At 37.7% G+C, this 144,179-nt stretch overlaps 1 protein-coding gene across 1 annotated transcript; it reads left to right on the forward strand.

Moving 5' to 3' along the window:
• Positions 1–48,723: 48,723 nt before the first annotated feature.
• ZPLD1 (zona pellucida like domain containing 1) lies at positions 48,724–95,981 on the forward strand. The gene is made up of 11 exons (XM_055417510.2): positions 48,724–48,748; positions 48,831–48,944; positions 68,725–68,945; positions 74,143–74,324; positions 76,677–76,749; positions 81,472–81,569; positions 82,677–82,757; positions 86,130–86,301; positions 88,274–88,379; positions 94,991–95,020; positions 95,806–95,981. The coding sequence occupies exons 2-11, from the start codon at positions 48,839–48,841 to the stop codon at positions 95,979–95,981; spliced, it is 1,245 nt and encodes a 414-aa protein (XP_055273485.1). The 5' UTR covers positions 48,724–48,748; positions 48,831–48,838.
• The last annotated feature ends 48,198 nt before the right edge of the window (positions 95,982–144,179 follow it).

Below are 144,179 nucleotides of genomic sequence, written 5' to 3' on the forward strand. Positions count from 1 at the left end.
TGTCATTACTGACTCAGTGGATGTGAGTTTGAATAAGCTCTGGAAGTTGGTGATGGACAGGAAAGCCTGGCGTGTTGCAGTCCATGGGGTTGCGAAGAGTCGGCGACTGAACTGAATTGAACTGAAGCTAAAGTACTGATAATGTGTAGCTTTATGAAGCTCTAACTTGATCCAAGGATAGAACTTTGAAAGCCTTCAGGATTGGTTGTCTTAAATGATTTTCCTTGATGTGTACTTTTCTCAACAGGTTTTTAGATATGAATTATTTTCTGAACACAACCTTGTACATTCCTTGTAACTAACTAAAGAGTGAGCCAGAGCCTTAGTGGTATGGAATGAAAAGTAGAGCTGACCCCCTGCTCTGCACACTGAAAAGCTTGAGCTATAGTTTTGGCTGAATGGAGCGTCCCAAGCTTCTCTATGGGAAGAAGGCAGACTGTTGTATTGACTGAATACTCACTCTCTGCTTTCTCCATGCTCAGAAGGGCGAGAACCAAGGTTGCCTCCTCGTGTTTCTTCTGACTATACTAAAAAGAGACCATCTTTCCCTTTTCTTCACTCCTTCCACAGTTACTGACTGCACTTTTGACCCCAAAATATTCTGAGTGTGTGTGTATGTGCTCTTAGTCATATCTGACTCTTTGCTTCCCCATAGATTGTAGCCTGCCAGGCTCTCTGTCCATGGAGTTTTCCAGGAATGTGTTGCTCTTTCCTCTCTCGGAGATCTTCCCAATCCAGGGATTGAATCTGTCTCTCTTGTGTCTCCTGCAATGGTAGGCAGATTCTTAACCACTGTACCACCTAAGAATATGCTGCTGCTGCTGTAAGTCGCTTGAGTAGTGTCTGACTCTGTGCGACCCCATAGACGGCAGCCCACCAGGCTCCCCCGTCCTTGGGATTCTCCAGGCAAGAACACTGGACTCGGTTGCCATTTCCTTCTCCAATGCCTGAAAGTGAAAAGTGAAAGTGAAGTCGCTCAGTCATGTCCGACCCTTAGCGACCCCACGGACCGCAGCCTACCAGGCTCCTCCATCCATGGGATTTTCTAGGCAAGAGTACTGGAGTGGCTTGCCATTGCCTTCTCCAAAAGAGGCTGCACATATGTAATCAATTAAAAGTCTCTAATGATTAGGGCTTCCCTGGTGGCTCAGAGGTTAACGCGTCTGCCTCCAATGCGGGAGACCCGGGTTCGATCCCTGGCTCGGGAAGATCCCCTGGAGAAGGAAATGGTAACCCACTCCAGTATTCTTGCCTGGAGAATCCCATGGATGGAGAAGCCTGGTAGGCTACAGTCCACGGGGTCGCAAAGAGTCGGACCCAACTGAGCGACTGAACAGAACACAGAATGAGAACTCAAGTAGTGAATGAAAGGGAGAACAGACAACTATACTGAGAGTAGCAAGCGATTCGAGTTGCCACGGGGCTGCGGAACTTGAAACGAGCTTGACTCTTCGCAACCCCATGGACTGCAGCCTACCAGGCTCCTCCGGCCATGGGATTTTCTAAGCAAGAGTACTGGAGGTGGGTGCCATCACCTTCTCCTACACCTTATAATTTACTATTTGTCTCTTATATGTCTTCCTTCTCTCACTTGAATTGTATGGTGCTCAAGCACAGAAATGTTGTCACACCCCTCTTCTCATTTCCAAATCTCATTCAGCAACTCACTCATTCTAAAACAAAAAGCAGAATGATTATGTTACTGACTATCCACAACAGCTAACAGGATCTGTTCCTCTCTACATTCTTTGAACCAGTATCCCTTTAACCTATGATATTCCAACAGGAGGCTAATGACCCTCAGCAGGAGCTGATCTCCAGTGTGGAATATTTTACTTCCACATGAATCTCATATCAGGATGAACCTGTGACCTTGGCTTGGTTAGCTGTTTTCTAACCACCTGAACCCATGACTAAACAATTTTAAGGTAATATTTCCATTACAACTCATTGTTAAGCTGACTCTAAGAAGAAAACAAACTATAGCCTTGGAGGAAAAAAGCATCAAAAAGTTGCCAGTAAGAGAAAATTGGGGTTATATGGTCAGTCCATCTGCCATGTCAGCCTCGGTACACTTCCTCTACAATGAGCAATGCAGTGATCCATTTATATGTGATCCATATATATACATATCACAAAAGACTACTGAAATGAAATTTCTAGATGCAGTCATTATTGATGTTTTCATATCCTGGCACAGTAGCATTTGACAAGCCTGCACAATTTTTTTGCTTTTGTTGCTGCAGAGCTGTGTTTCAGCAGTGCACATGGTGCTAGGGAGATTTCATTCTGATCTTTTTTGGAAGCTTTACATCTTATGGACACTCAGTCCATTTAATTGACTGGATATTTACGTGAGATACCTTAAAAGCTTGCAGGTACTTCTTTTGGTCTGGTTCCTGGGGAGAGGGCATTGACTATACACAGTGCTCTTTGAAATGAGGGATTAAGCATTTTGGGACCACGACCCACAACTTTTCCCAAATTAGTTGACTTTGTATAAATTTTAACTCATTAAGTTGGGTCTTTAATATTGGTGGTTATTGTTTTGTTACTGTTTGTTGTATAAAGATAGTCATTGTGTAGAAGGCTTAGCACAGATTTGATGTAACCCTTTGTTTATGAGTGGTTAGAATTATTTGAATTCTCATGCTGCTGTTACTCAATATTTGACATACAAACTAAAGGAAAGGGGCAATAAAAAGTAATTATTCAGGTGTTAGACTCCACAAAACTTTTTGTCCCATTTTAGGTTTTGAGGTTTAGATCTTTTGAAACCAGTTTTATCCAAAATTAAGAACTTAAGGTTATCCATGTAATAAATGTATTGTTAGCAAAAATAGTTTTTTTCCCTAGACATTTGACTGCTTCTTTTAGCAGCTCTTAAACCAATAGTCCTTTTCTAGAAGTAACAAATATGTAATGTTTAAAAGCCTTAGTATATTGTGGCATTTCTTGCCCACAATAACTCCATAAATGCTTTCAAATGAACTTAATTTTTAAAATATTTACAAATGCTTTTGCTTAAGTATTTTACTACTTTCCTTTATTCCCATCTTTGAAATCCATTAAACAGTTCTTTTAATCATTTAAACATCTCTCTTCCATTTATTCATTCAGTTCTTTTTATTGAGCGTGAACCTTTCTCATGTAATATGAAAACATGTCTATAGATAAAGCATTTTCATCTTTGGTTGGGATGGTACCAATACTTGAAGATAAAAAACATTTTTAGAAAGATTTCAGTATTTGCATATTGGTATGTCAAATAGGATGTTGTGTAATGGTACAGAAACTGAGTGTTCCTAATCAGGGAATGTTGGCGATAGTAGAATACATTAAAAGCTACTTAAGCAGTTGAAGGGACTTTGCTAAATCCAGACGTGGTGTAAAGAAACACATACAACACCATAGACTGAAAAACTCTGACCATGTACAATTGTTCATTTGGTGTCCCTTACTTACAGAGGCAGTAGACTGTTTGATGATTATGAGCAAGCTTCTTTAATGTCCCATCTTATTCAAGCAAAGACTCAGAATTGAAAAAAAGAAAAACATATCCAGCTCTTTCCTTCAGGTTGGATTGTGTGAATGTGTTGTCTTCATCCTGCATTGATAAATGTCAAATATATGAGTACACTTTAATCACAATCCTCATATTGATAAAGTTGGGCTGTGAGTTGGGGATAAAACTGAAACAACATTGTTAACTTTTTATTATGAGAAATTTCAAGCACATACATAATAAATAAAATAGCATAATGAACTCCTGTGTATCCATCACCCAGCTTAAAATATTATCAATATTCAGCCATTCATCTTTTATTTTTGCTTGCACCCACTCCCCACCCCTACTCAATTATTACTAGTAGTATTTGCTACTACTATAATATTACTAGTTATAATATAAAGACAGTGAAATGTACAAATTTTAGATGTACAATTTTAACAGATAAATACACCCCTGTAACTCCACCTATACTATGATCAGCAGTGGGATCATATTTATTTATTATTTATTATTGTGTCTACTGTGATTCTGTAGGTATTCATATGGAAAAGGGGGAAATTCTCCTTCCACCTTTGCCCTGTTGCTCTGAGCTGGCAATAGGATCTTATACATGGGCTTAAAGAACATTAGATTAATGGGCTTTTGCTTCCAAGCAAAAGCTTTTAAATATTCTTCTTTAAATATTTAAATATTCTACTTCATAATAGGTTCTGAAATATCCTCCCCTTGTGTCTCTTCAAGGTACAAAGAAGAGGAGATAGCTATCATGAACTGGAGGAAAGAGAAGCAGAAGTAGAATCACCAAGCCCCTTGTTAATCTTCAAGATTTTCCCTTTGTTAGGAAACTGACTAAAATTAAACTCAGGTGATCTATCTCAGGCTTTTACTTAAGTGAGAAAACACTTGTTTTTTCTTTGATCCTTTGCTTTAGGATTATAACTTGGTAGCTTCATCCTTCCCTTATATTTCCGTAGCTTCTTAATGAATCAGGAAATTAATAAAATTCTAATTTATCCTGTATATCTTAGCTGTGGTCATTGAAGTGACATAAGTATTGTTGAGTGGAGGTTGAGACTTAGAAGAATATCAGTGGAAAATATTAGAATACACTAGAGACAATAAGAAGTAGTGTTGAAAAAGTTCTACTCGGTGCTTCTTCCTTCTGATTTGTTCAGCTCAGCCAGCTCAAAACACAATCACTACTGGTGATGAAGCCCTTAATTCTCTACATTGAGATACACCAGTAATTTTTTTTCTTCTGCTGGCACTGGAAATTATAAAGCAACACAGAAGTATTTTAGAAATGAGGTCAGAATTCTTCACTTGTTGCCAAAATATCATTACTTATTCATAGCCAGTAGCTATTTGCAAGGCTGATTATTATAAATCTACACAAAACTGTCTGTATTCTGTGCCAATCTTGAATAATCAAAATCCAGAGTTTCAGTAAGGGTGCTCCTCATTTACAAGGTTAACTCCTCCAATAATGATGTCTACATTCTCACACACATTTCAGAGCTGAGAATTTATTACATAGGGCACAAACTCATTGGATATGCTGTGTAAATAGCCTTATTAAGAATGCAGTGAGAGGATATCCATTATATTCCTTTGGGTCAGAAGGGTAAACGCAGCAAGAAAATGAGGCATTTACCACTAAGTAGCCAAACTGATTTATTTCACTCTGCCTTTTCCATTTTGAACCTTTTGAAGAACAGGTTGCCTGAGTACTCTGCCCTCATGTAAGCATTCAGTTAGAAATTCTAGAGGGTGTAGAAACTGTCCCGGAGAACAAAGCCAGAGACTTTGTGTTAACCAAAAGTAGGATTGAGATAATGTTTTAGGTAAGGGTGAGTTGATAGTAAGTTATTGTTGTTGGACAGTTGCTCAGTCACGTCTGACTCTTTGCGACCCCACGGACTGCAGCATGCCAGGCATCCCTGTCCTTCACCATCTCCAGGAATTTGCTCAAACTCATGTCCATTGAGTTGGTGATGCCATCCAACCATCTTGTCCTCTGTCATCCCCTTCTCCTCCTGCCTTTAATCTTTCCCAGTATCAGGGTCTTTTCTAATGAATTGGCTCTATGCATCAGATGCGTAGAGTCCAAGTGTTGGAGCCTCAGCTTCAGCATCAGTCCTTCCAATGAATATTCAGGATTGATTTCCTTTATGATTGACTGGTTTGATCTCCTTGCAGTCCAAGTGACTCTCAAGAGTATTCTTCGGCATCACAGTTCAAAACACCAGTTCTTCGGTGCTCAGACTTCATTATGGTCCAACTCTCACATCCATACATGACTACTGGCAAAACCATAGCTTTGACTAGACAGACCTTTATTGGCAAAGTAATGTCAATTTTTTTTAAATACACTATCTCGGTTTGTCCTTCTGCTTTTGTACTCCAGGAGTTTTTGTTAGGATTCCTTATCACATGACAGAGAATTTCTCCTTGCTTCTGTCAACAAAACTCAACTGATATCTAAGCAGTGACACAGCTCTAGGTAGAGAACAGACCCAAGACAGAGCATGATACACTAACTCTTCAGTATCTCTTATATGTGATCCATATTCCATTTCAACCACAAATGCCTTGATTAAAAAAATTTCTCTTTATTTTTCTGCCTAGAGATAACACCCAGTGTAGTAGTTGCCAGTAGGCAGAACTCCTTCAGCAAGTAGTCTTCTGAGACATGAGGTCACATTTAATATAACAGAAGGTGCCAAATAGAGCTATAGTCTCAGAGCCCTTCCCTCAAGGGCCACTTAGCTTTAATAGTATATACTTCTCTTTGTCCTTCAATCAACAAAATATTTTTTTGGTATTTTTAGGAAAGCATCAGTGTCTTTCAAGCTTGTAACACCCTGATATAATATTTATTTACCTGAAAATGATAATGGCTATAGATTACTGTTTTCTGTATTATGAATGTTGTAACTGGAGTAGACTCATGAGAAAAGCATTTAGTAATATGCATGCATGTTCAGTCAGTCAGTGGTATCTGACTCTTTGCGACCCCATGGACTGTAGCCCACCAGGCGGCTTTGTCCATAGGATTCTCCAGGCAAGAATACTGGGGTGGGTTGCCATTCCCTTCTCCAGGGATCTTTTTGACCCAGGGATTGAACCCAGGTCTCCTGCATTGCAGGCAGATTCTTTATCATCTGAGTCACTAGAAAATCCTATTTAGTATTATGATGATCCCCAAATAGGTGTCATACTTATTCATCTTATAATCTGTCATACTTATTTATCTTATAATAAATAAAATTTATTTAACAAAAAAACACATTTGCTAAATAAATAACTTGTTAAGATGTACTCATTTGTCTTACTCTCTGGTTTGCAGAGTAAGGATGGAGTACATCTCTCTTTCACCCAGCTCTTCAAAGTTTTTGACTTACCTGATCCTATTCACACTTGTCCAAAGATCAAGATGATTTCTCAGTTTTCATTATTACAAACCTCTGCCCTTGTGGAAGCAGAATGTTTACTTAAATGTTTAAGTTAAATCAGATAGCCATGTTGACTATCGATAGCAGTAAGCCAATAAAAATAACTAACAGAAAATTTTGGGTTGTCTGGGGACAGAAATTTTGGTGAAAGGAACAGGAACATAGTCAGGAACAGGAACATTTGGTGAAAGGAACATAGTCCTACAGTTTTAGAACTATGGACATATCTTCTAGGGATCTGTGGACTCAAAGCTAAAATATGTTAAATAAAATCTAAAGCAGTTTTCATCAATGTGTCACCTCCTTATTCACTGGAAACCAGACAGTTGATCTTTGAACAATTCAGGGCCTAGGGATACCAACCCTCTGCCCAGTTGAAAATCTGCCTCTTCTTATACATGGTTTGGTTCCCTGTATCCAGATTCTGAATCCACAGATTCAACCAACTGCAAATCCATCAAGCAGTATTTACTACTGGAAAAGAATCTATGTATAAGTGGATCTAAGCAGTTCAAACCCATGTTGTTCAAGGGTCAGCTATAATATGATTCACTTCATATGGCTTTTGTGGTTCTGATTTCTTTTCTAAACTTTTACTAGACTGCCCCATCAGTGTGAGAGAATAGGTGTTCCCAATTCTGAATATTTGTTTTGAAGTCTGAATGTTGGTGAAATGAAGTTTCTCTCTCTTTGTGTCTTATTCAGCTTCTTTAAAAGAGGACTGGGTTGGCAACAATCCCACTACTGGGCATATACCCTGAGAAAACCATAATTGAAAAAGACACAAGTACCCAAGTGTTCATTGCAGCACTATTTACAATAGCTAGGACATGGAAGCATACTACATGTGCATTGACAGATGATTGGATAAAGAAGCTGTGGTACATATATACAATGGAATATTAATCAGCCATAAAAGTAACACATTTGAGTCAGTTCTAATGAGGTGGATGAACTTAGAGCCTATTATATACAGTGAAGCTATAAAAAGAATAATAAATATTGTATACTAATATGTATATATGGAGAAGGCACTCCAGTACTCTTGCCTGGAAAATCCCATGGATGGAGGAGCCTGGTTGGCTGCAGTCCATGGGGTCACTAAGAGTCGGATACAACTGAGCAACTTCACTTTCACTTTTCACTTTCATGCATTGGAGAAGGAAATGGCAACCCACTCCAGTGTTCTTGCCTGGAGAATCCCAGGGACGGGGGAGCCTGGCGGGTTGCCATCTATGGGGTTGCACAGAGTCGGACATGACTGAAGTGACTTAGCAGCAGCAGCAATGCATATATATGGAATCTAGAAAGATGGTACTGATGAACCTATTTTCAGAGCAGCAATGGAGATGCAGACATAGAGAACAGACTTATGGACACAGCAGGCTTTGAGGTGAAGGAGAGGGTGGGATGAATAGGTAGAGTAGCTTGGAAATATATACACTACCATATGTAAAATAGATAGGCAGTAGGAATTTGCTGAATGACTCAGGGAGCTCAAACTGGGGCTTTGTGACAACCTAGAGAGGTGGGATAGGGTGGGAGGAAGGAAAAAGAGGGAAGGGGGCATATGTATACTTATGACTGACTCATGTTGATGTATGGCAGAAACTAACACAATGTTGTAGAGCAATTATCCTTCAATTAAAAATAAATTGGAATGTTAAAATATAAAAAAAAAAAGAGCTCTGAGTTGGCAATGAGAAGGTATGGACTCCATTTTTACCCTGGTGTAACTTTGAGAGTCCCTTATACTGCAAGGAGATCCAACCAGTCCATTCTAAAGGAGATCAATCCTGGATGTTCATTGGAGGGACTGATGCTAAAGCTGAAACTGCAATACTTTGGCCACCTCATGCGATGAGTTGACTCACTGGAAAAGACTCTGATGCTGGGAAAGGTTGGGGGCGGGAGGAGAAGGGGACGACAGAGAATGAGATGGCTGGATGGCATCACCGACTCAGTGGACATGAGTTTGAGTGTACTCCGGGAGTTGGTGATGGACAGGGAGGCCTGGCATGCTGTGATTCATGGGGTCGCGGAGAGTCGGACACCACTGAGCGACTGAACTGAACTGAACTGAACTAGTCCAGTGGTGATGCTGGGTAGTTACTCCCTGTGGGCCTCAGTTTTCTCTTTGTCAAATTAAAGGGTTAGGCTAATAATTTTTATGATTTCTTCTAACTCTAAATTTCTCTACTTCACACAGTTTTTTAAAAAAATTTTAATCCTCTTTAATTATAAAATACTCATTAATGATGATCAACTGTTCCCTCACTTTAAAAATACTAGAACTGAGGCCTAGAAACCTAAGTCTATAATGGGGTCTGACAGAAACGCCTAGTTTCTAACATCCATGGGTTGCTTTTATAATTAATGTATTCAGAGGAGGTAGTCATGGAGTTGCACTCCGTGGGTCTTTCCTCAAGACAGTGTTTTCAGTTAGATGAGCACCTCCACCAGCAGGACCTCAGGAAACCTCTTCTGAGCACTTCTTTCCTGGTGATATTCTGTACCCCACCAAAGAAAGCTCTCCAAACAGCCATCTTTGCTCTGGACCTCCCCATCACACTCTGAGGCTTTCTTTGCCCATTTCTTCTCTCTCTCTACTTCCCTGCCTTAGAAGTAATAACACATACCAAGAGACACATTTTCAGGTTTACTTGAGAAGGGCCTTCTTGGTTTTGCTTATTTTTTATTGAAGTATAGTTGGTTTAAAATATTGTGTTAATTTCAAGTGTACAGCAAAATGACATATATGTGTATATGTGTCATATATATATCAAATTCTTTTCCATTTTAGGTTATTGGAAAAGACTCTGATGCTGGGAAAGGTTGGGGGCGGGAGGAGAAGGGGACGACAGAGAATGAGGTGGCTGGATGGCATCACCAACTCTATGGACATGAGTTTGAGTGAACTCCGGGAGTTGGTGGTGGACAGGGAGGCCTGGCTTGCTGTGATTCACGGGGTCGCAGAGAGTCGGACACGACTGAGCGACTGAACTGAACTGAACTGAAGACAATGTAGTCTTCACAGTTGGTCCTTGTAGACAATGTGCTACACAGTTGGTCCTTGTCATTTATATATTATATATTGGGTTGGCCAAAAACCATATTTATTTGAGCTTTTTCTGTAGTATCTTACAGAAAAACCTGAAGAAACTTTTGGGCAAACCCAATGTTTAGTAGTGTGTATTTGTAAATCCCACACTCCTAATTTATCCCTCTTTCCCTCCCGCCTTAACCCTTTGGTAACCTAAAGTTTATTTTCCATGTCTGTGAGTCTATTTCTTTTTTGTCAGTAAATTCATTTGTTTTACTTTTTAGATTCCATATACAAGGGACATAATATAATATTTGTCCTTCTCTGTCTGCTTTACTTCACTTAGTATGATAATCTCTAGTTCCATCCATGTTGCTGCAAATGGCATAATTTCATTTTTTTATAGCTGAATTATATTCCATTGTATATATCGTATCTTTATCCATTCATGATGGACATTTACCTTCTCCTCAAATTCTGGGTAATTTCAGGGGACTTACTTTGATAAAAATTTTAAAATACTTACTACATTCAGCAGTGCTTAAAGAAGGCACAATTTTTACTCTAACCTATGGTTTAAAATATTTAAAGTTTAAAGAGAATGCCTAATTAATTCTAGCCATACTTGAATCCACCACAATAATTCAGAACTCATTTTTCTCTTTGAACGAAAGCTTCAAGAATTACATTAGTCAAATATTTATGCCATCAATATTTTTGTTTTGTTTCTACAATGATATGATCAGCTTGAACAAATACTGCAAGTATTATCAGAAATAAGGGCTCAATATCAACTCCCCCAAAATGAAAACAATTGTTTTCTGAAGATCTCTTTCAATATTCAAGTGTATGATGCTTACTAAGTCTACTCTAAGATTCTGCTTAGTGTATTTTGGGAGTAACTCACCTTGCAATGCCATTAAGGTGTAGTCTTCCTCAAATTTAAATTGTTGTCAGCACTCATGATAGAGATTGGGAATTATTAAAGTATATACTCTTTTAAAATTTTCCACTTAACTTATGATACGTAACTCTGAGGAACTAATTTTGTTTTTGTTCAGAGCTCTGGAAGAACTAAAGTTGCTTTAGTTCGGTCCTTTTCATCTGAATTGCTGTGCAGCTGGGCAGGAATACAGATAAATTATTCAATATTTATATAAAATATAAATTATTAAATCTTTATATAAAATATAAATCTCATTAAGTACAGAGCCAGTAGCTAAGTCATAAGGAAATCAGTTTAAGAAAACCCAAAAAGTCTTCATTTCAGACATTTATGAAAATCTCAATTTTCAAAGATATGTTACATATATTATGCTTTAGCAGGTCATCTATGAAAAACAATTATTTTTCAAGATTTTTAATCTCCCCTCACTTTAAGCCAAATCAGTTGAAAGCTACTCAATCTAATTCTCCAAAAGCTGTTGTTTCAGTGATTGATTCATTTATTCATTCCTCTAGTACTTATCGATGTCCTTTTAGGAGCTCTTTCAGGCATGAGTTGTAAACGTAACAAAGATTCTGAACTCATGGACCACTCTGAGTAATATGAATACCCAATAGCAAATGATGAGAACTGTAAAAGAATAAAGGCAATGTTACAGTTTGTTCTTACTATATTTATTCATATTTCCCTGAAAGCCAGCATGAGGTTTCTGGAGCAGAGGAGATGTATCACTACTTATTTACATCAATTAATAATGTGTCGTTTCCTTTGTATTATGTGGTCTTCCCTCCAGGGCAGTGCTGTAAGAGCCAGATGCTGCTCCACACACACAGTGGTTCTGAACTGTAGGTGAGCAAACCCTCCACTCCCCACCAAAGAAAATGAATCTGGCATTTATACAGGAGAGAGAGGGGCAGCTGTCTTCCTTCCTCTTTTGGGAGAGTTTTCTTGAAAAAGTAATGGGGAGAATCCTAGGCCCTTATTTTTTGAAATGTTTCTATAGTCCTGAGTCTCAACCCCCCTTGAAATGTAAACACGTTCCTCTGGAAAGTAAATCTCTCTGGAGTTCTTATTATTTATTCAATCATAAATTACCTTCTAAGGGTTGCATTGCAGCCCAGGATCCAAGTTTCAAAAAAATTGTCTCAGAAATCCCTAGCTGTGCAGAAATAAAAATGTTTTCTCAACCACTCTACAAGAGGTTTATGGAATAGAGAGCTTGATGAGTTCCTTTAGATAGAGTTCTTCAGTGGTGACTTCTTTGAGGAACTGATCTGAAATGAGATCTGGAAGGCCAGAAGTCAGCTGTGTGGATATCTATGGAAATGAAACATCTGGCATACAGATCTTAAGGTGAGAATGAGCTTGGAATGTTTCAATAACTGAAAGAAAACCAGCATGGTTAGCATATCCGTTCAGTCACTCAGTCGTGTCCGACTCTTTGCGACCCCATGGGCTACAGCACATCAGGCCTCCCTGTCCATCACCAACTCCCAGATCTTGCTCAAACTCATGTCCATCGAGTTGGTGATGCCATCCAACCATCTCATCTTCTGTCTCCTCTTCGCCTCCTGCCTTCAATTAGCATATAGTGAAGAAAATTGAATGCGGATATATCCAGAGTTTCCCAGGTGGCGCTAGTGGTAAAGAATCTGCCTGCCAGTACAGGAGAGGTAAGAGACAAGAGTTCAATCCCTGGGTTGGGAAGATCCCCTGGAGGAGGGCCTGGCAATCCACTCCAGTATTCTTGCTTGGAGAATCCCATGGACAGAGGAGCCTGGTGGTCTAACGTCCATAGGGTTGCAAAGAGTAGGACACGACTGAAGCACCTTAGCATGCATATCCAAAGCTGCAGAGGGAAGCCAGATCATACTAAGCTTCAAAGAATGTGTAAAAGATTAGGATTTAATTATAAATGTAATGGGAAAACTCTGAGCGGATTTTTAAGCAATGGGACTCAGGGAGAACCATGAAGAAGGTACTGCAATAGTCTAAGTAAAATGAAGAGTTTTGGATTATTTGTTAGTAGTAGATATAGAAAAATTGGAATTGTACTTAGTTATTTCTTTATCATTTCCCCATCTATCAAATATATTGGATGCCTACTATGTGCTATGAAGATATGTGTAAAGTACAAGGGTCATCACCAATTAAAAGATTAACACGATTTCTGTCTTCCTGAAATTTATGATGCAGTGAGGGGCAGGAAGTATTGTGTTTGGGATTATAGGAGATGCCGTGGAAATAAGGAGGAATACCTAAGCCAGAGGGGTGCAGAGACACATAAAGGAAGTCTGAGAGTTAAGGTTGTATTCAGCTGGGTCACAGAAACTAGATGTGCTTATTTTATTATTTATTTTTGCTCTATTTATTTTATTTTTCATGTAACACTGAGTCTGGAGGCAGACAGTAATCCAGGGTTATTGTTATGGTGACATGACAGCATCAGGATCTCAGCCTCCCCAAAGCTTTCAGCATTGTCACCCGTAGTGCAAGGCCATTCTCATATTTACAAAAAAGCTATTGCCCTTCTAGATATCACTTTTAAATTCTAGGAAGGAAGAAAAAGAAAAGACAAAGGGCAAAAGATACATGGACTAGATTTGTTTGCTCTGTTAGGAAGACAAGGCTCTGAAAAGCCCAACCCTTAACTGTTGTGTACACCTCTTCATCCAGGGGTGGTCACATGTTCATCTTCAGATTTATGGGAGTGTGGAAAGCTAAGTCTTTTTAAACAGAAACATTGCCCATTTAATTAATGTGTATTCCTTTAGAAAGGGAGTGAATAGATATTTGAGGATGGTTAAAAATGTCAAGCACAGGGATGATTTCTATAGAAAGCAAGAACTGAGACTTGAAAAAAAAATTCTCAGAAGACCATTGAGATGCTTAGAGGAAAGAAAAAATTCCTATCACTTAACTTTCTCTTTTCAACTCTAATTTTTATTTTTAAGAGCAGTGATAAGAAACAGAAGAAAAAAGAATCTCTGTGTTCTTCATTTTCGGTGAAGTTGCTGTTGAAGACACTGTTCATACTGAAGACAGTGTGAATGTTCCTTTAAGACTCTTAAACTAAATCCCTCTTTCATTGTTTGACTCTTGTCCTTTATGTTTTTTAGAATACCATGATTATAAAACAGATATCATCAATATTTGTATCTGTTTCTCTTACTTATCACTTAAATCAGTTTAGAAGTAGGTAGAAACCACTTCTAAACTGAAGCAGAGAAGGCAATGGCAAGCCACTCCAGTACTATTGCCTAGAAAATCCCATGGATGGAGGAGCCTGGTAGGCTGCAGTCCGTGGGGTCGCTAAGGGTCGGACACGACTGAGCGACTTCACTTTCCCTTTTCACTTTCACACATTGGAGAAGGAAATGGCAACCCACTCCAGTGTTCTTGCCTGGAGAATCCCAGGGACGGGGGAGCCTGGTGGGCTTCCATCTATGGGGTCACACAGAGTCGGACACGACTGAAGTGACTTAGCAGCAGCAGCAGCAGAAACCACTTACTTCAGCCATGACAGAAAAGAAAAGCAAATGTAATAATATAGTGAGCTTGGGAAATAATGCATTTGATCCTTAAGAGATTTTATTATCTGAATATCTATTACAATAGACCTTGGGGTCAGTCCTCAGTGAACAGAGTACATGGCTTTTGAGAAGAACAGCCCTATATATATCACTGGTCAGAATATTACCCTTGTAGTGGCCACAGGACTGGAAAAGTCAGTCTTCATTCCAAAACCAAAGAAAGGCAGTGCCAAAGAATGCTCAAACTACCACACAATTGCACTCATCTCACACGCTAGTAAAGTAATACTCAAAATTCTCCAAGCCAGACTTCAGCAATACGTGAACCATGAACTTCCAGATGTCCAACCTGGTTTTAGAAAAGGCAGAGGAACCAGAAATCAAATTGCCAACATTCACTGCATCATCAAAAATACGAGAGTTCCAGAAAAACATCTATTTCTGCTTTATTGACTATGCCAAAGCCTTTGACTGTGTGGCTCACAATAAACTGTGGAAAATTCTGAAAGAGATGGGAATACCAGACCACCTGACCTGCCTCTTGAGAAACCTTGGGTCAGGAAGCAACAGTTAGAACCGGACATGCAACAACAGACTGGTTCCAAATAGGAAAAGGAGTACATCAAGGTTGTGTATTGTCACCCTGCTTATTTAACTTCTGTTTAGAGTACATCATGAGAAATGCTGGGCTGGAAGAAGCACAAGCTGCAATCAAGATTGCTGGGAGAAATATCAATAACCTCAGATATGCATATGACCTCACCCTTATGGCAGGAAGTGAAGAAGAACTCAAGGGCCTCTTGATGAAAGTGAAATGGGAGAGTGAAAAGGTTGGCTTAAAGCTCAATATTCAGAAAACTAAGATCATGGCATCTGGACTCATCACTTCACGGCAAATAGATGGGGAAACTGGAAACAGTGTCAGACTTTATTTTGGGGGGCTCCAAAATCACTGCATATGGTGATTGCAGCCATGAAATTAAAAGATGCTTACTCCTTGGAAGGGAAGTTATGACCAACCTAGATAGCATATTAAAAAGCAGAGACATAACTTTGTCAAAAAAGGTCTGTCTAGTCAAGGCCATGGTTTTTCCCGTTGTCATGTATGGATGTGAGAGTTGGACTGTGAAGAAAGCTGATTGCCGAAGAATTGATGCTTTTGAACTGTGGTGTTGGAGAAGACTCTTGAGAGTCCCTTGGACTGCAAGGAGATCCAACCAGTCCATTCTAAAGGAGATCAGTCCTGGGTGTTCATTGGAAGGACTGATGCTAAAGCTGAAACTCCAATACTTTGGCCACCTCATGCGAAGAGTTGACTCAATGGAAAAGACTCTGATGCTGGGAGGGATTGGGGGCAGGAGGAGAAGGGGACGACAGAAAATGAGATGGCTGGATGGCATCACCGACTCGGTGGAGGTGGGTTTGAGTGAACTCTGGGAGTTGGTGATGGACAGGGAGGCCTGGCGTGCTGTGATTCATGCAAAGAGTTGGAAATGTTGAGCGACTGAACTGAACTGAACTGAACACTGTGAATTGAACATTGCACAAATTATTCTTGGGAATTCATTACATCTGTATGAAATTCATTTTCCAGATTACTGATTAAATTCTTACAGGCAGTAGTTTTAGTGTTAATTTCATGTTTGAAGATTTGTAGAGTTCCTCATTCAATGTGCGTTATTTCCCTTTTCAACTCAATTGTACACTGACTTTATTGAACATTTGTAGGTGGACCATTGACACAGTTTTACTTTTGGCATCTATAGACCAACATTTACCAGTGCATTACCACTGTGAAGACATTTTAATTTTTATGTTCAAATAATGAGTAGATATTTGCTTACAGAGTTGTTGAGAATCAGTATTTAAATACATGCATTTCTTTACTTTTGTCTTTATGTTACCATACAGATTATTATTATTAAAGTTGTAATAATTTTCATCTCACATTCTTCATTTAAAGCTGAAATTCAGAACGTGATGAAACTATCTTCAAAAATTAGAGAGATACTAAAAAATGTATATGTGCCTTTGATGTAACAGATTGCTAGGTACTACAATGCTTCATCTGTACACACACAATATATTACATCACTCAGTCAGTTTCTAAAGCTTGCTAGGCTCCTGATGGTACAAGTGAAGTGAACTTTCAGCAACCTAACACTGAGCTTCAGAAACGGTGAAAGCAGGAAGCCACTTAGAGTGTAATCCTCTCTCCATTAAGAATTCTTTTGGAGAAACAAGAGTTGCTGTTTGGCATCTACAAGTGCATAGGAAACCTGCTGAGTGGAAATTGGCCCAGCTGTCTGAATCCTGAATGGATTCCTTGTTTGTGAAAGTCTTGCTGCACATGCTTGTTTCAGAAAGAGGGTGGTGGTGGGTGGTGGGAAGAGGGGTCAGATAAGAATACGAATAGATTTCTGTGACATTTCAAAATGTATGAACTTTCACCTTCCAAAATATTTGTAGGGCAAAAGGGAAAGAATTATTTGACCTAATCATTTTTTTAAATAGAGGTGACCACATGTTTTAGGAAATAGTTTTTAAAAGACATCAGATCCTAAGGAAGAATTGTGTTCTTTTGCAAAATACTCTTTCAGTGTCCTTAATACATCCATCTATGTTCTTTGTGGGAAAGGAATACATTGTACGTTGGGTTCAAATAACACAAGTCTAGTTTTACATAGACTACACATTTAATGATGGGGTACAAAGATGGGAGCTGGAAGCAAATTTGATTATACTTCTCCAAAACTCAGAGAATAGAAAGAAAGTCTTTGCCCAGCAGAATTAGCAGATGATCTAAATCTCCTTTGGGTATGTGGGCTCAATTCAATACTGATTTGAGATTATTCATTCGAAGAGTTTAGTCTCTCCTGAGAATTTAATAAGCTAGGTAAGAATAATCTGTGTCATTCAATTTGAGCATAATAATTTGTCTAGTGTGATTCAAAAGAGTAGTTAAGGTAGCTTTTTATCCTTGGGAAAAACAATAGTAACATGGTATGCAAGAGACACATTAGCTGTAGCTGATGTAGACCATTTCCATAGAAAGCTGAATAGCTCTTGCATTAATCTGACTTCAAAAACTAGCCTTGATGAAGCAAGCATGATTGTATCCTCTGTATATGAGGTAAATCTGGGCAGATAGTGTTAATCACAGAGTTAAGCCTCCAAAAGAATCATTCAGCCAAGATTAATAAGTTGACTGTAGTAAGATAAATTTAATTATGAATAAATATAAATTCCTTTATTTTGAGTGCAGGCAAATAAAAACTTTTGAGAAAAAACATCTATAAAGTTGTGAGATAAGGGAGATACAATTTAGCAGCAATATGTATAAAATTAATTACTGTGTAAGTCAGGATTCTCTAAAGAAACAGAACCAAAAGTAGAGTATATACTTTTTCATTTCCTCAGCTCTCTCTCCCTAAATATATATTTAAATATATATTTAATTATAATAAATATATATATTTAATATATAAATATATATGTTTAATGTTGGCTGTATGGAGAGAGGTTAGAAGGTGGAACATTTAAAAGCTTTTTTTAAAAATGATGAAGAAAAATTTATTATTTTTCCATTCATGAAGTTCAGGGAGTGAAGACTTTTCCAAATACACTGTTTTTCATTCTTAATTGACATGTTTCTGAAGGTCAAAAACATAGGTTTAAAAAAAAAGTAGAAAATGATAATTTTGCTCTTTCTTTCTCAGTCTCTGTTTTTAGGATAATATTACAAAATACCTTCCTGAATGTGACAAAAATGTATGACGTTATGACCAATCTGCTTTGAAATGATTATCATAAAACTAACATCAAGATAGAGCCTTGAGTGTATCATTTTTCCCCTTTACAATGGTGTGTTTTATATGATAAAAATATGTACATGAAACTGTGATTTTGGACTTCAAGGACAGTCAGTATTATGAAGGCATAAATGGGCATAGGAAATTCACTCTGTGACACAGGAAAATTCCACTGCTGCTAATTGGGCACTACCGTCTAAAAAGAACAAGATTTTAACAGGGGAGTGTCTCACGTTTTTATAGTAAGAAAGTTGACTCTTCTGACTTCTAGACAAGGTGGCAAATTAGTAGCTCAACGATTTAAATAAGCAAATATTCAGTACAAATATGTGCAAATGATTTAAAAACATGAGAAAGCACTTAAAATTTGGATATCACTGCTTTCCAGATTTGGAATAAAATTTATGGTATTCAACAAACAAAAACACTGATCTACTCTTTTCTTGAAAAAACTGGGATGTCTGGCAAAATTGAGTAATGTATTCCTGTGTGGCAAGTTTCCTGAAAAAGTATAGCCATTGCTGCCTTGAGGAGAGCTTTGTGCCCTTTCATTTGACAAAGTTCCAGTATCCCATCAATGTGGCCATGTGCTCATTCACTAAGTGGCTCACATCACTTATTTACATTACCTTCCAGCCCTCTTTGCAGTTAGTCTTTCCAGTTTGTTTCCTGTCTTAGAAAAGCGGTGATGCTCCCAGTTTAAGACTCCCACCATCCTCGAATGTGTATTGAACTATTGCAGTATGTGCCTAGCTTAGACATTTCTTAGAATCCTTGGTTTTAAAAGTACTAGGCCCATCTTATGACAATAGTGATATGATTAGAACAATATTTTCTACCATTATGTGGCTTTCAACATAGATTTGCTGGAAATACAAACCACAGTTTCAGTGCTTTTATTGGCAAATAGGGCAATATTGGTGAACTGATACAGTAATTGTACTTTTATAGCCATCAGCGCTGCAATTTACAATTATTTTAAATTTAATGCTTTTGATTAGGCATTTCCAGAAATGAGAGTGCCTAAGTAATCTAAGAATCAAGGAAATGCCTTATAAATCTAACGGTAATTTAAAAGCTTTCCTAAAGTTAATCAGACACCAAGTAAAGCTATTTCTGGATTTGATCATTTGTAAATAAACAACCCAAGAAATTATAGTACTATAAATATTGTAGTAATTATGAACTCTTAATTGAAAGTATCTAGAATATATCCGTAAATCTTGTATGTAAGGGGAATCTTTAAAAATACCTGAAAAAAGAGGTTTAAATATCATGTGATATATGACTAAGAATGTAGCAGTATTTCCACTGGTCTTAAAATAACAATTCAACATTCCTTTAATGACATTTTCCCTTTTTGTGGTACAATACAATAAAATTTAGTGTAGCTTTGTAGCCGCTTGCTAATTTATCAACCAGAAATTTATGCTGATCAAGAAGTAAGGCTAATTTATTTGGCTTTCAGACTTTTGAGATTAGAAATATTTGGTTAAATTACTTGTTGAGTTGGGAAATCAATTGCACTTATGTGTAAAGCTTATTTGGGTCCTCTTTCAAGTGTGACTGGATCTGTATTTATAATTTGTCTATACTGTTGCATGGCCTGAAATCCCATTAGGACATAAAGCTACAACTGCTTTTGTTAGTACCTGAGAAACCTGTTACAACTCCTACAGTCCAGCTCTGCTGCTGCTGCTGCTAAGTCACTTCAGTCGTGTCCGACTCTGTGCGACCCCATAGACGGCAGCCCATAAGGCTTCGCCATCCCTGGGATTCTCCAGGTAAGAACACTGGAGTGGGTTGCCATTTCCTTCAATGCATGAAAGTGAAAAGTGAAAGTGAAGTTGCTCAGTCGTGTCCGACTCTTCACGACCCCATAGACTGCAGCCTACTGGGCTCCTCCGTCCATGGTTTCCAGGCAAGAGTACTGGAGTGGGTTGCCATTGCCTTCTCCAACAGTCCAACTCTATAGTAAGAAAACTGCTAGGGTGCATCTATGAGATGCCTACATGCCAACTGAAAATGAATAGTAAAGGGAATTTGTGCAGGATATTCTCTGATGTCAAAAGCTATTTTTCTGGCTGCTGGATTAATTGATTGTATATCAAGCAAAGTTTAAAAATTAATGTGGGGACTTTCTGGTGGTCCAGTGATTAAGACTCTGCACTTCCACCGCAGGGAGCCCACGTTCCATCCCTGGATGGGTAATTGAGATTCCTCACGCCCCTCCATGCAGCCAAAAAATAAGCAGTCAGTGTGTGTATACACATTTTTATAAGGGGTCATTAGATCACAGAGAAGGCAATGGCAAGCCACTCCAGTACTCTTGCCTAGAAAATCACATGGACAGAGGAGCCTGGTGGGCTGCAGTCCATGGAGTTGCTACTAGTCAGACACGACTGAGCAACTTCACTTTCAGTTTTCACTTTCACACATTGGAGAAGGAAATGGCAACCCACTCCAGTGTTCTTGCCTGGAGAATCCCAGGGATGGCGGAGCCTGGTCGGCTGCCGTCTATGGGGTCGCACAGAGTTGGACACGACTGAAGCAACTTAGCAGCAGCAGCAGTAGCATATGAGATCAAGTCCATCTTAAAACAAAAAATAACTCTGAAAATGAGACCAAACATCAAACTTTATCAAGCACAGAGGTTATCACAGTGAAATTCTTACTTTATAATACAGTGCACTTATGTGTAAAGTGAAAAGCTAGAACTTTAATAGAAAATTATACTAAAACTAGTGTTATTTGCCTTTTCTTTTAACTTTGAGAAAACCATATTTTTTCTACTTTCAAAAACATTTTCTGTAATTTATCACTATCTTTCTTCATTCATTCATTTATTCAAAATATATTATTGAGTGCCTCATGTAGGCCAGGCTTTCTTCTGAGTACTAGAGAAGCATTGGGGAACAAGAAGAATCCACAGCAGGGACTGCATTCAGGTGTGTGTCGGGAGGGAGAAGACTTATCAATGAGTTAAGTTATGAAGTTATTTTAGAAAATAAGTGCTATAAAACTGGATGAGATAGAATCATCCAGGAAGCAACTGTATAATACATAGCGAAGAGCAGAAGGCACACAATAAGCCCTGGGGGCATTCCATTGCTGAGAGAACTTTGTGAGACTATAGTGGAAATCAACTTTTGTCCTTTCCTCAATGCACAAAGTGCTTGTGAACGTCAACTTTATCATTCTAGGTTTGACTCTAGACAAACCCGAGAAGACAAAAATCTCACCTTCATGTTGCATATTGGAAAGATGCTTTTATTATATGACAGGAAGAATGCAGCTCTCCTGTAAGCAAGGTCCTAGAGCATCGACTTATTAACTGGGCACTGTTATTGCTCCATGTAACAAGGGAGTCATTTTACTTTCATTTTTCAGCTGGAGGAATTCATTCATTGAGATTTTAGTTGTATAATCTTTAAAGGAAGTTGGGAAGGAGCCATCTAGTTTGAGGAAACAGTTACGAATCAGGGTGCCTCCATAACCTAAATTCGGTCTATTTAGGAACTAAAGGGTATTGGTCACTTCCTCTGATTATGAAGCATTAAGTAAGTCCTTTTCTAGACAGGATGACTGTCAGATTTCCACTTCTGGTGCTATCAGATACTGATGAATATTTTATAAGGATAAAATTATTCTTTGATACAAGCATATACTTCATGGACAACTAAGTATATTTTCAACCAACTCTCACAGACTGTAAGACAGGAAATCCCGTTAATAAAGGGCTCAGAGTTTTCAAACAACTGGTAAAATTTCCCCTTGGAAGTCTGTAGAACATACAACATTGCTCCTCACTGAGTTTTTAAAGCAAAGTAGTAACAAATAATGTCAGCCACTTCATCTTAACTATTTTATATCTTCCTTGCTGAAAGCCTCTAATGGAATTACTATCTTTTTAGCTAACCAACTAATGGTAATGGTATTCAATATTTATGAAATGCTCATTTTCAAATAGGATAGAAACTACTTTTTTTTTTTTTGCTATAAATGACAGAATTTATTAATTGCTACTTTAACATGTTGCATTTCTATTTAACTTTTAAAATAGTAGAAACCATGCACTCAAATTAAAACCTGAAACATTGCTTGAAAACATCTAGCTGAAAAGTTTCATTATAAAGTCAAATAGCCTCTGGAGAATGAAGCTGTAGTTCTGTCAACATAATTAGGAAGGCCTAAAAAGAGGTTTCCTAGAATCATTTTTATGTTTTTAACCAAAAAAATACAAGGAATTTTATATTGATGGGATTCAAAAAATTGGTAGATTCATGTACCACATATTTGCTCATGAGTAGAATAATTTTATAACCATGCTTGCTTATGGAGCTGACACCTCCCTGAAAAACATGAACCTGAATTTGTTAGGTATAGAAAGCACCAAACTCTTTTTCAATACTAAATAGGAGATAGAAGGCAATGTGAAAAGCCCCTGGCTATTTTTTTTTTATTAGTTATATTAACTTTAAATTCACTCACCATTTAGGGAAAGAGATTGGTTCAGGGGATTTACTGGAAATCTTAGAAGGCTGAATTCTTGGATTTTAATCTCAGTTCACAGAAACTATAGGCAACTTGCCTCTATCACAGAGGCAACTGAGAATGTAAATGTTAAAGTACCCTGAGCCAATTGAATAAAGAAAAATTTTATAAAGGTATCAGCTAGTGATATTACTGATAAGATAATGTGATTTTTCAGGATAGCCATTATTATTTAATAGCCTATGGAATAATATAAATCTATATAATGGGCTTTACTATGGTCAGAATATTTCAAAAAACTTTTCCTGTGGCACCCAAGACTCAGGTTCCCACTTTTTACTCAAGGAGAAATATAATAGCTATTGGGGTGAAATACTTAGATGGAGTCCAAACCCATCCCAAGGCTCCAAAGCCTGGTGGAGGCCTCTAATCAAAAGCAGAGAATATGAAGCAGGATCAGTGTCTAGTTCTTTATTCATAATTGGTTCCTGTTGGGTTTTTTTCATTGATGGCTTCTTAGTCATTATTATCCCAATCAAACCAGCTTTCACTATGATATTCCATATCCCATTTTCATCACTGCAATATAGTATTGAAAGGACCAGGCATCTTTCACGAAGCACAACAGAACATTGATAACCATGCAGATTAACTCCCAATCCGGTCTCAGGTCTTGTTTCTTACTTTATGATTTTTTTCCTAGACCAGCACACTTTCCCTCATCAGGCTGACGATGGCTCACTTCATGCATACCACTCAAGACTTCTCTATAGTATAAAATAGAAGATCAAAAGCAGGTAGGAAAAAAGAGGGAATGAAATGAAAATTGAAATAGATATAGTTGGAAGGAAACAAAAGTTTATAAAAGATGAGCTCAAGTTTCATGTTGGTGATGATTAGTCTTGTAAAACCTTCTGGGGCCTGTGGAAACATTTGCTTGTCTAAAATCCAGTTTTTTTTTTTTTTTTTTTAGACTTCTCATAATGAGCAGCTCATCTCCCATTTGAAGGATACAGTCTTTTCTGAATAAGTGTGGTAGGGCCAGGGATTTGAGCATTCAGCCACACATCACAGAGCCAGGCACATGGAAGACAGCTGATTCCACAGATCGGAGGACTTGGGTAAGTGCCCGGCACTTAAGCCACCTAATGTGACTGCAAATGTTCCCCTTTTAGTAAGCATGGAAAATTCATTTTAATTTAATAGTGTTTTATGATACAAGGAAGCCTCTAGTAAAACTCTTCTGATAGTGTGATTCCAGGGATGGGTAGAAGCTGGACTGGGAATTAAATGTACCAAAAGGAAAAACATCTTCCCATATTTGGGAGCAGAAAGATAGAAACAAAACTTTATTTTGTGAACTGTAGTCCCACGCATCCAAAATATTTTGATTAAATTTGTAGAAAGAACTGACTCTTTAGGAAACTTCTTCAATTCTAACGTTAGAGCTTCAGGTCAAATGTTGGACAGGTTTTGCCACACCATTGTATTCCAGGCTTGAGTCCCATCCATGGTCCATAGAAAGAAGCAGGCAATTTATATTTGAGATTTCTTATCTGAGTTCTATCATACCATAAAATGTTGGCTGAATATGGCATCATCTCTCATTACAAAGATGATATGATAGTTGAAAATAATTATGATCTATTTTTTTTTAATGAAAATTATTTTAAAGATGAACCTAGTATTGTTAGATTTGACATAGAATCTCACATAACCTGGGAAAAGTCATCTGTGAGTTAGAGGGAATGTTGTGATTTCCATTTCTTGGGTGATCTCTAAGGCTCCTTCTTTCCAAGATCGCCTTTGGTAAAACCAGTTGTTTGAGGTGTTAAGAAAGAGACCTCACTACTTAGATTCCAGTGTTGGAGATAATAATCTTTTTGGTTTTTAGGAGTGTGACATCATTTGTTTTGCTACTCTAAATTGGTTTCTCATAATTCATTAAGGGCCAAAGAAAAACAATTCTAAACTGTCTGTTTAAATAAATTTGGTAGCAAAACAAAGGCGTTGATTTTAGTTAAAACCTTAATATTTCTTTTAATACACAATAGAAAATACTTCTTTATTATGCTTTCTTATGAGGCACATATTAGAACTATTATTTGAACCATTGCTCCTAGTTATACATTTTTTAATGTCTCTAAGTGAATTTTGATTTTTCTTCACTGATTGTTATATTGGTTAGAAGAATATAAAAGTCTCAAAATATGCTCGATATCCATTTTCTTTAGAGATTTTCAGAAATGTCCTCAAAATCAAATATAGTCATCATTCAGTTCAGTTCAGTTCAGTCTGTCAGTCGTGTCTGACTCTTTGTGACCCCATGAACTGCAGGAGACCAAGCTTCAGTTAATAGTCATATAAGGTAGTAGTGAGATCATATAAAATATTAAAACAAATTCTACATTCCTTTTAAGACATTTAAAACTTTTGCCCCCTCTTTAAAGAAAGCCTTTAATAGTGTGAGAAGGTAATAAAAATTGAATTTTTCTGCAAGGAAATCTCATTTTAAAGGTAACTTTTGAACTATGAGCAGATGCTCAGACTATTATCTATTTAGTTAAGGTATCAAAGAGAATTACTGACAATTTATGCTTCTGTAGCTTTTTCAAAAACTTGAAGTGTTAAATTCATTAGGAGAGAATGATAATCTTTTGCATCATTTAAACACCTATTAGTAGTATTGCTTGCAATGAATTCAACTTTTTGGTTAATTTACCAAATTCATGTGCTTTTTCTTTTCCTGTATTTAAGCTGGAATGTAAATTGAGTCAAGACTAAAAATTAAACTTGATCTGGATTGTTATGTTTTGTCTTCATTACAAAATGGTATACCTGGAAACCAGGAGTAACAGCTTCACTAAGATATGATAAAGGTCATATTAGCCTGAGTTTACAGATTCAGAGTCATTGATGATTGTTATTAGATATCTTGTTATTTGACTTCACGTGGGGAAATATAGGAATGTCAAACTCTAAAGACTTCAGTGATGAGGTAAAAAAAAAAAGGTATGCCTCAAAGAAATAAATGATCAGTTCCCTAGTTCAGCAGTAGTTTTCCAAATATTGTAAGAGCATTGTAGTAAGTATTTGGTGGTAAAGAACCCACTTGCCAATTCAGGAGATATAAGAGACTCGAGTTTGACTTCTGGGTCAGGAAGATCCCCTGGAGGAGGAAATGGCAACCCACTCCAGTATTTTTGCCTGGAGAATCCCATCGACAGAGTTGCCTGGTGGGCTATAGTCCATGGGGTCACAAAGAGCCAGACAGAACTGAAGCCACTTAGCACACAATGGCCTTTACCAAGGTTTAGAGAAAAAATATGTTATTGAGAAAACAATATTGGCTGAAAGAAATCCCCTTAGAAATGTACTGTGTCCTATTTCATAGATTTACAAGTTGTGTGTATGATATCCATATACTAATTGTTTAAAGCAGGATCTCTAAACTTTGTAAAGGGTAGACAGTGACTATTTTAGTCTTTTTGGTCTCAGTCATGACTGTTCAAATTTGATATGGTAGCCTTAGAAAAATACATTCACAAGTGAGTGTAGCGATATTTCAATAACATTTCATTTGCAGACAATGGAATTTTTTTTTTTTTTTTTGGCCAAACTGCACATTGGCTTGGATCTTAGTTCCTTGATCACGGATCAAACTCTTGCCTCCTGCAGTAGAAGCACAATCTTAACTACTGGGCAACCAGGGAATTCCAAAAATTTAGAATTTTAAAATTTCTTATAATTTTGGCTTTTCATGAAAAGAAAGAAATGAAACATTTTTTCAATCATTTAAAAATGTGAAAACTGCTTTTGTTCATGATACATACGAAAATAGAGGATAGGTAGAATACAGCGTACTGTTTACTGAGTTTACTAAGTAAACTAAGTAAACTCAGTAAGCAGTTTACTGAGCCCTGGTTTAAAGTATTAAGTATTAACGTATTAAGTTTCTAGAATTCACAGTAGGCTATATGTACTAGTACTTCAAGAAATATGAAAACCAAAATTAGATACATGTGTATTTATGGGCTTTTTTATTTTTATTTTTTTAAGACTCAATGCAGCCAATAATTTATTTATTTATATTTATAAGTAAATATTTTTTATTTTTTAAAATATAAATATTTATTTTAATTGGAGGCTAATTACTTTACAATATTGTACTGGTTTTGCCATACATTGACATGAATTTGCCATGGGTGTATATGTGTTCTCCATCCCGAACCCCCCACCCACCTCCCTCCCCATCCCATCCCTCTGGGTCATCCCAGTGCACCAGCCCCCAGCATCCTGTATCATGCATTGAACCTGGACTGGCGATTCGTTTCATATATGATAATATACATGTTTCAATGCCATTCTCCCAAATCATCCCACCCTCACCCTCTTCCACAGAGTCCAAAAGACTGTTCTATGGGCTTTTTTAAAATGACAAAAAAGTCATATAAAGAACCAACTCAGCAAAGTTAAATTTAGATTAATATGACATTTTGTTATTTCTATTGCTGTGTATGTGAAAAATTCAGATACTGGATACACAAGATATTTTTGCTTGTTTAAAAGGTAACTGAGATCAAGTGAAAATGTCAGTGGCTTTATTTGTTATGTTAAGATTTTCTTTAAATTGAGTTAACTTTAAACTTTCAATAATATTATAGTCATTTAATATGAAATCACATCATTAGATAGAATAAAAAGGAAGACCATTTATTGTCAAAATGTGAAATTTAAAATATGATATTTGCTCAAATATGCTTATCAAATAAGTAGCCAGTGTTCATATAACTACACAGTCTCTTAAACCACTGAATGAAAATTTTTTGTACATTACATGAATTGTACTTTCAGATTAAGCCATTTTTCTCTAGGTAAGATATACTATGGAATTGGAAAGAAAAAACTCATGGCTAACTTTTCTTTCTATTTCAAATGTAATTAATAGTACTTTGGCTATAAGAAATTAAAATATTTGATAGTTTTAAAAATACTAATCTAGAAATTTTAAATCATTATCATAGAATACATTTACAAAATTTACCTTTATTTTTATACTATGTTTATTTGTGTTCATATGGTTGAATTCTGGCACAGCAACTCTATTTAAGAACTTATTTTGAATAAGTATTTAAAAATAAAGTATGTATATCTGCGTTTTAAAATTCCTTACTTTATCAATTCTATCATAGAAATGTGTTCCATCAATGATAGTGGAGTGAAAGGAGACTTAGGAAGGGATTATAATTAACTTTTGTGGGTTTTAGTTTGTAAAAATTTTAAAGCTTGGAAATATTATTTACAAGACATAAAGGTATTAGATAAAAAATTTTAAAAGTGAAGTAATTAACTAAAGCTATTCAGAGAACATACAAATACTAGCTGAGTGCTTAAAAAAAACCCCTGGAGTCAGGTAACTAAATTCAATCAATTTTTACACTGAGTTTTATATATTTTGGTGTAATTTCAAATCAGAGTTCTAGACCTAAAATCTCATTTTTAAAAAAATTCAGTTCAGTTGCTGAGTCGTGTCCAACTCTTTGGACTTCAGCACTCCAGGCTTCCCTGTCCATCACCAACTCCCGGAGCTTACTCAAACTCATGTTCATTGAGTTGATGATGCCATACAACCATCTCATCCTCTGTCATCCCCTTCTCCTCTTGCCTTCAATCTTTCCCAGAATCAGGGTCTTTTCTAAAGAGTCAGTTCTTCATATCAGGTAGCCAAAGTATTGGAGTTTCAGCTTCAACATCAATCCTTCCAATGAATATTCAAGACTGATTTCCTTTAGGATGGACTGGTTGGATCTCCTTGCAGTCCAAGGGACTCTAAAGAGTCTTTTCCAGCACCACAGTTTGGAAGAATCAGTTCTTTGGTGCTCAGCTTTCTTTATAGTCCAACTCTCACAACTATACACGACTACTGGAAAAACCGTAGCTTTGACTAGATGGACATTTTGGAGCCCCAAAAAATAAAGTCTGACACTGTTTCCATTGCTTCCCCATCTATTTGCCATGAAGTGATGGGACCAGATGCCATGATCTTAGTTTTCTGAATGTTGATTTTTAAGACAACTTTTTCATTCTCCACTTTCACTTTCATCAAGAGACTCTGTAGTTCTTCACTTTTTGCCCTAAGGGTGGTGTCATCTGCACATCTGAGGTTATTGATATTTCTCCCAGCAATCTTGATTCCAGCTTGTGCTTCATCCAGCCCAGCATTTCTCATAATGTACTCTGCATATAAATTAAATAAGCAGAGTGATAATATACAGCCTTGATGTACTCCTTTCCCTATTTGGAACCAGTCTGTTGTTCTGAATCCAGTTCTAACTGTTGCTTCCTGACCTGCATACAGATTTCTCAGGAGGCAGGTCAGGTGGTCTGATATTCCCATCTCTTTAAGAATTTTCCACAGTTTGTTTTGATCCACACAGTCAAAGGCTTTAGTGTAGTCAATTAAGCAGAAATAGATGTTTTTCTGGAACTCTCTGGCTTTATCTATGATCCAATGCATGTTGGCTATTTGATCTCTGGTTCCCCTGCCTTTTCTAAATGCAGCTTCAATATCTGGAAGTCCATAGTTCACGTACTGTTGAAGCTTGACTTGGAGAATTTTGAGAATTACTTTGCTAGCGTGTGAGATGAGTGCAACTGTGTGGTGGTTTGAACATTCTTTGCAGTGCCTTTCTTTGGGATCGGAATGATAACTGACCTTTTTCTGTCCTGTGGCCACTGCTGAGTTTTCCAATTTTGCTGGCATATTGAGTACAGTACTTTCACAGCATCATCTTTTTGGGTTTGAAATACCTCAGCTGGAATTCCATCACCTCCACTAGTTTAATTTAAAAATTAAAACCAATACAATAATGTAAAGTAACAATGTAATAAATGCAATACTGTAATGTAATACAATATACAATACCATACAATACAATATACAATAATGTAATAAAAACCAATACAATAATGTAAAGTAATAATGTAATAAAATAATAAAATAATGTAATAAAATAACGTAATTAGCCTCCAATTAAAGTAAATAAATTAAAAATAATTTTAAATAGCCACATATAAAAAAAATTAGTAGCAGAAAAAAAATCAATACAAATAATTTCTAGTGATGGGTGTGTGAATTTGAGGATTTTAATTTAAGTGGTTTTGATGAAACTAAAAATTTTGACTTCATTAGTGATGTAATTCTTAAAAATTAAGCATTATCATGGTCAGGATAGATGTTGATATACTTGATTTTCTACATTTTCACAGTGTGTTACTATCAATAGCACTTTTGTAACAAGATAGTCATTCATTTAACAAACACATCTTGAGAATCTACGGTGGACCTGGCATTATGCTAAATACTAAATACAAAGATGAATATAACGTTCTTGCCTTCATGAAATTTATAGGTTAATTAAGGGATATCAAAGATGCACATCTGGGATAATTTTGACAGCAGGAGGCATTTGGCAGTGGCTGGGATATGAAGTGGTCATTACTTGAGAGGGAGGTCTGGCAGACAGTTGGTTGAAGCCAGGGATGCCTTTAAACACCCTACAATGCTGTTAAAACATCCTACAACAGAGAATTTATCCAGTCTAAAATGTCAATAGTGCTGGCTTTGATAAACCTTGATCTAAGTGTAACACATTTTTAAAACTATTATAGAATGATGTAAAGACTCTGATGGTCAATTTGACAACTCAACAAGCAAGAACATTTGTCATGATAGAGGAATATTTTGAAAAGAGACCTGTGTTTGAGCTGATTCTTGAAAGGCTGAATGGAGTTGGAAAGAGGAATTTTCCAAAGTCAGCAAAGCAAGCAAAGCTCTAGATGTGTAAAATAATTTCTAATTTTTGGGAACTGTGAAAAGTCTAGAGTGAGTTGGTTGGTTGGATGCAGGAGTTTAAAGACCTGAAGTTGGGCAGGTGAGTAGGAAAATGTATTAGAAATGATGAAGGAATTTGTTCAGGTGCATATGATCAAAAGAGTCCATCAAAAGAGTAGGATTCATCAGCCATGGTGTGAAGTGTCATGATTATTTGAGGAAACAATAAAATCCTGCCTCAGCTGGCTAGAGAAGAACCACAAGAGGATAAGTCTCCCAGTGGGAAAGAAGATTCCCTATTTCTTTTCCTATAAATGTTTTGCTTCTGATTTTTCACTTTATTTGTCAGAACTATGGAGAAGGAAATGGCAACCCACTCCAGTACTCTTGCCTGGAAAATCCCATGGACTGAGAAGCCTGGTAGGCTCCAGTCCATGGGGTCGCATAGTCGGACACGACTGAGCGACTTCACTTCACTTCATATCAAAGCAACCATAGTTGAACCTTAACTCATTTTCTGTTCTTTCATAAATATGTTATGTTGCTGACTGGCTGCCTCTTGCGGACAAAAGCTGTGTGTTGTAGCATCCGGTGGCACTGCTCTTCCTTGGAGGTTCTATTTTCAGACTCCTGTTTCAGAGCCATGGTGAAGAAAAAAAATAATCTGCTTACCCATAAAAAATAGACAACTATAAATGAAATCTCAACTGTAGCAAAACCTTATTCTTCTGTCTCAGTGGTTCTCAATTTTGGATGCTGCATGCATGCTAAGTCATTTCAGTCGTGTCTGACTCTTTGCAACCCCATGGACTATAGCCTGCCAGGCTCCTCTGTCCATGGAATTCTCCAGGCAAGAATACTGGAGTGGACTGCCACGTCCTCCTCCAGGGGCTCTTCCCAACCCATGTATTGAACCCGAGTCTCTTACATCTCCTGCATTGATTGGTTCTTTACCATTAGCACCACCTGGGAGGGATACACAGTCGTTAGAATCACTGGAGGGTTTCTGTATTTCTTTAAATTTCCCAGGTTAATGCAGACAGCTCTGCTATGGATACAGAAAATTAACCTCATACTTTGGCTTTGCAATGATTTCTTTTTAGATTTTTTTCATTGTAAACACGTCTTCTTATTTTCATTAAAAGTTAAAATGACTCTTTTTTTTTTAGCATACGCCAACTTTCAAAGAGTAGCTTTCTGGTTACAAGTGTAACATAATAAGAGGGAATTAGTCTATACTTTCTTACATGATTCACAAGTTGGATGAGTCTCACATATGTCACAGAACAATAACTAGAGATTTGAACATGAAGCTTTGAACAATGATATTTACATTTTCAAAAAGTCTTATTGTGTGCTGCCCATTTCTGTGATCAAGTGGTCATGTGGCTAGTGAGTGTGGTGCAATGAAGCAGGGCTGAGTTTGATCTTACTATGGCTCATTCCATCTTCTTTAGCCATAGATTATATTCTCCAGTCTAGACAGCACTTTTGAAATTGTGGAGTTTTCTTGCTAAAATGCTGGAGAAAATTGTATAGTGCTACTGTGGTTGTATTGACATGAATTCATTCCTGTAAAGAGGAACTAAAAATATCAGCCCTAATCTTTTGTTTGGGCTTCCCAGGTGGCTCAGTGGTAAAGAATCCGCCTGCCAATGCAGGAAACCTAAGAGAAGTGAGTTCAATTCCTGGGTCAGGAAGATCCCCTGGAGAAGGAAATTTTAGTGTTCTTGCCTGGGAAATTCCATGGGCAGATGAGCCTGGTGGGGTACAGTCCATGGGTTTGGGAAAAGTTAGACACGACTTAGCAACTAAGCAACAACAATTTTTTGTTTACTCATCAGATAGATATTAATGATCTAATTCTGTGCAAGAGGCTGACTTTTTTTTTTTCCTCCCTCGATCAAGAAACAGAAAGTCAAAGAGTTCAGTCTTCATTCTCTATGGATTACAACATTTTACCAATGAGCAAAAGAGGAAACACTATCATTACAAATTGTCTTCTCTCCAGCCCCTTGAATATTTTTCAACTGTATTTCTCTTTTCCAATATCAATGACCCCTTTGTGAAAAATTTCCTCTAGATACTAATTGCCCTCTAGCTATCTTCCTCATTTTCTCCTTAAGTTCACAAGGTTCCTTATATATTTATTGCCTCTACTTCTTTAATATATATTTATAACATTAATCCTCTAAGACATAAATAATGACTCTATAATCCAGCTTTGAGTCCTTACTCAGAACATGGAATATGTTTTCTTTCATCATTGTTCTTGTGTACAGTTGAGGCTGGGAATGCTGTTTTCCTTTTGCTTGCTTCTCTTGTGTGGCAACATGTTTGTGGGTAGGGACCAATTAACCCATGGGTACCATGTTTCTACATTTAGTCTGTAGTCTTTTATGTTTTCAATTTGAGTACCTTTAGACTCTTATGTTTCTAAACTCCTGAGTTTCAAACCTCTGACTATAACTCACAGTCAGATATTTTGCATTGTGGTCCAGTAAACACACATCCATCCATACATGTACAGCACATATACATTTTACAAAAATAGCCCATCAACTCCATCCTATACTATCCCATATATAGTATGGGATATACACTGTGTTGTATATAGTATGGGATATATACAGCAACATTGTTGTTCCTGACCCACTAAGATACTAGCACAGTAATTATTTCAAAAGGTTTTTCTAATCTAAACCCACCATTTTCAGCACAGCCTTTGGGTTATAGCATTCTTCTAAATGGGTCAGATAAACTCAAGGGATTTTCAGATAGCTTGAAAACAAAGCTGTTCTTTGTTCCATTGCTTTGATTTCTGTTAATTATTAACAGAAATAATTAATTTAGTTAATTTATTTAGATTTTCAAATATCACAAGAAGGAGAAAATGAGATTATTTTAATGTTTTTGAAAGATCTAATTCCTACTTTTCTTTAAATCCCATTTATATTTTATCTTTTTCATGGAGTCCTTCAATGAATGGACCACACTAAACACCCACTAACATTCACTTAGCAATTAAGTATGTATTGCTGGATGACACTTTTTGTGTAATTCTTTGGGTCAGAGACATTTGTCATGATAAGCCTTGGTTTTCATGCTGCTCCTGATAGACTGTTCACCAAAATGATCTTAAGAGGTGTGATCTCCTCACCTCTGAGGATTTATGTTTAAATTTGCCAAAGCTACTAGTTACAATGAAACACTGTCTGGAATCTCATCCACTTAAATAATACATCCTTTTGCTCACCTTTTACTTCTGCTCACCTCCTTCCCCTCACTTACTTTTGCTTGAGACTGAACATAAGGGCAGTTCACCTTGTCTCTTGTGACCCACAGCTGTCTCTAGAGCTTGCTTGGTGCTTCAGATCCCAGAATCCATTTTGGTTTGTGAGAGAGAGCTGAAAAGTTGTTTTTAAAATTATGTCTTCATTCCTAATCCTGGATATTGTAGGGCTATAATTTTTTTTGGAATTGTGTTCATCTCATCTAAAATACAAAAGCTTATAAGCTTTCTTCTTAAGAAGTGATAGTTCTCCTCCCCTTCAGAACTCTCATTCTCTAATATCTTGCCATCATTGACTCATCCTGTAAATGATAGATTGACTTCTGCCTTCCCCCCCACAACTTTCCTTAATAAAAGATGTAATGTCCTTTTGCAAAGGTTCTGTAACCCAGCTTTAGGCCATCACTTAGGTCATGTAGGCTTTTATTTTACAGATAACAGGAAAGATCACGAGAAGCAAAGTGAGTTCCTCCTTATCACAGTTAGAGAATAAGTAACCAATAGTTTCCTTAATTTGAGTTTTTATTAAGATAAATTGCAAATAAAAAAAGATATTGAAATAACAGGATAATCTTTAATAATTTTACTATATTTCCTACACATACAAACTCATGTTTTGATGAGTCATTTTAAAACAGAAATACTGCCTTTCCTTGAAAATCAAGATTAATGCTTAATATTTTCTCTTAATTATGATTTTCAGAGTAAGGATTTGATATAATAATCACTTCCAATGATTGATGAGTAACCTTTTAAATTCATAAAACAGAAAAAATGTGGCGTTTATTGAAATGTTTAAATAGAATGATTTAAATTTTAGGTTTTCCTGGCTTTAACATCAATTCTTGAGTAATGCTTTTGTGCGTATATGCTACTAGATCCAACTAGCTAAAACTTTGCTGGATCTCATTTCACTATGTCCCAAAGTGTTGTACTTTGTGGATGCAATTTTGTTAGCAGATAACTGAATAACAGCTATTAGAAATTATTACTATGAAAGCTGCTTTTAGTTACCTCCTTTTATATTGCCTATTACAAGCATGCACTACCTAGCAAAAAATTTAGCCACTTGGCATCAATTCCCACATCTAAAAAACAAAAGCAGCTCTGTTCACTTCAATGTATTCCTTAGAGTGATGTCATGAAGGTTAATATTACCATCCCCCCAAACAGTTCAACATGACAAAAAAATTATGAATGTTAATGAGAACAGGGTTGAAAATGTATTTGAGGCAGAATAAAGCACTATTATAAATTACCAGCAACCTATTTTATTTTGTGATTATTGCTTCCTAAAAGCTTTTGAGACCTTTGAGAAACAAAAAAAGATATAGACTGAAGGAGAAATAAATAAAAGTGTAAAACCAATGGCAACTTATTTTCATGTAATTTTAATTTTACCACTTTTGTCTGTGCAAGGGCAGTGCTGTTCAAAAGGCTATTGCCTTTTTTAAACGTTATTGAGATTAGGCTGAGAGACCTCTTACGGTTTTATTTCTTATAAAATGACAAGAGATAGATATGAGGGTGTTCTAGATGCAATATTTGCCACCTCATTGATGGCTGTAGACAGAGTGAAAAGGCAGTAGAGGATCTCTAAATCCTCCTGATATGGTAAAGCCTAAATTCTGATAAGGGAAGTGATTTTAAAAAGAAGGCTCCAGGGAATTTGTCACTATATTCTCCTACAGTTGTTAAAACATCATACATTCATTGGCTGTTTGTAACTGGAAGTCATCTCACTCATTTCTACCCAAACACTCCATTTCACACATGAAGTAACTGAGGGTATGGCGTATTAAGTGACTTCCCTGAGACCACAATTAGTGATGAAACGGGAACTGGAGCCCAAGCCTATGGTTATATTTTTTCGAAGGTATATTAGTGTAGCATAAATGTCACATTATATGAATTAATGGGTAACGTGAAAACAAAAATATCTCAATAAGCCTCTAAAAGGAAGTTGTTGAGAGGCCTAGCCTATAATTCATGATGATACAACAATGTTTTTTCCTAAGAAAGCTTTCATTGCCCCAAGATCAAAAAGATATTCTCCCAGGTCACAAAGAAATCTTTCATTATCCCAAGGTCGAAAAGGATGTTATATGTAAATTAGCCTCCAGAAGTCTTAATGCTGATAATGTAATTTACAAAGCTGAAATGTCTCCCTTTTTATTAAAAACTTTCAGAGGACAGAAACACATATTCAGAATGCACATTCTGTGTGTTTAGTGAAGTTGCATCAAACTGGCATTTATCATCAACAAATTCAACTATATAATCTTGGAGAAAAAAGAAAGCAGAATTGACTTAGAAAGCATGTGCAGTCTCCCTGTTATTCCTGTCAACATATTTATTTATGATTTTATGTAAGTGTGAGAGAGACATCAAACTAATATCCCTCATTTGATCTTAGTTCCCCTGTAACTGAGTGTAAACATCTCAAGGTCTGGTATATGATTTTAGCATTGTAAAGATATGATTCTATTTTGACTTTTATCACGGCTTCTGAAGCAAAGCAACCATTTGCTTAGTGTTTAGTGTGAGATGTTCTTGATGTCCTGTGAGTAACTGAAAATTATATTCTGAAATTTTTAAGGATTAATAAGTAATTAAAACTATAAATGACCAAACTTAGCTATTCTTGAAGATTTCGAGCTCAAATTCTGACTATTTATCTGTAAGTATAAGCAGACGTTAATAGTCATTTTTAATGGGACTTTGAGTAATATTTGATTTTATATGCAAGTAGTTAATTGGTATACAAATAGAGGTTGAATATACTAATTTTTTATAAAATGCAAGTTAATATGTTTGAAAGAGCTTATCTTCTATAGTAATCCATCTATAAAATATTTAGTGCTTATAATAGATTTTAAAGCTTATTCAATCTTACATTTTCTTAAATATCTCAGTAATATATATGATCTTGGTAGCATGTCAATTTTACATGAAAAGTCTAAATTGTTTCCTCAGTTACACATCTCAAAAAAAAAAAGACCAACCTATTACATAGAGCAAATTCTCTAACACATTTGAATTATTAAGAATACCAACATGTATAGATTCTATAGCATGGAAAAAATGATTCTCTATTATCATCTTACTCTTGCCTGGAAAATCCCATGGATGGAGGAGCCTGGTAGGCTTCAGTCCGTGGGGTCGCTAAGAGTCAGACACGACTGAGCGACTTCACTTTCAGTTTTCTCTTTCACACATTGGAGAAGGAAATGGCAACCCACTCCAGTGTTCTTGCCTGGAGAATCCCAGGGACGGGGGAGCCTGGTGGGCTTCCATCTATGGGGTCACACAGAGTTGGACACGACTGAAGTGACTTAGCAGCAGCAGCAGCAGCATTATCATCTTTAACATTTCTATGCCTATGTAATCCTGCGGTTAATAGATGCTAACACACTTGGAAAGCAATTATCTTCTAATTGAGATTGCTTATTAGCCAGAGGGTTTGACTGGGACAAATCACCATACAGCGTAACCTTATTCACAGTCTTTACAATGACTTGATAAATTAGGGAAGAATTGTTGTAACCCACATGACTCATCCAGTCCATATAATCCACATTTCTAATGTGCTTTAGATTCATGTTACCTATTGCTCAGATTGTCTCAGTCATCCAGCTCTTTTGTTTTTGCAAGGCCCCACTGAAAACTCATTTTTTAAAAATTAATTTTTATTGGAGTATTGTTTTACAGCATGTGTTATTTTCTACTCTATAACAGAATGAATCAGCCATACATATACGTATCTCCCCTCCCTTTTGGACTTCCTTCCCATTCAAGGAACAGTCACCACAGCGCATTAAATAGAGTTCCCTGTGATACACAGAATGTTCTTTATTTTATACACAGTATCAATAGTGTATATATTTGATTAAATTTTATATTTATGGACTCAAACTATTTGAATGAATTTCATCTATTGCATTTCTGACTTGGATACAATCTTGCATTTTCTCACATTGTTTTGTCGATCTGGTAGGAACATAGGATTCTTACTAATGTAAAGTGCTGCAAAACAGATTTTCTATATTACAAGAGACTAAAGGGCTATCATAATCTAAATGCAAAGCATAAACCTTTGCATTTAGTTACTTTACCTCTTTCTTCTCTTTTTTTGGATCTTGGATTAGGGAAATGTAAAAAGTATATTTAGGACCTAAAGTCAGTTATTTAACCATACTGTACTTCAATTTCCTCAGCTTTAAAATGGGGGCAATTATAGTACTTGTTTCATAAGTTTTCAGTGAGAATTTAAATAGTATTTAATAACTATTAAATAATGGTTATCATGAGTTTGGGTGAACTCCGGGAGTTGGTGATAGACAGGGAGGCCTGGCATGCTACAGTTCATGGGGTTGCAAAGAGTCGGACACGACTGAGCTACTGAACTGAACTGAACTGAATGGTTATCAATAGTAATTATGTAAACAAATAAATTATAAAAATTGAAAAAGAATATGATGAACAATTTCTTGCCTAAGTGGCTTTTTAGTGCTTTTGGGAGAAAGCTGTCAGAGTGAGATTTGTCAAAAGCAGATCAGTATTCAGTATTACTAACTCCTGGCAGGATTTTCGAAGAATCGATGCTTTTGAACTGTGGTGTTGGAGAAGACTCTTGAGAGTCCCTTATACTGCAAGGAGATCCAACCAGTCCATTCTAGAGGAGATCAATCCTGGATGTTCATTGGAGGGACTGATGCTAAAGCTGAAACTGCAATACTTTGGCCACCTCATGCGACGAGTTGACTCACTGGAAAAGACTCTGATGCTGGGAAAGGTTGGGGGCGGGAGGAGAAGGGGACGACGGAGAATGAGATGGCTGGATGGCATCACCGACTCTGTGGACATGAGTTTGAGTGAACTCTGGGAGTTGGTGATGGACAGGGAGGCCTGGCATGCTGTGATTCATGGGGTCGCGGAGAGTTGGACACGACTGAGCGACTGAACTGAACTGAACTGAACTGAAGATCTTCCCTGGTGGCTCAAACAGTAAAGAGTCTGCCTGCAATGCAGGAAACCCAGGTTCAATCCCTGGGTTGGGAAGATCCCCTGGAGAAGGGAATGGCAACCTACTCCAGTATTCTTGCCTGGCAAATTCCATGGACAGAGGAACCTGGCAGTCTGCAGTCCATGGGGTCACACAGAGTCGGATATGACTGAGCTTGCACTCATGTAGCAAGATCTCTTTGGGTTTTAGTAAATGCAGATGTCAGAAAAATGATCTCCAAGGAATTTTCCAGCTCTAAGGCTTTATGGTGTTACAGGAGAGATGTAAGTTCCCAATAAATGGATAAATATCAAAGTCAGTTGAACAGCATAACATATTTGATAAATGAATGTTACAAAAATCATCCTGTGAAGTACACTCACAGTGTGCTGAAAGAAACAGAATCCTGGGCAGAGAATGGCCAGAAACATTGCTGCTTGCTGACATCATTTGCTATTTGGCCTCTGGCATTTAGCCTGCTCAGTCATGCACACTGCTTATTTTTCCCACTTCTGCCTTCCAAATGAGAATTAATCTCAATGCTAAGGTCTCATGTGGCCATCAAGCTCTATCTCCATAGAGATAGAAGAGGAGCTTTTTGACAAATCACCTGCAGCCATGGAGATTGTAGAGCTGTCCTCAGATTGATTTGTTTTCTCAAGACAAAATTGGAAATTCAAATATTATGTTACAGACACTGTGTCTCCATGTCACTATATACCCCATGTCTTTCCTTGCTATCTGTCTCTGTTTTGTTAGTTATTTCCATCATAATGCAGCAAGGCTAACAATGTGGGCATGGTACCAGTTCCTATTGCTATCTGATTCCCAGTGGGTTTTGGATGGTTATGTGCATGGTTTTGGATGGTTATGTGCATGGTTTTGGATGGTTATGTGCATGGTGAGGGGACATTTAAATGTCGTTTGTGTGTTGCAGAGTCAGGAAAACAACATTTCCACACCAGATATTTTGATCTCTCAAAAAACAGCTATCATAATACAAGCAGATGTTTGAATGGGTAAAAATAAATCCAGGTGGCTCCAGTCTACCCCAGGAGCCTCATATGACTCCATTGGGTCATCTAGGTTTGTTGTCCTCCTGATCTTAGTGGGCACAATTATCACATTTCAAGTAGGCCTGAGTTCCAGTCACAAAATTTAAACAAACAAAAAATCCCTTTCTACCAGGATGGTAAAGGGTCAGTGTGAGAGCTGGGTGGGAAGGCAAGGAAAATCAGTTTTCTCCATAGGAAAAATCAAAGAGAACAGTCTATGTCATGGATTATTAGCAGCTCTGGCACAAAAGATGTACTTGACTTTAGTTTGAACCTGATCCAGTGTTAAAATACACATAGCAACAAACTATAAATACTTAGCACGTTGCCAAATATGTTCAAAGCAAACTGGAAGTAAGAATAACTCATGAGGGAAGCAGAATTAGAAAAGTTTCCACAAAGGAGGCATTTGACCTAGAGAAAAAGAGCATTTGAGCAGATAATGCATATGAGAAAAAGAAAGTAAACACAAGTGTGACATGTTCTGGAAGTTGTGACAAGAGCAAATGCTGGACCATGTATTGTGTGAAGTTGGGGTAGATAAGGAAGAGGTAACATAAGCTAATAGGTAACATGGTAGTCTGATAGAAAAATGATGAGAAACTTAAACAAAGATGCCAGTAAGGTTGCAGATGGGCTTCCCTGGTGGTTCAGGTGATAAAGAATCTGTCTGCAATGAAGGAGACCCAGGTTTGATCCCTGGGTTGGGAAGAGCCCCTGGAGAAGGAAATAGCAACTCCCTCCAGTATTCTTGCCTGGAGAATTCTATGGACAGAGGAGCCTGGTGGGCTACAGTCCATGGGGTCGCAAAGAGTCAGACATGACAGAGTGACTAACACCTTTACACTTTCAAGATTGCAGATGACAGGAGTGAAGCCTTTGTCATCTATGTGAGAAGGAGGATCAATAAAGTTACAAATAACTGTAAAAACTGTAGTTGGAGTTACTGAGTTAAATATAGGGCTAAAAATACAGGAGAAAAATGTGATTGGGTGAAAAGTTACATTTTGTGTGTGTTGCATCAGATATACAAATAGAACTTGGATACAGAACGCTTAGACTGGAAATACAAGTCTGAATGTTAAGAGAGATAAGGGCTGAGAATTTGATGACAAGAGAAGTATAGGGACTGGAACTTTAAATTTCTATAAAGTTTGGAATTTTCAAGCATAGACAGATTAAGAGTGTAATTAGTATGATAGTAAGTGAGAACTCATAAATGAAGAAGAAACAGGATTATATAGGGCATGAACACTAGGGCAGAAAGCATTTCACAGGGTATGTAAACAACACTGCAAATGTCACAAAGAATCACAAAGTTGTGTGAGAAAGAGGTTGTTGGATTTGGTCATTAGAGGGTTTCTAGAAAAAATAGAAGAGTAATTTTAGCAGAAATAAAGGAATAAGGAAACTCCCAGGGTAGAGTGGACAAAAGTTAGTGAACTGGAGATTTAGAATGTACTAATTTTTGAAACAAGTTTCCAAGTAAAGAGCTGAGCAGTAGGGCAGTATCTTTGTCATTTGAGAAGGAGGTTATAGGGGAGAGGAAACAGCCAGGTGACAGGAGAACATGAAATGTGCTACAGGTGTCAGTTCTAACCAATAAATCTTTGATTATCTCTTTGCAGAAATTTTGGAAGAGGAAGTGTCTCAAGTATTCTAGATTATGACCTTAGCTTCCATTTCTCCAATTACCCCTTTTATCTGTTATAACTACTAGAATCCTTGAACACTGTTCCCCTGATGTGATGTTGTATCCTCAACCCAGGCCTAAGGAAAGGGACACATTGTAGTTTTTCCATATACCCATAGGCCGAATGTATCAATCAGTCTGTTAATATGCTGGAGTAACTAAAGAAAAATTTTAAAAAGGAAAAAATTAAAATAAAATAGTAAATAAAAAGGAGTAAATTATTCTATACATTAGTTACTTTAAAAATATTTATTGTTCTGGCATTGGTAAGGGCATTTAGTCCTATGTGTCATCATGTGGTCCTATTTTGCCTTAGCATGTAATGCTCATCTGCTTGGTCTTTAGGTAGCATCTTTGCCCTTGCTGTGTCCACCATGGCTGGCATATCTCACATCTTCTCTATGGACTTTAACACAAACTCCAGGCTTCCAACCTCTTCAGTCTTCCAACTCTAGCTCTTAAAGCCAAGATGTTGAGACCAAAATCTTCTTTGTCTCTAGTAGTCAAAAACTATGCAGTTTTCTCTACTTTGAGTTAAAATAAGATTCTTCGGAAGTCAGAGTTAGGCAATAGTTTTCTTTTAATATGGGTTCTATTCCCATCTTCTTAAAAGGATCAAGAACTGTGGGGCAACAGAGATGAATGGCAGGAAACTCATTCAAAATATTGTCATATTACTCAGGAATCCTGCATGAAGACGGGGAACTTGAGGAATTTCAAGAGTAATTTTGACTATATGAGGTATGACTCATATATGATTATATGAGCTGAAGATCCTAACTATCAATATAGTGCTATCCCTCTGAATGTGTAAGAAATATTCTCCTGTAAATACATACTATATACTTTCTTTAGTCACTCCTTGACTTTTTCCCATAGCACTTACCAAATATATTTTAATGTATGCCATTATTGACTTTCCCCTCTCTAGTTTTTAAACTCTGTGAGGGTAAAGACCATGTTTTGTTCACTACTGGATTAATTCCGAGTACCTTGAGTCTAACATAGAAACTGCTTATAAAAATTTTTGGAATGAATAAATAAATGAAAGAATTAACCAAGGAATACCAAATAGTCGAGTACAGATAGAAAGGGGCTCTTTTATTCTTATGCAAAACTATACCAAAGTATGAAGTAATCTTTATTGGTATTGGTACCCATATAAATACCATTGATTTTTTGGAGGTGGGTTGATATTCAGCCAGACTATATCAGCATGGTGTCCCTTCTCTTTGGCTGATTCTTGTGCTATGCTTGCTCATATGTATTTTGTATGTCACCTCTATTGAGAAATATTGTCATTCCGAAATGATCACACTAATAGTCAATTGTTTAATTAATTGAAGGAAATGAGCATTTAAGATAAATGGCTAAATTATCACTTTATTATTAATTTGTTATTATATTTCATGAAAGGATAAAGAAAGTCAATATACTAATATATATCTTCAAAGCTGCTTCAGAATAATAAAATGTATACATATCTTAAAAATGAATGTAGTAAATTATTTAAAAAAGAGTTTTTAGAGTGACTTAGTTCAATCTGTCAGTACCCCCAGAACTAAGGTATAGAATAAATGTTCTAAACTAAACACCGTAGATCATTTAAATGCTATAGACTGCTTGAGAAAACCCTCAACAAAAAGACAAATGAGAAATGCGAGCAAAGGGAAATAAATGAACACTCACTTTGTGTCAGAGAAAACTGGAGTAGGTTTTACTCTAAGGAACAGCCTTCAACCTTCATATTTCCTCATCGTATACATTAGGATCTCTAGAGTCATAAAATTTCTAAATGTCTTCTTGATGACTAAACTTGTTTCCTTCTTTGTTTGAGGCATTATTCAGGAAGCACACAGTGTATTTTATTCTTTGCTTAGCAAGACAAGAATGTTCTATGTTAAGGAATGTATATGCAAAATAATATATTTGTTGAAGTATATTTCTGATGAAAGTTTTATATTTTCATTTCCCTTTTATTATATATGTTGCCTCTAATGTCTCAGTGCAACACAGAAATAAAGACCATAGAGCTTCAGTCTAGACACCTGATCAGAAAACAGATTACTTCATTACAGTATTCTTCAAATAGTATTGTCTCTAGCATGGTAAAACTGGTGATTTTGGAGGGTGAGCTAATATGTCTTTCTTCTAGAGGCAAGACCATGTAACACTGTAAAACTTGACTGAGAAAGGCTGCCTACCAGTACAACTACAGTGCCTCTTTGCCTCAGGTCTTACCTGGGTCCCATTGGCTCCTTTGAAGGCTAACATAGGACTTTATTCTTTTGATTTAAACTTTGATCTCTATTAAAATAACACATTTCTTTCTTTCGCTGCAAACTCTTCCATCTATTTGTAGTATATTAAAGCTTAATCAACTTTTTCTGATCTTTTCTGAGGAGCAGGCTTGGGTGTGTACCATAGAAGCACCAGAAAAGAGGTTAAGCCCCCTGTAGGGGACAGCAAGTCTGTGCAGGTCAGTAAGTGCACAGGAGGGCTGAGAATGAGAGGATTAGGGTGATCACCAATGTCTAAGAGCCAATTTCATATTTTTGTGAATCTGTATGATTAAACAATTTGCTTTGGTTTACTAAAAAAATTCATATCTGAGATTGATGATTAAATATTTGAAGAAATGATTTTTGGTTTAAATTTTCTATTTTTTCCCAACTAGAAATGTATTATATAGAGTGGCCCGTATAAAGGCAATAAAATTAAAGAAGTACGAAACTTTGATGAATTGTTTCTGCAAAACTTATTTCTCAAGAGTAGATAAAGTGCTTTTGAACAGATTCACTTTTTCTCAGGTCACAGGAGTGCTATTTAATAAATTACTTTTCTTGGGTGCTAAGAGCCACCTTTATTCATCTGAAAAGGTTAATGCAGCTGTTAAAAGTGTCCAAGTTGTTCTCAGAGAATAATTTATGCACTGAAACTCTGTTTTATTTAGAAAATTCCGAAAGAGAGAAAAAAAAAGTGCAGTACAAATTAAACACAAGTAGTTATAGTAGTTCATAACTGAAGTTGTTTTTTCCCCCTGAGCTCCATTTATATGGATTGATTTATATCCCTGACCATGTAAAATTTTAGAATTCCCTGTCTTTCAACCCAGGATTTCCTATCTTTCCTTTTACTTAATTTTTTCCCATAGTACTTATTATAAATATACTGTGTTTCACATATAGATTTTGTTTTCTTCTGACTTCCTTCACTAGAATGTAAGTTCCATGCAAATAACTATTTTTCTGATTGCATTACCTCAGTTTCCCTGGACAGTACTAGGCACATGTAAACATTCAATAAATGAATGTAGGAATAAATCAATATTGATCAAATTTACCAAGCAATTGCCAGATTTCCATTTTATGTACCATTGAAAGTATAATTTACCTGTCTCATGATTAGAAAATATAGTAAGAAAACATGGTTAGAAAAGTGCTTTAAAAAACATTCTGATACATAGTCAGCCCTTAACACTCACTGGTACTATCATTAAATCAATTTGTGAAAAGAATACTATTTTTTTACTGTACTCTTTGCCTAAGTGAAATAGAGTCATGACAATTAAGTATATGTTAAACATTCAGTTCAGTTCAGTTCAGTTCAGTCGCTCAGTCGTGTCCGACTCTCCGCGACCCCATGAATCACAGCACGCCAGGCCTCCCTGTCCATCACCAACTCCCGGAGTACACTCAAACTCATGTCCACAGAGTCGGTGATGCCATCCAGCCATCTCATTCTCTGTCATCCCCATCTCCTCCCACCCCCAATCCTTCCTAGCATCAGACTCTTTTCCAGTGAGTCAACTCATCACATGAGGTGGCCAAAGTATTGGAGTTTCAGCTTTAGCATCAGTCCTTCCAATGAACACCCAGGATTGACCTCCTTTAGTATGGACTGGTTGGATCTCCTTGCAGTACAAGGGACTCTCAAGAGTCTTTTCCAGCACCACAGTTCAAAAGCATCAATTCTTCGGCTATCAGCTTTCTTCACAGTCCAACTCTCACATCCATTCATGACCACTGGAAAAGCCATACCCTTGACTAGACGAACCTTGGTTGGCAAAGTAATGTCTCTGCTTTTTAATATGCTATCTAGGTTGGTCATAACTTTCCTTCCAAGAAGTAAGCGTCTTTTAATTTCATGGCTGCAATCAGCATCTGCAGTGATTTTGGAGCCCAAAAAAATAAAGTCTGACACTGTTTCCCCATCTATTTCCCATGAAGTGATGGGACCAGATGCCATGATCTTCATTTTCTGAATGTTGAGCTTCAAGCCAACCTTTTCACTCTCCTCTTTCACTTTCATCAAGAGGCTTTTGAGTTTCTCTTCACTTTCTGCCATAAGGGTGGAGTCATCTGCATATCTGAGGTTATTGATATTTCTCCCAGCAATCTTGATTCCAGCTTGTGCTTCTTCCAGCCCAACATTCCTCATGATGTACTCTGCATATAAGTTAAATAAGCAGGGTGACAATATACAACCTTGACGTACTCCTTTTCCTATTTGGAACCAGTCTGTTGTTCCATGACCAGTTCTAACTGTTGCTTCCTGACCTGCATACAGGTTTCTCAAGAGGCAGGTCAGGTGGTCTGGTATTCCCATCTCTTTCAGAATGTTCCACAGTTTATTGTGATCCACACAGTCAAAGGCTTTGGCATAGTCAATGAAGCAGAAATAGATGTTTTTCTGGAACTCTCTTGCTTTCTCCATGATCCAGCGGATGTTGACAATTTGATCTCTGGTTCCTCTGCCTTTTCTAAAACCTGCTTCAACATCTGGAAGTTCACGGTTCACATACTGCTGAAGCCTGGCTTGGAGAATTTTGAGCATGACTACTAGCGTGTGAGATGAGTGCAATTGTGCGGTAGTTTGAGCATTCTTTGGCATTGCCTTTCTTTGGGATTGAGTGAAGACTGACCTTTTCCAGTCCTGTACCCACTGCTGAGTTTTCTAAATTTGCTGGCATATTGAGTGCAGCACTTTCACAGCATCCAGTTTAGCCTGTAATAATAATTCTCAATTCTTCCACAATGAGGACCTCCTCTCTGATTTAAAATAATAATTTTCTCCCTCACAATGCCCATATTATAAAATACATCTGTTAAACAAATTGTATTCACTACGGAAGAATTTTTTTTTTTTTATGAAAAGATCTATTAATGGGTACACAATTTTAAAAGCTAAAAAAAAAAAGATGATGATAAATGGCAACCAAAATAACAGTAACTGTATTTAATGAGAGATGATGTTTAGGTAGCTTGTGCAGCAAACTCTCATCAGAAAGATCTGGAATTGAATTCTAGTCCCTCCACTAGTTTTCCATGTCACTTTAGTATCCTGAGACTTTTTTATTTTTTCAGTACACAGAGTAGAAAATTCAATATCATCCAGTGTTTATAAGGTATGAATGAGGGAGTATAGGAAAATTATCTGGCAACACACTGCCTTCTTTGTGTACAGCATCCACTCAATAAATATTATTTTTCTCCTGTGAGAGAATAAAGCTAGAAAACATTTCTGAATAGTAAAAATAACTCACCAATGAAAATTCCAAACTGAGTCCCTCAGGCTGGGAGACCTCTCTAGATAGAGAGACAACAGTATGTGTCTCCGGTGCCTTCTAGGAATTAATGGAATTCATCATGAGCAGGAAGTTGTGGAGACTAGCATCACTGTGTGTGTGGTGGGATGTACTTTTCAGACATAAGCTGCTGTCTTTCCTAACAATCTTCTGTAGGCTCCAAAAGAACAAGGCTGTTGTAGTCTATCTGAAATGTCCTGAGAAGCTAGACATTGAAAGCACAGGTGTGGTCAAGAGACCCCAAGGTCTGGGTCAGCCATTTGTGTGAGCCTTTTGTTATAGAGTGTCCTACCAGATCAGGCATATGGTTGTTCTTCCAAAATTCATTAGGTTTGTGTCACATTAGGTATGTGACAGTGACAAAGAAGGAAGCTCCTATTGAATTAATATTTTTTTCTGTTTAGTTTTGGGAACAAACTCATGCTTTCCTTTCCCACATCCTCACCAAAGTGACTTTGTTAATAATAAACATGTTATACTAAAAACATGATTCAAAAGCAAGATGTATTTCCTTCCTTTTGCTAAAGACTACACTTGGTCATCTAAGGGCAGGTCATTAAGAACAGCTTAGACATTATTAAGACATTCCCCCAAACCCAAAAGCTTTAAACATGCAATAAATTATTTGAGTAAGCTATTTACAATTTTATTTTCTTTTTGTTTTTTATTCACAGACCAAAACCACCAACCCAAAAGATTTTTTTTCCCCCAATGCACAGACTGTGCTCTGATAACAAGTTGGGCACTTCTAGAAGATGTTTTAACTCTACAAGGCCAGTAAAAGACTTAGGAAAAAAAATTAAAACATCAGGCTGACTGGTATTTAAGTATTAAAGTCAGTTTATATTTATTTGTTTAACACATATTGGCAATTTCTATTATACTCTTCTAAGAATTGAAGGTTTTCATAATTCTATATCAGATATCATCCACTAATGAGCAGTCACTGGAGGAACCATAATATTATTCCACACATAGTATTTTTCTGTTCTTCCTTTGCTTTATTCATTTCCTGAGAAAATGATATATAAACCCCCGATTTTGAGAAATATCAGTATCCTGGAGTTCCTTTGCTGAGAGGAAAGATTTCTTGACATTATTTGTTCATTAATAGTATTGTGGATTCTCTGAAAATCAACTCTTGGGGGTTAAATCCCTCAGACTATGGATATTCTACTTTAAAGGGTATCATTGCCTCCACATCATCTGTCTGCTTTGCTATGCTGTTCTAATCTACCAAATACTTGGTTTGAGCTCTTCCTATTTATAATAAAAATCTTTCATTTACACATGTTTTGATTTATATCTTAGTTCTTCTACTACAAAAGTATAGCTTTGTTATACTTAGCAAACTGGAGTCAAAGAATGAAAATAATTTTGAAATGTTGTAGCCAAGATCTCTGCCTTGTTAATAATTATTTCTGATAGTCCTTAGTGAGCTCTAGTGAGCTTTGCCTGCATGGATGTAGACAGCCTGCTTATCCAACAGTGAGTTGAGATCAGCCTCGGTCTTCCCAGCAAGTAAGAGTGAAAGCTGGTGATGTCCACATGAAAAATAAATCTTTTCTAGGTTTTGCAATGGAACAGATATGGTTGCTGTTGCTACTAACAACTAGAGTGCTTCCAGGGTCTGCTCAGTTCAATGGCTACAATTGTGATGCCAATCTCCACAGTAGATTTCCTGGTAAGTCTGAACCCAATCTTTTCTCTAATTGTATCTGCAAAGAGTGATTATGTTTAAATAGAAAATCATTTAAATGCATATGTAAAATGATGGGGATATCTGTCTTTATTAAGTGGATATTAACAAATGGAAAATGACAAAAGACATTTTTCTGAAGTTGTAATTTATAACCACATTAACATATAAAGTGTTCATTGTATTAGTTTATACTATTATAATGGCTGCTCACAGATGTGAAAAATATTAGCTAATGATTCATAAAATTGGGAGAGGCTAATGTCATTCAAAATTTGTCTCCTTGATGGATTTTTTCTCATAAATTAATTCAGGCTTTAAAAATTTCAATTATTTTCTAATAGATTTATTTAGGAAGAATACTTAGAAAATGATTGTGAAATATTATACAGTACTCAAACAAAATACTATTTCAATGAAATGTTGATCACCAAAAGTACACAGGCCAGCTTCAGAATGTGTTTCACAGCAATCCATTAATATTTTGACAGACATGAGACTTTGACCATCTTGATGGGTGTGTCGCACAGGTTGTTAAAATCTGCATTTTTTTTAGAGATAATTTAAGGTTTCACTTAAGTATTCATCTTTTTATATCAGCTGAAGTTATGGAACCATAGTTCAATATTTATAAAAAAAGGATTAGGTAATCTGAAACTATTTTTCTGCCTATGTATTACAAACTGAAATGCATTCTGCCATGTTTTACATGCTCCTGTGTTTGGAGCACAGCAGAGCAATAGCACGCCTACACAGAGCAATCAGTAGGTAGCTACGTAGTTGATGTGAAGTTTCTAATTTATTTGAACACAGGTAATCTGGCTTGCTCCAGAATAAAGAAAGAATAAGTAAAAATATCTTCATGAGGCCAGATCTAGTATGAGACTATTTGGTAGGTTAAGTGAAATAAGGAGTTCAGGATGGGGAATGTCTAAAAGCAAGTCTACAAAGGTAAGTTCAGGCAGGGTTCTTAATGATTCTGAATACACAAATGATAGGATTTTTTTTTTTAGCCTCTTTACTATGGAAAATTTAAAACATATTCAAAAGTAGAGATTAGTAATAAAAAAAAAAACACACCCATAGTAATCATCCAGCTTCATCAGTTGTCAGCATTTATAAATTTTGTTTCATATGTCTTTCCTACTACTCCCATCTGTAAAATATTTAAAATAAATTCATTTTTCATGTTTCATTATATATAAGTGACAAAAACTTTAAAAATCATTACACTTATTTGTTTAATAAACTTACTAATAATTCCTTAATAACATTCAATATTCAGCCAGTACAGTTCAGTTCAGTCGCTCAGTCGTGTCCGACTCTTTGCGACTCCATGAACCACAGCACGCCAGGCCTCCCTTGTCTATCACCAACTCCCGGAGTTCACTCAGACTCATGTCCATCAAGTCGGTGATGCCATCCAACCATCTCATTCTCTGTCGTCCCCGTCTCCTCCCACCCCCAATCCCTCCTAGCATCAGACTCTTTTCCAGTGAGTCAACTCAAAGTTACCTCTAAATCAATATGGTACATTTGTTGATGCATTTCTTGAGTCTGTTTTAATTTATAGCATACCTTAGCTTTTCTAAAATGCCATTTATCTCTGTAAGTAACTTGGTCATTTGTTTCTTAGAATTCCAACACTCTGGATCTGGTTGAGTGTAACTCCTTTGTTTCATTTAACATGCTCCTCTTTTCCTATATAACCTGTTAACTTATTAGAGCTAGATGTTTGAATAAATAAATTCAGGTTCAGTTGTTTGGGCAAAAGTAATTTGTGTAATGAAAGTGTTTCAACTTTATTTTGTAGGCAATGAAGAGCCATTGCATCTTTTTAAACACACCTTTTTAAGGATTTTATGTGGTCACATTTTATTTGGGAAAGTAGACATTGGGGGAAAGTGTGAAAGACAGAATCAAGTTAGAAGAGGCAGAGAGAAAGGTCCCCAAGGCAAATGGCAACAGAAGCCGTAGAAGGAGGCAGCTATTAAGAGATACAGTATTTTGTGGTGGATACATCAGAACTTGAGAATTGATTTGATTTGGGAGGTGAGCCAAGGAGAAGACCAGAGGGTATTTTGAAATTGAATAATTCAGTGTTGATACTGTTAACTGACACTGAAAGCACAGGCATTTGCATGTTTTAGAAAGGAAGTTTGGATTTGAAAAGAATGACTTTGAAGTACTTTTAGAATGTAGAGAGGCAGCCTCTACCCAGAAGGAGGAAATACAGACTGGTCTGAGGAGAGAGGCTGAAAACTGAAAAAAGCTGTGTGCGAGTTGAATCCCTGTGCAGCGAGTGAGCGATGAATGAGAGACAGGAGGAGGGAGAGGAAAGGTGTGGAAATGCACTGCTCTTTAAATAAGTTTGGTGGGGAAGGAAAGAGGGGGAATAAGCGGAGTCAGCAATTTAAGTGAAAAAAGAGGATTTGGAGATTAGAGGACTAGAGACACCTGATCTATTACATAAGAATATGAATCAGCAAAGGGGAAATATTCAGAGACTGGGAATACTAACAAAAAGAATACTAGCAAAGTATATACATGAGCAAAGGGAAAGTATTCAGAGACTGGAATACTAACAAAGAAATACCTTATGTAACGAGGAAAGAAAATATGGAAGAGATCAATGGTACAGGTGGGGAGGAGTTCACTTTGGAAAAGTGGTAGCTATTTATTTGATTTAGGAAGGAAGAGAGATAAAAGATACAGGTTGAGAAGTTGAGAGGTTCTAATTGTGTTCATCTCCTCAGTGAAGTGGGAGGCATAAGCCCCCAGAGAGGCCTGGCCGAGGCTTGGGAAGGGTAGTCAAGTGTTACTCTATTATGGATGGAAAAGAATGCCAAAATGTAGGAAGATTGCTCAGTAGAGAGAATATAGCTGATGTTGTAGCTATATAGTATACTTGTAAAGGTTAATTGAACATGTGAATGAGCCAAGGAGTGACTAGGACAGCAAAAGAAAGTATTTTTCATGTGGTAAATTTTAAAAATGATGTGGAGGCTTCTATCTACAATAGCACCTGCAGATCACCAGCATCAAAATTATCTGAGATAGTTGTTATGTTAGGACTTCATCATTTCACCCATGATGTGCTGTGCTGTGCTTAGTTGCTCAGTCATGTCTGACTGTTTGTGACTCCATGGACTGTAGCCCATCAGGCTCCTCTGTCCATGAGGATTCTCCAAGCAAGAATACTGGAGTGGCTTGCCATGCCTCCTCCAGGGGATCTTCCCAACCCAGGGATCAAACCCAGCTCTCCTACATTGCAGGCAGATTCTTTACCGACTGAGCAACCAGGGAAGCCCTTACCCCTGATATGTAGTGTCAGAATCTCTGAATGTGGTACGGGGAATTTTTTTAAAATCCTGCAGATGAATCTCATATGCATTATGATTGAGAACAACTGACAGGGTGTTCTATTATTGAGTCCATTATTCCAGTCAAAAGCATAATCATGTATTAAGGAAATATAACTAAAAACCAAATCTTCTCCCAACCCAGAAAGCCTTTCCACTAACATAGCAGACATGAAAACACTCATTGAATTAGCATTAAACCAGAATATGATGTTCGATACAGGCAATTCACTGAAAGTTTGCAAAGGAGGAAAGGAGTCTCACTCTTGTACATAGTCAAGCAGGACAACAAATTATATGCATATTTTCAAAATAAGTAATAACTGTCCTCAAGTAAGAGGGCCTGACAGCACCATTTGTCATGAATCAATTCAGTTCAGTCGCTCAGTCGTGACTGACTCTTTGCGACCCCATGAATCACAGCACGCCAGGCCTCCCTGTCCATCACCAACTCCTGGAGTTCACTCAATCTCATGTCCATCAAAGGTCCGTCTAGTCAAGGCTATGGTTTTTCCAGTGGTCATGTATGGATGTGAGAGTTGGACTGTGAAGAAAGCTGAGCACTGAAGAATTGATGCTTTTGAACTGTGGTGCTGGAGACGACTCTTGAGAGTCCCTTGGACTGCAAGGAGATCCAACCAGTCCATTCTAAAGGAGATCAATCCTGGGTGTTCATTGGAAGGACTGATGCTAAAGCTGAAACTCCAATACTTTGGCCACCTCATGCGACGAGTTGACTCACTGGAAAAGACTCTGATGCTGGGAGGGATTGGGGGTGGGAGGAGAAGGAGACAACAGAGAATGAGATGGCTGGATGGCATCACCGACTCAATGGACATGAGTTTGAGTGAACTCCAGGAGTAGTTCATCCTAAATTTACCTGGTTATTGGGTGACCATTCATGCTAGTGTATTAGCTTTATCCAGAGAAAAAATAAAATTCTCAAATCTTTATGAAAGGAGGTGCTTTTGCAATTTGAAGCAAGGTTCCAACTGAAGTTAGGCTTCCAGCCTTCCCAGACTGTGATATAAGGGTACTGCTTTCCTTGATGTTTATATTTCTAAGAGATAGTTCCCAAGTCCTTAAGAAAGATGTCCCTCAGTCGTAAAGCTAATTTTCAAAAGAATTTATATACATTTCACGAAGATGAGAAAGTACTTACATGTTTTCTGATATAAGTGATTTCTTTATTTTCAACAGGGAAAATAAAAATATGTCTTTGTTCTTACATATTTTAGCACTTTTATTTCTGTTGGGCTTAGACAACAAGTATCCAAACTTCCCAAACCTATGCATATACACACATATATTGTTGCAATATAAAATTTATATTAAAAAGTATCTAAAATTCAGATAAATTAGAAAGCCCAGGAGAGGCTTTAGTTATATGGATATTCTTTTCAAGAATTTTTGCAGCCTTGTTTTTAAGCCCATTTTTGTAGATTGCTTGCACAAGAAGATCAGAGTGAATAAATAAAGCCTGAAGGTTAATTGCTCACTTCCCTCTTGACTTGTGGCTTCTCTTCCACATCAAGATCACACTTGATGTCATCAAGAGCTCCACAAGCTGCTCAGATACTAAGCAAAAGCCTAGAATGAGAATGAGTCTGGCAAAGGAAGGCGCTATCTAAATGCAAAGTAATGTTAATAATGATGAGAGTAATCATCTCACCCTATCTGACCTTTGCTGTTTCATGACATTAGAACTATTTTCTTTAATTTCCATGGCATTTATCCTTGAGTCAAAGGAACTATCATGGTTTAATTTATTTTAAATTTAAAGGGACACCATTTAATTTTAAAGGTAGTTAACTCTTGGCTATCCAAACTAGTAGCAGGGAATAGACTCTTGCCCCACTGACATTATAATTATGCTCTTCCAAGAATAAAACTCAAACCATAGTTGACTCTTCGAGTAGCAAGGAATTATTTGGCTGCCAAAGTGAAATATACAGGTAAGTCTTTTTGGCCTCTGCAACTAACGTACACTAGTCTCTCTTTTAGAAGATGGTATATATAAGAGTCTGCTTGAGCTTCCAAGTCCCTAAAGAAGTCTTTAAGGATAAAGGCACAATCAAGGAAAAGATGAGGTTTATAACACCAGAAACTTTGTGACCTGACATTGTTTTATGATGAACTAATGAGTCACAGGAAGCTGAATGTTAGTGTTATATAACTTGTCATTCTGTATTCTATTTGAAATAGCACTAAGGAGTAAATACGATACATATAATACTGGGCACATTACATAATTCTCTCTTTTATTTCTTATGACAAACCTACAAAACTGTTTTTAATTTTCATTTTACAATACAGAGATTGAGGATTAGAATTTGTCTAGTACTGGGAAACTAGCAATTGTCAGAGATATAAAACTAGAACTCTTTTCATCAAACCATGATGCTTAAAGTAATTCTGAACACTAAGTTTAAAAAATGTTATCTATAGAAGACCAAACAATCCAATTATAAGTGGGCAAACAAATGAATGGACAATTTTTTTCAGAAAAGCTGTACAGATGGCCAACAGGCATGTGAAAAGATACTCAATATCACTAATCCTCAAGGAAATACAAGTCAAAACCACAATGAGATATCACCTTACATTTGTCATAATCAGTATTATCAAAGAGACAATAGATAACAAATGCTGGTGAGAATGTATGAAAAACAGGAACACTTGTACACTACTGATGGAAATGTAAATTGGTGTAGCCCCTACGGAAAGCAGTTTTATAAAGATTCTTCAAAAAAGTAAAAACAGTACTACCATACAATCCAGCAATTCCATTTCTGCGCATATTATGTGAAGGAAATAAAATTACTGTGACAAAGAGACATCTGTACCCCTATATTCACTGTAGCATTATTTACAAATAGGCAAGACATGGAAACAACTGAAATGGTTATCAATAGATGAATTGATGAAGAAGATGTGAGATACACACACACACACATACATGCACAATTCAACTATAAAAAGGAGGGAAATTCTGCCATTTGTGACAACATGGATGGGCTGTAAAGGTTATTATATTAAGCAAAATGCAATACAGAGAAATAAAAATCTATATGATCTCATTCATAGGTAGAATCCAAAAGGCAAAACCAAAGCTCATAGAAAATGAGAATAGAATTTTTGTTACCAGACTCAGGGGTGGGGACATAGGAAAATGAACGAGAGTGGTGAAAAGGTACAAACTTCCCATTATAAGATAAGTAAATACTAGGGGTGAAATGTTAAACATGAGATTATAGTTTACACACTTGTATATTTAAAATATATTAAAAATCGCTAAGAGAGTAAATCCTAAAAATTCTCATTACAAGGGAAAGAAAGCATTTTTTCCTTTTTTTTGGTGTCTATATGAGTGATGGCTCATCATTAAATTTATATTAAATTTATTGTTATAATCATTTCACAATAAATATAAGTCAATTCATTATGCTGTAAACCTTAAACTTATATCGTGCTGTATGTCAGTTAGGAAAGCTTACAGTGAATGGTGCTGGATTCTTGATCTCCAAAGAAGATTTACCTTTGGGACCAGAGACCAGGCTTCATCACTCAAGAGCTTTTATGTAACATAGTTTTATTAAAGTATGAAGAGGGACAGAGAAAGCTTCTGACACAGATTTCAGAAGGGGGACAGAGAGTATCCCCCACTCACTAGTCTTAGCAAGGGAGCTGTATACTTTTTTAATTGGTTATTCAGTGCAGTTCAGTTCAGTCGCTCAGTCGTGTCTGACTCTTTGCAACCCCAAGAACCACAGCACACCAGGCCTCCCTGTCCATCACCAACTCCCAAGTTTACCCAAACTCATGTCCATTGAGTCAGTGATGCAATCCACCCGTCTCATCCTCTGTTGTCCCCTTCTCCTCCTGCCTTCAATCTTTCCCAACATCAGGGTCTTTTCAAATGAGTTAGCTTGTCACATCAGGTGGCCAAAGTACTGGAGTTTCAGCTTCAAAATCAGTCCTTCCAATGAACACTGAGGACTGATCTCCTTTAGGATGTACTGGTTGGATCTCCTTGCAGTCCAAGGGACTCTCAACAGTCTTCTCCAACACCACAGTTCAAAAGCATCAATTCTTCGGCACTCAGCTTTCTTTATAGTCCAACTCTCAAATCCATACATGACTACTGGAAAAACCATAGCCTTGACTAGATGGACCTTTCTTGACAATATAATGTCTCTACTTTTTAATATGCTATCTAGGTTGGTCATAACTTTTCTCCCAAGGAATAAGCATCTTTTAATTTCATGGCTACAGTCACCATCTGCAGTGATTTTCGAGCCCCCCCAAAATAAAGTCAGCCACTGTTTCCACTGTTTCCCCATCTATTGGTCATGAAGTGATGGGACTAGATGCCATGATCTAAGTTTTCTGAATGTTGAGCTTTAAGCCAACTTTTTCACTCTCCTCTTTCACTTTCATCAAGAGGCTCTTCTTCACTTTCTGTCATAAGGGTGGTGTCATCTGTATATCTGAGGTTATTGATATTTCTCCTGGCAATCTTGATTCCAGCTTGTGCTTCCTCCAGCCCAGCGTTCCTCATGATGTAGTCTGCATATAAGTTAAATAAGCAGGGTTAATTGGTTATTACAGTAAATGAAAAGACTGTCTCAAGGCTGCATAGATCTTACTAGACCCACTCTCACAATTTACATTTTAAGATGACAGGATTAGAACTAACAGTAGAAAGAACTTACATAATATACATTTTAGGATAACAGGATTAGTCAGAAGGTTTTCAAGAAGGAGAAACTGTCCTCAAGCAGGATACTTGTTGTTACTTGATCCTTAGTACAGAGTTTAAGCTCAGTTGTTTTATTGCATAATCATCTGCTCTGGGCTTAAAGAAAAAAACATTTTATGTGACTAAGACTAAGGAATTTAGAGAAAATAAATGTTTGTCCTTTTCTCCTCCTTGAGAATTCCAGATCCCTCTCTCCTCCTCTGGGACCCCGGACTTCTTATCAACCTGCCTAGGAATTGAATCTCTCAATTGTATCCCAATAAAAGTGAAATTTGCTCAATAACCTCAGATATGCAGATGACACCACCCTTCTGGCAGAAAGCGAAGAAGAACTAAGGAGCCTCTTGATGAAAGTGAAGAGGAGAGTGAAAAATTTGCTTAACTCACCGTTCAGAAAACTAAGATCATGGCATCTGGTCCCATCACTTCATGGCAAATAGATGGGTAAACAATGGAAACAGTTACAGCCTTTATTTTGGGGGGCTTCAAAATCACTGCAGATGGTGACTGTAGCCATGAAATTAAAAGATGCTTGCTCCTTGGAAGAAAAGTTATGATCAACCTAGACAGCATATTAAAAAGCAGAGACATTACTTCGTCAACAAAGGTTGGTCTAGTCAAGGCTATGGTTTTTCCAGTGGTCATGTATGGATGTGAGAGTTGGACTATAAAGAAAGCTGAGCACTGAAGAATTGATGCTTTTGAATTGTGGTGTTGGAGAAGATTCTTGAGAGTCCCTTGGTCTGCAAGGAGATCCAACCAGTCCTTGCTAAAAGAATACAGTCCTAAATATCCATTGGAATGCCTGACGCTGAAGCTGAAAGTCCAATACTTTGGCCACCTGATACAAAGAGCTGACTCATTTGAAAAGACCCTGATGTTGGGAAAGATTTAAGGCAGGAGGAGAAGGGGACGACAAAGGATGAGATGGTTGGATGGCATCACCAACTCAATGGACATGAGTTTGAGTGAACTCTGGGTGTTGGTGATGGACAGGGATGCCTGGTGTGCTGCAGTCCATGTGGTCGCAAAGAGTCAGACACGACTGAGTAACTGAACTGAACTGAACTGAAATTTAAAAGCAGCATGTAAATGGAGAATCATAATAGAAATTGCCACATTAAACAATTTGAAAAATCCTATGGTAGAAAAATTTATTTAGCTTTTTTCAGGAGCATCTTCATTAAGGAAATCTGTTTTTTTTCCTAGTAATATTGATTAATATTTCAATGAGTACCAGTATTTCACAGGAAATACAATAGATAATCACCTTATTTCATTGATAGACTTCTTGGGTGAGTCAATCAAAATGAACTGTCTGATCTTGTGTTAGACTTTTCTTGACCATTGCACTGCTCTGTGCCCAAAGCCAGGGTGTAAAATGGGATAATTATTCCAGGGAATATGCTCTGCCCTTCTGTGTAGATAAGAAAGTTCACCACACCTTCTTTCCTACATAGTAGTAGTGTTTTGGCCTCCAAGCTGTGAAGAGGATGCCTGCTTTTGCTTTGCATCTTTGACTGCAATTACTGCAGCAGATGAGGCAGAAGAACTGCTCCAGACAACGATTGCTGATCACATCCTGATTAATGTTCAGTGACAAAATGCAGTGCTGAGAAGAGGAGTTCGTCAGCAAGTGCAATGACTGAACGATTCAGAGTCCCTCCCTTTCTTTATTTTAATAATGAAGTTCTTTACTGCATGGATTCTTTTATTTCTTCTACTTGTATAAGTAAAACCTGTATTCCTTCTTCTGCTTGAAAAAGACTGAACTCTTCTAATTCCAAAGAATGTGAAGCAGAAGCAGCAAGTGCAAATAGAAGCTTGCAGTTTGTCTGAGACTGTATATTCATTTCTTACAACCCTGCAAACCACAGCTTTCATTCACTAATGAAAAACAGATGTGGAAAATTGAGGTGGCCAGGTACTTGTTCAATACAGAGAGGAAACCTGAATTCCTAATCCACTTTAAACTCTTCGTCAACTGCTGATATTTGGGGTAGATAAAATATCAGTACCTTTTTAAACTTCTTGCTTTTTTAGCACCAAAACCTCAATATTGTATAAAAACTCAGGAGGAGAAATAGTTTTCAAAAATGAGTTAAAACAACACAAATAGCACCTGTTTTCTAAGCAATTTTTTTTAAGTTGATGTAGTGTCAAATATCCGGAGAAGGCAATGGCAAGCCACTCCAGTACTCTTGCCTAGAAAATCCCATGGATGGAGGAGCCTGGTAGGCTGCAGTCTGTGGGGTCACTATGGGTCGGACACGACTGAGCGACTTCACTTTCACTTTTCACTTTCACACATTGGAGAAGGAAATGACAACCCACTCCAATGTTCTTGCCTGGAGAATCCCAGGGATGGGGAAGCCTGGTGGGCTTCCGTGTATGGGGTCACACAGAGTCAGACACGACTGAAGTGACTTAGCAGCAGCAGCAGTGTCAAATATCACTACTCTAATTTTATAGAGATAGAAATGGAAATAATATATAAATTACTTTTGTAATCTGTTAAGATTATATAGTTTTGGAATATCTGTTGGAGTACAAGAAATAAATAGAGTTGACCCTCTGTATCCACAGGTCCACATCTGTGGATTTAACCAAACTTGGGTTGAAAATATTGAGAAAAAAAAAAAAAATTCCAGGAAGTTCCAAAAGTAAAACTTGAATTTGCTGCAAGCCAATAAATATTTACAAAGAATTTGCATACCATTTACAATGATTTACATAAAATTTACATTGTATTATAAGTAATCTAAAAATGATTTAAAGTATACAGGAGGATGTGCATGTAGGCTATATGCAAATACTATGCATGCCATTTTAATTAAGGGATTTGAGCATCTGTGGATTTTTTTTAAATTTTGGTATCCAAGGATGGTTCTAGAGTCAACCCCACATGGGTTATGAGGGATGACTGTCCTGTATTTTCAGGTGAGATTTCTATGGCACTACAAGGCAGCTTCCAGGTGGTAACGAATGGTAATGAACCTGCCTGCCAATGCAGGAGCCCTGAATTCTATCCCTGGGTTGGGAAGATTGCCTGGAGGAGGAAATAACAACCCACTCCAGTCTTCTTGACTGGGAAATCCCAAGGACAGAGGAGCCGGGCGGGGTATAGTCCATGGGATTGCAAAGAGTCAGACAGGACTTAATTGCACTCTTCAGCATACAGAAAAGGCTCCTCCTTTTGTATTGAATAGGTTTTGGTTCGTATGATCAGTTTTAAACCAATGCTACCTTAAAACCCATTGATGATGCTGCTGCTGCTGTCACTTCAGTCGTGTCCGACTCTGTGTGACCCCATAGACGGAAGCCCACCAGGCTCCCCCGTCCCTGGGATTCTCCAGGCAAGAACACTGGAGTGGGTTGCCATTTCCTTCTCCAATTGATGATGCAGGGACAATCATATTCACAGGAATACCTGCATCAGAACTGCACAGATTCACCCAGTCTCACCTGTGTCTCCTTTAATTGTTTCAAACAGTGTTCAGGGCATAGTTGCCATTTGAAGTGAATGTCCTGCTCTTCTGGTTACTAAACTGCTATGGATTGTGGAATGGGGTAGAGTAATGTAGGAGAAAAAGGTTCTGTTTCCAATTTTATATCACACATGGCCACCTGAGCACTAAAGTAGACCTATTTGGGCTCAATCTCACAAAGCCTTTCACAAGTGCTCTTTCATTGCAATTCAAACTAGTTAGTTCCTCAGAAAGAAAGTGAATGAGACACACACCCCTCTCCTTCATTATTCATGTCTCTCTCTTTCCTGTTCCTTTTCCATTTAAATCTCTCCCACTTATAAGCATATAAATCTTACAATTTGGTGGGAGTGCTTAATCCCACCAGATGGAACCCATCTAAGGATTTGCTTCTGCCTAATCAAAATGTGTTGTGTAGGAGAGAAAAAATAATTTTCCCTTTACCCTTCTAGGTCCTTAGCTGAGGGCCCCTATAATAAAAGAGAGATTAACAGGAGAAAAACAAACAAAAGTTTCATAACATGTTAACCTTCTTGGGCTCCAAAATCACTGTGGACGGTGACTGCATCCATGAAATCAGAAGATGATGGCTTCTTGTCAGGAAAGGGATGACAAACCTAGACACTGTGTTGAAAAGCAGAGACATTACTCTGCTGACAAAGGTCTGTATAGTCAAGGCTATGGTCTTTCCAGTGGTCACGTATAGTTGGGAGATTTGGACCATAAAGAAGGCAGAATGCCAAAGAATTGATGCCTTGAACAATGGTACTGGAGAAGACTCTGAAAGTCCCTTGGACAGCAAGGAGATCAAACCAGTCAATCTTAAGGGAGATCCACCCTGAATATTCCCTGGAAAGACTGATGCTGAAGCTCCAGTATTTTGGTCATCTGATGCAAATAGCCAACTCATTGGAAAAGTCCCTGATGCTGGGAAAGATTGAGGGCAGGAGAAGAGGGCATCAGAGAGGGTAATGGATGGCATTACCAATGCAATGAACATGAACTTGGGCAAACTCCAGGAGATGGTGAGGGTCAGGGAGGCCTGGTGTGCTTCAGTCCATGGGGTCTCAAAGAGTTGGATACGACTGGGCAACTGAACAACAAAACCTCCTGTATTCATGGGTGATACAGAAAAACTGAGTAACTCCCTGAAATGGCCCAAGTCACCTCTTTAAATACTATCTCCAGTTAAAGATAAAAGAGATGTTGGGGAAGCTGGCTATGGGAGGTTATCAAGCAAAGTATAGCAAACAAGAGTATTGTTGTTATGCAGATTTATGTCAGTAGCCTCCATTTTAAAGAGTTTCTGAAGATCTAGTTGTTCTACTCTTCCTTCCTGGTAGGGAGAGGGAGACACACAAATGGAGAGTTCCCTCATAAATGTAAATGTTTCTTTGAGAAGAGTAACTTCCACTTGTTTTCAGGGATTCTCTTATGTATGCTGTTTCTTAAAACTAATCAACTTAAGATAGTCCTTTTGCCCAGGAGGCATATTTTGAGATGGCAAATTCTTCTCCCCTTCACTTACAACACTGGCATCACATGGGAACTTATGAGAAATGCAAAAATCAGGCCTCATCCCAGATCTACTGAATCAGAATCTGCATTTGAATAAGATTCTCTGCAATGCATATTCATAAGAAGTGCTGATTGGATCATGGTACTCATGATGTCTTGCCATATTTGTGTTGTCACATAACCACAGTATTTATGCTAATCCCAACTGGGTGGCACATACTTGCTCACTGTTAATAACAAGAGGGATTAGCAAATCTATTGCTATTAAGGGGAATTGATTTTTAAGATGTATTATTAATAATAAAGCTAGATAATTATTAGACTAATACACTTAAAAAGGCTAAATACCTAAACAAATAGCAAAAATTCATTGATTTCATATTATTTACCATATCGAATTAGAAAATATCTGATGTAGAGAATTTTGATGTTCATTTAAAACTCTGAATCTCAGGCAGTTGGCAGAGAAAGGATAGGATATATGAGTTCTGGATGAACAGTCAAGATGAACTCATATCATTGTGTACGTATTTTCTTTGTGAATCTTCAAAGTTGATATTAAAAAGTTAGACACTGTGAATGCAGTTTGTCAAAGAGTTTAATTAAATATATTTTAATAGACACTTCCTGAGTATTTGTTGGGCACTCTGACAAAACCCACAGCATTTAATGATTTCATAATCTAGTGGAGATGCAAATATCCACTCTCAGGAATAACGTATGTAACTTTGTAGACCCATAGGGTAAATGTGGAATAGGGCAGAAGAGAATGATTACAAATCATTGGAAAAATGAAGTCTTATAAAAGGACACCTTAGGAATTACTTTTCTGTTCTCAGCCCACTTCTCTTACCTGAGTGCTATCAATGAATATTTCATCTATTATTAATTGATATACTGAGTACTGATGATTATCAAATTTGTAATTCTTACTCTTTACTATCCTCTAAATATTAGAGAGAGGCCTGGTGTGCTGCGGTCCATGGGGTTGCAAAGACTCGGACACAACTGAGCGATTGAACTGAACTCATATAAATTATGAAGCAATAGACTGCTTTAAGGATTACAAAGTAGTGGTCCTTTTTCTCAAAGAGATCACAGTCCATAATGGGAGATAAGTATGGCGCACATTTACAGAACAATTGGGCCGACAGTGGAGTGGGACAGAAAGAAAGCCTCACCCATACCAGCTGATAAGGAACAGTTTCTTGGAGAAGATGGCACTGAGCTGAATTTTGAAGTACCGGTAGGGGTTAACAACATAAAGGAGTGGAAAACATAGCACAAAGAGGGAAGAATGAATCAGGACACAAATGTGAAGTAAACATGCTCAGGCCGGTGAGGAGCTGGATGATTCCATTTTCCTTTGACTTTAAAAAGCAAAGAAGTAAATGATGGGGAATGAGATCAAGTAGCAAGCACACAGGCAAGATCACAGGAAACCTTCCCATGCAAACTAATCTCTGTAAGGTAATAAAATATCTACTTAAATATGAAATCAAATTGTCAACTACTAGAGCATGCACTCGGAGAAGGCAATGGCACCCCACTCCAGTACTCTTGCCTGGGAAATCCCATGGATGGAGGAGCCTGGTAGGCTACAGTCCATGGGGTCGCAAAGAGTCGGACACGACTGAGCGACTTCACTTTCACTTTTCACTTTCATGCTTTGGAGAAGGAAATGGCAACCCACTCCAGTGTTCTTGCCTGGAGAATCCCAGGGATGGGGGAACCTGGTGGGCTGCCACCTATGGGGTTGCACAGAGTCGGACACGACTGATGCGACTTAGCAGCAGCAGCAGCAGCAGAGCATGCACTGAAAACTCTATGTCTAGGGAAATAGAGACTGAGTATCACTGCCTTACTTGGCATACCATAAATGCATGGAAGTGAGTTCAGTTCAGTTCAGTTCAGTCGCTCAGTCGTGTCCGACTCTCCGCGACCCCATGAATCACAGCACGCCAGGCCTCCCTGTCCATCACCAACTCCCGGAAGTGAGTAGATATCATTAAATATGTTAAAAGAGAGATATCATTCCCTTAACTTAAACCAATTGAAGATTTTATCTTCTTCACCTTTGTTGGAGAGGAATTAATTGATGCCTATGCTAGCTTAACAATGGCAATGATTGCTTTGTCCAGACTTCCTGCTTTCTTTTCTTTTCTGTTTTATAACTGGAGATTAACTGATGCAATAGAACTGAATTTGCTACGAACTGATCCCACTTGTGGAAATGATAACAAACTAAAGACTTTATATTTTAAGAAAGGGATCTGTTCAAATCCATCCTAATCTAACTTTCTAAAGACTTGTCACTCTCCAGAGAAACACATTCTTCCCTGGTTGTATATAGTAAAGACATCTATTCAGCACACCTTTTCCATTTGTGAGGGTTGGAGGGAAGAAAAAAATGCCACTTCATGTTGCCAAAGGGCACTTCTGCCAAAAGTAGAGACGTTTATTTCAGTTGTTAACAGTTGCTCTCAACAAAAATTTTTTAGCCTTTTTATTATCCAATCCCTGGCCAGAATTGCAACAATCCTTTGAACAATCAGTTCAATTCAGTTCAGTTCAGTCGCTCAGTCGTGTCTGACTCTTTGCAACTGCATGGACTGCAGCATGCCAGGCCTCCCTGTCCATCATCAACTACTGGAGTTTATTCAAACTCATGTCCATTGAGTCGGTGATGCCATCCAACCCTCTCATCCTCTGTCATCCCCTTCTCCTCTTGCCTTCAATCTTTCCCAGCATCAGGGTCTTTTCCAATGAATCATTTCTTTGCATCAGGTGGCCAAAGTTTTGGAGTTTCAACTTCAACATCAGTCCTTCCAATGAATATTCAGGACTGATTTCCTTTAGGATGGACTGGTTGGATATCTTTGCTGTCCAAGAGACTCTCAAGAGTCTTCTCCAACACCACAGTTCAAAAGCATCAATTCTTCAGCGCTCAGCTTTCCTTATAGTCCAACTCTCACATCCGTACATGACTACTGGAAAAACCATAACTTTGACTAGACAGACCTTTGTTGGCAAAGTAGTGTCTCTGCTTTTTAATATGCTATCTAGGTTGATCATAACTTTTCTTCCAAGGAGCCTGCAACTTTTAATTTCATGGCTGCAGTCACCACCTGCAGTGATTTTGGAGCCCCCGAAAATAAGGTCTGTCACTGTTTCCATTGTTTCCCCAACTATTTGCCATGAAGTGATGGGACCAGATGCCATTATCTTAGTTTTCCGAATGTTGAGTTTTAAGCCATCTTTTTCACTCTCCTCTTTCACTTTCATCAAGAGGCTCTTTAGTTCTTCACTTTCTGCCATAAGGGTGGTGTCATCTGCATATCTGCGGTTATTGATATTTCTCCCAGCAATCTTGATTCTAGCTTGTGCTTCATCCAGCCCAGCATTTCTCATGATGTACTCTTCATATAAGTTAAATTAATAAGCAGGGTGACAATATACAGCTTTGACGTTCTCCTTTCCCAATTTGAAGCCAGTCTGTTGTTCCATGTCCAGTTCTAACTGTTGCTTCCTGACCTGCATCCAGATTTCTCAGGAAGCAGGTCAGGCGGTGTGGTATTCCCATCTCTTTAAGAATTTTCCACAGTTTGTTGTGATCCACACAGTCAAAGGCTTTGGCATAATCAATAAAGCAGAAGTAGATGTTTTTCTGGAACTCTCTTGCTTTTTCAATGATCCAGTGGATATTGGAAATTTACTCACTGGAGTACATCATTGAATATCTTAGTTTCCTGCTCTCTGGGACTTTCAATTTATTGAGAAAACAATTATGCAAATATGTATGTGATTCAAAGTTAATATGATAGTATAGGAACAGAGTAGCATAGTTTAGATTTGGGATCATGAAAGTGTTTGGGAAAGAGACAATGAAACTCGAGACCTAAGGGGTGAGTAAGAGTTTCTCAGACAAGGACTGGGCTTGAGAGAAGCATCTATGGAGGTGAAGAAGACCATTTAAAGGTCTTGTGTAAGCTTTATTAGGCCTTTTAAAGTTCTCACAGTATTGTATTGAGGAAGAACATCTAAAATAAGATATACCAATTTTAAGGGCATGGCTTGAAATTTCACCATATGTTTGCACTCATTATCAACACTCAGATTAAGATAGAGAACAATTTTATCACCCTCCAAATTTTCTTTGTGTCCCCTATTCTAGACAGTTTTCTCCCAGAGGCAACCACTATTCTGGCTTCTGTCACTTAGATACATTTAAAGAACTGAAAAAAGTTCAATGAAATGGTTGTAGAGACAAAGGGGAATATGAGAGAAGAGAATGCAGAGGTAGGTAGGTGGCGGGCCACAGAGAATCTTGAGGAACTGGCTCAAGATTTGAACTTTTGGCTGGAATGGAATGAATAGCTGTTGAAAATCTGCACAAAGAAATAAAATTATTGGATTCATGTTTAACAGTTATACTAATCAGAGGGCATTAAGAGCAGAAATAAAGGAACTAGTTAGGAAGTTAATGTAATATTCTAATAGAAAAGATAATGGTTACATGTGCAAAGGAATAGCATGAAAATGGAGAAAAATCAACAGATTTAAAGAGGTAATTTGAAGTTTAAATGTTTGAAACACTTAAACATTTGTTAAAAAGAACTCATTATTTTAATAAGGGCATCATTTAAAAATTATACTTGCATTTGAACAGCTACTGTCATTGAAAGCTAATAGATTTATTCTCTGAATTTTAAATGGTATTTATTATATTCTATCTTGGCACAGTATAACTTCACAATTAATTCATTTCGTTTTCCACCTACAAAGGGAATGTTGCTTGGAGTTTTCCATAAGAACTAGTCTAATATTTGCCTTTTGGCCATAAAAAAGGTTTTCTATCTTTCTTTCACGATGAAAAATTTTTTAATTTTTTGTAATGAGTTTCAAATCATAATCAAACATTGAAATTTCCATTTTGGTTTATTCATGTCCTCAAAATATGACTCACTTTATCAACAAAAACCAGTATGGAGAATAAACACTCCAAAGCAACATACCATTTAACATTTTTACCCTGAGGTTAGAACTGATATATTTAAGAAAATTTACTTTATGCTAAAAAAATCATGAATGGGATTTACATGTTACTTAGATCATTAGCCAAAAATATTTTATTTCGCTTGTTCTACCTTTTTGGAACAATTAAGGTGATTTCTCCAAATAACCTAATCCAATTTTTTTTTTTTTTCACATTTTGAAAACCAGTTGTATGTTTCAGATTCTTTATCCCAGTGGTAATAGCAAGAGTGGTAAAGAGTGATAAGGTTACTGTATTAATTTCCTAAGTTTGCCATAACAAAGTGCCACAAGAGAGTGACTTGAAACAACAGAAATTTATCATTTTACAATTCCAGAGGCCAAAAGTTCAAAATCAAGGTATTAGTAGGGCTAAGCTCCCTCTGAGACTCTGAACAGAATTCTTCCTGGCCTCTTTGCTGGCGGTCTTTGCTGTTCCTTGGGCTTTTAGGTGCATCACTGCAATTCTTTGTCTTCACATGTCATTCTTCTTGCGCCTATGTCTCTTCAAATGATAACACCAATCATATTGAATTAGAAGCCCATCCTATCCAGTATGAACTCATCTAAACTAATTACAACTTCAATAACCCTATTTCCACATAAGGTCACATTTTGAGGTACTGGGGGTTAAGATTCAATGTATCTTTTTCTGTTTTTTTTCCTGAAGGGAGGGAAGTAATTCAACCTGTAACTGTTACCAAAACCAATAAAATAATAGCTTCTGCCACTGCGAAATTACCTAGCAGCAATTGAATTCACCTTTTTTTACATATATTTTCTTCACTACATGTAGAAAAATAACTAAATAGATATATGAAAATGTTGTGTGTGTATGTGTGTGTGTGTGCGTGTGTGTGTGTAGGCATGCCTGCTCACCTCTATAGACCTGGAATGGATCCTATCACTGATAACTCATGGAATCATGGAAATCTGCAAATCTGTCTTATATTTTAATGCTGAGTTCATTGCTTTTATTCAGTCATAGACACTGGAAAATTTTTTTAGGGTTGACTATGCATTTCGGAATGAAATATCAACAGATTAGTTTTCATTTTCTTTCTTTCCAGCGTAGCTTAGTAAATAAAACAATCTGGATGGAAGGCTTCTGTTTCTATATCCTGGATAAGATGGGTTACAAAACACCAAGGTGCACAACAATTTGGCTTAGGATAGATTTCTTCCGTACACTTGGGAAAATGCATCATCTGTAGTGAGTCTCGCTACTCTAGACGTGTTCTAAATAATTCAGTTCCTTTCTTCTGAGTTTCCTCGTGACCTGATTTTTTTCACTCAATTCTCCAACAATCATTTTATACCACTTGACGAACATTTAATGCGCATCCACTGTATGCCAAGCACAAGGAAACGGAGATGAAATATAATATCTACAAGCGAAGATCTCTCCGGAAATAACAAAGTCAATGACTGCTTTTACTGGGTATTTTCCTTAATACTTTCACATTGGATTATGGTGTGTTCAAGTATATGAGCCAGTTAAACAGACAGAGGGGGTGAAAATACCTCAGAGGATGTTAGTTATTCTTGGACCCTATGCTATGCTTTTGTGACTTGTTTGTTTTTTATATTTTTTATTTCAGCTGAAAGAGACATCAACGTCTACTGTGGGGTCCAGGCCATTACAATGAAGATTAATTTTTGCACAGTTCTTTTCTCCGGTTATTCTGAAGCAGACCTGGCACTGAACGGAAGGCATGGGGATTCCCACTGCAGGGGGTTCATCAATAACAACACCTTTCCTGCTGTGGTCATTTTCATCATCAATCTCAGCACCTTGGAGGGCTGTGGAAACAATTTAGTGGTAAGATTAGAGTGAAACTATGTGCTAGGTTTGGGGATCATAACTAAAAAAAAAAAACACAAAACCCAAAACTCCCCATATCATGAAATAGTCAGAAACCCAATATATCTTTTAAAAACAAAACCCCAATAAAACTGAACAAACCATTTTCCTTTGCCTGTTTGAGGCTTCTGCTCCCAACTGTATGATTTCATTTTCCAGTAGTGGTTTTCTTTATTGTAGCTGGTGGTTGAGGGGCCTGAGATTAACTGTGCTACTCTAACCAGCATTATTTTGTATGAGCGACATTGAGGAGTATTTCTCTACAGTTTTTCATTAGCTGTGTTCCTCATGCTTTTTATGGAAGTATCTTTTATATTCCAGTGAGTTTGGCAGTGAATCACTTGGCCTATTATTTCTTAGTGAACTCATTCAGGAAGAAAGATGGAATATCAAATGAGAAACTTAGAATCTTCTAGGTATCCTGTTTACCACTGAATGAGCCACATCACTGTTTTGTAAAAGAGGGCTGTTAGCATTTCCAGCATGAGTTTCTCCATACTGTGGATCTATCCTTTGTATTTAAAAATGTTTATCATACCCAATCTTACGTATGAAATCCCTGCAACATGCTCCATCTGGTCATTGTGAAAATTAAAACACCACTTCAGATATTTCCAGTTTGAATGAGAACCACTTATCTACACTATTCATTTATTTATGCATGTATTGAATACCCCAAATAGAATTGTAACATGCAGTCACTCTCCTGGGAATTAAAAATTAATTGAAGTAAAAGATAATTGTGATTTGGTGGGGGTGTTAGGCTAAAATTTATTTAAAACAGTTTTTCCTTTTGCTTGTTTAAATATAGTCTTATTGGTTAATCCTAGCAAAGACAAAATGGAGAAGGCAATGGCACCCCACTTCAGTACTCTTGCCTGGAAAATCCCATGGACAGAGGAGCCTGGTGGGCTGCAGGCTATGGGTCCCTAAGAGTCAGATACGACTGAGCGACTTCACTTTCACTTTTCACTTTCATGCATTGGAGAAGGAAATGACAACCCACTCCAGTGTTCTTGCCTGGAGAATCCCAGGGTTGGGGGAGCCTGGTGGGCTGCCTTCTATGGGGTCGCACAGAGTCGGACACGACTGAAGCGACTTAGCAGCAGCAGCAGCAAAGACAAAAAGAAGATTCACTGAACATGTCCACTTAGGCCAGTAAAGAAGGAAAGATTGGCTTTTTCTCTTTATAAGTTATTGTTTGGGACTAAGGGGGAAAGCTTGATTATTCTAAGGGCAGGGCTTTTAAGACTTGATGGGAGATAGGAGACAGGAAAAAGAGATTTCTTTGAATCTCCTTTATCTTTTCTCAGAGGGTAGTTATAATATTGTGCCCATGACCTGTTCCAAATATACAGCTTGAGTATTGTTGACTCTTTTTATTGAAAACGTTTATTCATCTCTCTTGGTTGTGTGCAGAGAGGTTATGAAGTGGGCCTAAGGGAAAATGAGGGGAAGTGAGGCAGGTTGATTATTACACATCCAGGCTTCCTTGTGGAGGGAGGGAGGGAGGGGGAAAGGAAGGGAGAGAGGGAAATAGGGAAGAAGGGAGGGAGTCCAAGTGGAGAGGAGCAGCACAGCCCCTCCCCTCAAGGACTCTGCTTCAGGGAGCTTCCTATTCTCCATTTCAGTCTTATCCTGCTTCCTGTTGCCAAAAAAAAGAACAGTTCCAAAGAAATGCCAGGCAAAGCACCCAAGTGTGTATGTGTGCGTGTGTGTGTGTTTGTATCATTTCTTTGTTGTTTTTTTTTTTTAAACTGAATAAGTCTGGTATAAAACCTGTAATGTAAATGTATGTGTGTACACACATATATTTTTTTTCACAGATAGAATTTACATGTTTAGCTAGCCAGTCAAGCAGGCAATGTGTAGACAGGAAGATTTACTTAGTTTATATTTTTGTCTTAGATATCACCAGCTTTGGTATCTGCTTCAAGGACAGTTCTATATGGGAAAAATTAAAAGTAGACTACTAAACCATATGGATTAGAATCAAAATATTTTTTCCTAAGGATTCTGGTTCTTTTCATGAATCAGCTAGATAATTGGTTCAGCTTTGCCACGTGCTCTTAGGTCCATGTATAAAGTGTATTCTTTTGTTGAAAATTAAATGGTACAGGTCTGCATAATAGCTGCTAGACTATTAATTGATCATCATATTGTATTTGACATGGGGGGAGAAGTTCAACAGTATTATGACAGCCAAGAACATTATTGATGTCAGAATTTTTAGTTCTCCATGAGCACAGGGAAGGCTACCCTTCCCAGCCCCTTTGCAGTTAGTGAGGGTTTTGTAACTGGTTCAGTCCTGTAGACTGTTACTGGACTTGACATGTACACAGCAAAAAGCCTCTACATGACCTGCTAGCTCTGGCATTTTCTGTCTTAGCAGTACTAGAAGCCACATGCTGAGATGGCAGTGCTACAAGGAAATATTTGCCAGTATTAGGCAAAAACACTGTGTAAACACTTGGAATGGAACCCTCTCCACCAAACTGCATTGGACATGTAGCATAAACAAAAGGTGAACTTTTGTTGTGTTAATATATTGAGATATAGGGGTTGAATTGTTACTGTAATATTACATAGCCTGTGCTGACTCAAATAATATGTTGCCATGATTTAAAAATTCTCAGAGTTTAATGATCATAGGCCCATATATAGTTTGTCTCACTGGAGAGCCTTAATTTTGACAAACATACTGCTAGTAATCACTGTTGATAAAAGAAGTATTCAGGTGATGACCTTCTACCTGGTAATTCACACATGAGAACAGAGAGCCTGGGCAATAATAACCTTAGTGCTGAGTCACTTAGTCATATCCAACTCTTTGCAGCCCCTTGGACTGTAGCCTGCCAGGCTCCTGTGCCCATGGAATTTTCCAGGCAAGAATACTGGGGTGAACTGTCATTTCCTTCTCCAGGGATCTGCCCAATCCAGGGATCAAAGCCATGTCTTTTATGTCCCTGCATTGGCAGGTAGATTCTTTACTACCAGTGCCATCTAGGAAGTCTAATAGGCAATCATTCCTGTATGCCATTACCAGCTGAGTGTTCTAAGATATTGATACTATCATCAGAGACAGGATTCATCCAAAATCCTTGACCTCCAGGTTAAAATATGTAACCATGAGCCTGTGCTGTGCTATGCTTAGTCTCTCAGTCATGTCTGACTCTTTGCAACCCCAAGGACTGTAGCTTGCCAAGCTCCTCTGTCCATGGTGATTCTCAAGCAAGAATACTGGAATGAGTTGCCATGCTCTTTTCCAGGGGATCTTCCCAACCCAGGAATCCAACCCAGGTCTCCCACATTGCAGGTGGATTCTTTACCATCTGAGCTACAAAGAAGCCCAACTGTGAGCCTAGTGGTTCCCAATAACACATGTATGATGTCAACCTCACACAAACAATATTTCATCAGAAAAACCTTCATCTAGTTATAGACTTGAAAAGCTTCTATAACTGTGGTAACATATTTTAAGGCCTCAATTTTTGAAAGTCTTCCTTCTTTGACTTATTCTAGATATTTCAGATTCGAAATTTCAATTTAAGTGTTTGAATTTTATATTAACTTTTAAATTAAGATATTAACATGTAATAAAATCAGTGGCAGAGGATGAGATTCTTAGATAGCATCAACAACTCAATGGATATGAATTTGAGCAAACTCTGGGAGACAGTGAAGGACAGGAAAACCTGGTGTGTTGCAGTCCATGGGGTAACAAAGAGTTGGACATGACTTAGCAACTGAACAACAACAATAAAATCATTTGTGTTAAGTGTAAAAAAAATATTAACAATTCCTTAAATGGTGATTATTAAATTTTAGTGGAATTGGAGAATCCAGTGAAAACTAATCAGTCCCAAGAGAATACACACATGGACAATGTTTTTATATAAATTCAAGGAGTTCATGATCCCTCTTCAACATCCCTGTGAACCATTGCCCTGAAAGGAAATGAGAATCTCCATGTACCACAGAGGAAGCCCCTAGGGAGATCGACCATCAGAAAATTTGTGACCTTCATTCATTTGTTTAAAATTTATCTCAAGGGTCCCAGGATGCTGGTGTCCCTGAGCTATGCTGAAGGGATAAAGGGAAAAAAGACCTAGAGGGTGCCCTGCCTGCAAAGAGCTCTGATTATGGATGGAGGTGTGCTGAGTCAGACCACTCATGCACTGTGACTGCTTCTCTGAGACAGAAAGTATAGGACAGTCGGGAGGAGTTCCCAAGGAAGATGGAATCCAGGGGAGAAGTAGAATATGTTGTGGTGAAGAGGGCCAGAGAGGAGGCAGGAGTATGCACAAATGCTAGAGCAACCAGGGCTGTGATGCGGGGGCATTACTAACCAAGAATGGGAGCCTGGACACATGAAGCGAACATCGAAGACAAGTCATATTAACAGGGGGCTTTTAGTCCAGGCCATGGAATTTGGCTTTACCCGTGAGTATTTTCAAATTACTTGCTCTTGCACAACAAGTAACATATAGTTTCTCTCCTTTCTTATTTATGAAATATGAGTATACCATCTCTGGTAATATGAAGCTTTATTTATTTAAAAGAAACATATGAGTCAGATAGAGAAAGACAAATATGATACTGCTTATATGTTGAATCTAAAAAAATGTTACAAATGAACTTTTGTACAAAACAGAAATAGAGTTGCAGATATAGAAAATAAACTTATAGCTACCAAGGGGGAAAGTGGCAGGGGAGGGAAAAATTGGGAGATTGGGATTGACATATGCATACTACTATATATAAGGTAGATAACTAATAAGAATCTACTGTATAGCACAGGGAACTCTACTCAGTACTCTGCAATGATCTACATGGGAATAACATTTAAAGAAGAGTAAATATATGTATAATTGATTCACTTTGCTGTATCACAGAAACTAACACATTGTAAACTAACATTGTAAATCAACTATACTTCAATAAAAATTAATTAAAAAATTAAATAACTCAACGAGAGAAAAAAAAGACATGATCACTTATAACAGAATTATGTGTGTATAATTTCAAAATTATGTCATGTTATAGTTGCAACAGACCCTGGAAATGATCAGATCTAATGTTTTATTTTGCATATCAAATGCCTAGATTTATGAGTAACTATTTAATCATTGAGATTGACCTACAATTCTAACAGGTATCCACAGTTCCTGGAGTCAGTGCTTACGGAAATGCAACTTCAGTACAAATAGGAAATATTTCAGGATATATTGATACTCCAGACCCACCAACAATCATCAGCTATCTACCTGGGCTTCTTTACAAATTTAGCTGTAGTTATCCATTGGAATACCTGGTTAATAATACCCAACTTGCTTCGTAAGTCACATTTTATTCTTACTTTCTCATGTTATCTTTATATTTTGGTCATTTTTATCCTTGAGGAACTTATAAAGATATTAATAGCAGGATTTGTTGAGAAAGTTAAACTGAATCTAATGGAAACTGTATATAGTCTTATGTATCTATCTACCTAAGGCTATGGTTTTTCCAGTAGTCATGTATGGATGTGAGATAAAGAAAACCGAGCGCTGAAGAATTGATGCTTTTGAACTGTGGTGCTGGAGAAGACTCTTGAGAGTCCCTTGGACTGCAAGGAGATCCAACCAGTCCATCCTAGAGGAGATCAGTCCTGGGTGTTCATTGGAGGGAATGATGTTGAAGCTGATACTCCAATACTTTGGCTACGTGATGCGGAGAGCTGACTCATTTGAAAAGACCCAGATGCTGAGAAAGATCGAGGGCAGGAGGAGAAAGGGATGGGAGAGGATGAGATGGTTGGATGGCATCACCGACACAATGGACATGGGTTTGGGTGGACTCTGGGAGCTGGTGATGAACAGGGAGGCCTGGCGTGCTATGGTTCATGGGGTCGCAGAGGGTTGGACATGACTGGGAGACTGAACTGAACTGAACTTATCCATCTATAACGATTATTGTTTTGAAGAACATTAACAGTTCAGTTTCAATCTTTTCCCTAAATTAAAACCAGCTTCTGTTAGTCAAATATCTGCCTTTGGTTCTCCTGGCTCCCTTTAGAACTGCCCAAGAACCCTGGGGGCTTATGCAGTCTAGAGGACCTGTCATGTTTCCAGGGCATAGATCATTTGGTCACCGTATTGTTGGGTCCTGCTTGGGTATGTGCTCACTGTTGGACTGCTGCCCCAGAATCTGAGGTCTCCATGCCTCCTGCTGAGGCGTCCCCTGCACAGATGCTGATGATTCCCAGCAAGGGTGGTATCACTCACAGCCAGAGAACTTCAGACATGGATTCATTGCCTTTTGTTTATAGTCAGGTATTCATTCATTGAGGCTTCCCAGGTGGCTCAGTGGTAAAGAATTCGCCTGACAAGCAGGAGAGGCAGGCTTAAAATCCCTGGGTCAGGAAGATCCCCTGGAGGAGGAAATGGCAATCCTCTCCAGTTGCCATGGGAAATTCCATGGACAGAGGAACTTGGCAGGCTATAGTCCGTGGGATCTCCAAGTCATATCAAACTTAGTGACTAAACCACTACCACATTCATTCATTACTCCCAAAGCACACACTCCAAGACATGTTTACATCCATATTGCAATATAATCATATGGATTTGTGAAATATTTTTGACAAAATGGGGTGATTAAATTAAAACTTTTCCTCTTCAGCTGTAGAGTTTTCTCTCACAAAAGTAAAGTTTTTGTTTAAGTCACAAGGGAACATGGAGGACACATTTTGCTTCAGTTTAAAAATATTCATAGATAATTTAATGGTACAGTTGTGATAAATGACTTGGTCAAAAGCAAGATTTCGATGTGGAAAACAAGAAAAGAAAGGCCTTGAGTCAAAAAGCAGCAGGTGGAGAGAGAAATGGGTCATAGTCTTTCACTCTGCTCCCCTCAACTTCCTCACTAAATTCATTCCTGAACTTCAGTGCACATGGATATGCATTCATTTAAATGGGACTTCCTTGATAGCTTAGTTGGTAAAGAATGCCTGCAATGCAGGAGATCCTCGATTCCTTGGAGGAAAGATCCGCTGGAGAAGGGAAAAAGCTACCCACTCCAGTATTCTGGCCTGGAGAACTAGTCCATGGGGTCACAAAGAGTCGGACAGGACTGAGCAACTTTCACTTTTGAAGAAGGAAATAGCAACCCACTCCAGTATTCTTACCTGGAAAATCCCATGGATGGAGGAGCCTGGTGGGCTACAGTCCATGGGGTTGCAAAGAGTCGGACAGGACTGACCTACTTCACTTTCACTTTTTCTTTATTCAACAAATATTTATGATACACCTAATATGTACCATGCAAAGTTCTAACAGTGAAAAAAGTAAAACAAAATTGCTGGTCTCGTGAAGCTTGTATAGAAATGGAATTGATGAAAATGTATACGCATTAGATTCAGACTTTATTGGAATGACATTTTTTCCTACAAATCTCATATATGTAATAAAAATGTAAAAAAAAAGATTCCTTTATAAATGAAAAGATCAGAAAGAGCAGTTTGCCTTTATTTCGTCCCTCTTGCTTTTTGATTATCTGTTCAGTGATTTAAACAATATGCCCATTCCAGACCTAGTTATGTCATGATTGCTTAAGAGTTTTGGTGCCTTGAATCTAACATCAAGGTGTGACTGAAGCTGTTAATTTAAAAATTTCATCAGTGCCTTCCTTTTCCTTCATCTGTTTTAGGTCCTCAGCTGCCATTTCTGTGAGGGAGAACAATGGTACGTTTGTCAGTACTTTGAACCTGCTCCTTTATAACGTAAGTTGACGCTTGAATGATGTTATTTTTTTCTCTCACTGTTCTGAGGAGCCATTTATGTGAATGGCTTTCCTATAAAAATCCATCAAAAGTTATATTAACCCTGTTATACTTTGGTAATGTTTATTCATCATCACCACCATTTCCAAATATCTTAGTGATAAAGGTATGCTAACAGCTCCATTATTTTCCGGAAGTTGATAAATGATTTAAATTTTACTTCATATATGTGATTCTGCGTAGTTACTCCAAGTGTCTATCTACATTTATACATATATATTTATTTGTGTGTGTGTGTAAACATAGTCAGGGTCACGATTTTGGAAATAAATATATTTGTTATAAAAAGATAGGAAAAGTCCAAATGATACTTCATTTGAAGGCAAGATACTTAGTGTTCAGTGTGTTAACATTTCCAGTGTTGGTTTTGACTGTTGTCAATTCTGTCATATCTGAAATAATTTGGGTTTGACCACATAGTATTGTCTAAACTTTTGTCATATAAATATTGACAGTGGCAGCAAAATGTGAAAAATATATGAATTTCTATTTATAACTCTAACATTAATCCCCCAAATGATATTTTCATGTTGATTAAAAATTTTATTCATACATTTTAAATGCCTGATTTAAATATCAATTTTTCAATATATCAACCAACATTTTTGTAAATTATGAATCTGATTTTTACATTATTATTCATGTCATCATGGCACTGAGTTATAATTCATGTAACTGATTTAAAAGTCAGTGCTTTATACTTTGCATATAATGAGCTATAAATATTGTAGTAGGACACTTTCCAAAGGCATTTAAAAAATCATGTTTATAAGTTTGTAGTCTGACACCACAGAGTTCTAAACAACAAATTAAAATGTGCTGGAATGAAGATTGCCTTTCTGTCATTTCTAAACTTTCTTCTGCAAGGAGAAGCTGCCAAGATACTTGGTTTTACAATACTCAGCAAATATGTGCCAATATTCATTCCCAGTATGACTACATATTTATTATTGTTGTAAGCAATATTTTTAAATTGGAAAGTTTCTATCTGTTAATTTATATGTGTAATCTCCCTGAGGTAGAATTGTGATGATTGCCTTGGATTCAATACTATTTGCTACAATTGACTGAAACAAAGATGAGAATTCCTGATCTTAAAAGAGTGAAAAATATACTCACATGACATTTAAGAATACCACTATTTTCTGTGCAATTAAGCTATTCTCTCTGTAGAAAAGCAGAAAGATAAAAATTTAGAAGTTTGGACTTGAGGAGAGCTTTGCTATTAAGCTCTTTCCTTTATCATTAGAAATAGTGTAGTAGTCCTATTGTTAAACTAGACCTGATCCTTCAAAGAGTTCCTAGAATCTTAGTGCCAAATAAAAGCCTATAATTTGATGATAACCTAAGATTTTAATTTGATGGTTAAAAGGTAATTATTTGATATGACTGTAAACAAAATACATAGTACCAAAATCATTCTCAGTTTTAACCAATTTGCAATATTACTAATGGTTGAATTAACATATTGAAATTTAAAATTTGTTTACTAAACAGTTATTTAATAAAATTCAACCACTTCCCTACAAACTAGTTGTTTTTTTGTTTTGTTTTGTTTTCTTTTTTTAATCAGCAGAATATTTTTTAAGAGCAGTTTTAGGTTTATCGAAAAATTGATATGAAAATACAGAGAATTCCTATAGACCTGCAGGGCCTACATACAATTTATTACTTACACCTTGCATTATGGGACATGTGGCATATTTGTTATAATTTATGAACCAATATTGATATATTAAGTAATTTTTGTAGTTTACATTTAGGTTAATGCTTCATGTTATATATCCTATGGGTTTTGAAAACTGAGCATATGTCCATTATTATTGTATCATACAGAAGAATTTCACTGCCTCAAACTAGTTTTTTAACTTGGCACCATTGTAGTATTTTGCCATCTTTCAGGATATTAAAAAAAACTAGCAATTTATACTGGAAAAGAATTTTTGTTATTGTTCAGTCACTAAGTCATGTCTGACTCTTTGCAACCCCATGGACAGCAGCATGCCAGGGTTCCCTGTCCTTCACTATCTCCTGGAGTTTGATCAAATTCATGTCCATAGAGTTAGTGATATCATCCAATCATCATCCTCTGTCGCCCCCTTCTTCCTGCCCTCAATCTTTCCCAGCATCAGGGTCCTTTTCAGTGACTCGGTTCTTCAAATCAGGTGGCCAAGGTATTGGAGCTTCAACTTCAGCAGCAATCTTTCCAATGAATATTTTGAGTTGATTTCCTTTAGGGTTGACTGGTTTGATCTTCTTGCTTTCCGAGGGACTCTTGAGAGTCTTCTCCAGCACCACCATTTGAAAGCATCAATTCTTTGGTGCTCAGCCTTCTTTCTGGTCCAACTTTCACATCTGTACATGACTACTGAAAAAAAAAAAACAACTGTAATTTTAACTAGACAGACCTTTGGTATACTGTAATGAATTCATCCAAAACTATATTTAATATTTGTTTGGAACTCTAACACTCAGCTACCCAAATGTGATTTTATTGCAGCATTTCAAACTAAGTATTATGTTACAACCATTTGGGGCCATATTTTCCTATTTTACATGCAAAGGTTTTGATTTCTAACCCTTGGGAATTATGAAAAGTTATGTACCTACTACTCTTATTCTGCAGTTAGCTATTTGAAAAGGAAAAGTTGTACTGAATATGGATTCAGTACAATTATTTCTGTGTGTTATGGGATTCAGTGAATGTACTTAGGAAAATTTTACTTGTAAAAAATAATGACATTTATTGATTTTGTGATTTCAGTATGTGCAGTTTACCTCGAGTTAACCTTGGCCCTTATTCTTACACTGTATAAATAGATTAGTCTTCTCTGTGGAAATTAAGTGAGGATGATTTTGAATTTGAATTGCACCTAAGTAATATTTGGCCACCTCATGCGAAGAGTTGACTCATTGGAAAAGACCCTGATGCTGGGAGAGATTGGGGGCAGGAGGAGAAGGGGACAACAGAGAATGAGATGGCTGGATGGCATCACCGACTTGATGGACATGAGTTTGGGTAAACTCCGGGAGTTGATGATGGACAGGGAGGTCTGGCATGCTGCGATTCATGGGGTCGCAAAGAGTTGGACACGACTGAGCGACTGAACTGAACTGAACTGAACAGTGTCTTCTGAGCAGATAAAGAAACAGAGTAACTCTAAAACTGGGCTATGGTAATTATGAATTATTTTTAAAGTTGAAGAAAAAAATCTAAAATAAATATAATTGATTTTAGGGACAATATTTACTAACAGGAGTAAGGCAACTATAGAAAATAAAATCTAAATACTACTGTTTAGAAGAATTTTAGGAGAAAAAGGTGATAATTAAGATTAAACCATAGCTGAATCATATCATTTACAAAAGAATTTGTAGTATAATATTTGTACAAAAATGAAGTGAGGTCCTTTGGGATAATACTGATGCAAGTACAAGATAAATGAGCCATAATAGTCTATGAAGTGTGTATAACTTGAAGAAGTTGGAAAACAGAGCCAGGAAGATAATTAATTAAAAATACTACCTATGAGAAATGGTTAGAGGAGCTGTTATCATTTATCACAGAAATATAGAAAATAAGTACAGCATATAATTCCTTACTTATCAGGCTTCATTTGGGAATGAACTGTTCCACATAAATGCAACTCTTTCAAAAATGAAGCTTCCAAGTTATTATTGCTTTAAGTTTCAAACTTCAGTATCTGTTGTTTCTTCCCAGCCTTCTGAAACAGAGTGAGCTCTGTATTCTGCCTTTGTGTGATGATACTGAGATTTCATTAAATATTTCCCTTTGCTGCAAAATAACTTTATCTTCAGAGTTACTAAATTTGGGGGAAATAATTTGGCTCCATGCTAAATGATTTGACAACTTAGATTTTGAGAAGTTTTTTTCTTTATTCTTCATTTTCCCCCCTGCTTTTCTTTACTATCAATTTTTAATTTGCTGCCTTAATCTACTGTAGATTGGGGAATTATGTAAATAAGCTCTGTAGAATTGGTCTAAATTAAGGGTAAAAGGTAGAAATGAAGTCCTGAGACACCCTTCTCTAAGTCCTCACCACATTATCTAGTACAGGAATTCCATGGCATGTATTTTTTGGCAACTTGGAGAACATATTGGTCCCTTTTTTTGTTGTTTTCAGTTAAATTATGGTAATTTAAAATTGTGAGATAAGTGACTTTGGGTTAATGAGAGATTATTAAAAGTATAAAGATTTACAACTCCAGTAGCAAAGGGCTTAAACTGAAGCAATATAATTTAAATAAACTGAATATTAGCTACTAATATAATTTAAATAAATGAAATATGAATTTAAATAAACTGAATAATGATAGTTGAATATTATCCAAACTAAATACTAACCTCTTACTAGTAACCATTGCATATAATTTAGATACATTGAATGTTTATCATCATAAATGATAAGCTATGGACATGAAAAGATTTATGCATTGAAGTGAGTTTGTTACTTGGATATAATTTAAGAACAGTTCTGCCAAAAACTAGAGGATTAACTAGGTCCTTTTCGGAGTTGGTTCAGTAAATTTATGTTGACTTGTCCTCTCTTTTTTTAAATAGGATATTATTGTCTTAAGTAAGCATGCTGTTGTTGGGAAGGCAATGATGGGTTAGTTGATTATTTTTCTTTTTATTATTAGGATTCGACCTACAATCAGCAGTTAATTATCCCGAGTATAGGACTGCCTTTGAAAACCAAAGTATTTGCAGCTGTACAAGCCACTAATCTGGATGGCAGGTATTTTCAAGCTCCTATCTTTTGTTGGTTAAAACATTTTGGCTGCCTAAAGCCTGATGAGTCAAAAAGTTAGCTCATTCACTTAAAAAAAAATATTGTCATTGCCACACCATTTAGGAATGCCTAATAACAAATTACAAAGATGACACTTTAAGTCATTAATTGGAAAATAACATTTCTTCCCTTAAAGAAGGAGAGGTAGTGACGGGAAGAGGGCATGGGGAGAGCTCTGGGAATACCAGTATATTCTGCTTTTTCATCTGAAAGATGATTAGTCAGATACAGTAATTTTGTGAACACGTGGTCTGTACATTTTCTATGTGTGTGTGTCTGTGCGTGCTCAATTGCTCTAGTCGTGTTGGACTCTTTGTGACCCCATGGACGATAGCCCACCAGGCCCCTCTGTTCATGGGATTCTCCAGTAAAGAATACTGGAATGGATTGCCATGCCCTCCTCCAAGGGATCTTCCTGACCCAGGAAGTGCACCTGCGTCTCCTGAATTTTCTGCTTTACAGGTGGATTCTTTATTGCTGAGCCACAAGGGAACCCCTCCTATGTGTGTGCTAATATTCAATAAATGTTTATTTAAAAAAACAAAAGAACTCTGGCCCACAGCTATATATAATAATCCCCAGAAACATCTGTGCAAAATAACCAAATAAGTAATTTCGTCTGATTCTTGGAAAATCCAGGATGATCAAAATTGATAGGAAATTCAAAAGTAAAGATCCATTTCTATCTTAATAAAAAATTGTAACATGTATATGATTTATTTTGGGTTTCTCATATATTATTATTTAAACTTTGCATCCTGAAGAGATTGGTGCTCTTGAGAAATTTGGTTCTACTTTGCCTTCTCCCTTTTTGTCTTCTTGGCATTTCTGTTCTTGGTTTTATATGATACTTGATGTGCGATGGCAATTTGTTGCAGACTTTTAAACACTGTGAGTAGAGGAGAACATTTTATTAAATAAGAAGTCTCAGGAAATAATTAGTTAAAAACTATATTCCCTGGAGTAAGATGTTTGTGAATATCTACTTCCTTTGGGTTAATAACTAATATCCAAAGGAGACTCTGACTAGATTATTCTTCCTTTTCCTTGCAGATGGAATGTCTTAATGGATTATTGCTACACGACCCCATCAGGGAACCCAAATGATGATACTCGATATGATCTCTTCCTTAGGTAGGTGTCTAAGTTTTGTATTGATAGCAATAATTCAATTGTAGATAATTTCAGTAGAAAATTGAAGACAGATGAATTATAAGGTACTTTTATAGCTTTTAAATTTTAAGTTTTACATTCTGAACAAAAATTAAAATATAGTTGGAAGTGTAAAAATGGAGAACAGTTTTCAATATGAAATGCTGAAAAGGCTATTGTTGGATGAAAGTTACAAGTAAGTTTGACACATCAAAGATGTTTTATTCACGTTTAGGTCATACGGGAATATTTCATTGTTTTAGGAAAAGCATGGTTAGGAGATTATTGGCAATAAGAGAACAGCAGTGACTATTTTTATGAAACTAGACTGTCTCATGGTGTGTCAAAAGGATAGTAAAATTAAAGTAATGGTCTAGATAATTTAGACCCCATAATGCTTTTCTTCATTTATCAACATTTAAAATGAAAACCTACCACTTTTTTAAAAAAAATAAGATCCAATAACTTTGACTTCATTCCCCAATAGACAGTGATAGAGTGAATGTAATCTACATTTGCGAAAAAGGAACATTGATCATAAGAACATTTAATCATCCTAGTTTCTTTTCAGCGTTTTTATCTGACAGGAGAACAGACTTGAGAGTCAAGCAATGGCTTCTAATCATGCTTATAAAATGCAGTTGGCTCTGATCACTGCTGCTTATTGACACATGATGGGAATAATATGATGGGAAATCAAAAGAATAAATTCTATTGGTTAATCAAGGTTAAGGTGATACTCAGAGGGTATGATCAAACTGACACTCATCCTATTGCTGGAAGTGTTCATTTGGTTAACATTTTTGGGAAACAATATCCTTAAAAAAAATCCTTAAAAGATTTCATATCTTTTGATTCTACATTTGTGAATTAGGAAGCATATTCTAAAAGTATTTATCATCTTCTTGTCTATCAGTGCTATTTAGAATGGTAAAAATAGGAACCAACTGCATGTTCAGCAGCCAGGAAATGGGTAGGTGAATTATGGACAACCAGCAAGTTGAGAGCTCACATAGGCCTTATAATCATACAAAGTTATTTACACAATAGAAAAAAAGATTGATGCTATTTTATCTCTTCCCCTTCTGTCTTCTTGATATTCCTATCTTTATAAATATGTGGTTATTTATAATTTAAATGTATTAAAATATGAAATGAAAGAATTAGCATACACAGTTGTACAATGACCTCATTTACATATTGTAGAAAAGAGTGTAGAAATAATAATACCTGAAAAGATTCACCATGGTTATGTATGCACAGTGACATTGTGGATCATTTTGCTTTGACATTTTTGTTTTTCTATAATCTATAGAAATTTCACAATTTCTATAATCATTGCTTATTATAAAATGGAATATGATCATTAGACTTCTAGTATGACTATGATTTCAGCTTAGTTCTTCTTTCAGTTTTCTTCTTGGAAACTACAGAGACTGAAATGGGTCCCCAGATGACATTTTCAGTGAGATCAGGAGGAAAAGAAAACCTAGAAATTACAAAATATTTGTTTGTGTTGATAAAATTAGTTAATAAGATCAAGATGTACAGTATAGGAAAAGGCTGGGAGGAAGTGGTGTGGGAAGAGGTAGCAGGAGAAGTGGGGAAGAAAAGTGAATGCTGAGGGTCCCAGTGCCATAGAACCTAGAAACAGCCTGGAGAAGTGCACGCCTACAAGAACAGAGAATCATAAGCTAACTGAATAGAGAAAAAACAGATGAACAAAAAATTCATAAAATACAAAGGAAAGGGGAAAATCTACAAGGAAATGCGAAGGATATGATACTACCAGATGCTGCAGTTAATAGACACTCTAAAGTTATTAAGAAGTATGATATTATGTGAGGCTAGACATGTAGATAAAAATGTACAATACTCAGTTGAAAATAGATCCAAAGCATGGCAATTTATTAGGTGATAAAGTGTGATAATATGTAAATCAGTGGGATTGACAGAGAGTTTTAAAAACAGTGCAGGACAGTAGATAATCATAAGAAAAATAAAGTATGAGATCTGTACTTTGCTCATTATACCATGATAAACTTTAAATGGATTATTAATTTAAATGTAAAAACTACAGCTTTAAAAGCGATGGGAGAGAAAAGCAAAATATCATTAGAACTTTGGAGTATGGAAAATCATCTTTAGCCCATAATAAAATATTTAAAATTAAATTATATAAAAATAAAATTTCTCAAACATATACACACAGGCTCATGCACACAGACACACACACACAGTGAGGACTGTCCAAAGCCAAACAACAAAGTAAAACAATCAGCAATTTATATAACAAACAAGGAACCACATTTCTTAAAAACCAAGGATTTAAAGGAATCGAAAGGAAAGGCCAATAATACAATTAAAATTTGGGCAAAGAACATGAACAAATTTCAGATAAAGAAATACAAATGACTCTAATATATATGAAAAATGCACATATCCATTCACACTAACAAAAAGGTGAAATAATATTAAATGATGATGGTTTATTGTCCCTGTCAAATAGGGACTAATCCAGAATTTTATGCATATACTTTGTTGATGTAGCTCTGAGGGAAATTAAGTATTTTTTATACATTACTGGGGCAGAACAAAATGCCACAATACTTATAGAGGGCAATATGGCAATACAGACATATTGTATAGATAACCCTGCACATTTTCCAAATGATGTATTTTAAGGCTGCTCATTATTATTTGTAAAATTCAGAAGATTCAAAACAAAGCAAGGATCTATACATGGGACACAGGTTGAATCAACTCCGGCACATGATGTGCATGATGAAATAGTTATACAACTGTGAGAAAAGATGAAGGAGGCTCTCCATTGGTACAGAGAGATCTCTAAGTTACACTGTTAAACTTTAAAAAGGCAAGATACAAAGCAATATAGAGAGTTTGCTATGATTTAAGAAGAGGGGAACATTGAGAATATGGCTTCTGTTTCTATTTGCATATGCCCTGTGAGGCTGCAGTAACATGTGAGATCACCTCACGCAGGTTTGTGTGTGGGCGTGGAAAGGCATGGACAAGGGCAAAGACAGATGTTTTACTTTATGTATTTTATGCTGTTTGGATTTTTCAACTTATAAGAGCATGATTCCTCTAAAATTTGGCAGAAATATTGTAATCATAAACTGATTTGTTTAAATTTTATGATCTATGTCACTCCTACATATCTGTTGAGTTAGCTTATTTTCCTATTACAAATCTGTAACACGGCATAATTTTGTTAGCTTTTAATGTAATGGGCGCTGGGGAAATCCTCTTAATATTGCAGAAATCAATGCACAAGTCATGGTGGGTTGGTACTTTCCAGTATTAATTGTTTTCACTTTCTCTAACATGGAGCTGTGACAAAGATCCTCAAACTACCGTCATTGAAAACGGCAGAAGCCAGCGGGGCCGCTTTTCTTTTGAAGTGTTCCGATTTGTGAAACACAAGAATCAGAAAATGTCTACTGTCTTCCTGCACTGTGTTACCAAGCTCTGCAGAGCTGATGACTGCCCCTTCCTCATGCCAGTAGGTTTTTGAACTGTTGTATTAATCTAAGCTGAAGGTTATCAAGAGTTAGAAACTTATTTCTACATAGAAAGTGAATATGCATCAGGTCAGATAGTTTGAAGTACAATTTTTTCATTCATCCAGTAAAGATGTATTGAATACCTACTTTGTGCCAAGCATTATACTGGGAATACAGAGATACATGCATGAATTCTGAATTTAATTAGCTTATCTGTTAGAAGCACGAGATAGTCAAGGAATAAAATATGACAAAATGTTATGATGCAAAGGCAGACATATATATGTGTTGTAGCAAAAGGCACTATTCATCATTGTGGGAGAGATGAAACAGGAGACGATGAGAGACTTGATCAAAGAGATGTGACTTTGAAAACAGAGACACTCTACACCAAAGGATGGTCAAAGCACAGACACAAGAAACAGAGTAACCTGCAAACTTCCAGTCTTAGTAGGGCTATGGAGCAGATCAGAGGATGATGGGAAAACCTGTGGTGGGGGCAGGACTGGCACTGGAAAGGTTGATTGGCCAGATGGCCAGGGAATCCCTGGTATTAAAAGTTAAAACCTGTAAAAGATGTGGATCTGTACTACAAATGTGTTAGTCACTCAGTCATGTTCGATTCTGCAATCCCATGGGCTGTAGCCCAGTAGGCTCCTCTGTCCATAGAGTTCTCCAGGCAAAATTAGTGGAGTGAGTAGCCATTTCCTTTTTCAGGGAATCTTTCCTATCCAGGGATTGAAACCTGGGTCTCCAGCATTGCAGGCAGATTCTTTACTGTCTGAGCCACCAGGGAAGCCCATATAGCTGCCACTAAAATATACACTCATTTACTAGTGAAGAAATAAAATTCTATTTCTGACAGGCCCCCTAGGGTCATACCAATATTAACATGGATTAAGTAATGGCAATCCACTCCAGTATTTGTGCCTGGAAAATTCCCTGGGCAGAGGAGCCTGGTGGGCTACAATCCATAGGGTTGGAGAGTTGGACATGACTACGTGACTGAGAATACACACACAGATGCAATATTAACCTGAGAAAAATGCAGTCTTTTTTTTTTTTTTTAGATAAAGTAGCTTTAATGTCTGTATAGGCAAAGCTGTGGTTTTTTCAATAGTCATGTATGAATGTGAGAGCTGAGTGCTGAAGAGTTGATGCTTTTGAACTGTGGTATTGGAGAAGACTCTTGAGAGTCCTTGAACTGCAAGAAGATCCAACCAGTTAATCCTAAAAGAAGTCAATCCTGGTTATTCCTTGGAGGGATTGATGCTGAGGCTGAAGCTCCAATACTTTGGCCAGCTGATTCAAAGAGCTGACTCACTGGAAAATACTCTGATGCTGGGAAAGATTGAAGGCAGGAGAAGGGAATGACAGAGGATGAAATGGTTGGATGGCATCACTAACTCAATGGGCATGAGTTTGAGCAAGCTCTGGGAGATGGTGAAGGACAAGGGAAGCCTTGTGTGCTGCAGTCCATGGGGTCACAAAGACTTAGACATGACTGAGTGACTGAACAACAACAAGTTTTAATGTGTTTATATGTGTGCTTAAATCCATGTATTTCTTTACAATCATTGATTATATTCATTCTGTATCAGGTGGGGTTAAATGAAGAGTCTGCATTTCCTTGGCTCTGTGCTGACCAATTTTTCAGGGAAAAGTTTATTAAAGGCTTGAGAGAAATAAAAGTAGAAAAGTTTGATAAACACATCTCTTTTACAGGAGAGCTGTTGAGCTATGTAAATTAATGAGGGGATGCACAATTACATCAGAAGGACATAAGAAATGTGGCCCAAGCCAGGATAAGAAACACTGTAGCAGTTATATGCAAAGTAATTAAATGCACAGAAGTAAATGAATAAAATTAAACATGTGGTATCTCTTCTAAACGAATCTACTTTCCAAATGGCCATAAAGAAACAATTTTGTGCTGGTGTGGAATTTCACTTCTTTTCATTAACTCCTTAGGTTTGTGGCCACAGAGAAAGGCGAGATGTGGGGAGGACCACTCTGAGTCCCCAGAGTACTTCTGGAAACGCGGTACTCTCCGCAGGTCCCATCATTACTCGGAGTGGTAAGAGTGCACCTCCTTTTGTGTGTAGTAATAGATGGTTCCAAAATGGCTGGTTCTTTGGCTTATAAACATAACTCAAAATAGTTCCTAAATAGCATTAATTAACTGTTAGACAACATAAATTGCTAGACAACTTTAATTTCTTGGAAGCTTCCTCTTTATTCAACTTATTCACAAAGGGCAATATTGTCTTTACCACATTTCCCTTCACACATACACACACGCGCGTGCACACACACACATATGCACACACATACACACACGCGCACACACACACACACAGAGTACGCTTCTGGACATGTTTCATTTGCCCATCCAGATCTACTCTGCCCTTTCCAGCCCCTCTCTGACCTAGAACACTTATCTCTATGAACTGCATCCACTGGATGGATGCCTTGCCAAGTATAGTTTCTGGTTGAACTAGACCAATAGGTGGTACTGTCAGAGGATGGGTGTGAGGTTCACATGGCTCCCACCAGACAACAGTCTCCATTCAACTACTCTCAGAGTTCTGGAATCCCTCCCTTTAACCCATAGTACTGGTAACTTGACTTTCTCTTGTGAGTTCCCTCCATCTTTATAAAGTGAATGAAGTGAAAATCGCTCAGTCGTGTCCTACTTTTTGCGACCCCATGACTGTCCATGGAATTTTCCAGGCCAGAATACTGGAGTGGGTAGCCTTTCCCTTCTCCAGGGGATCTACCCAACCTAGGGATCGAACCCAGGTCTCCTGCATCGCAGGCAGATTTTTTTACCAGCTGAGCCATAGGGTAAGCCCAAGAACACTGGAGTGGGTAGCCTATCAATTTTCCAGGGGATCTTCTCAACCCAGGAATAAAACCAGGGTCTCCCACATTGCAGGCAAATTCTTTGCCAACTGAGCTATCCGGGAAGCCCCCATCTTTATAAACCATCCTATTAAATATTCTTAAATTACCAGTTTGCATTCCAATTGCTTCCTTCCAGGATCCTAAATAGTAATAATATGTAAATACCCCTACCAGTACACACAGTTCTGTTCTTGAATCTAATGGCCACAGTTGTTTATACAATAAATTCTCATATGTACAAATATCTGTGCATGCGTGTCCATACACATACACTTACACTCTCCAAAGGGATACTGTTTTTATGAGTGTGAAACTCAGACATCCAGAATAACTTGGATCAGGAGTCCCCAGCCTCTGGGATCTAATGCCTGATGTAGATCTGAGATGTACATGATATAGATGGTAAAATAATAATCAAAATAAAGTATACAATAAATGTATTTCTCTTGACTCATCCAGAAATCATGCTCCTACTCCAACCATGGCCCATGGAAAAATTGTCTTCAATGAAACTGGTCCCTGGTGCCAAAAGTTTGGAGACTGCTGAGTTGGATAAAACAGACATGCATTATAAACAACACTCACTGAAGTCTGAAAAACTGGTTCTAGTTCAGCTTATGTCCTAATAAGATGTAGGACTTGGGATTTTACTTCACTTCTCTGGGCAAATGTTTCTTTATTTTTTTATTTTTAAGGTAAAAGGTTTGAAAAATTAGACTTTCAGATTCTATCTAACTCTATTGTTCTAAATTTGTCTAAAAAGAAAAGTGGAGTTCTGGTAATTATTTTTCTCTATTTTATATTAGGCATAGGCTATTATTATGTTTCAATTAGATTATCTTTACCTTTTCTCCCATACCTCCTATCCCACAGTGAAAAGAAAGTTTCATCTGAAAGAGACAATTAGGCAAAAAGGCAGGAAGTCATTTGGTTCTGAAAAATTCAGATAAATGCTTTAATCATTTACTTCTTTGTGTTTGTGTGGACATATTAGTAATTAAAAAAAACCTAATAGGCCATTGAAAAAATGCATGAATTTATTAAATATAAAATTTCAAACTAGGTTCATCCTCCTTGATAATTTGGAGTAATTTGAATGGTTTGAAAATGACTGGTTTGTGGTTTGTCAGAGGCCCAATTCTTATCTCTAGCTGTCAGAAATAGCTCATAGAATTATACTGCATGGAAACTCAGGTCTTACTGCCAATAATTATGAATGCTTTTGAGTAGGCACAATGAAAAATATTCTTATTTTTATAGAGCATTTCAGTTTGTTGTAAGAAAAGAACCTTGGAAGTCACATCTCTCTGTGGATGTTGAGATGTAGGAAAGTGGATGACTTTCTTCCTTATTAATAACCTCCTTGCTCCTTTCTTACATGGATCAAATCAAATCAAACTAATGATAACAAATTTTAAATAATTTGCAATTATAATATAGGGCTTCTCTGGTGGCTCAGTGGTAAAAAAATCCTCCTGCAATGCAGGAGACCCAGTTTCAATCCCTGGGTTGGAAAGATCCTCTGGAGGAGGAAATGGCAACCCATTTCAGTATTCTTGCCTGGAGAATCCCATGGACAGAAAAGCCTGGCAGAGTCCATAGGGTCTCAAAGAGTTGGACATGACTGAGTGACTAACACTTTCACTTTCAGTATAATATAATTTAAAAAACAGACCAAAATTATTAAGATATCCAAATCCTAGTAGTAGTTTCTATTCCTACTGTAGCTAACCAGCAATCCAGGTTTATAAGTTTTATCCATATCACGTCTAGTCATCCAAAACACCTCTGTTAAAACCTCAAAGAACTAATGCTTTTGATCAGTACATCTGATATCATGCCTGAATTTCTTCCTTTCCAACTGAGACTTGTTTCCACCTCAAAGATGACATCTATTTCCCAAAGCACTAAGGTTTTCTCTTAGTCACCTTGGTCTCTCCACTGGTACAACCCCACAGGGTTATGTTTAAACTTCATTTCTCTCTCACTCTCTGTGGATTTATTTCTCATGATTTTGATAAATAACAGTAGGATGGTTTTTATTTGGATATCATGGTGGCCTCACTACCTAGAGGATCATGTGTAATAATGTTTTCACTATAATACTATAATATCCTTACAATTAAAAAAAAAAGTAATTCCATGTAAACACAACTCTGGAGAAGGAAATGGCAACCTATTCTAGTATTCTTGCCTGAGAAATCCTATGGAGAGAGGAGCCTGATGGGCTGCAGCACATGGGGTCGCAAAAGAGTCAGACATGACTTAGCAACTAAACAACAAATGCAACTCAGAAATCAAGCCATATCCATTCATATAAATGGACATATAAATTAAATGTCCAGCTTAATGACCAGGGCTACCTTATTCCCTTAGTTTCAGTTTATTTTTACCTTAGTTCAGCTAGAATTTCTCTCGGCATATCCTTTGGCTGATTTTCAAAAGTAAGTCTAATTTCAGGCATGATTTCCTCTCTTCAAAGTTCTCTGATACTTGGAATTTTTGCTCTGTTTACTCATTGAACCACTCCTTCTCATAGACATCTGGTTTGGTCAAGTTTAAAAAGTTGTTAAACCTCAGAACTTCTGTCCTGTTTTTATTTTAATGAAATTAAATCCATTCTGGTTATTTTTTACCCAATATTGTTTATCTTTTGTTAGCTGATTTAGAAAAATATATAAATCCTCAGAATTCAAAATCCTCAAAGTTCATGAAATGTTCTTATTTTAGGCTCTGAAAGGCTATAATTATTTGGTAGGGAAATGCTTATCATGGGGTACAATTCTGAAAATTTAAAGATACAATCACTGAAAAACAAGAGTATATAATTTTTTAAAATATAAATTCCTGTGGAGAAGTCTAAGCCAAACTCTTGTTAAACTAGTGTCACTGAGTTTCATGGATAGGGAATAATTCACTCTAGCCTATTTATTTAGTCCCTCCATGGACAGCAACTCTTCTAAGAATTGGAAATAAAGCAGAGAAGAGGCCACAGTCTTTGCCCTCAGGGATCTTAGAATTCAAAGGTAGAGATGAAATGGCTACTCCATGACACAGTGGAGAATAAAAACTTCCAAGGTTCTCAACTTAAAACATGTGGTTCATTTTACCACATAGGTAATTGAAGACTTAAAAAAAAATAGTTTGCTTGTGCTAAGAAAGGAGAATATTCATTCTGTATATATCTTTGTACAGATGTTTACGTTTTCCATTTATTTCAGCTACTTATCTGAGAGAAAAGCAGAGAATGGCAATTTATCTGCCATTTCTGGCTTTTAAACAGCTGTGGTATTGCTGCTATCACTTTCCTGCTATGAGTTCTCAGCTAGCTATATGTTTCTTGAAGATCTCACCAGGTTTAGATTTCTAGTCTGGTCAAATTCCATAAGATGACTTTTGTAGATGTGTATAAGACCAAGTTGGTGTGACAAAAAAACTGAAGTGTGTGGTGATAGAAAGTTCCTGGAAAATCACTACCACCTTTTTCTAGACAGAGCTTTGATTTTTCTCTTAATTGCAATGATCCTAACATTGCAGGATGCCAGGAAACAGCAAATAACAGATAACCTTATTCTCTCTAACCTTATTTAGTATCAAGTACAACTGCAAACAATATTCAAATATTACAAATTCTGATTTCAGCCATCTGCCAAAGGTAGGATGCTTTCAGTTTTTCAGAGTCCTGGAACCTGCAACTGATGTAGCTCATTTGGCATTTTTGTCCCCACATGGAGATTTATTTTGTCCACATCCAAGTCCTTGTGGGTGACAACTGGGATGTTGTTCTTACAGAAGTACTGGTAGTAATGTAAAAAAGGAGGGGATATTCTGATTTCTTCTGTTAATCTTAAAGTGCAAAAAATAGGTCATTACAGTTATGGAACTTTTGCTTAATTTGAGATATATACGAGGAAGCTTTTTATTTTTTAATAAAAACCTTTTTTTAAATAGCAAACATAGAACAGTCTTTGGGACTCTGTGGGAGAGGGTGAAGGTGGGATGATTTGGGAGAATGGCATTGTAGCATGTATATTATCATATGTGAAATGAATCACCAGTCCAGGTTCGACTCATGATACAGGATGCTTGGGGCTGGTGCATGGGGATGACCTGGAGGGAGGATATGGGGAAGAGGGAGGTGGGAGGGGGGTTCAAGACGGGGAACACATGTACACCCGGGACAGATTCGTGTCAGTGTATGGCAAAACCAACCAATATATTAATGTAAAGTAATTTGCTTCCAATAAAAAAAAATTAAATAGCAAATAAATGTAATTCCTAAACAAAGAATAACTTTTAGAAAGGAATTTTAGAGCATTAGATATTCTCTTCCATATCCTACTAAGGCATCTTGTTTTGGGAAAGGGGCACACAGATCTTTTGGATCAATTAATCACAATGTGAACATCCTATCTGTTTCCACGAGAAGTAGTTGTCCTTGTAGGATAGTATTAGTTGGAGGTTAGGGTTTTCCTAAACATGTCTTATAATGAAAACTGATATTTTTTTTTCTTTTTGTCCTATAGCAATGCACTACACCATTCTAAAGAATACTATGAATGAGTGCTCTATTTATTTTGGACATTGTACTTCAGGATCAAACAGCAGAACCATCATTTCTGCCAACACTCATATGTTTGAAAAGAAACGCCATCAGCTGTTTTATAAACATCTCACAAGCTTCTTCCATTGTTTCAAATATTAATCCTGGAGTTTTGTCACTTGAGATATTTATCTTTTTACTAAAAACATTTTTCACACTTGCTAGTTTATATTATTTTAGGAAAAAGACTCTGAAATTGAGCTTTTATTTAAGCATATGTTTATTATAAAGGCTGTGACAGATGGAAGTTTCTTCATCTGTAAAATGGGAGTAGCAAAAATATCTAAACCATATGGCAATTATGAAAATTAAATGTGGTAACACATGAGATAGCACTTTGTATACTGTGTGGCATTACACACATATTAATTGTAATAATATTTATATTTCAGAAGCAATAGCCAACTGCACACATTTTGTGGTTCAAATAATACAGACAAACATATACACCCACATGTTTAAACACAAATATAAAATCCACTTGTTGCATAAGTTCAAGGGTTAATTGCTATATGATTAAAAATTGGGTAACAAAAACTGGGAGACCAAGTGAATGTGTTCACTGCATCTGTTATGTTTGTCAGGGAAAAGTGAAGAACAAACAGCTTCAGTCTCTTATTTAACAAATGCAAATAATTACAACTCAAGCTCAAGAGTCATGTTTTCCTTTCATTTAGTTATTAAGCATGAATTAATCTTCTTGGAACTTGATGTTTTTTGCAGAATATGATGGAAAAAATGGCATCACTTAAAATAGAGTGGCACTAAATAATGAATATTTCTCTATAAAAGAATAATAAATAGCAGGTTATATGGCTCTAAAAAATGTATTAATAGTAGCTGTTAACAATTACTGCCCCCACTAACCTGACTAGAGATATAATGATAAAGTGAAGTCAGCAGGAAAGAATTTAGCATAGTATGTTTTATGATTTTATTTGTACACCCAGAGCAGTGTCAGAATGTAGATATGGAGGAAAGGATAGATGAAGAAATCTTGGACACGTGGAACAGGAAATGAGAAAGCAGACAGTCTAGGAGACTTTCATTATTGCCTTTCCCAAGGAGCTTGTGGATGAAGGTGAGGGGACATATAGGTAAAAAGCAATTACAGGATTAGACATTGATAAATATTTGGAGACACAATATTGCTTTTGTTTCTCTTTTCTTCCCCTCAGATGAGACGCCAACCAACAATTCACAGCTTGGTAAGATAATTAACATATATTGAAAGTGAAAGTATAATTTTTAAAAATGTTAAGTATTTTTTGGTAATGAGTTGCAAAACTGTCATCAACTAAATATAATGAGCTCTGGTTTCACAAGTTTATTGCATTTTAAATAACAGTTCACTGAGAATTTCTGAACTCATATGCAATCTGTTGGTCAATTTTTATAGCATATTATAAATGAAATTTTTGGCTACTCAGGGGGTACCAGGACTCTAAATTGTACAGTCCTTTGGGCTTCCCTGGTAGCTCAGATCATAAAGAATCTGCCTGCGATGCAGGAGACCAGGTTCAATCCCTAGGTCAGGAAGAACCCCTGGAGAAGGGAACGGCTACCCAATCCATTATTCTTACTTGGAGAATTCCATGGACAGAGGAACCTGGCAGGCCTCCAGGCCATGGAGTCACAAAGAGTTGGACATGACTGAGTGACTCACACTTTTGGGTAATGAATCGAAGTCAAATAAATTGTAGCATAATCTCATGCTATTATTGTAGCATCCGTTCCGTTCCGTCGCTCAGTCGTGTCCGACTCTATGCGACCCCGTGGACTGTAGCCTACCAGGCTTCTCGACCCAGGGATCGAACCCGGGTCTCCTGCATTGGGGGCAGACGCTTTAACCTCTGAGCCACCAGGGAAGCCCAGTCTGATGCTATTATTCTACAAGATACTGCTGACAGAGGCTTTGCAGGCATGAATTGGGATAAGTTAAGATAAATCTGATGTTGGATCATTTCCCACTGAGTGTGTTTATTGCTTGCAGGTTCTCCGAATGAACCTCCTTTTCAGCTGAATGCTGTCACCAGTGCCCTGATATCAGGAATGGTCATTCTGGGAGTCATGAGCTTCTCCCTTCTTCTGTGCTCACTGGCCCTGTTACAGAGGAAGGCACCCACCAGTTTGGTGTTGAATGGTATACGAAACCCAGTCTTTGACTGACTGTCACAGGCCCCTGCTCTCGAGAAAGGGCTTCACTGACGCTACAGTGTGTGACTGCAGTTGAATGCCAGCCAGCATTTGATATTTGCAGGCTGGACAGATTTCAGTGTAGCTTGTTAGCATAACAATAGTGAGAGAATTTTGATAATATTACTTTTGTCACTCATGTTTGTGGTCAACCCTATTTGTACGGCACCTCTGGGTATACTGACAATGAGCAAACAACATTCAGGATTTAGATCTTACAAGATCTGTCATTATTTCATTTCATTTCCATTTGCTTTTGATTATTGGTTTTGGAGGGAAAAGGTGGCCATAGGAAAAAAAAAAATAACTTGTTGCATTTTACCCCCTAAGTATTAAAAATCATTGTGATGGCACTTAGATTTGCATATATAGTCCTGAAATGAAAGTTGTTTTCTGTTTTATTCAGATAACTGCAGTTTGGGGGTAGGTTTTAATTGGATTAGCCAATTTGGACACCTGAGATGTAATTTCTCATTCTGTGACCTCCTCTGTTTTTGGGTGATTTCCATGTCTGAAAACATACATTAAAAAAACAAAAATAAAAACTTGGGTAATGTATCCTAACCTGGAGGGAGCATCCATTTGTGCAGCAAACAGTAAAAGTAGTTGTTAGCCTCTAAAGGATACTAAGTGACACTTGATCATTATTCATCTGGTGGAAGAAACTGTGATTAGTTTTCTCCTGGTTCAAGCGAGAACATCAGCACATGTTCACTCTGCTCCCAGGTAAACCCCTCAGCTGCTTCTGCAGCTGTGCAACAACTGCAGATTATTCTTAATTCAGGAACCATCATGTGGGAAAACAAACAGTAATTGTGGGAGAGGACACTGTCCCCACACACAAGCATAATGTTCCTATGCGGGTTTTTAACAACCTAGGTTCCTTTCTTTCCCTAGAATAAAGAGGAAACAGGTTAAATGTGTTTTGCAGAACTTTGTTGGGGTGTCCATAGGGGAAAAAATGTTTCTTTTCTTACAAATTTCTCACGTAGAGAAAACATTTAGTCTGGAGGAGGCCTACTTTTTTCAGAAATAGTATTTTCCTCTAATAGTAACCTACAAGAAACATTTTATTTTTTATCAGTTTTGGAAAAAGTTTTAAAAAGCCAACTTTTAAACCTATATTCTTACAGAAAAAAATCAACCTTTCCTTTGTGTAATTTATTCATGCAGTGGAGTAAATAAAACAACTCAGTGATTAACACAAAAACCTAGCATGTGCAGCTACTAAAAGTTTTGTTTTTAACTGTAAAAACTGCTGTAGAGACTAGTTGCTATTTAATATTTGTGACCCATTATTCAGGACTCAATTTTACCAAGCAAGTTTGTGATGCAGGGCACTATGCAAGTTTAGATTTGTTTCAAATGAAGTGCCTATGCGCTGAAGTTAATAATTAAAGTGAAGTCGCTCAGTCGTGTCCGACTCTTTGCGACCCCATGGACAATAGACCGGAACCAGGCCTCATCTCTCCATGGGATTTTCTAAGCAAGATTACTGGAGTGGGTTGCCATTTCCATCTCCAGGGAATCTTCCTGACCCAGGCATCGAACCAAGGTTTTCCAAATTGTAGACAGATGCTTTACCATCTGAGCCACCAGGGAAGTCCAGTTATCAAATCAAAATACACTTTTTCTCCAATTTTCCTGAACAGTTCAGAAAAAAGTAGTTGTATAACGCTAAGTAGCTATAGAGTAATAACTGCCTCAACTTTCTCTTTCAAGGAATAGACACAATCAGAGGGAAATGGGATCTAGAAAGTCTCTGGATAATTTCTTCAATATAACAAAGTCTAAGACTTAAAAAGCCAATCTGCTCTTCCTCATGTTACTTCAAAATAACTTCAAAATGATTGAAGAAACCATTCTGAACTTTGTATTAGCAATTTATTTACTAATATAAAGGGAAAAATCTTACAAAAAAGCATGAACCATGCAATTTATATGACCCTCCATGTACATGGATAGCATTGGAATATTCTGGTAAATCTGTTTCAGATACTGTAAGTGACTTGCCATTGATCTAAGTATTAAATCCCATGAATAGGACATTATATCATTGAAACTGATTTGTCAGTTTGGTTTTGGTGCTTTGGGTTATCACTACCATTTCAGCTGTTAACCTTTTAAATTCTAGACACTGTTCTCTAAAACAGAATAATGGGCATATCAATTTGCAAGCAACTTAAATTACATATTATTTTTGCCACCTTTAATGTCATGAATGTGAGGTCCAAAGCTATAATGAGACAAACTAGTTTGCTTTAGATAGCTTTATTCTTATAAACCTGCAGTTATAGGTAGCATTTAGTTATATTGAATATTCCAGTTATTATAGTGTGAAAACCTTACAAAATATGTGCAAATATTCCTTCGGTTTTAATACCTCAAACTGTTTTTTGCACTTCAGGGGTAAGGTGTGATGACATGTAAAAGATGATTGTTTAATAAAATAATGGTAAATGAATATCTTTTAAAAAGTGACTTTTTTGTTGGGTATTTTTATTTTTTAAGATATATTTCTTATGTTGTTTATAAGTTAAAATAGAAATATGTTGTGTTCTACTCTCAACATTCTATTTCTACTTTTACAAACTTTAAGAAAGATTAAACTTGAAATAAGCTGCCTAATTCAACAGGGAAGGGCAGTAGCTCCAGGCAAGATGAAGCCTGCCCTCTCCACCCTGAGCTTCAGCAGCCCTGTGGTGGGAGCATATTCATGAGATCAGCCGAGGGTAAAGAAATACTTTACCTTGAGTTTGGGCTCTGATTAAAACTGAACCTATGATTTTTTTTGAAATTCTGAGGGGAAAGTAAAAACTGGAAAGACAGGAACTCAACTTCAGCCCAGAGTTGCATAGTCTCTCATGACAGTTCTGTCAGGGTCTGGCTGTCATTCCTTGTTTTGGAATATGACACAGAGCTGAGGAGAAATCCTTTTCCTTACTTAGGGAGAATCTAATCTTACAGAAGTGAGTCCTTCTCTGGGTCCTCAACTATTGGCAATTAACTTTGGGAGCAGCACAGACATCATGGTCCATGAAGGAGCATTATTCCCTCTGGAGAATGTAAGGCAGAGAATTTCTAGCAGTTAGAAAACAGCAGAAGAGAAGTATATGGGAGACATTTGTTTGCAAACACACATGAGGCATAGTCTGAAGGATTCTCAGAGCCCTTGGCAGGAGAGAGCCGTAACAGGATGGAGAGCCTTCTGTCAAGGCAATGGGGGCTATTAGGCTAGCACACATTTGCTTTCAGTTTATATTTATAAGGGAAATAGCAAGCTGACCATAGATCAATTGCTTTCGAAAATGAAGTTCCTCAATTATTTATGAGTGGGGAGACATTTAATACAAAACAATCCAAATCTGTAATTTAAAAAATATATATACTTGGGTAGTAAACAAAACAAATACCAGAATTAGCTGGTGTTTTAGGGTTCTCCAGAGGAAAAGAACTAATAGGATGTATGTATATAAAGAGATTTCTTTTAAGGAATTGGCTTTCTTTATTATGGAGGCTGACAAGTCCCAAGATTACAAAGGGCAAGATGGAGACCCAGGCGAGCTGATGATGTGTTTCCAGTCTGAAAGGCAGCAGGCTCAAGCCCCCAGGAGAGCTCTTGTTTCAGTTCTAAAGGAAGGACTAAACCAGTGTCCCAGTTAGAAAGGCAATCAGGCCTTCCTGGGCCTTTCAGGGAGGAATTTCTCCTAGTCTTGGGAGAGATAAACTTTTGTTCTATACTGATTTTCAACTGAATAAATGGGGTCCAACTCACATTAGGGAGGGCAGTCTGCTTTACTTGTGTATTCAAATATTAGGTCTCATCCAGAAACATCCGACAGACACACCCAGGGTAATGTTTGACCAAATGTCTGGGCAAGCTGTGGCCCAGTCAAATCGACAAAAAATGAGCCATCACAGCTGGTAAGGCTGCAAACACACCATCAATATGTGTCACACTACTAAAAGAGAACATGACCTAATTTTCTTTTTTTAGGGAGAACTAAGGAAATGAATAAATACAAATATCACACAATTTGATAATCTCTACTTGAAATTATTTTGAAATATTTAATGTCTTGAGATAGGGACTTGTGAGCAGAGGGTCCTCTTTCACCTTAGCTAAAGATACGGATCAAATAGAGAAAAAACAGGGCCATGAATTGGTGGGCAGTAGGCCTGGCGTGCTGTGACTCATGGGGATGCGGAGAGTCGGACATGACTAACCGACTGAACTGAACTGAACTGAACTGAATGTGCTTGAAAATTATGCTGAATTATCTCCCTCCTCTTATCAGGAGAAACAGAGCAGAAGAAGATCTGGCATCAAAGTACTGATTGGGTCTACATCCTGCAGGCGTGGTATTAAGGGTGCTGGTAGCGAAGGAGTGGATTGAGGGAAGTCATCAGCAGTGACAACAGGCCAGAAGCATTAAACAACATAAAATAGCAAAGCAGAGATAATAGGAGCAAATGAAACAAGGAAATTGCTGAAACCTGGGAAGAGAGGCAGCTTCTCAGAGGATATGAGTTCACTAAAAGTGAAAATATTAGTTGCTCAGTTGTGTCCCACTTTTTGGGACCCATAAACTGTAGTCGACCAGGCTCTTCTGTCCGTGGAATTCTCCAGGCAAGAATACTGGAGTAAGTAGCCATTCTTTTCTCCAGGGGATCTTCCTGACCCAGGGATTAAACCTGGATCTCCTGAATTGCAGGCAGATTCTTTACCATCTGATCCACTTGGGAAGCCCATGAGTTCACTGGTAGAAGACAAAAAAAAAAATCTCTGGAAATCGTTACCCACTTTCCACATGATAGTGACTTGTCTCCTCCAGAGGCTCAAAGGAAGTAGAAACTTGATCAATATAAATTATACTTTCATGTTTCTGAGAATACCTTGCCTGATAGCTTATAAAAAGCACTGCTGCTGCTGCTGCTGCTGCGTCACTTCAGTCGTGTCCGACTCTGTGTGACCCCATAGACGGCAGCCCATCAGGCTCCCCCGTCCCTGGGATTCTCCAGGCAAGAACACTGGAGTGGGTTGCCATTTCCTTCTCCAATGTGTGAAAGTGAAAAGGGAAAGTGAAGTCGCTCAGTCATGTCTGACTCGTAGCGACCGCATGGACTGCAGCCTACCAGGCTCCTCCATCCATGGGATTTTCTAGGCAAGAGTACTGGAGTGGCTTGCCATTGCCTTCTCCGATAAAAAGCACTAGTCTCTACAAATTTGAAAAACAGAGGAGAACTAAGATAGCCTTGATTAATACCACTTTTTGCTTAGATAGAAAAGAGAGAATTTGGTTTGGGTTCTAGACATAATATTTGGAAATATTTGTTCAATAAACTTCACTTAAAAAGTGCTTTGTATTCTTGGCAAAGTGAAATTGAGAACTCAGATTGTTTTCTACACAGTTCAAAGCGCCAGTTCCCTTTTGACCTGAGTATCTGGCTAATTTTGTTTTACTTAAATTGCCAACATAATTACCTCAATTTTCTCTTCCATTTTCCATGTTGAAAAGAGAAGTGACATCATTATATGGAAGTTTAGTCAAAGGCAACTGGGCCCTAAAGTTGAGGTTAGTTTTCATTAGGAGCTTAGCTGTTTTGGGCTTCCCTGATGGCTCAGATGATAAAGAATCCACCTGCAATGCAAGAGACTCAGGTTTGATCCCTGGGTTGGGAAGATCCCCTGGAGAAAAGAATGGCTACCCACTCCAGTGTTCTTACCTGGAGAATTCCATGGACAGAGGAGGTTGGCAGGCTACAGTCCATGGGATCACAAAGAGTCGGACACAACTGAGTGACTGAACTTGGCCCCAATAACTTTTTTAGCAATGCCCAAAGTGGAATCCACTACTAAATAATCCTGCTGGTTTGGCTAATCAGTTAACACTGGACGATGCTGGGAGAGTTTGGGTTTGACAGTTTCATGCAACTCTTATAAAGGTCCTGAAGCTATTTTCCCCTTAGTACTTAGTTTTCTAACTTTAGAAATTATTTACCACTTGGGGATTAGAACTGATTTTATTTTAAAAGCTATTGATTTGCTAATATATATTTTGTTGTTCATAAACTGAGATGGCAGAGAATAACGCAGAGTGGCCACTGAGAGAGAACTGAACAAATTTTATCTCTTAAATTCTCTAAAGGTAAGTCACAATTTGTTTTTGCATCACTCTCACTCTCAAAACGCAATATAGAACACTATTTCTCATTAAAAGATTTTTCAATATTTTAGTTTTGATACTGCCTTCTTTCTAGTTTTCAACAGATCCATAATGAGAATTTCTCTTATTTCACACTCCATAATCCCTGGTCCGTAGCCCTATGGTCCAAAATGGAAAAAAGGTCCAAAAATAGATAAAAGGCATACACACACCATAAATATTTTAAATAAATTTCATGAAAGCTACCACAGGACAGTTTCATTATTTCATTGGTTGGAATTTAGTCACATGGTCACACTACTAACACGGGTGTCCCAGAAATGTACTGTGGGTGTTCATGTGCCCAGCTATCAACAGAGGATCTGACTTAAACCTATGTTGCTAAAATAGTGTCATTATTTACTCACAGCTTTAAAACATTAAATATATTGATGTATGTACAAAGACTTTTATCACCATTATTTTTAATAAAATATTAGATGCCACAAACATTTCTAAATACAGAATTCTTAGATGTATTATGGTACTTTGCTGTGATTTAATGATATATAAGCACTAAAATCAGTTATAAAAATCCTTTGTGTGCTCAGTCACTCAGTTGTGTCTGACTTTTTGTGACCCCATGGACTGTGAAGCCCACGAGGCTCCTCTGTCCATGGGATTTTCCAGGCAAACATACTGGAGTGGGTTGCCATTTCCTTCTCCAGGAAGAAAATCTTTACCCAAATAGAAAATGCATATATGATAGAACATGAAAAGTAGCAGAATAGAGTAGAAGGGGAAGAAGTGGAAGAAGTGACAGACTTTGTTTTCTTGGGCTCCAAAATCCCCGCTGATGGTGACTGCGGCCATGAAATTAAAAGATGATTGCTCTTTGGAAGGAAAGCTATGACCAACCTAAACAGTGTATTAAAAAGCAGAGACATTACTTTGTCAACAAAGGCCTGTATAGTCAAAGTTCTAGTTTAAACAGTAGTCATGTATGGATGTGAGAGTGGACCATAAAGAAAGCTGAGCACCAAAGAATTGATGCTTTCAAATTGTGGTGCTGGAGAAGACTCTTGAGAGTCCCATGGACAGCAAGGAGATCAAACCAGTCAATCTTAAAGGAAATAAACCCTAAATATTCACTGGAAGGATTGATGCTGAAGCTGGAGCTCCAGTACTTCAGCCCCGTGATACAAAGATCTGACTCATTGGAAAAGACTCTGATGCTGGGAAAGATTGAAGGCAAAAGAAGACGGCAGCAGAGGATGAGATGGTAAGAAAACATTTCCAACTCAATGGACATGAATCTGAGCAAACTCTGGGAGACAGTGAAAGACAGGGACACCTTATGTGCTGTAGTCATGGGGACACAGTGACTGAACAATAGCAACATATATAAAATGAGCTCACGCAGAAAAAAGACAGGAAGGAAACTGATAGAAAGGTTAACTATGTCAGTTCGGGAAAGTAATTGGTTTTGATATTAGCCTTCCTATACTACTACTGTCTAACATGTTTTCTTTTTTCTGTTTTTTTTTTTTTTTTTTTTTTGAGAAAGTATCCAGATAATTTAAACTACCAGAAGGTAGTTTCAGTTGTCTGGTAATTTGGAAGCTGAAGAAAGTGTTTTGCCTATATTATTGAGATCATTGTATCAGTTCTTGACTTTATTTCATCTACTGAAAAAAAAATTCTTTGTATGTAATCTAATGAACATGTAGGAAGAAAACAAAAATCCAAACCTTTCTGAGAGACAATGGAAATGCAACTACTCTATTTATTCTAAAACGGTTCTAACATTTTACTCAACGTGCAAATGGTCTGCAAAGTACTTAAGATTATAGAGTGGAAGACACTAAGCAAATTTGGGGAACTCAGGATTCTATTGACAGCAATAAATGAGCTGTCTGACTTGTTTTTCATTTGTGCATTTGTTTTTCCTGTATCACTAGTATTCATTATGGTCACATAGGCAGACTCACAGTGAAACTGAGTTTATGCTCTGGGAAATGCTGGAAAGCACCATCTTCATTATGTCAACAATGAAAATTATGTTTGTCCATGTTCTCTGGAGCTGGTGGCTGAAATGTCTGAAAACAACATCCAGGCATTTTCCCTGTCACTCTGGGGGAAAAAATATACCTACCAACATTATTATTATTATTAGTTTTACTAATAATCTGTTTCCCCTTTGCCCTCTAGGACTGAGAAAAACTGCATGTAATGAATGCTATTTTTACATAAAGGCAATTTCCAGAATAAGTATAATGCCACACAGCCTGTCGATTCTTGAGAGAAATGGCTTATGAAACACTATCCCCTTTAGCTGAACACTACTCATATTTTGTAATGAACAAATAACCATTTTCTGTGCATTTTTGCCTTACCCTGTCACCTCATCAGAACCCTGAAAACTGCTTTGTTGTTGTTGTTCAGTCACTAAGTGGTGTGCCACTCTTTGGGACCTCCTGGACTGCATCATGCTAGGCTTCCCTGTCCTTCACTATCTCTGAGTTTGCTCAAACTCATGTCCATTAAGTCAGTGATACTATCCAACCATCTCATCCTCTGTCACCATCTTCTCCTTTTGAGTTCAGTCTTTCCCAGCATCAGAGTCTTTTCCAATGAGTCAGTTCTTCCCATCAAGAGGCCAAAGCACTGGAACTTCAGCTTCAGCATCAATCCTTCCAGTGAATACTCAGGGTTGATTTCCTTTAAGATTGACTGGTTTGATCGCCTTGCAGTTCAAGGCACTGTCAAGAGTCTTCCCAGCACAACAGCTTGAAAGCATCAATTCTTTGGTGCTCAGCCTTCTTTATGTTCCAACTCTCACATCCATACATGACTACTGGAAAAACTAGAACTTTGACTAAACAGGCCCTTGTTGGCAAAGTAATGTCTCTGCTTTCTAATACACTGTCTAGGTTTGTCATAACTTTCCTTCCAAGGAGCAAGAATCTTTTAATTTTGTGCCTGCAGTCACCATCCGCAGTGATTTTGGAGCTCAAGAAAATAAAATCTGTCACTGTTTCCACTTTTTCCCCATCTATTGACATAAAATGATGGGACTGGATGCCATGATCTTAGTTTTTTGAAAGTTGAGTTTTAATCCAGCTTTTTCACTCTCCTCTCTCACCCTCATCAAGATGCCCTTTAGTTCCTCTTCACTTTTTGACAGAAAAGTGGTATCATCAGCATATCTGCAGTTATGGATGTTTCTCCTGGCAATCTTGATTCCAGCTTGAGTTTCATCTAGCCAGCATTTAACATGTTGTACTCTGCACAAATAAGGAGGGTAATAATATACAATCTTGATGTAGTCCTTTCCCAATTTTGAATCAGTCCATTATTCCATGTCCGAGTCTAACTGTTGCCTCTTGACCTGCATACAGATTTCTCAGGAGACATGTAAGGTGATCTGGTATCCTCATTTCTTGAAGAATTTTCCAGTTTGTTTTGACCCACGCAGTCAAAGGCTTTAGTGTAGTCAATGACATAGAAGAAGTGTGTGTGTGTGTGTGTGTGTGTGTTTTAATTCCCTTGCTTTTTCTATGTATGATCCAAGGGATGTTGGCAATTTAATCTCTGGTTCCTCTGCCTTTTCTATATCTAGCTTACACATCTGGAAGTTCTTGGTTCACAGACTGCTGAAGCCTAACTTGAAGAATTTTGAGCATTACCTTGCTAGTATGTGAAATGCAATTGGACAGTAGTTTGAAGATTCTTTGGTGTTGCCTTTCTTTGGGATTTGAATGAAAACTGACATTTTCCAGTCCCGTGGATACAGCTGATTTTCCAAATTTGCTGGCATAATAGATGTAGCACTTTAACAGCATCATCTTTTAGGTTAGAAATAGCTCAGCTGGGCTTTCTTCACCTTTTAGTAACTTTGTTCCTAGTAATGCTTCCCAACTGCTCACTTGACTTCATACTACAGGATGTCTGGCTCTAGGGGAGTGACTACACCATCCTGGTTATCCAGGTTTTCAAGATCTTTTTTGCATAGTTCTTCTGTATATTGCCTCCTCTTCTTAATCTCTTCTCCCTCTGTTAGGTCCTTTTGTTAGTTACCCCTTCTGTCCTATATTGTGCCCATCTTTGTTTATATTCCCTCCATACGCTACTCAGTATCCTTTGTATAGGGTGGCCAGGACTCCATTATAAAAACAGCGGTAAGGTCTGAATTCCTGCACCTTTCAGGGAAAAAGCTGTAGCAGCTTTCCTGCACTAACTCATGAACTCTTTCAGTTAAAATTTTTAAAAGAGAGCTCTTTTCTTAAAATGTCAGCCAGTGATAGTATCTTTATATATACCCAGAGGGTTTGAAATAATGCCTTGAATACTACATGGTTTTTCCTACATTGGTAACTGCAGAGTTCGAAGGATCACATATTGCCTCAGCAAAAAATCATCGTTTTCTTTCTTGGAATGGGATTCAGAGAACTTTGGAGACCCAGGGGCGCGGGGCGGGGCGAGGCCAAGCCGCTGGGCAAAGGGCATGCTGGGGGCCTGCTCAGGAGAGCTGCTGGGGAGAGGATAGAGCGCAGCTGCTCGGTGCATCAAGTGGGGCAGGCAGCCGACTTGAGGGACATGTTCTTTGTCGAACGGCGTTACAAGACTGCCATCTTTACAGACGCCAAGGAATTAGACGTCATACAGAAGTTGCAGCGCATCTTGAAGGGCATCCTCTAAACGCTGCCAGATGAGCTGCGTCAGTTTCTGGATGCCTGTGAGTGTGGCTCTCAGGCTGGCCTCTGTGGGACTAGCCTTCCAGGCAGATGGAACATTTGAGGCTCTGTGCATGGAGCCCTTCTCCAGCTCACCTGAGCTGCGGATGTGATCACTCAGGAAGCAGTGCCAAGGCACAAACAAGCTGTGCAGTGAGAGACCCTTCCCTCACCACTCCTTCCACCTACCAACATCCATGTTTCGCGCCCCGCCCTCAACCCCCGTGTTCATAAAAGAAATTTGGGTGTGACAAAAAAAAAAGGAAAGATTATTCTCTTAATCCCATCAGAAGAAAGAAAAAAGTGTATCTTTTGCTCTTCAGTTTAAATGACTTGCCCCAATATCTGAACTCTATGCTAACTCTAAATGGAAGGCGAGAAGCGAAGAATAATGTGCTGTTTTAAATATAGATAGAAGATAAGATGTTGAGGCTAAATTTTAAAACCACACCGAGATATATTAATTCCCCTCTCACATTTAAATAATGCTCACATTAAATAATTGTTCCAAAGGAACTGTCAAATGAAACAGTCAGTTATAGCTTTTCCTAGCTGAGCTCTGACAACCATAAAAGTCTAAGGCTTACGGTGAAGCTATGAAAATAATTTTTTAAAAAAACTCATTTGCAAAACATGAGCAAAACCTTATTTCTATCTGATATTGGCAGAAAAATGAGCACGTTCTATAATATTGATTAGGTGAAGCTTTCTAGATTATATTGATTATGCAGGGCTAGCTCAAGGAATCTAAACCATGTACGAAAAAAAACTGAGTTTTGAGAACCTATGCATAAATTGCAAAGACACAGGCATTATTGTTTTTAACTTTTATCTTAGATATCATCTTTATCTGTGCTTTCTATTCTCAGGGAAAATGTAGAATTGACTATGAAATGCAGAAGCTCTGCAAATCAGTACTTAGAGCTTCCTGAGGGCCTTACTTGAAGTCAAGAGATTGAGCACCTTGCTTGTAAAACAGGTTGCTCATTCCTGAGAGCTCATATCACATCATGGCCAACATTGGTCTGGAATAAAGAGAAATAAACTGGCAACTTACAATAACCCTAGAATGCTAGTCCTGGATGTATGATCCCCTGACCCTTACTTGTCAGAAATGGAATTTCTCAGAATCCAGTCCAGATCTATTCAGTCAGAAACTCCGGAGGTGGAACCCTGTATTTTCTGTTTAGCAAACTGTCTAGTTGATTTTGCTGCTTTCTAAAGTTTGAGAGCCACTGCTTGGAAATAAGCTTGAAGGCAATTCCAGAAAGCTGAGAAGAGATGACCGTGGATATATGGCATCATCTGTATAGCCCCAAACAGAAAGAAGGAGCCATACTACCTAGTGTGTGGGGTTCTTAACAAGTCTATTAAGAAATCCTCTATTATGTATAGCATTTTGACTCAAATGTTTACAGTTATCCATCTTTTATGATTACCAGGGCTGATTCAGATCTGGCTGGGCAGGTGCATGCCTTCTCCCTCACTTCTCCTTGCTTATTATCTATGCTTAGTATTTTATATGCTTAGTGAAAGGGGATGAACATTCCAGACTGAGAAGGATTGTTCTTTGGTCAAAAACGTCCACATCCCTGAATTCCTCTGTACCATATTCCTTAAGGACAGAGAATGCTTCAGAATATGGAAAGTTTTTATTGTCTAGATTGTGTCAGTTTGGTCTCTAGAAATATTCTATAGTAGAAGAAAATAGGCAGACCTGATTTGAATCAGTTGTAACTTGTTAGCTATATGACCTTGAGGAAGTCATTTAGCTTCTTTGAACTTCAGATTCTTTATCTAGGAAAGTGAAGATTCTTATACCAACTTTTTGGGTTAATTTGAGGACTAGGATAATCTGAAATGAAAGTCATTCAGTCGTGTTCAACTCTTTGGGACTCCATGGTCTGTAGCCTGTCAGGCTCCTCCTTCCATGGAATTCTCCAGGCAAGAATACTGGAGTGGGTTGCTATTTCCTTATCCAGGGGAATCTTCCCCACCCAGGGATTGAACCCTGGTCTCCTGCATTGTAGGTAGACTCTTTATTATCTGAGCCACCAAGGAAAGGCCTGCCACTTGGAAGATTTTAGACCCTCCACTTAACTTGATTTCCCCTTCCTTTTGCATCTTTGTTGGCTATTATTGTGATTTCTGACTTAATTTTGTTTCTAATAGGGTGGTGGGAAGTTAAGAGCATTGGCTGTGGGTCAGCATACCTGGGTTTGAATCCCAGTTCTGGAACATATTTGTGTTTTCCTCGTGTGTACAGTGTGAAAAATAATACTGTTTGCCTTCACAAGGGAAGGGAATAAATGAATATAAGGTGCTTTTCAAATGACTGACAGGTGGTAAGCATGCCATTAATATTAGCTATTCCTTTTAACCTCATTCCTCGGCCTGTTGTGATTTCACTTTTATTCATTATTATGCTTGTACCCTGAAAATAGTACTTTAGTGGAAAGAAATCATCTATTCACTCATTCATTAAGCAATTAATTTTGAAGATCTACTGTGTGAAAGGACTGCAATAGCAATAGATTGCTGCCTCATTCGGTCTGTTCAAAATCTGTTTTTAAAGAGAGATTTGAATTTAACACTTACTTCTCCAGGTCTCCAGCTTAGTTTTCTAATCTGTAAAACATGGATACTAATAATTCTTTTTGTATCCATGTTAGAGTATTGTAAATAAAATAAGATAGTAAATGAGATTCAAAAAACTGAAATGAGAAGCTTCAAGACCTTACGTATATAATCAAATCATAAGTTCAGTTCAGTTCAGTTCAGTCGCTCAGTCATGTCCGACTCTCTGCGACGGCATGAAATCAGCACGCCAGGCCTCCCTGTCCATCACCAACTCCCGGAGTTCACTCAAACTCATGTCCATCAAGTTGGTGATGCCATCCAGCCATCTCATTCTCTGTCGTCTGTCGTCCCGTCTCCTCCCACCCCCAATCCCTCCTAGCGTCAGAGTCTTTTCCAGTGAGTCAACTCGTCGTATGAGGTGGCCAAAGTATTGGAGTTTCAGCTTCAGCAGCAGTCCTTCCAATGAACACCCAGGATTGATCTCCTTTAGAATGGACTGGTTGGATCTCCTTGCAGTCCAAGGGACTCTCAAGAGTCTTCTCCAGCACCACAGTTCAAAAGCATCGATTGTTCGACGATCAGCTTTCTTCACAGTCCAACTCTCACATCCATACATGACCACTGGAAAAACCATAGCCTTGACTAGACGGACCTTGGTTGGCAAAGTAATGTCTCTGCTTTTTAATATACTGTCAAGGTTGGTCATAACTTTCCTTCCAAGGAGTAAGCGTCTTTTAATTTCCTGGCTGCAGTCAGCATCTGCAGTGATTTTGGAGCCCAAAAAAACAAAGTCTGACACTGTTTCCACTGTTTCCCCATCTATTTCCCATGAAATGATGGGACCAGATGCCATGATCTTTGTTTTCTGAATGTTGAGCTTCAAGCAAACTTTGCACTCTCCTCTTTCACTTTCATCAAGAGGCTTTTGAGTTCCCCTTCACTTTCTGCCATAAGGATGGTGTCATCCGCATATCTGAGGTTATTGATATTTCTCCCAGCAATCTTGATTCCAGCTTGTGCTTCTTCCAGCCCAGCATTCTTCATGATGTACTCTGCATATAAGTTAAATAAGCAGGGTGACAATATACAGCCTTGACGCACTCCTTTTCCTATTTGGAACCAGTCTGTTCCATGACCAGTTCTAACTGTTGCTTCCTGACCTGCATACAGGTTTCTCAAGAGGCAGGTCAGGTGGTCTGGTATTCCCATCTCTTTCAGAATGTTCCACAGTTTGTTGTGATCCACACAGTCAAAGGCTTTGGCATAGTCAATGAAGCAGAAATAGATGTTTTTCTGGAACTCTCTTGCTTTCTCCATGATCCAGCGGATGTTGGCTATTTGATCTCTGGTGCCTCTGCGTTTTCTAAAACCTGCTTGAACATCTGGAAGTTCATGGTTCACATATTGCTGAAGCCTGGCTTGGAGAATTTTGAACATGACTTTACTAGCGTGTGAGATGAGTGCAATTGTGTGGTAGTTTGTGCATTCTTTGGTATTGCCTTTCTTTGGGATTGGAATGAAGACTGACCTTTTCCAGTCCTGTGTCCACTGCTGAGTTTTCAAAATTTACTGGCATATTTAGTGCAGCACTTTCACAGCATCATCTTTCAGGATTTGAAATAGCTCAATTGGAATTCCATCACCTCCACTAGTTTTGTTCGTAGTGGTGCTTTCTAAGGCCCACTTGACTTCACATTCCAAGATGTCTGGCTCCAGGTGAGTGATCACACTATCGTGATTATCTTCATCATGAAGATCTTTTTTGTATAGTTCTTCTGTGTCTTCTTGCCACCTCTTCTTAATATCTTCTGCTTCTGTTAGGTCCATACCATTTCTGTCCTTTATCGAGCCCATCTTTGCATGAATAAACACCACGCCAAATAGCATAGCATCAGGGTAGAGGAATAGAACTACTGCTCCCCCTTTCCAAACACATCCCCCAGCTTCCTACTTGTATTTTCTTTAACAACCTTCATGCTCTTAGTAGGATGAGATGAGTGAGAACAAACTACTTCAGTGTGAAATGAAGCAGAAAGGCCAAATTCACAAGATTTTTGTCTTTTTCAAAAAAGTAAAGCTCGAGACACTACGTTAAATGTGTTGTATATTACCAAGGTTATTTGTTGGAAAGAAAGTTTATCTGCCACCCAGAAATTAATGTCTAACCTAGATAGTGTATTAAAAAACAGAAACATTACTTTGCCAACAAAGGTCTGTCTAGTCAAGGCTATGGTTTTTCCAGTGGTCATATATGGATGTGAGAGTTGGACTGTGAAGAAAGCTGATCGCCGAACAATTGATGCTTTTGAACTGTGGTGCTGGAGAAGACTCTTGAGAGTCCCTTGGACTGCAAGGAGATCCAACCAGTCCATTCTAAAGGAGATCAATCCTGGGTGTTCATTGGAAGGACTAATGCTAAAGCTGAAACTCCAATACTTTAGCCACCTCATGCGACAAGTTGACTCACTGGAAAAGACTCTGATGCTGGGAAGGATTGGGGGCAGAAGGAGAAGGGGACAACAGAGAATGAGATGGCTGGGTGGCATCACCAACTTGATGGACATGAGTTTGAGTGAACTCCGGGAGTTGGTGATGGACAGGGAGGCCTGGCGTGCTGCGATTCATGGGGTTCAAAGAGTCAGACACGACTGAGCGACTTAACTGAACTGAACTGAACTGAAGATAACACTCTGAAAACGAGGGCTGGATTCTTGAGCCCTTAATGACATCCGAGTGTTGGGGGAAGTGTGGCTCCTTGCCTGCTCCAGGCTGCTGAACTTCAGGTTACTACAGACCCACTTTAGAGCCAAGAAACCTGGCAGTGATGAGGGCCCTTTCTCCCTCATGCTGTGATGACAGGGTCTTAAGTTTGACTTGCTGCTTTTCAGACTCACCGCTGCTGAATCTTTGGGAACTCCCTGGACATCTGTGTGTCCATCAGGGCACACTCTTTCCTGTTATTTGTCACCTTTCATGACTGGATTCTAATTACTGACTTGTTCTGTATTTTCCTGACAGCCTGCATAGCTCTTTTCTCTGCCTCTGCTCCTATCAGTTGCTACCAGGTCCTGTCCTGCTGTTAACTAGAATCATGAGCTGCATTGTTCCTGACCAAAGGTGTCACTAGGATTAGAAGATTGCCCTCTGGGGACTCTTCTTTCACTTCTCCCCCATGGAATTCTACACCAGCCCAGATTATGTCTAACTCTGACCATGATTTGATTTTTAATTTTAGATGGTTGGCCTGCAGGGGAGTCACTGCATGTGGGTTCTTAACCATGTGCATTTTCGGCTTATTTCTTTTACGTTGTCGTCTGCTGAGCAGTTTCAGAATCTTACAGCCTGGAACATGTGGGTCAAGGCAGGGAATCTATTGAGGAGAAAGGGTCATTTCAAACTTTCCTAAACAGCAATTTAAGAGACCCAGGCCATTCAAATCATAAAATTTTTAAGAAGGCAAGCAAAAATATTGTTAATTAAATGTTTAATCTTAATTATAGCTAGCATATTTTAAGTAGTTTTAATTTATAGCACAATTTTATTTATGTGTGGCATATAGCCTTTATAGTGTAGAGTGCCCTCTTGTATATTCAATGCATATAGGAATGCTCATTTTATTGGGCTCTGAACATAATTTTAGTATTAAACAAATGGAAAAATTTTATGCTTGTTTTTATGACATTATTGGCCTAAGCTCAGTTCAGTTCGGTTAAGTTCAGTCGTTCAGTCGTGTCCAATTCTTTGTGACCCCATGAATCACAGCACGCCAGGCCTCCCTGTCCATCACCAACTCCCGGAGTTCACTCAAACTCATGTCCATCGAGTCGGTGATGCCCTCCAGCCATCTCATTCTCGGTCGTACCCTTCTCCACCCGCCCCCAATCCTTCCCAGCATCAGAGTCTTTTCCAGTGAGTCAACTCATTGCATGAGGTGGCCAAAGTATTGGAGTTTCAGCTTCAGCATCAGTCCTTCCAATGAACACCCAGGATTGATCTCCTTCAGAATGGACTGGTTGGATCTCCTTGCAGTCCAAGGGACTCTCAAGAGCTAGCCTTACTTTTATGCCTGTCTCTTGACAAAACACAGCTCCCAATTTCAACATTGTTTCCATGGGAAAATACATAAATACACTGTCTTTCATGAACATTTTCTTGTTTATAATTTCAATAAACCTAAAGGACAGAGACCTAGGTTTTCTTCTTTCTGTTAGAACTTATTTCCTCCTTATTTTTCCCTTTTGGATAATGATTTCCTTTCAGATTATGTGGTCATGCCATGTGGTTGTTGAACCTTTTACTTTGAATAAAGAATTCATTTCCTGAGTTACTAAATTCTTAGGAAACTAACGTTCTTAAAAATGCATGTAAGTATGGGGGGTTGTTGTACATATAAATGTATTACACCAATAAAAGAATCTTTAATTAGAAAGCAATTTCATTTTAAAAGAAAGCTATTGAAATAGAAAATAAAAGTTGATTTAAACCATATCTGTCTTTTATTGTTGACACTTTACCTGTTCTTCTCTCAGTATTTTTTGTTCACTGTCTGGTCCAGAGATCTAGATTTTAGTTGGCCAGTGAGGCTGAAAACCCTCTCCCTGGTCATCTGGAACAAGATGGAATCTGACAGATGCAGCTGCAGTGCATAATATCCTCAAAAACACTGAACATCTGGTGGTTGATAACAGAGTAAGTTGTACCCAGGGTCTTAGGTAACATACGAAGCAGTAACAATTAGTGATATACCAGAAAGAATATTGAACAAGAAGTTGGAAGACTGACATTCACTATGGCACCTCGTAATTTCTCTAAAATTCCATTCCATCCCTTATTGTTGTGCTTTATTAATTTCCTGCTGGAAATGCAATCGGCATTTCTTCTACTTCATGTGTCAAACTATTTTAATACATCAACATTTTAACAAAAGTGGTATAATTACATGTAGAAAAATACGCGTTGCAACCTTAAGTTGTCTGTCCTTGGAGAGAGGGTAACTGTTAAGCCTAACTATGAAGAAAAAAAAAAAAAAGCCTAACTAAGACTTAGGTTAAGCCAGCAATAAATATAACTTGATATTTTAAAACTCCCACCTTCAGACTTTATATAAAAAACTATACATGCTAGAATAATAAGATTTTATAAACAGGAAACATCTAATCATCTTTTTTTGTACTTAGAACCTTTTAATTTTATGTCGATTGTCATTATATATTGTAAGAGGCAAATCCTCAAAACTATCTTTTTATATGAATGAAAAGTCATATGTATTGAGAGACTATTTCATCTCATCCATGTGCTATTCATTTCAATCCAGAGTTAGCAAATATTTCATATGCACACAGTAAAATCTCTTATAGTCTAATTTTAAGGTTGTCAGGTATTCTGATTTCAGTCTGACTTGACCAATTAAAATTGCAATTTAAATGGTTAGATTCTACCATTAGATTTTTAATTACCTCCAATTCTATCAGAGTACTTCCAATCCTTTGTAGCAGATTCATTTCCTGCTTTACCAAAAAGACAATACTCTAAATAGCCTTTTTCCCCTGCTAGTGATTTCTTTCTCTGCAAAGAAAGAGTTTTAACACATACTATTGTTTATTTCCTCTCTTACTCCAGGACAAATTTATGTATAAAATAAGTAACACACCATACAAAGGAAAGATAAGATGAGAAACATGATAATATTTACCTTGTGAAAAAAATACTCATAATTTCTTTAATATATGTGACTGAATGTGTTTGTCATTTTAACTAGGAACTGTAAATGTTCATAATAGTATGACTCTCCATTGTTAAGCCCTCCTTTGCCTAGGTCATTTCAAAAACAACCTTACTCTAGAGAAGTAATTAAATGAAATACATAGAAAAAAAGAAATCTTCACTTAGTGGCCTCTGGTTTCAAATACAACATAGAATAAAATAATAGAGAATCCATCTGAAGTGTATACATGTACACATATATAAAAATATACTGTAAAAGATGTAGCAATAGAAAGTTTCATTCTTTTTTTTTTTGATGCTATCACCAGGCATTTCTGGGCAAGTCGTTAATTGCTTCATGCCATCGAGGAATGTTTAGTGGACTGAAGCAATAAACTTTTAAGTGGCTTCACTGGCTGGAAAGATTTGTTAGGTTCCAGAAGAAACCCATGATAGTTTATACAGGAGTGCTAAAAGTCAGGCATGCTGGAAATGATTTTGTGACTGCATATAATAACTTTGAGAATATGAATGTTATTATATGTGAATAGGTGATTAAAGGAAAATGGTTTTCTTTCCTTGATGCTTGAGGATTTTTGATGTAACCAATGTCCAAAAGTGAAGGTGACTCTATTATAATGCTACAGCATCTTGGCAGAAAAGCATCCCATTATTTGTAAACCCTTTTAATCAAAATCTAGTATGACAAGAGATTGCCAATTTCTCTAAACGGGATCTGTTGCCATTATAATCAATTCTGACAAGCTCCTGGCTCATTTTTAAAAGGATGTACTGTTTATCCTTGAATCAAATAATAACCTAAAAAAAGCCAAATTAAATTTTTTATAAGATCTGCATATCTTACATAGGAAATTCATATATAAACAAAGAGTTTGCTTCTGTGCCTGTCACTGACTGGTTTTATGAAAGGTACTACAAGCTAAAGTGGTTGACAGCTTTGGATTCAGGCAAATCTTAGGTCTGCCACTTGCCAGGTATGTGATCTTACACAAACTTCTTAATATCCCCTAAACCTCAGTTTCGTCATCTGTGAAATGAGGTGACCACATGTAGTTGTTAGGATTCAATGAGACTGTCTAATACAAATTTTGAACATAGGACCTAAGACTTAGTGTGTCTTAAACCCGTTCCTAGTGAAGGTGGTGAATAGCTTTCAACTCAAACTGAAGTTCTGTGATAGTTTTCTCTTTGTCCACATTCAAGCAGTAGTCAGACCCTTTAATTCAGCTTCTACAATAACTCATGCGTGCATGAGTGCACACTGAGTCACTCAGTCATGTCTGACTTTTTGTAACCCATTAACTGTAGGCTGCAGGCTCCTCTGTCCATGGGATTATCCAGGCAAGAATAATGGAGTGGATTGCCATTTCCCACTCCAGGGGATCTTCCCAACCCAGGGATCAAACCCACATCTCCTGTATCTCCTGCATTGGCAGGTGAATTTTTTACTACTGATTCACCAAGGAAGCTCACAATATCTTATATCTATGCTTTATTTTTAGTCCTAGCTTTCTGCTCTGTATTAGCCTGTATTCAAATGAGAATGTGTGCAAGAGAACTTTATAAATTCTAATACACTAGAGAATTATTGGCTATTTCTTTATGTAAAGTAAAAAAAAAAAAAAAGAATTCTACCTACCAAGAAAGATAAAATAAATTGTGGAAAAAAAAATTATTGGCTATTTCTAATATTTTATTGCAAATTCCAAGAAATATAGTAATTTATTAACTGGTATATCTGCCACTAGTCACTTCACATTCTAATCCATTCTTAGCAATGCTACCATAGGCATGTTTTGTAGCATTTCTGTTTAGATCACTACCTTCCTCAAATACTTTATATCTCCCCTAGGCAAGATAGGGGAGATTGACAACAATCTACTAAAGTGGGTCATTGCCTCTCTTTTTAACCTTATCTTCCAGCATTTCCCCTTAAATACCACTAACAGTCTTCTCTTCATCACTTCAAAAGATGTCTTCCTCTGAATTTGTTCTAACATTGCCTTATATGAATGGTTAACTGATTAAGTAGTTTTAATATTTAAAGATTTATATTTATTGAGGTATAATTGAGATATAACATTATATTCATTGATGAATACTTAGGATATTTCCATATTTTGGCTATTGTAAATAATGTTTCAGTGAACATGGAGGTATATATATCTTTGATAAATACCGAGAAGTGGAATAGCTGGATCATATGGTAATTACATTTAAAATTTTTAAAGGAACTTCCTTGCTATTTTCCATAGTGGCTGCACCAATATACATTCCTTTATATACATAGTAGTTGATTCTTTAATTGGATAAATATCTATTGAAAACAATTTTGTATGCTTTCTCTCTGTACTGAATGGTCTATTACTCTCCTGACTGCTTAAATTCCTATCCTCCAAAGCTCTACTTAATTTTTTTTTTTAATTTAACTTCCTTGCATCTCTCATGTGGGAATCAACCTCTTCTTTACCTGTTCTCCATTTTCTAGACTCTATTTATAGTCACGCTTTCATCTTAATTTGCCATCTATGACTTAGTCTGAGAAGTCTGGAGGACAAGGACTGGGCTGTTACTTTCCCTCAAGCCTCCGCAGTGCCTTGTGTTAACATCTATCACCAGGAAGGTGCTAAGTTAGGAGAAAAAGCATTGTCTTTTTCTCTGTGGCTGTATTTGCTCATAGTAACCCACAGCAAAGGAATAGAGGAACAAGAGATGGAGCATCAGGCAAACTGAAGAACAAAATCCCCCAATAACCCCCGGAGGAGATAGAGATTGGCTTTGATGCTCCCTTCTCTTTTCCCATTTATTCCTGTTCGTCTGTACATTATTTTGATATTTATTTTAACCAGAATTTGCCAGGATGAAAATAGTAGGCAAAGGTCACAGATGAATGATGGGGAGAACAAAGTTTCTTCCCAAACTAAAGTTCCACTGTGGACTGAATCTTTGTAATGAAGTGTCTTATTGAGACTTATGGCACGTCCTCACTGTCATACAGCAACAACAAAAAACACATCTATAACTATTTTTTTTTTCCCATTTGATGATGACCTGTATTAGCCTGATGGGGTCAGTTTGGTATTCAGAGTAAGGTGAAAATTCACAGAACAACATCACATTTTCTCAATCTCCATTGTCCTCGTTTTGTGCTCCTACCTCTACCCCAGTATTTTGTGGTTTCTCTTTAGCTCCAAATTGCTGTGTGTGTGTGAGATGTAGAATATTGAAAGATTCAATTAGAAAATACTTTACTGGCCTTCCACACCACCAATGTGCAGGATTATCAGTGTTTACCACAAGTACCAATCAGGCAACATTGACAGGATTGCTTCAGTCTTCTCAAATCTTCTTTCATCCTTCATGTAAATCACTGTGAACTCTGCAGAAGATGTAATGGGAAGGGTCATTTGGGAATCACAATATTGATAGCTCTGGGTAAGATACTGTTATAAATTTTTGTTGTACCTTTCACAGAGTAATTAACTGGATAAAAAGCGTTGTGCCTTTAAGAATTTTAAAATCTAGATAAGCTATTCATCTTTCTAAATAAATGAATGAAATTGGTCATCAACTACAGTTGTATCTCACCCTATGGACAATAAACACTAGTCATCTTTATTGTGAGGAATGTAATATCTTAGTCCTCCTGTTTTAAATTCCACTTAAATATAAGAATAGATGGACTGAAAGATAAAGAAAATACATTCATCCTCAAATTAGCAATTATACTGGTTAAAACAATAAGTTTGTTGTTGGTAGTTCGCCTGACTGACAAACTTTTGATAAACAGAGTGGAGAAAGCATTACCTCCCCAAACCCCCACCCCATGTGTCAAAATGTTTTTCTGGGTTCCTTGGTTCCTGAAATGGCCCTGTGATGATGACTTTCATTCTTCTGACATCACATGAGTTTTACTTTGCATCAGATTGGGAAGAGAGATGTATTGAGTGCTTTTATTTCTGTGACCAACTCTTCTCCTTTCATTAAAAGGTGCGTTAAACACAATTTACAAGGATATTCAAATCACACAGGTTTTCTTTTTAAAGTTTTCCACTTGATAGAACAGAACAACCATATCAGAATACATTGCTGTTTGTACCGAATCCACTGTTTCAGAAAGATATTGCCTGCAAAACTGCTGCTAGCTATAAAATGAATAAAATATCAATGCTGCGCTACAAGTTACACACCAAATGTAACCAAGCTTTTCTGGAAACTATACCCACCAACAGGAGCTATGTGAGAAATTGGCCTCGAGCTCTTTCAGTCTCATAAACAGGACTCTAATTAGAATGCTGATAAATACTTCAACAACTAGTATACAGAGTTGGCATTCTGTGGTTTAATTTACACAATTCATCTGACATTCTCTGGTAGGGAATGATAAAACAAATTGCTGATACCAGGCTTTCATGAAAACAATAATAACATTAGCCAAACTCTATTTACAAAATAATTGCATTAAACCTCAGTCATGAATATCCCTGCAAATGCTGAATGAGAATAGCATGGATAAATGCAATTGATAGATCAGTTCAGTTCAGTTCAGTCGCTCAGTCGTGTCCGACTCTCCGCGACCCCATGAATCACAGCACGCCAGGCCTCCCTGTCCATCACCAACTCCCGGAGTACACTCAAACTCATGTCCACAGAGTCGGTGATGCCATCCAGCCATCCCATTCTCCGTCGTCCCCTTCTCCTCCCGCCCCCAACCTTTCCCAGCATCAGAGTCTTTTCCAGTGAGTCAACTCGTCGCATGAGGTGGCCAAAGTATTGCAGTTTCAGCCTTAGCATTAGTCCCTCCAATGAACTTCCAGGATTGATCTCCTTTAGAATGGACTGGTTGGATCTCCTTGCAGTATAAGGGACTCTCAAGAGTCTTCTCCAACACCACAGTTCAAAAGCATCGATTCTTCGGTGATCAGCGTTCTTCACAGTCCCACTCTCACATCCATACATGATCACAGGAAAAACCATTGCCTTGACTAGATGGACCTTGGTTGGCAAAGTAATGTCTCTGCTTTTTAATATACTATCAAGGTTGGTCATAACTTTCCTTCCAAGGAGCAAGCGTCTTTTAATTTTATGGCTGCAATCAGCATCTGCAGTGATTTTGGAGCCCAAAAAAATAAAGTCTGACACTGTTTCCACGGTTTTTCCATCTATTTCCCATGAAGTGATGGGACCAGATGCCATGATCTTTGTTTTCTGAATGTTGAGCTTCAAGCCAACCTTTTCACTCTCCTCTTTCACTTTCATCAAGAGGCTTTTGAGTTCCTCTTCACTTTCTGCCATAAGGGTAGTGTCATCTGCATATCTGAGGTTATTGATATTTCTCCCAGCAATCTTGATTCCAGCTTGTGCTTCTTCCAGCCCAGCGTTCCTCATGATGTACTCTGCATATAAGTTAAATAAGCAAGGTGACATATACAGAGAAGGCAATGGCAAGCCACTCCAGTACTCTTGCCTGGAAAATCCCAGGGACGGGGGAGCCTGGTGGGCTTCCGTCTATGGGGTCACACGGAATCGGACAAGACTGAAGTGACTTAGCAGCAGCAGCAGCAGCAGCATCTCATATAACTTTAAGTTTTAGATTCTTGACTTTTTAATCCCTTTCCTAAAATGCTTTACTATTACCCGAAATATAAACTGATGTGGGGCTTTACAGTCATTTTTGCCTACTCTTGTTGAGATACACCAGGCTTTTGCATATATATAGGAAAGAGCCCTTTTATCACGGTAATCAAAGTCTATGCCCCGATCAGTAATGTCGAATAAGCTGAAGTTGAAAGGTTCTATGAAGACCTACAAAATCTTCTAGAACTAACACCGAAAAATGATGTCATTTTCATTATAGGGGACTAGAATGTAAAAGTAGAAAGTCAAGAAACACCTTGAGTAACAGGCAAATTTGGCCTTGGAGTACAGAATGAAGCAGGGCAAAGGCTAATAGAGTTTTGCCAAGAGAACACACTGGTCATAGCACACAACCTCTCACAACACAATAGAAGACTCTACACATGGACATCACCAGATGGTCAACACCGAAATCAGATTGATTATATTCTTTGTAGCCAAAAATGGAGAAGTTCTATACAGTTAGCAAAAACAAGACCAGGAGCTGACTGTGGCTCAGGTCATGACTCCTTACTGCCAAATTTAGACTTAAATTGTAGAAAGTAGGGAAAACCACTGGACCATTCAGGTATGACCTAAATCAAACCCCTTATGATTATACAGTGGAAGTGAGAAATAGACTGAAGGGACTAGATCTGATAGACAGACTGCCTGATGAACAATGGACAGAGGTTTGTGACATTGTACAGGATACAGGGAGCAAGACCAACCCTAAGAAAAAGAAATGCAAAAAAGCAAAATGGCTGTCTGAGGAGGCCTTACAAATAGCTGTGAAAAGAAGAGAAGCGAAAAGCAAAGGCAAAAAGGAAGGATATTCCCATTTGAATGCAGAGTTCCAAAGAATAGCAAGGAGAGATAAGAAAGCCTTCCTCAGCGATTAATGCAAAGAAATAGAGGAAAACAATAAAATAGGAAAAACAAGAGATCTCTTCAAGAAAATTAGAGATTCCAAGGGAACATTTCATGCAAAGATTGGCTCAATAAAGGACAGAAATGGTATGGACCTAACAGAAGCAGAAGATATTAACAGGTGGCAAAAATACACAGAAGAACTGTACAAAAAAGATCTTCATGACCATGATAATCACGATGGTCTGATCACTCAAATAGAGCCAGACATTCTGAAATGTGAAGTCAAGTGGGCCTTAGAAAGCATCACTAGGAACAAAGCTAGTGGAAGTGATGGAATTCCAGTTGAGCTATTTCAAATGCTAAAAGGTGATGCTGTTTATGTGCTGCACTCAATGTGCCAGCAAATTTGGAAAACTCAGCAGTGGCCACAGGACTGGAAAAGGTCAGTTTTCATTCCAATCCCAAAGAAAGACAATGCCAAAGAATGCTCAAACTATTGCACAATTGCACTCATCTCACACGCTAGTGAAGTAATGCTCAAAATTCTCCAAGCCAAGCTTTAACAGTATGTGAACCAAGAACTTCCAGATGTTCAAGCAGGTTTTAGAAAAGGCAGAGGAAACAGAGATCAAATTGCCAACATCTGCTGGATCATTGAAAAAGCAAGAGAGTTCCAGAAAAACATCTACTTTATTGACTATGCCAAAGCCTTTGACTCTGTGGATCACAACAAACTGGAAAATTCTGAAAGAGATGGGAATACCAGACCACCTGACTTGCCTCTTGAGAAATCTATATGCAGGTCAGGAAGCAACAGTTAGAATTGGACATGGAACAACAGACTGGTTCCAAATTGGGAAAGGAGTACGTCAAGTAAGTATATTGTCACTGTGCTTATTTAACTTATATGCAGAGTACATCATGAGAAACACTGGGCTGGAAGAAGCACAACCTGGAATCCAGATTTCTGGGAGAAATATTGATAACCTCAGATATGCAGTTGATACCACATTTATGGCAGAAAGTGAAGAACTAAAGAGCCTCTAGATGAAAGTGAAAGAGGAGAGTGAAAATGTTGGCTTAAAAAACATTTAGAAAACAAAGATCATGGCATCTGGTCCCATCACTTTATGTCAAATAGATGGAGAAACAGTGGCAACAGTGGCAGACTTTATATTTTTGGGCTCCAAAATCACTGCAGATGGTGATTGCAGCCATGAAATTAAAAGACGCTTGCTCCTTGGAAGAGAAGTTATGACCAACTTAGACAGCATACTAAAAATCAGAGACATTACTTTGCCAACAAAGGTCCATTTGGTCAAAGCTATGGTTTTTCCAGTAGTCATGTATGGATGTGAAAGTTGGACTATAAAGAAAGCTGAGTGCCAAATAATTGATGCTTTTGAACTGTGGTATTTGAGAAGATTCTTGAGAGTCTCTTGGACTGCAGGGAGATCCAACCAGTCCATCCTAAAGGAAATCAGTACTGAATATTCTTTGGAAGGACTGATGCTGAAGCTGAAACTCTGATACTTTGGCCACCTGATGCTTAGAGCTGACTCATTTGAAAAGACCCTGAAAGTGGGAAAGATTGAAGGTGGGAGGAGAAGGGGATGACAGAGGATGAGATGGTTTTATGGCATCACCGACTCAATGGGTATGAGTTTGAATAAATTCCCGGAGTTGGTGATGGACAGGGGTCCTGGCGTGCTGCAGTCCATGGGGTCGCAAAGAGTTGGACACCACTGAACAACTGAACTGAAGTGGCCCAGATACAACCGTTGATTTTAATATGTAGTTATTTATTTGGATTATATATATATATATGAAATATATGTGTATATATTTGAAGTATAGTTGACGTAGGTGGACCTAGTGACAAAGATCCTGCCTGCCAATGTACGAGACACACGAGATGAGGGTTCCATCCCTGGGTTGGGAAGATCTCCTGGAGGGAAAAATGGCAATGTACTCCAGTATTCTTGTCTGGAGAATCCCATGGACAGAGAAGCCTTGCAGGCTACAGTCCATGGGGTTGCAAAGAGTCGGACAGGACTGAGCAACTTCACTTTCACTTAATTGCCTACCCCCTCTTACTTCCCCTCCCTCCTTCCCTCTCCCCTTGGTAACCACTAGATTGTTCTCTATAACTGTAAGTCTGCCTCTTTTTTGTTATATTCACTAGTTTGTTGTATTTTTTTTTAGATTTCACATATAAGTGATATCATATGTTTTTTGTCTTTCTCTGACTTATTTCACTTTTTGAACCTTACTTGTGTTGCACTCTTTCAGGTTGCAAATGATAGAAATATAGGAAAGTTTCTTTTCATGATAGGGTTTTTTAGTCTGGATGCACAAGGAGGAGTCATGGAAGTGCTGAACTATGTGTTGAACTTTTGTTCAACAGATACATAATCAGGTAGATACATAATCAGGCCTCATGGAGAACTGGAACTCGGTAAGAATGAAAACTGCTCTAGTGGTCTAACACTGGAGAAGGAAATGGCAACCCACTCCAATATTCTTGCCTGGAGATATCCATGGACAGAGGAGCCTGTTGGGCTACAGTCTGTGGGGTCACAAAGAGTCGGACATGACTGAGTGACTAACACAGTGGTCCAACAATAATTCTAGTAATGTCCATGTCAGTTTCACATTCTCTGTAATTCTTTCTCTACTGTTACTGCTATCGAGTGAGATCAGGCTACCTTCTTTCATTTACACATGGTTCCTCCTGTCTCATGGCTCCAGTTCATTGCAGACTCTCCACATGTCTTTCCATCTATGCTACTATACATTCTATGTTTATTATTTTTTATTCAAGTTTCTCAGGAGAAAGGATTAATCAGGGCAGATAATTATGGTCCAGGTGATGGACAGGGAGGCCTGGCGTGCTGTGATTCATGGGGTCGCGGAGAGTCGGACACGACTGAGCGACTGAACTGAACTGAACTGAACTGAAGGAATACCTGCAATAAGACACACATCAGAGACTAAGTCACTGTAGGGTTGAGTGCCTTTGGTTTAGGGGTTCTTCAACTATAACAAAGATGTTGGGGTGATATGTTCCAAACAATATTGACATATGCATTGGAACTGAATATCTTCGGTTATGGAGAAGACCCTTGAGCTCTATTTTAGCCCTTGAAAAAACTTAGGTAATGAAATTGTCAACCAAATCATCCACCAAAAATATAGCATATAATTGTTATTTTGAACTTGGATTGCATGAGACTGAAACTGTCCTGCCAGTCTACAGGAAATCAGGTGTAAGTAACCTAGAATTTTTAACTTAATAGTTATGAGGGGATGTAAGATGGTCTTACCCAAAGCTTTTATTTCGCAGTTAAATAGGAAAAGGTGTACGTCAAGGTTGTATATTGTCACCTTGCTTATTTAACTTATATGCAGAGTACATCATGAGGAACGCTGGGCTGGAAGAAGCACAAGCTGGAATCAAGATTGCTGGGAGAAATATCAATAACCTCAGATATGCAGATGACACTACCCTTATGGCAGAAAGTGAAGAGGAACTCAAAAGCCTCTTGATGAAAGTGAAAGAGGAGAGTGAAAAGGTTGGCTTGAAGCTCAACATTCAGAAAACAAAGATCATGGCATCTGGTCCCATCACTTCATGGGAAATAGATGGAAAAACCGTGGAAACAGTGTCAGACTTTATTTTTTTGGGCTCCAAAATCACTGCAGATGCTGATTGCAGCCATGAAATTAAAAGACGCTTGCTCCTTGGAAGGAAAGTTATGACCAACCTTGATAGTATATTAAAAAGCAGAGACATTACTTTGCCAACCAAGGTCCGTCTAGTCAAGGCAATGGTTTTTCCCGTGGTCATGTATGGATGTGAGAGTTGGACTGTGAAGAACGCTGATCGCCGAAGAATCGATGCTTTTGAACTGTGTTGTTGGAGAAGACTCTTGAGAGTCCCTTATACTGCAAGGAGATCCAACCAGTCCATTCTAAAGGAGATCAATCCTGGGTGTTCATTGGAGGGACTGATGCTAAGGCTGAAACTGCAATACTTTGGCCACTTCATGCGACGAGTTGACTCACTGGAAAAGACTCTGATGCTGGGAAAGGTTGGGGGCGGGAGGAGAAGGGGACGACGGAGAATGAGATGGCTGGATGGCATCACCGACTCTGTGGACATGAGTTTGAGTGAACTCCGGGAGTTGGTGATGGACAGGGAGGCCTGGCGTGCTGTGATTCATGGGGTCGCGGAGAGTCGGACACGACTGAGCGACTGAACTGAACTGAACTGAACTGAACTGAAGAATAGGCTAAGTGAATGGTCTGAGATCACACAGCTGATTAGTGTCTATCTGCTACATTATGAATGACAAGTTAAAAAGTTAAATGGGTGCAGAAAACATTTTTCCTCTAGATTTTGTGTTTTAGCTAGAACACTGAGAGCAGTGCTTCTGCATACTGACAGGGAAATCCTATTAGTTTCAAATGATTTCTTCACCACTTAAAATCCTTAATCAACAGATCAAAGAAAGGCCACAGAATTCATTTGAGTTATTGACAAATGGCTGAAATAGCTATTTTTCTCCAGATTAAAATATTTAAATTCATTTATTCCTCCATGTTTATACACACTAAATTGTAATGCCATTTTACATTTTTCAAAGGATGCGATCTTACTGTGAATCACAGCATCAATACAATTCATAATTATGCTTTCTTTTTTGGTTTATTTCATGGCCACATTGAAGCTTTGCAAGCATACATGCAAGACCTTAAGCCAGGAATCTGCAGCACTGGAAGATTTCACATATTCTGATTACCCTTTATTATAGATGTTGTTATTTATATACTCCCAATTACAATTTTGTAATGTTACCTTCCATGGAAAATATATCAGATTAAGCCAGCCTTTTAAAGTGTAAGAAATTAAGTCAAACTGAGAAATCCTGGGGTATAAATTATGTCCATTTAGGTACTTCCAGGTGCCCAGGTTAAGTGACAGATGTTTTCCTCTCTCAGGTTCACCCTTTTCTCATCCCTGTGAAGCTCAGCCTGTTAGATTACTATTAGATTCACAGCTCTTGAGAAAACAAAGCTAGCCTTTGAGCTTCATTTGGAGGGCACACTCCTAGAGTAAAGATAAAATCATTTTGCATACCACTTACTAACACTACAAGTCGGACAGAGGAGAGAAGGGCTTTGTGGGTAGAAAAGCGATAGTGGAATCTTATTATGAAGGAAAGAAAACAAATACATACAAACACACCTGTTGGAAATAAAACAAAAACCTCTCACCCATCAAATGACCACTCCAGCCAGCAACAGAATTTAAAGCACTTCATAGAGCCATCCTAAGCTGTCAACAGTAAATTACTGGATTCAAATATGTTGTTGGTATTCAGAGTCTCAGAACAGTCCTCAAGTCTCAGCTTTGCTCCACTTATGGTCATATTTTCAGTAAGTTACGGCCAGCAATCACCTAATATGTTTTAACTCTCAAACTTTATGCAGTTGGTAATGATCCTTCCAGAATGGTTTCTGTGGCCAATGAAGCTTTCACCCATAAACCATAGACTCAGGAAGGAAACAGGGAATAACCAAGGCATTTTGTGTTTGTATTTGTATTCATTTGGATATAGACTTATCATTCCTAATGGTGCATCCTTTCATTCTCTAAATGTCACTCTTAAATGCTAAGGTAGTACATATCTTTCTGAATAGCACTAAGAATTTAAAAACAAAACTCTTGTCCTTTTTATATCTTGGACTATGATTATATCATGCGAAGAGCTGACTCACTGGAAGAGACTCTGATGCTGGGATGGATTGGGGCAGGAGGAGAAGGGGACGATGGAGAATGAGATGGCTGGATGGCATCACCAACTCGATGGACATGAGTTTGAATGAACTCCAGGACTTGGTGATGGACAGGGAGGCCTGGTGTGCTGTGATTCATGGGGTCGCAAAGAGTCGGACACAACTGAGCAACTGACCTGAACTGATGATTATATGAACTGTAGTCAATTAGGATAAAGACATGGGGTAAGTCTGAAACCGAGTCCTCCTAAACTTATAGTATAAAATTGTAATATTCAGCAGGTGTAGCATAGTTCATCAGTGGGTAATTCAATAAAGCTGTTCTCTTCAGTGAAGTTAGGATGTGATCATTGTTAGTGTAACCCAGCTATGGCGAATCTGAAAGGCAAGGACTCACCATCCTTCATTTGCATCACCAGGTATGAAGGCAAACTTACAAACCAGGGTTTATGAACAAGAATCCAATCTCAGGAAGATGGAGTTTAACTGACAGGATTGTTCAAAGTGAAAGGGGCAGAGGGGTGGATTGGAGTTAGTGGTTGTGTTAATAACCCCACAAGAATGGTAGCAGTCATAGCTAAAGCTCTTACTATATATACCAGGTGCTTTGTGAAGTATTAGTCCATGAACTAGCTCATTTACTTATTACAATAATTCTGTAGATATTGTTCTTTTCATTCTAAAAGAAAGGAAACTGATGTCTTATTTGCATTTTTATCTGCCATTTCAGGTAAGCTTCATGAATATTTGCCCCTTGGATCTTTACCTTGATCTTTACCCTAAGAGACAGACAGGAGAAGTGTTAGAGGGAAGTTAGAGAGAAGGAGAAAAGTGAGGTCAAATTACTTTTTCCCCCAGGTCCCTCTCTACCGGGTCATGTCATGCTGCCTGTGTCCCTCATTTCACAGAGCAACTGTACTGAAGCAAATGGGGACATAGTCACTAGCAATGTGACATGCCAGTTGTCATACTCTAGTAGGGGTTCAGAGAAAACTGAACAACAAGTGGTGCAGAAATCCAACTTTTGGGGCAGGAACTTAGATCTCCTTTGGCTGTGATCACAGACCGGGGTGGGCTGGATGAACTAACTAGGGAACTAACTAGCTTTAACTGTGATGTCAGGAGGGCACCACATACTCAGGCAAGGCACAGCTGCAGTTAGACTCCTCTGAAGATTGTACAAGTTTGACTCTCTACCTATTGGGAAACATTTTTTTTTCTCTTATTAGTTGTTCTTTTATCTAATTGTTATGACATCATGATACAGTAGGCCTTTCCCTAGGAACTTTGAAATGAGGAAAATCTAACTTCTCTGAGTAAAATTTAATGTCAGTTGAACTGAGAAATCCACAAAACTGCCAAAGAGGCAGACTAACTCCTAGGTCTGTAAGATTTGATAGTAACTCAATTTAGTATACTTCCCTTGTGGCTCAGATGGTAAAGAGTCTGCCTGCAATGCAGGAGACCTGGGTTCAATCCCTGGGTTGGGAAGATCCCCTGGAGAAGGAAATGGCAACCCACTCCAGTAATCTTACCTGGAGAATCCCATGGATGGAGGAGCCTGGCAGGTACAATCCATGGAGTCACAGTCGGACATGACTGAGCGAATTCACTTCACTTCACTTTCAATTTAGTATGTTAATTTCAGTTAAAAACAGCCTCCAGGACAAAGAAAAAGAGAAAGGTAAAAGGGGACTAGATCCATGTTGGCACAGTCTGGTAAGTGGAAAAAGATCTTTGGTTGATGATTTTGACTATTCCTGGCTCTTTTGTCAAGATTGTCCCTATTGGAGATGGTGGCTTTATATGAATATCCAAGTTTTCAATTGTATTCTCATTAAGGAACTGTTTGGATTTCTAATACATTTTGTCTTTAGGGAAATAACGTGTCAGCTAGAATTGAGAAACTGAATTAAGCAGATTTTATTCTAAAATAAGTCACTTGTCACTCTGGTTTTATTTAATCAGTTTTGTGAGTTCAGTTAATACAAGTCTGCAGCTGGGAGACAGATCATTGTATATGTGTTGACAGACAAGTCTTCACTGTCTTCAAGATGAAGGGCCAGGGACTGCCATGGGGAAATTATCAAGCTAATCTCATTCCACAAAGCATTTTGGGAGGAGGGCAAGTTGGTTTGCCACAGAGAACCCCTACTCCTCTATGGTAATCTGGGGTTTGGGTTATTTATTCATTTTTAAAGGTGTTGAGTATCCCTAATGTGTCAGGCACTTTACTTTGTACCAGCAACATAGTGGTGATCCAAGACACAGCCCTGGCTGTCAATGACATTAGAGTCAAGTGAAATTACAAGCATGCAAGTCCTCTTCTGTCTTAACTTCTGCCTGACAGAGACTACAAATACTAAGGACGATTTAGACATATAAGATGCTTTGGGACCCTGTGTAGATAAGTTGCTAAGACAGGAGGAATATCTCTTGGTTTATATAAATAGTTAGTTACCTAGCTTCTGTTATGGTAGGAGTATATACAGTTCTGTAGCATCCGGGATTTATCTCTGCTTGCTCCCTCTGATTTGTATGTTCAGAACTTGCCAGGTGTCTTGCATCACCATCAGTTCCCACCTTGCTCCTTGCCATAGACATGCACCCCTGCCTTCTCTTATCCCAAGGCCAGAGTAGAACCAGATGTTCTTTTTTCCAGGAGGGGAGGCCTCTAGGAAACATCCTGTCAACTATTATGAGTGTTGATATGTAAACATTAAAAACAATTATTTCCCTTGGTTAATGATTCCATTAATTCATCCATTTATTAAATCTAATATGTCTTTGGAACAAGTACTATGTGCAAGACTCACCAGTTCTTTCCTTTTACTGCTTTATTCTAGAAAAAGAGATAAGCCACATCTTATTATTCTATTTAAGACATTTATATCGATTGCTTGTGGGAACGTTGGGGCATTAGGAGCTTCGTGTGGTAGGTGGTACTGAGATAGATCTTGAAGTATAAAATATGCTTTTGCAGGCAGAGAGAGCAAGGACTCAAGACGAGGCAACTATAATCATAGGGAATAGGAAAGAATGCTGATTTTGAAATCCACCTGGCCTTCTACCTTAGCTCTGCCAATTATCATATCTATGACTTTAAAAAAGTCAATTTATCTCTTTCAAGATTCCGTTTTTTTTCTAATGAGCAAAATGGGATAAAAATATATACCTTTACACAGTTGTAAGGATTATGTGTAATGATAAATGTTAAAGTTTTCTATAAACTTTAAGTGCTATATAATGGTAGGATTTTGTTCACACGCAATTCATGAAAGAAAAACTCAAAGGAGTTGTGTAATGTGTTTTAGGAATTCTAGGTGTCTTGGCCATAAATTCTGTTTATGTATTTAGGCTAGTTCTCATCTGAGTGACCCCAGAAAAGAGTTACCATTTTTTCTCAATTACTCAGCTAGAAAATGGAAATGCTAATTTCTACACACCATGGAGTATGTTATGGAGATGCTATGATGACTAAAATTAGATTATATTATAAAATGCAATAAGCGTTTGGAAGTGAAGAGTTAATATAAATAAGCTCAATGGAGTACATTTCTGCAAATATCACTCTACAGAGATTTCTTTTAATGTGATACTGTTTTCTTTTTAATAGGAAAATAGGAAATATATGACAAAGCTCTTGAAATGATGGCAGATTAAGTAAATGCATTAAAATTTGATCTACAGTAAGTGACTGTCTCCTTTTAAAAACTATCAACTTGGTTTTTAAAAATTGCAGTATTCCAATACTTGATTTTGGTTAATAACCATCAGAGCCATTTGGGGGTTTGGGCACAAATTTCATTTTAATAAACAACATTGGCCTAATTTGGGAATGATGTTTATTTCAAAACTGAATTCCTAATGTAAATATCTGAGAAAACCCTCTATAAAACCCAACACAGAGGAGTCATGTCCTCTTCACAGTGTAAACATAGTCTAAAATTGCAGTAAAGATATAAACATAAGACTTTTGCAACAGTCATGTGTAAATGACTGCATAATTTCTAATGCTTTGTTCCTTTGTTTTCATAATGCTGCCTTTAAACTCTGTTTAATCTGTTTCTCTGACAGTCTGGGGTATTGTATTACCGATACCGAAAAGTATTTTCTTCAATATTGCCATTATGAACAACATGTTGCTATATAAAAAAATGCTATGGGCAATGCTAATTTGAATGACTTCTAAGACAACATGAACATTGCTGATACCAAGGCATCATGTACACCAACCCTAATCACTCCAGTAATACAATGCCTCCGTAAATCTGTGAACATTAACACATGGTTGCATCAGTGTAGCACTGCCTCTTGCTACAGTGTTCAGTTCAGTTCAGTTTAGTCTCAGTCGTGTCCAACTCTTTGTGACCCATGGACTGCAGCACACCAGGCTTCCCTGTCTATCACCAACTCCTGGAGTACACTCAAGCTCATGTCCATTGAGTTGGTGATGCCATCCAACCATCTCATCCTCTGTCGTCCCCTTCTCCTCCTGCTTTCAATCTTTCCCATCATCAGGGGCTTTTCAAATGAGTCAGCTCTTCTCATCAGGTGGCCAAAGTATTTGAGTTTCAGCTTCAACATCAGTCCTTCCAGTGAACACTCAGGACTGATATCCTTTAGGATGGACTGGTTGGATCTCCTTGAAATCCAAGGGACTGTCAAGAGTCTTCTCCAACACCACAGTTCAAAAGCATCAATTATTCTGTGCTCAGCTTTCTTTATAGTCTAACTCTCACATCCATACATGACCACTGGAAAAACCATAGCCTTGACTAGATGGACCTTTGTTGGCAAAGTAATGTCTCTGCTTTTTAATATGCTGTCTAGGTTGCTACAGTGTATTGACACAAAAACATGCTGGTTTAAGAGCAGAATGTATGGTCCAATATAAATACTTACAAAGAATGCATTTATAATGTATTTATAGCCTGGTGGGCTACAGTTCGTAGGGTTCCAAAGTTGGACATGACTGAACACTCAGGCACCACAGTTGGTAATGTATCTGTCTGTCCATCATACACTCTGCTAATACAACGACACTTTTTCTGTCTTACCTGTCTCAAAGATTTTGTACATACTATTTCAAATATTCAAAATATGTCCATTTTGGAAGGTATAATTGGCCTTTTTGTGTGACATGAGACATATGTGCTTACTTTGGAAAAAATTCTCAATTCAATTGCAAATCTATAATAGAAATTAACTAGATGGTGATTGTTTCTAGGGTGATTATTTTCATGAAGGAGGAAATACCTGTAGAATTCAAAATTTCCTTTAGGGACATGCATAAAATAGAATTTATACAAGAGTGTTCAGAAACACAGTTATTTCTACTGGTAATCTTCCAAACTGCCTGGGGTCAGTAAATTGCATGCAATATGCCCACATAGAATTCCTGTATATCAAAATAATTCATCTTGCTTTGCTCAAGCTGTCAGTGGTGAAAGACACACATGTACTAATACAGAAATAGAAAATTAAAATGAAAAATGACTAAGTCACAACTGTGGTGCTGACAAATTGTATTTTAGTATTCTTGTCCTTGAATCAAAAGGGCAAATGAGTGCATGTTACTCTAGAGTCGTCAGCATTTCTTAAAGAATATAATGGGATGTAATTTTGAGGGCAAAGTTATCTTTTAGTGGGTTTTTTGTGTGTTTTATAATTATCGCAGATAGTAGTAAGTCAATATCATTTTGATGTTAAAACTTTGGTAGTTGAGGACGTTGCTGTCTGTTTTGGGGATTACCAGAATGTTGCTTTTATCTTTGAAGGTTTAGCCATGAGAAAGTCTTAGAACCAACTCTTCAAATGAAATAACTTGAACTTTGTTGCCTTATTCCCCAAGCCACATAATAAAATGCTTTGTTTGGGACTGTTCTTCTGAGCAGAATGTGTGGTGCAGTGAGCAGAGCTTTCTGAAAGGGGTCCCCATGGGCTCAGTGTGAGTTACCAGGACAATGAGACAGCAGAGCCTGTTTCCTGATGGGAGGAGCTGCATCTAAACTCAGCTCCCCATGGGTTCTGACAGTATACTACAGGCCATGTTTCCAGGAGTTGAGCAGCTGCTTGCTCAGACAGTTCCTGTAAATAGCTGACATCCAAATTCTAACTCCTGGTACTCTGTAGTTTTGCTCTGACAAGTCTACTTTCTTGTTTTTAACTTAGAAGGAGGGAAATGATCCTCACTGCCCACCCGCCTACCACCAAAAGCAAGAATTCCATATTACAGTACAGAATTGATTAAGAAATGTACCCTAGTACTACAGGAGCCCTGAAGAAATTCTCCCTAGTCCCTAGGTGGTGCTATCTACAAAACCTTTGAAGTATCAGGATCCATGGATTCACAGAGTTCTCAATTGTGCTATAAAAGGGAAAACTACCATCATATATCGGTTGCTCATTAAACAATTTTGATCATTAAATTCTGGGAGAAAAAAACTACACTTCATAATAAGCAACCTATACTTAGTATAGTTCTATTCCTGCTGGTAGTAAGGAACCCTCAAATTGGGAGAGCTTTCTCAAATGCTCAGCAAGCCCATTGCAGTAACAACCATGCACAATTCCAGTCTTACTAGATGATAAACTAAGAGACAGATTAGAGGACAAAAGAAGATATTTATAAAGACTGGTGACTGAGGGGACTAGTTCAACAGTACAGAAGAACACTTTAGCATCTCAGCATGGTGGATTCTATCATCAGGGCAAAGGATGGATTTCAGGTTCTGTTAGTGTGTAATTTTAAAAACGAAGCACTGGGACAGGATTTTTTTCCCTCTGAAATACATACATGATTTCTACTAATATTCTCTTACAATGTATTCCCTCTAGTTCAGTTCAGTTCAGTTGCTTAGTTGTGTCCGACTCTGCCACCCAATGAACTGCAGCACACCAGGCCTCCCTGTCCATCACCAACTCCTGGAATCCACCCAACTAATGTCCATTGCATTGGTGATGCCGTCCAACCATCTCATCCTCCATCGTCCCCTTCTCCTCCCACCTTAAATCTTTCCCAGCATCTGGGTCTTTTCCAGTGAGTCAACTCTTCACATCAGGAGGCCAAACTATTGGAGTTTCAGCCTCAACATCAATCCTTCCAATGAACACTCAGGACTGATCCTCTTTAGGGTGTACTGGTTGGATCTCCTTGTAGTCCAAGGGACTATCAAGAGCCTTCTCCAACACCACAGTTCAAAAGCATCAATTCTTTGGCACTCAGCTTTCTTTATAGTCCAACTCTCACATCCATATATGACTACTGGAAAACCATAGCCTTGACTAGATGGGCATTTGTTGACAAAGAAATGTCTCTGCTTTTTAATATGCTGTCTAGGTTGATCATAACTTTCCTTCCATGGAGTAAGCGTCTTTTAATTTCATGGCTGCAGTCACCATCTGCAGTGATTTTGGAGCCCACCACCCAAAAAATGTCTGCCACTGTTTCCACTGTTTCCCCATCTATTTGTCATGAAGTGATGGGGCTGGAAGCCATTATTTAACTTTTCTAAATGTTGAGCTTTAAGCCAACTTTTTCAATCTCCTCTTTCACTTTCCTCAAGAGGCTATTTAGTTCTTCTTCACTTTCTGCCATAAGGGTGTTGTCATCTGCATATCTGAGGTTATTGATATTTCTCCCAGAAATCTTGAATCCAGCTTGTAATTTATCCAGCCCAGTGTTTCTCATGATGTACTCTGCATATAAGTTAAGTAAGCAGGATGGCAATATACAGCCTTGACATACTCCTTTTCCAATTTGGAGCCAGTCTATTGTTCCATGTCCAGTTCTAACTTTTGCTTCCTGACCTGCATACAGATTTCTCAAGAGACAGGTCAGGTGGTCTGGTATTCCCATCTCTTTCAGAATTTTACACTGTTTATTGTGATCCACACAATCAAAGGCTTTGACAGTCAATAAAGCAGAAATAGATGTTCTTCTGGAAATCTTTTGCTTTTTCAATGATCCAGCAGATGCTGTCAATTTGATCTCTGGTTCCTCTGCCTTTTTCTAAATCCAGTTTGAACATCTGGAAGTTCACGGTTCACGTATTGTTGAAGCCTAGCTTGGAGAATTTTGAGCATGACTTTACTAGCATGTGAGATGAGTGCAATTGTGAGGTAGTTAGAGCATTCTCTGGCATTGCCTTTCTTCGGGATTGGAATGAAAATTGAGCTTTTCCAGTCCTGTGGCCACTGCTGAGTTTTCCAAATTTGCTGGCATATTGACTGCAGCACTTTCACAGCATCATCTTTCAGGATTTTAAATAGCTCAACTGGAATTCTATCCCCTCCACTAGCTTTGTTTCAGTGATGCTCCCTAAGGCCCACTTAACTTCACATTCCAGGATGTCTGGCTCTAGGTCAGTGATCATGTTATAATGATTATCTTGGTCATGAAGATCTTTTTTGTATAGTTCTTCTGTGTATTCTTGCCACCTCTTCTTAATATCTTCTGCTTCTGTTAGGTCCATACCATTTCTGTCCTTTATTGAGCCCATCTTTTCATGAAATATTCCCTTGGAATCTCTAATTTTCTTGAAGAGATCTCTAGCCTTTCCAATTCTATTGTTTTCCTCTATTTCTTTGCACTGATCACTGAGAGAGGCTTTCTTATCTCTCCTTGCTCTTCTTTGGAACTCTGCATTCAGATGGGTATATCTTTCCTTTTCTCCTTAGCTTTTTGCTTCTCTTCTTTTCACAGCTATTTGTAAGGCCTCTTCTTGCAGCCATTTTGTTTTTTGCATTTCTTTTCCATGGGGATGGTCTTGGTCCCTGTCTCCTGTACAATGTCACAAACCTCCTACCAGAGTTCATCAGGCACTCTATCTATCAGATCTAGTCCCTTAAATCTATTTCTCACTTCCACTGTATAATCTTAAAGATTTGACTTAGGTTGTATCTGAATGGTCTAGTGGTTTTCCCTTCTTTCTTCAATTTAAGTCTGAATTTGGCAGTAAGTAGTTCATGATCTGAGCTACAGTCAGCTTCTGGTCTTGTTTCTGCTGACTGTATAGAGCTTCTCCATATTTGGCTGCAAAGACTATAATCAATCTGATTTCGGTGTTGACCAGCGGTGATGTCCATGTGTAGAATCTTCTCTTGTGTTTTTTGGAAGAGGGTGTTTGCTATGACCAGTGCATTCTCTTGGGAAAACTCTGTTAGCCTTTGCCCTGCTTTATTCTGTACTCCAAGGCCAAATTTGCCTGTTATTCCAGGTATTTCTTGATTTCCTACTTTTGCATTCGGGTCCCCTATAATGAAAAGGACATCTTTTTTGTGGCTCAGCGAGTAAAGAATCTGCCTGACATGTGGGAGACCTGGGTTCAATCCCTGGGTTGGGAAGATCCCTGGAGAAGGGAAAGGCTACCCACTCTAGTATTCTGGCCTGGAGAATCCCATGGACTGTATAGTCCATGAGGTCTCAAAGAGTTGGACAAGACTGTGTGACTTTCACTTCACTTCACTTCACTTCTGAAAGGTCTTGTTGGTCTTTACCGAACCATTCAACTTCAACTTCTCCCTCTAGTTAGGAGATACATATGAGGTAATGGCTGGTATAATTCAGTTGCAGAGAGGTAAAATATAGTGTGTGATGTATCCACTGCTTTGCCAGTGCATATTTGTATTAATTGAATCTTAGAATTTGAAGACTCCAACAGTTGTGTCCTTTTCTCTGAAGCTTATTTCTGCCACCCTTAGTTACATTAATGATGATTCATCTCCCTTACATGATGATGGTAATGGCAGAGTATGCCTGGAGACACAATTAATAAATGTCTCAGTTTCAACATTGAGACAAAGCAAAAAATTTTACATACAATGAACTCCCTTTATTCCTATGTATTGTACTTCTTATTCATGTTCCATGATAGTCTGCCTATTTCTAAAAGAAAAAAAAAATGGGAACAGTGAATACAAAATTCAATTAGATCCTTATAAAATTGGTTAAAGGGGAGAATAAAAATGAATATGTTTAAGACTTCATTTATATATATTTGGTGAAATAGTATAAATAAACAGAGCAGGGAATTCCTGCCTGATCCAGAGGATTCAAATTACATTGCAGGATTTAGAATTATCTCTTGAAATTACTTTGTAGACAGTTAACATACTTCAGGCTAAAGCATCCACTTTTCTCTCTCACAAGCAATAAATGCTAAATGGTCTAAGGTCCAAATTAGCTTTTTTTACAATTCAAATTCACTGAAATATTTAATTACCAAAGCTTAATTTTGTTTTGGCAGGAGAAAAAAGAGGAAGATGAAGCTCTTCATGACAAAATCCATCTGCCACCAGTAACAGCCTTTGTATTTAAAGGGCAGTCAATATTAACATGACTTTCCTTCCCTGAACTACTTTTGTGTTTCAGTTATTTGGGAAGAAGGCATTTAAAAATGGACACACTATCAAAATATGATGCAACAACAACAAAGAAATAAACTTCATGGACTTTGTGAGGAGATAAAGGGAAAATGGAATATAGTTAATATAGGGCCTCCCAACCTTGCCCACATCCTCTGTGTTGAACAGAAATGAATGGATTTTGGTGATATTTAGCTTCGTAGTAATAATGACTGGAAATGTTAACATCAATAACATTACTGCATAAACCACATTTGGAAAAAACATCTCTTTGAGACAATATTACTTTGGCTGCTATTCAAATGAGCAGGAACAAATGAGGCATTTATACAATTATTTTTTTTTCTTACTCAAATCAAGCTAGATCTCATTAAGAAATGATTCTACAAAAATGAGCTTATGCAATTAAAAATAACTTAGAGATAACGTATTTGACAAAAGTTGATGTTCTATATACAGATGAACTTATTTATCATATAAAATAAAAATCAATTTTCTTTTAAAGGGCCTTCACTCATGACTGAGGCAGGTTAGATCTAGTGAATTAAAACACATTATTTCTTTTTTATGCCAGGAATTTCTATTATCAATCAAGGAGTTAGATTAGTGAAACCTAAATCCTTTTGATTAAAGAAAAAAAAGTCCCTCTTCTTTTCATGTTGCTCATCCCATATATGTATTTTAAAAAGTATAACTGCAATTTGGCTGCTAATTATCTGCAAGTCAATTGGAAAACCTTTGATATGCTACTTTATATCAGATATAGGGAAAGAGTGACTCAGTGATTTGAATCAAGTACAGGAAACCTGGCTGTTGTGGAACTAATCTCTGTTTTGCTCAATTATCTGTGACTTCTTGGTGGTTATATAAGTCCTTAAGGCAGAATTTTTGGATCTGTGGGAGGGATTCTTCTACCTCTCATCTTCAGCTGCTGTGCTTAGAAAATAATGACTATCTTTTTCCTGATAAAGCTTAATTTTATTAAATTATGTTGGCACTTTTGTTGAAATAGATTGATTTATATGTACAGGTCTACTGTTGAACACTATTCTTTTCCACTGATCTGTATGCTTACCTTTATGTTAATATCACTCCCTTGATTAGTGTAGCTTTAGCAGCTAAGTCCAATAAGCTATCTGACTTTTGTTTTTTTTCAAAATTGTTTCTTTCTATTCTAAGATTTTGTGTTCTATATAAATTTTAGAATAAACTTGTCAGTGTCTGCCAAAAAAAGCCTGTTAAAATTATATTTGGAGTTGTGTTGCATCTACAGCTCAATTAAAATGAATGATCCCCGATATTTCATATTTGGCAATATTGTTTTTCATATTTTAAATTCTGGTGTTGATTGTTGATATATAGAATACATTTTTTTGTTTTTGTTTATATATATTAAAATTTTTTTTAATTACAGTATAGTTGATTTACAGTTTGTGTTAGTTTCAGGTATACAGTAAAATGAATCAGTTATGCATATACATATATCCACTCTTTTTTAGATTATTTTCCCATATAATGCTTTACAGAGTATTGAGTAGATTTCCCTGTCCTATACAGTAGGTAATTATTATCTATTTTTCATATAGTAGTGTGTATGCTGCTGCTGCTAAGTCACTTCAGTCATGTCCGACTCTGTGCGACCCCATAGACGTCAGCCCACCAGGCTCCCCTGCCCCTGGGATTCTCCAGGCAAGAACACTGGAGCGGGTTGCCATTTCCTTCTCCAATAGTAGTGTGTATATGTCAGTCCAAATCTTCCAATTTATCCCTCCGCCCACCCCTTAATCCCTGGTAACCATAAGTTTGTTTTCTATATCTGTAACTCTCTATTTTATAGATTAGTTCATTTGTGCCTTTTAAAAAATTCCACATATAAGTGATATCATATGGTATTTGTCTTTCTCTGTTTGACTTTACACAGTATGACAATATCTAGATCAATCCATGTTGCTTCAAATAGGATTCTTTTTCTCTTTTTTAATGGCCAAGTAATATTCCATTAATGTTAGCCACTCAGTTGTGTCTGAATCTTTGTGACCCAATGGATGGAATTCTCCAGGCAAGAATACTGGAGTGGGTTGCCATTCCCTTCTCCAGGGGACCTTCCTGATCCAGGAATTGAACCTGTGTCTCTGGTGTCTCCAGGGAAACTGGTGGCTCAGATGGTAAAGAATCCTCCTGCAATCAAAAAGCCTGGGTTTGATCCTGGGTTGGGAAGATACCCTGGAGGAGGGCATGGCAACTCACTCCAGTATTCTTGCCTGGAGAATCCCATGGTGGGCTACAGTTCATGGTGTCACAAAGAGTTGGACATGACTGAACTACTAAGCACAACAGACAATATTGCATTATATATAATGTACCATATCTTCTTTATCCATTCCCCTGTTAACTTAGGAAATTTAGGTTGCTTCCATGTCTTGGCTATTATAAATAGTGTTGGCAATTAACAATGGGGTGCATGTATCTTTTCAACTTATGTATATGCCCAGCATTGGGATTGCTGGGTCATATAGAAGCTCTCGCTTTAGTTTTTTAAGTACCTCCATACCGTTCTCCATAGTGGCAGCATAAATTTAATTCCTACAGAGTAGAAGGGTTCCCTTTTCTCCACAGCCTCTCCAGTGTTCATTATTTGTAGACATTTTAATGATGGCCATTGTGACTTGCATGAGGCTGAGGCTGTACCTCATGGTAGTTTTGTATTTGCATTTCTGTAGTAATTAGTGATGTTGAGCTTCTTTTCATTTGCTTTTCAGTCATCTGTATGGCAACTGGTCCCATCACTTCATGGGAAATAGATGGGGAAACAGTGGAAACAGTGTCAGACTTTAATTTTTTGGCTCCAAAATCACTGTGGATGCTGATTGCAGCCATAAAATTAAAAGATGCTTACTCCTTGGAAGGAAAGTTATGACCAACATAGACAACATATTAAAAAGCAGAGACATTACTTTGCCAACCAAGGTCCGTCTAGTCAAGGCTATGGTTTTTCCCATGATCATGTATGGATGTGAGAGTTGGACTGTGAAGAAAGCTGATCGCCGAAGAATTGATGCTTTTGAACTGTGGTGCTGGAGAAGACTCTTGAGAGTCCCTTATACTGCAAGGAGATCCAACCAGTCCATTCTAAAGGAGATCAGTCCTGGGTGTTCATTGGAAGGACTGATGCTAAAGCTGAAACTGCAATACTTTGGCCACCTCATGCGACGAGTTGACTCACTGGAAAAGACTCTGATGCTGGGAGGGATTGGGGGCCGGATGAGAAGAGGATGACAGAGAATGAGATGGCTGGATGGCATCACTGACTTGATGGACATGAGTTTGAGTGAACTCCGGGAGTTGGTGATGGACAGGGAGGCCTGGCGTGCTGTGATTCATGGGGTCGCAAAGAGTCAGACACAACTGAGCGAATGAACTGAACTGATGTCTTCTTTGAAGAAATATCTATTTATCCTATTTTTGACTGGGTTGTTTGTTTTTTTGATATTGACCTGCATGAGCTATTTGTATATTTTGGAGATTTAATCCCTTCTCCATTGCTTCATTTTCAAATACTTTTTCCCATTCTGAGGATTGTCTTCTCATTTTGTTTATGGTTTCCTTTGCTATGCAAAAGCTTTTAAGTTTAATTAGGTGGTTGTTGCTGTTCAGTTGCTTCTGTATCTGAATCTTTGAAACCCAATGAACTGTAGCATGCCAGGCTTCATGGAGCTCTCTAGGCAAGAATACTGGAGTGGGTTGTCATTGCCTTCTCCAGAGGCTCATCATGGACCAGGGATTGAATCTTCCTCTCCTGCATTGGCAGGTGGATTTTTTACCACTGGGCCACCAGGGAAGCGCTTAATTAGGTCCTATTTTTTATTTTATTTTCATTACTCTTGGAAGTAGATTGTAAAAGATCTTGCTGAGATTTATGTCAAAGAGTGTTCTGCCTGTTTCCCTCTAAGAGTCTTATAGTGTCCAGGTTTAAGTCCTCACTCAATTTGAGTTTATTTTTGTGTATGGCATTAAGGACTGTCCTAATTTTGTTCTTTTACATGTAACTGTACAGGTTTCCTAGCACCACTCATTGAAGAGACTTTCTCCTTACATATTCTTGCCCCCTTTGTCATAGATTAGGTGACCATAGGTGAGTTTATGTGTGGGTTTATTTCTATCCTGTTTCATTAATCTACATTTCTGTTTTTGTGCCAGTACCATACTGTTTTGATGACTATAACTTTATAATATAGCCTGAAGTCAGAGAGCCTGATTCCCCCAGATCCGTTTTTGTTTCTCCAGATTGCTTTGAAATTTGAGGTCTTTTGTGTTTCCATACAAATTAAAGAATTTTTTTTCTAATTCTGTAGAAAATTGCCATTGGTAATTTAATAGTGATTATACTGAATCTATAGATTGCTTTAGTAATATGGTCATTTTCACAATAATGATTCTCCCAATCCAAGAACATGGTGTATCTCTATTTTGTTTTTTTTTTTAATGAATTCTTTTTATTGCAAACAAACATCTAAATTAATTTCTGACCCACTTTCTCTAGAAAGAAAAAGAAATCAGTGGGCTAAGGAGATACCCATTCAAGAACTGACATGATTAAAAATTAAGATATAAATGGGTGACTCACAATTTCATTAGCTTACAAAGATGGTGGAGTTAACTACTACAAGCACACTAGTTATACAGTATTTTGTGGGAGAAGGGCATACAGACATACTTAACTTCATATAGATCCCATTAGACAACTGGATTTACAACAAGTTTTTTTAATAAGAAATGGGCAAAGCTAGCTTTCTTTTCAGAATCAAAATGCAGAACAAATGGAAAAATTATGGTACTTAAACCTTCACAAGTTTGAGCCTCCACAAATAATGCAACCAAGTTTTACATTTTTTAACAGCCCTTCTACATACACTCCATCTTCTCTATCTTCAGTTCAGTTAAGTTCAGTCGCTCAGTCGTGTCCGACTCTCCGCGACCCCATGAATCACAGCACGCCAGGCCTCCCTGTCCATCACCAACTCCCGGAGTTCACTCAAACTCATGTCCACAGAGTCGGTGATGCCATCCAGCCATCTCATTCTCCGTCGTCCCCTTCTCCTCCCGCCCCCAACCTTTCCTAGCATCAGAGTCTTTTCCAGTGAGTCAACTCGTCACATGAGGTGGCCAAAGTATTGCAGTTTCAGCTTTAGCATCAGTCCTTCCAATGAACACCCAGGACTGATCTCCTTTAGAATGGACTGGTTGGATCTCCTTGCAGTATAAGGGACTCTCAAGAGTCTTCTCCAGCACCACAGTTCAAAAGCATCAATTCTTCGGCGATCAGCTTTCTTCACAGTCCAACTCTCACATCCAGACATGACCATGGGAAAAACCATAGCCTTGACTAGACGGACTTTGTTGGCAAAGGAATGTCTGTTTTTTAATATGCTATCTAGGTTGGTCATAACTTTCCTTCCAAGGAGTAAGCGTCTTTTAATTTCCTGGCTGCAATCAGCATCTGCAGTGATTTTGGAGCCAAAAAATAAAGTCTGACACTGTTTCCACTGTTTCCCCATCTATTTCCCATGAAGTGATGGGACCAGATGCCATGATCTTTGTTTTCTGAATGTTGAGCTTCAAGCTAAACTTTTCACTCTCCTCTTCACTTTCATCAAGAGGCTTTTGAGTTCCTCTTCACTTTCTGCCATAAGGGTAGTGTCATCTGCATATCTGAGGTTATTGATATTTCTCCCAGCAATCTTTGTTCCAAATTTTATCTTCATTCCCAAATATGCCAATTCCATTGTTTCTTAAAAAGAAAGAGCCTTCCCAGTTACTGTTAAAAACTACTATTTAGCTTACCCTTCCACTACTCGGCAAACTACAGAGAGGATGGAGTGTAATATGAGCAGTACAGAATCTTATGCAATTCATGAGGACCACTAAGTCCTTACATGAATCCGGTTGCTAACATTTCTATTATATTGTGATAATGACTCCCGACTGTTATCTCTGTGAGAAATGGGGGGGAGTAATTCTTAATAAAAGACACCAGGTACAAAGCAACATTTTACTTTTGTTGTGATTAAAAAAAAAAGATTCCATATATGTGTGTTAATATACTGTATTGGTGTTTTTGTTTCTGGCTTACTTCGCATTGTATAATAGGCTCCAGTTTCGTCTACCTCATTAGAACTAATTCAAATGTATTCTTTTTAATCACTGAGTAGTACTGCATTGTGTAAATGTACCACAGCTTTCTTATCCATTCGTCTGCGGATGGACATCTAGGTTGCTTCCATGTCCTGGCTATTATAAACAGTGCTGCGATGAACATTGGGTTACAT

This window comes from Moschus berezovskii, chromosome 1 (assembly GCF_049115385.1).
Source record: "Moschus berezovskii isolate FMDL1 chromosome 1, NW_MosBer_1.0, whole genome shotgun sequence".
Lineage (NCBI taxonomy): Eukaryota > Metazoa > Chordata > Mammalia > Artiodactyla > Moschidae > Moschus > Moschus berezovskii.

What these genes read in the sequence shown, in the direction of transcription:
- ZPLD1 (XM_055417510.2), top strand. Translation starts at nt 48,839, where the DNA reads ATGGAACAGATATGGTTGCTGTTGCTACTAACAACTAGAGTGCTTCCA. An exon ending in ACTGCCCCTTCCTCATGCCA is followed by an intron (nt 86,302 to 88,273) that starts GTAGGTTTTTGA and finishes TTAACTCCTTAG; the next exon opens with GTTTGTGGCCACAGAGAAAG. An exon ending in AACCAACAATTCACAGCTTG is followed by an intron (nt 95,021 to 95,805) that starts GTAAGATAATTA and finishes TATTGCTTGCAG; the next exon opens with GTTCTCCGAATGAACCTCCT.